The 144,179-nt window shown below is 45.5% G+C and overlaps 1 protein-coding gene across 1 annotated transcript; it reads left to right on the forward strand.

The window, feature by feature from the left end:
• Window positions 1-71,256: 71,256 nt before the first annotated feature.
• Window positions 71,257-114,702, forward strand: LOC119184943 (uncharacterized). The gene is made up of 4 exons (XM_075870326.1): window positions 71,257-71,334; window positions 72,179-72,303; window positions 76,581-76,718; window positions 114,541-114,702. The coding sequence occupies exons 1-4, from the start codon at window positions 71,257-71,259 to the stop codon at window positions 114,644-114,646; spliced, it is 447 nt and encodes a 148-aa protein (XP_075726441.1). The 3' UTR covers window positions 114,647-114,702.
• The last annotated feature ends 29,477 nt before the right edge of the window (window positions 114,703-144,179 follow it).

Here is a 144,179-nt window from a genome sequence, read left to right on the forward strand (position 1 = left end):
CGAAGCGGGAAAAGACAGACGGGTCTTGGCTGGACGACCAGTCCGGGGAACTAGGAGACGTCCTCTAGGCGCTGCGTTGTCCTGGACTCCGTCTGGGTGACTGGCCCAGGGACCAGGCAATCCGCTTCTGTTCCGAAAGGCGTTTCTGACAGCTGGACAACTGATTAACGAGGCCTCGACTCCGGCTGGGTGACTGGCCGATGGACCAGGCGAGATTTCGCTGTTCCGGCTGCCGTCCCGAGTGGTTACGAGTTTCGGTTTGCTGTGGGCCAGTGGTCCTGCTGCCGTTTCGGTTGGCTGGCACGACCCAGGTGTGCTACTCGGACGAATGCGGCAGCTGAGAGCTGTTGCTCCAGGGTGGAGTTTCCGAGCGACCACTACCCTCCTGCTGCTACTGCGGCAGAAGGCCATGAGGTGGCGTGGGCCAACTCACGTTGAAGACGCCAACGGGACAGACGGCACGTCATTTCAAGCGATCACCGTCCAAGCCCAAGCAAAAGACAGCGAGAGACTTTTAATTAGTGAGAGATTTCCCTTAGAACTGCATGTGACCGACTATGTTTAGAAATGCTCCATTAATAGTTGTTTTTCCTGTGTAATTATATATTTTTTTGTGTGTGTGTGTGTGCACTCGGGGCTCGATTGTTTCTTGGCTAGTAGTCCTGGGCCCAAAATCTGACACTATGTCACAGTCACCCTGTAGCCCCTAATTTGGGGTATTCCCGTGTGCTCCCAAAGCAAGCCTGCCTATGCCACGTTGTTTAATTTTCTATCTTCCTTGAAATTCCGATTTCATGCACAGGACAGCAATGCCAAACGTCGAACCCGGGACCATGACACATTTCCAAGTCCCCCTGACAACGTCATATCTATTGTAGTTGTAAAGTCAACCCCGCTTTATCAACCCCGCTTGATCTGCCTGGAATCTGCGTAGCGTTGGCTTCTCCGCAGTGCAAATGAACCACCTATGAACACGTGATGGCGCTCGGTGAATAGGGACGCTGAACTCCTGTAGGCGGAGCGAGCGGCGCCCGGAAAACAGTGGCGCTGCTCTGCTACCTAAAGGTAGCATAACAGTCACCCTATTCACACAAAAGGTCAGGCGCAAAAAAGGCCGCAGGTGCGCTGCTTCGCTCAAGTGCCGGCGATGGTGGTGGCTTAACAAGCGCTATGCTGGCTGCAAAACAAGCGGTAACTGCCAGGCCTGCATGCTTCTGTCATGAACCGTCGCAAGGGAAGCATATCTCTTATTAGTAGAACGTTAAGGAGTATCACAATCATGGCGCGCCTAGGTGCACCAGCGCTATTGTCACGTGGTATTTTTTGTAGTTTGCGGGCATCTTTATTAAGCAGATAAACACTACTAATTAACAGCTATCAAGTAAGAAACTTCTAATCGGCCGTTTGGTGAAACTATATACACGTTTTTCCAATATAATTTTGGCTCGCATCGTTGCTTTAAAAGCATGCGAATGAATAAGTCTAATAAGGTAATTAAGCGCTAAATAAAATGATTGTGTCTCACTCCAAACGATTGGCAGGTTAGGTGCAGCGCAAAGATGGCAACATCGCCGACGCGCACGGACACGCACTAGGAGCAGGAACGTCTTCGAAAGGTTCCGGATCGTTGTTCCAGGTCGATGTGAAGCGCGCGTCGTGTACGCCGACTGCGAGCATAAACAGTGACTACTTCAACGTTGCGAGAGATAGAGAGAGTGAGGTGAGAAAGATGACACGTGGTGACAGGCTAGGAAGAGAGTGACGTCAACACGCGCGCACTGCGAGGGAAGCGTGACCTACTTGGCACCACCCCAACACCTGTGGCTAGGGGAGCATGGTGCGGATGGAGGTACAGCGTTACAAAGGCTAGTCAAAGAGCTGCTTCGCATTTAAAACCAGAAACCACTAAAACACAAGGAAAGCAAAGTAAGTACCCATATGGATACGGTAGTTAAAGTAGCGGAGAAATTTTACAGAGATCTGTACAGTAGCCATATAACCACGACCAAATGGAGGGCGCGCAGTACCCGTGATGGCATGCCACAAGCAATGACCAAACTCGGGAAAGCCTTGGAGGAAATGCAGAGGCAAAGCTGCCAGTGATACAGTTGTATACAGTTGTAAGACATTCAGAGGACCAAATCGGCTTGAATAACTCTCTAAAAAATATTTGTGCTTGGTGCCAGAAACGGGGCATGAAACTGAACGCATCTAAAACCAAATGTCTCACATTCACTAATAAGAAGAATCCGCTTAATTTTTCGTACTCTTTAAAAAATATTGAACTCCCTTAAAGTGATCGGATGAAATGCCTTGGTGTCACGTTCAGCAAACTTAAGTTGGGAACCTCATATCGACACCGTCTGCAAAAAAGCGGTAGAGAAGCTATCCTTCTTAGAAGAAGGTTGCGAAATGCCCCGGCCCAAGTAAAATAAATGCATACAAGACTCTTATTCGCCCTGCCTTAGAATATGCCGACATAATATGAAGTCCCCACCAACAACACCGTATAGACAAAATTGAACGCAATCAGAAATTAGCTCCACAGTTCATTTACTCTAATTATTCGTGGCATTCAAGCGTCACTGATCTGATTATTCGAGCGAATCTTCAGCCACTTTCCAAACAAAGAATAATTTCCAGGTTAAAGTTTCTATACTTACTCTATCACGGTCATTTTAGGATACCGTGCAATCTGTACTTACAGAACCCATACAAACACTCACTCAGGACAAACCATAATGAAGTCAACTTTCAACCTGCTAGCCGTGTCAATACACATAAGTATTCTTTATTCCCAATGGCCATTAGTTTTTGGAATAGGCTGCCAGTCAATGCTGTGAATTGTTCTACGCTGGAATCTTTTGTCAACTGTCTAGAAGAGATTGATTTTCTAAGAATGTGTACATGTGAATCATGAAGTATCTTATGTGTATCAATACTTTCTTTTTTTTCTTTTTGTGGAGCGTTATGTCTCATCTTACCTTTATGTATTCAGTCTTGCATGGACCCGATCTGGGCCTGCAGTATGTACAAATAATAATAAATAAATAAAATAGTAAGGTTACATCACATCAGCTGAAAGATGAAGAAAAACTGTGTTAGAAAACTGGCCACACTGTTCGCGAAGTCTCCTGGTGGGGAAGGTACCAAAATTTCGAGAGAATGCTAACATCATCTTAATATATAAAAAAGAGACGGCAAGAACTTGAATTACAGGCCGATCAGCTTGCTCTCTGTGGTATACAAGCTATTCACAACGTTATTGCTAACAGAAATAAAACAACTTTAAAATTTATCCAACCCAAGCATCAAGCGTCCATACTATTAACCAAATGATAGAGAAATGCTCAAAATACACCTAATCAGTATAGATGGCCTTCAAAGATTCTCGCTGAAAGACTTGGCTCTATCTTGCTGTTCAGCCACTTGGTGCCACCGAAAGACTTTCATTCTGTAGACTTCGCTTATGGCTACCAAGCTACGGACTTTCTGCGCAAACTGATCATATAAAATACAATACGTATAGACACAATAGAAAACAATGCTGACACAAGCCCGTAACCAACGCTACAGTTATTCTTAGGAAAATGCAAAACCTGTCACATTTCTTTCAAAGAAAATTCACGTTATCGATGTGTTGTATGCACTGCATTTTTGCTCGACATTTCTTTGTTTTTTTTTTTGTTGCTTGCCCTACCAACACGAATTTCTTGCATCGCACGAATTGAAATTCAAACCCCTTTAGGCAGCGTGGGCATGTGGATCAAGTACAAGGCCATGCCTCATCGACGTCATTTAAGAAAGAGCCTGCGAGATGCCTATGACCCTGGAGCAATCATCTTCAGAAAGACACCTCTCTTTCGCCGGCGACCAAACAACTATTATGGATGCCCTGCAAGCCGGTCAGTCTGCGCCTGGTAAGGCAGGGCATCACTGCGAGCTGTAGCAGACAAAGCAGACTCAGTAGCTTTGTCTAGATCACGGACAGGTCAAGACAAGCGGCTCAGAGTGTCGGCATTTGCATTTAGCTCCCCTTTAGGGTACTGATAAACTGCTAAGAGCAGCGCCCAACTTTGAATTCGTGTCACTGCCAATTGCAGGATGGGTTTGTCTGAACTCAGCAAGCACGTCAAAGGCTTGTGTTCAGTCATCAGAGTGAACGTATTGACAAACAAATAATTCCGGACTTTCACAACACCAGAACTAACCGCTATTGCTCGACTTAAATACTCAACTTCGCGCCAAAATCACCGCCACACCTTCTCGAAACGTGGGAGGCCAAGCTCGCCTTGGAGTACCTAGACCAACAACGACGTCTCATCGCGAGGGCCAAGGAGGAGGAGGCGAAGGCCAGAGGGTTCCTGAAATGAGGAGACCTCCGAACTAAGGTGGACGCGGAACCTACACCACTGCAGCGTTTCGAAAAATAAAAGTTTATTCCTCCCTCTCCTCCTCGTCAACACATGCAGAACGTAATCGGGCCGTCGCATGCCTAATCACCCTATTGGTCACATGCTCTCTAAATAACGTGCTTCCGAGTTATACGGGTTCATTGACGTTCAGCTAACCCAAATAATGGCCCGTTTCTTCAATTGATAGTCGTCCACAATTTCCTGTTCTGTCTATGCGTTTTGTCAGTGTGGTTGTGATTTTGGCGTGAAGTTTGTTTTTTTTTATTTCAGACATATACCGACTAGCCCAACAGCAAGCTCCGCTAGTGCCTTATTTCGTAATTGTGAATAGTTACGTTCTGCCGACGCAAAAGTTCCGAAGCGGAAAGCGAGAGAACGATTCCACCCCCCCCCCCTTTAATGCGGTGAGATAAAACTACACTCATTCTTTACTCTGAAGCCATCACAATCAAGCCGCCGGCATTTCTAAAGATCGTAAGGCACAAGAACGTTTACGTCGCTCACGGCACGTTTGATTTCTTGGAAAGCTGTCCTTTGTGCGTCCCCTCAACACCAGGGTACTGCTTCTAAAAACAGGCGGTGTAACGGAACTAAAGTGGAAAACGAATTCGGTTCTAGATTGATACTTCACCAGTCCCCAAAAAGGCTCTATTATGGCTTACTGAGGTCGGTAGCGGCGCCGCCAGGACGGCTTCTAAGTTGTCCTGCAAAGAATGGAGGCCTCTTGCGTCGATTCTATGCCCAAGAAACACCACTTCTTTTTCCCGGAACCGACACTTTTCCTTGTTCAGCATGAAGCCGTTTGCCCGCAGTCATTCCAACACTTGGCGTAGTAACGTGGTATTGAGGGCTTTTTCAGTTGCAATAATATGACCATCGAAGTAAACCTTCACCCCGGATAGCCCCTAGCACCGCTTCTATGCGCCGCTGAGACAGCGCAGGCGCCGAGACAATGACAAAAGCCAAGCGGTTCTAGCAGGAGACGCCTTTGTGTGTATTGGACCCCGCTTATCTTCTCGGCATCACCATGCAGGGGAAGTTGATTGTATGCCTTCCTTGAGTCGAACTGGTTAAACACCCGCCATCTGCTAGCGCCGCAAAGATGTCTTTTTTTCGCAAGTGGGTACTGCTCTGTTCTTGTCCCTAGCTGGATTGACCGTCAGCTTGAAATCCCCACACAGCCGTATGCCTTCGATCTTCTTTGCTACTGGCACTGCTGGCGTTGCCCATTCAGGCACGTTCACTGGGGACAGCACTCCCACTTCCACCAGTCAGTTGAATTCGAAGAATACTTGCACTCTCGTGGCGTACGGAACTGTCCGAGCCTTCCGAAATCAAGGTTCAGCGCCTACTTTGAGGTATAGTTTCAGCGGTGGCCCCTGACAGCATCCGACGTCCTCAACGCAATCTTCTTCAAGAAATGCGGTAAGCTGGTTGTTGACGTAATGAGAGACGGTATGCCTTTCTCGAAAAGGAACACGCTGGCTTTGCGAAATTCCTCTATCGCGTCTCTCCCAAACACCGGGGGCCCTCGATGGTCCACCACTATCAGCGAACTGCTCAGCGTTACAGGACCAAGCAGTACCTTCATAAACATCTTGCTCCAGACCAGTAGCGGTCCCAGGAAACTCTATAGGTGTATGGTGGTTTTTTGCAAAGCCGGCCACAGCTTGTAGCGTTTCTTGCACGCGCTCTTGGGAATCACACTTATTGCTGATCCCGTATCGACAATTAATCGCAGCTGACGGCTTTTCCATTTTCATGTGCACTCAATTGGCGGCACTAAGTGCTTATTGGCCGAACTTTCGTTCGACTTGAGCATAGAACGCCTTTTCTTCAGTTTCACATTCCATTCCGTAGAAGGTGAACGTCCCTGACGTCGGAGCGTGGGATTGTACGCCAGCCCTATGAAACCCTCTGTTGCCACAATCGTGGCAAATGGAACTACGATGTCGACATGACGCCATTGTATGTTGCCCTTTGAATTTGGCGCATGAGGTACTAGTACTTCGAGAGTTGTCGCTCCTCCTGCACTTCCTTCTCTGCTGCTGTTTTTGTACCATCTCGATGCCACCGCCTGCAGTCAGTGCTCATGGAGCTTGTATGCGATGAGCGTCTTCGTTCGCTTTTTCAGAAGCGGAAAAAGATTCCTCGGCGTCTTCACGAGTCAACTTCTTGCGGCCCAGCAAGCGCCGGCGCGCTTCACCGTCCCGAATCCCGCAGACGATTCATTCCCGCAATACATGGTCCAGTGGCTTTCCGACATTACACTCTACGGATTGTCTTCTCAGCTCAGCAACGTAGTCCCGGACGCTGTCTTACTCTCATTGCCTTCGTGTGAAAAAGGAATACCTTGCGGCAACTTCATCCGCCTCAGGGTTGAAAAGGTTGTCCAGGCATTTTACAGCGTCGTCAAACGTCAAACAGTTGATGGGGATCCCCAGGTAGTGCCTTTGCAAAATCCGAACGACGCTGTCACTCAATGACGAAACCAGTAGGGCCCGGCGTTTCGCACGTTTGTTACCTCGTTGCTCTCAAAGTAAGCTGTCAAGCGTGCATGATAGGTGCTCCAGCTACTCACAGCGCCGTCGAGATCCCATTACTCCGGCGTAAGCATCGAAGTGTGATTAGCAGTTTCACTCTTGTCGCCACTGTATACTATCATACGTAAGCGCGACTAAAAGACACCTAATGAAAACAACAAGAACTACATGATTATTCAAGAGGCTGTTTTTATACCCTGGATAGAGGGCCGCAGCATCCGCTGTGGCGAGTGGGGAAGGCACGTACTTAGGTGTGCTTCTCACGCGTGCACCTGACGACCAACGATATATCAGTTTATTTATATCGGCGCAAAATATTTGCAGAAAGAAAAAAAATATTCGGAAAAAGACGGGTAAAGTCAAAATATGATAAATCCCGAAACTCAACATTATTCACCTTCTTCACTAAATATTCCATTCAAAAATCACAATGCACCATTTGCAACTAGCTGTATTGAAAAAAACTGAACATTTTTTGATGAGCAACTAGTTTATAGTGAGGTATCAGTCATGTATTGAGAGTAGTGCTGTCTCAAAACGTGTGAACTCTTTTAAACGCCAGATCACAAAGGTATGAGTGACAGCGCTCACGATTTTGTCAAGGGGTCAAGCAGTTAGCGAAGGTAGCGGTGGGCGTGTTCATGATGAACCGTTTTAACTGGCAGAGTTTGTGGATAGAAATCGCAAAGTCAACTACAACCAATATACATTGTGGACAAAAAGCGGCGAGCATAGCGTGCGTCAGTCGTCGATTATCTAACCAACGTAACGACTAGGCGCGTGAGCATTTATACATGCATCACACATTTGAACGTTATCACTGGCGGTCGCTTTTGCTCGAGAATAAACTCAGTTGTTCATGTTTGCGCACTCAAGTCTAGCGGGTGATAATAAAGTGTTATAAAATACTCCCACGCATTCTGGCGTTGTTTGCACACGGCAGTATCAGCATGTTCAGTAGGCATGGAAACATAAAACCTCGTTAAAAGAGAGGGTGTGTGGCAACCTTATTGTAGAAAAAAAAATATTTCATCACCTTATTTAGACGGCATATCGTCCTAGTTTACAGCATTCCCAAACGTAAGTACAAATTGGCTCAAACAGGAAGAATGTCAGTCAGAAAAGTGACTAAGTTACATCATTAGTATTTTCTCATCTGGCTAAACACATCTCCAGAGCGCCCTATTTTATGCCATATGTATAGCGTATGCCACATAAAAAGGTGAAAGCTTCAACCTGCAGCCCTCCATTCATAATTAAGTGTTTCTGTTCCTTCTCTGAGTGCGTGAAGGTGCTCGCACAAATGGGAATAAAATTGACTTAGGTGTAACTGCTGCACACATAGTTGTCACAGGTGAGAGGCATACGTTTGTATTTGTTTTGCATCGGCTACCGCATAGGGCGACACTACAATGGCTTTTACCACTAACTGATGTGTTTGGTATAAGCAGGAAAATAAAGAAATAAACGGAAAGCCAACTAGGTTTAACAGTTCCCAGTCCAGCTGACTACTTTGTGCTAAACAAAGGAAGTACGGATGATAGGCTATGAAAAAAGGAGATGTGACAGAACAACAAAAAAAAGAACAACGAGGAAAGGAGAGAAAAATGTGACACTGCTTCAAGTACCTCTGGAGGACCACGAAACGCAATAAGCACCCAAAGCATGCTCTGCTGAAGACGTTCATGGCCAATACGGTCTCCGACTCTTTGTTCCAATAAGGGGTGGTTATCAACTCCACCGAACAGGCGTAAATGACGCTCCTGGGCGCTCTGTAATGTGTACATGGAAAAATTGGAGATCGTTTCCTAGCCGCTACTGTAAATGCACGTCGGCCAGTTGGCCATGCCGGCCGGAATAAATGGGCATTGCGAAGGCCACGTCAAGCCGCAGGTGGCACGGGACTTTTATACAGCTTTATATATCCCCGAAGGAAGATGGGGCGCTAGGTTCGGTATCTTTGGGATGTGTTAATTTGCGTTTTTTCCGCTTCGGGGTGAGGATATCTCCGGGGTGTACTACGGCTTAGCTGAACTATATTTGAGCTCACGGCGTTTAACCCACGTCTAACCGCTCAACGGCAGCGCTGCTGAGAGGCGTGGAATGCATGGATAAAATTGTCAGCGTAAGCAATACGAGGGCTGCAAGCCACTTGCTCGAGCAGCAAAACATAGTTCCAGATTTACGTACTCGAGCTTGGAGAGCATTGTATTCGTCGGTATTTTGCAATGTTTTCAAGATTCATTCTCAAAGTCTCGGAGACAAGGCTTAGCGAGCATGCCTAAATAAACACAAGTGATCTCTTCAATAAACACAGAACATACCCAATGCTTCGTCTCAGGCGTGAAGTGACACAAAGCGGTAGCCGATTTCACCACTTGAAACTGTGACGACAGTGGGTGAGTAGCAGGTGCGTGTGTGGAACGGAGCGGTTGGCCAAGTCTGCGCGGGTGTTGCCAAGTAAGCTTCTAAACCCAGCTACTGGTTTTTACGGCCACGGCCACTTCGCTACCCCACTGCATTGGCTGGCAATGCAAGGATCGTGATACAGACAGGAAGTGAACAAAGTTTTCTGCATTTTGTACACACAGTGCCAACTTCGCGCAAATAGCACAAAAATACGAAATAGCCCATTCCTAAGACTACTACGTCTCAAACAAGTGCACAAATAAAAACACAATAGCAAGAATGATAAAATACAAAGAAGAGAGAAAGACATGAAACTTTAGTTTCATGGAATCTAAATTTAATGTGGAGAAAGACTTCGGCTTGCACCCATGAACAACTCCGCTCATTTGTTTTAACAGAACAAAGTTTCCAGAACTGTACACGTTCAACCCTCGAGTTCTTGGCCCAGTGTTTCTAAGACTGCATAGAATATAACATTAGAAGGGTAGACCGCGCCCTGCAAGGTTGGCGCCTATCACACGCAGGATCCTGTGAATAAAGTCTTTTCTCTCTCTCTACACGTTTAGACGCAATGTTGGTGTTCTTTTCGTGTGTTTCTCAAGAAGAAACTTTCCGCTTAAGATATATACTTCCTGTACACAGGATGATGCAGTGCCCCACACGAGCTGGCTGTAGTAATTGCTGGAATAAATGCGAGGGGGGCGGGGGCTCTTGAACATGGTAGCATACTACTCTCAAAGTAATCGGAGCCTGCTTGCGTCGCCTTCTCCGTCAGTCGCTATCCTCGCTTCGCTTCTAGTAGGGCACCCACATAATGTCTCAAAGAAAGGCACGTATCTGCGCCTGTAAATTGACCTTTTCGATTTGTCCATGAATGCCTACTGCAGGTATACGGTCGTGAAGATTCCGTTACGACACCACTCTTTCGTCAGAGAGATAGCAAAGTATCCCCTGCGCTTCCGTGTGGTCCCACGCTCACCACCTGCATGGCTGTGCATGTTGTAGAGGCTGTTGTTCATAATGTAATTGCACGTGAGTGGTTTGTCACTGGCGCACCATTAAACCTTATTACGCAAATCGCCTGGTTTCACGCCTAGTGTAGTTCTTGAAAGTTTCGCTCATGAACAACACTGATTTGTTGCTCACAGCTAACAAGGCCTTCTACGACAATGACGCTGGTGGTATTTTCGGGAAACGATCGCTTTAAAGATATCCCATTTAAAATAAACATTCCTAAAACAGCAGCTCGTTAAACCTAAGAAGTGGTATACAATGAAAGCAAGTGTGCTGATTTTCCATGTGACTGTTCAATAATCTGCTTCACATGGGCTACCCACGGCATACTTTATGAAGATATTTTCCCGACAAAGTTTAATTGAACTATTTCTTATTTTTAGGAGGAAAGATATTGGAGAAAGGCGTTTAAGAATATATTCACAGTGTAATTACAGCCCTCAAAGGCAGGCGTAGTAAACTTAGGCCAGTCTGCACGAGACATCACAAAACTCTGTCTCTGTCTCAATCATGCTCATCTATGACAACTCCTGCCGTCACTCTAAGCGGCAACGGCACTCTCGCAGTGCTCGGTTCGCCCGAGTCATCTTTTAAGCCGAGTTACGTGAACGATGTCCAAACAGGACCGTGGAGTAGTGGTGTGAGAATAACCTTTACTTGGCCCCCTTTCCCCATTTCGCAGTTGCCCTCTCCTCCTTCTTTCTGCTAATTCCCTCCCTTTTCTGCTATTTCGATGCACAGAGTAAGTGAGAACAAATTGTCTTCCAACCTCCTGTGTTTCCGAAACCCATTTTGCAGTTCCCCCAGCACCCCCTCCAATCCTCTATTCATGCCTGCAGTCTTTCCTTTATAATCTGCATCGCCAGTCTGCAGACTACTGATGTCACTGTTATGGGATTGTAGTTGTTTATGAATGCTTTGTCCCACTTTCCTTCATAGATCATGCTCATCCTGCTAAGTTTCCATTCATCGGGACTTCACCATCGAGTTTTGTTTTTCTCACTGCCTCTCTTAAAGTCTGTTTAGACTTCGCACCTAATGTCTTTATCAGCATAAGTGGAATGCCATCTGGGCCTGTTGATGTACTACTAGGAACCCTCTTCTCAGCCCTTTTTTACTGTCGTTGTGAAAATAGAGCCATTACGCCACTTCATTGATTATTGTCTATTGTGGTGCATAAGGCACTTCTTTGTAGAGATTTTTCTGTCACCCCTGTTCTTATATATTCAACAGATTCGTTCTTTTCTAGCCTAGCACCTTAAGCTGTAGTTAAAAACCTCTGCTTTAGTCTCGCCTCAGTTCTTAGGGAGTTTAAATGGTTCCGAAGTTTCGCAGCTGCCTTTGTGTCTTTTTTATGTATATCTGCCAGCCACTGAGCTCCCTTTCTCCTAATCTTTTCAATGACCAGAAGGGAAGCATTCCTTTTACAGCATAGAAAGATTTCCCATTTTCTTTCAACATAGTCTGTCGGTTCCCCCATTGCTTAGCATGTCTGTGTTCCCTAAAAGCTTCCTGACGTTTCAATATGGCTCTCTTAACTTCCTCATCCAACCAACTCTTAGGTTTGTGTCTTCTTTTACGGGTGACTTGTCACGTGCCTTAGCAAGCTCTAGCCCATACAGTTTAATTAGATTCATGTATGTCCACACTGCTTTATTATCCTCAGGGATTACTTTGTCAATTTGTGTAGTGGCTATTTCAATTTGCCTTTATGAATAAAAATTTCCCTGTAGTTGCTCACCTTGTCTCCTTTACACTTTCTCTGTTCTTCCAAAACTTAGCTTGATACGTTTGTGATAACTACCCAGGCTTCTGGAGTTACCTTCATCTATGTGCATTTCCCTGGGCTTAACGTACATCCTACGTGAAATCAGTGCGTAATCTATCGTCGACAGCAGCCTTTCTACCTCCCACGTCATTTGCGGTCCACACTTCAGGGTATGGTTGCAAATGATCAAATCATGCCTTTCACACATATTCATGATCAATTTGTCTGCTGGTTTGGTATATCCACCCATATCTTCTATGTGCGCATTCATATCTCTTAGTATAGTTATCTCTCACTCTCTTCCTATCTCCTCCATGACTTTTGATATACACTCTACCGTTGCCTAAATTTCCTCTCTGGCCTTTGCTCCCGTCCACAAGTACATCAAACCAAGGATTGTCATTTGCCCTGCCACGTTCCCTTTCAGCCATAAATGTTCCTTGGACTCCTGCTTGACCCTTTGCCAGTCTGTTCTTTTATGAATGAATGCCCCGATACCACCCCCCTTTCTGCTGCCTTCTATTTTATTACATTATACCCTCGCGTAGTCCGGATTGTTAAGAGGTTGTTCCAAGTCCCTAAGATGTGTTTCTACAAAACCGTATACCATCGGGCTCTCCTCCCTAAGCTGTTCTTCCTTCTCTTTTCACTTCACAGGGTAGCCAGCCGGTCTGAGAACTCGCTAACCTCCCTGTCCTTCCTCGTTTATTTCTCCTCCTCTTCCCACTTCAGCCTGTTGCTGCCACCCTGCGCGCTAATATACCCTATGTCTGAATTGGCTCGGTGCTCGTGGCTACTTCTATTTCTGCCCCTGACTCTACCTATCTTAGATACTGGTGCCACTTTGGAATCGTATCTGTCCATACCACCTGTCAAAAAGTCACCCTGGTTGTTTTCCTCGTTATTAGCTATCCTGAACTCGAAGGGCCCGCTTGCCCCCACAAAAAGCTACTGCGCGTCCTGCAAGTCACCAACCCACCTCATTACCTAGCCGCCCACCGAAGTGAAATCTGCCCCGAAAACCACCCCACCTATGCACCTCTTTGTTAATTTCCACCACCTCAAAGCCTTTTTCTCAATTCATCCGCCATATTTCTCGGTTTGCGTTGAGAAACGCTTTTTGTAGGTTGTCGTCACGCACTGGTACCTCCGGTATCGTGCATATCATTACCTGTACCTGAGGAGAAGTGCACGGATGTCATCGACCCCTTTCGCCAGTGTGGTCGCTAGTCCTGCCGTGTCTTCATTTAGGACATTGTTTGGACCACCTGAAATTATTACGAGGATTCATCTATCAGCTGTTGTTTTGAGTTTCGCGCTCACTTGTCTCATGACTGCTTCCTGCTTGCGTCCTGAAAACGTTCCTACTGCAACCCTCATGACACCTCTTACCCTCTCCTTGATTGCTTCTGTGCATTGATTTAAATTCGAGCACCGGCGATTATCACATGATGTGACTTTTCAGCTGCAGCATCCAGCACCTGGGGTTACTTGCACTTGTGACGCTGGCAGCTTTGTCCCCTCCCAGCCTCACCACTAGTTCTCTGAAGCTTGGCCTTGCAAAATTTGAATCGGCCGAACGTGTTTTTTCAAAACTTGCTTGCTGTTTCTTCTCCGCCGTTCTGGTTGCCGATGCTCTACTGTTCTCTCCATCGGCCGCTCTTTTGTTCAACTTGGCTAGTGCTTCCTTGGCGGACTTCAGCCTTTCTCCCATAGCGCTCGTTTTTTCTTGCTCTGCCACCAACGCAGCCTCCAGCTCGGTGATTCTCTGCAGCAGTTCACTCTTGGAAGCCATCGATTTCTCCATTTTTTCTCGACCTCACATTGCCTACACTTCGCGTCAGCCTCCTCTCCATTTGTTTCTGCACTTGGGTCGATTTTCAAACTCACCCTGCATCCTGAGCAGTTTACAGCCTTTTTAACTATGTGTTTATGACACCAATTGTCCTTAAGACTTGTCTCACTCGATAATTACAAAACACAATCCCTGCCCCACAAAAAAGAGAAAGTCTAGCCCTACAAAAAATGTTCGTGTTCAATGTATGTGCACCTCCCCCTTGAGGTGGCAAGAGAAAAAACACAAAGAAACAAACACACACACACACACACGAACAAACTAGTAAATGCCTGATGACTGACCCGCGGAAAAGCCGTACAATGTAATAAGTGCTACAACAATTTTAGGTGCTCCCTTATGAATTTTAAAGGCAAGCTCAAAACATGCAAAACCACTTACCTGCGCAGTCGATCGGGAGCACTTAGAAAACACGTCCATCCACCGTGCCAGTCCGTACTGAACCGTGCTAGTCCGAACTGAAGGATGGATAGATGTGGCTGTACCCTTTAGATCGGGCGGTGGCTAGCGCCACCAATCCGTGATACGTAATGAACCAAAAACTAGATTTATTTTTTCCCTTAAATAGTGAGGTTGAGGATTCGCACTTTGCAGTGAAGGGTATATTTTCACTTGTGCCTTAATTTGAGACACCAATCATACAACCTCCTTCTTGTTAATTCTACCCACTTAAAGTCTGTTTTGCCCCCACTGTCCATAAGCCCCAGTGCTTTGAAAAACTCTGCGCCATCATTCTGAACAATAGGGTGAAGCCTTTTACAGAACATTATCAAGTGTTCGGCAGTTTCTTCTTCCTCTCCACACGCACTGCATACCATGTCTACCCCTTCGTGTTTCGCCCGATATGTCTTTGTTCGCAATACTCCCGTCCTGACCTCAACCAGTAGAGAACTACCTCGAGTATTTTCATAGATCCTTCCCTCGGCAATTTCCTGCTTAAACGCTCGATAGATCTCTGGCGCGGACTTCTTAATTATGATGATTCTCCACATATCGGTCTCAGATTCCTTCACCTTCTTCTTAACCGATATTTCTTTTTGGTTTGGCCCCCTGTTGTTTTCTAAGTATTTACCAGTCAAATTTTTGGTTCGCTTCCTCCATTTTGTATCGACATTCTTCATGTACAAGTAGCTGAAAACCTTCCTAGTCTAACGCTCCTCTACCGATTCTCTCAATCGCTTTTCAAAGTTTATCTTGCTGCTAGCTTCCGTGCCCTCAAATGATGTCCGTCCCATATCACCTTGTACTCCCTGATTTGGGGTATTCTCGTGAGCTCCTAAACCAAGCCTACCTATTCCGCGTTGCTTAATTTTTAATCTTGCTTGAACTTCAGATCTCATGCACAAGACCGCATTGCCGGGTGTCAGCCCAGAAACCATGACGCCTTTCCATATTCCTCTCACAATGTCATACCTATTGTAATTACACAGTGCCCTATTTTTCATCACTGCTGCATTCCTGTTACCTTTCGTCGTCAAGTATATTTAGTGTTTTCTTAGGAACTCGGTCCCATTGCTTATCCTTACGCCCAGATATCTGTATTTATCTGTCACCTCTGGCATAACCTTCTGTATTCTAAGGTCATTACCTTCATTATGAATAATAATCATGACGGCTGATTTTTCATTACTGAACCTGAAATATAACCTATCCCCCTCATTACCACAAATGTCCATCAATCTTTGCGAATATTTCTTGTTGTCGGCCATTAACAATATTTGATATGTGTACATTATTGCTGGTAGTGCCTGATCAATGAGTATTCCTTGTTTGACGAAAGAGATGTTGAAGCCAAGTCCACTTCCCTAATTTCGACTCTATTTCTTGTAGGTACGTCATGAATAACAAGGGTGACAGAAGACACTCCTGGCTAAGCACACGTTTCACCTCTGTGGGCTTGGATACATGTTTTCCCATCTTTGAACTACCTTGTTAGTTTTAAATATTTCCTTCAAAAGATTAGTGACTCCATCTTCCACACCTAGTGTGCCTAGTATTCCCTACAAGTCCTTTGAACCACGCTATCGTACGCCCCCTTGATATCCAAAAATGCTAGCCACAGGGGCCTGAGTTGTTTTCCTGCTATTTTGATGCACTGCGTCAGTGAGAACAGACTGTCCTCCAGCCCCATGTTTCTCCGAAAGCCATTCCGCAGTTCCCCCAGCACCCCCTCAGCCTCCATCCAAGCCTGCAGTCTTTCCTTTATATTCTGCATCGTCAGCCTGTAGACCACTGATCCCACTGTCATAGGACGGTAGTTGTTTATGTCAGCTTTGTCCCCTTTCCTTTATACATCATGCTCATCCTGCTAAGTTTCCATTCATCGGGAACTTCTCCATCGATTATTATTTTGTTCACTGCCTCTCTCAAAGCCTGCTTAGACTTCGGACCTAATGTCTTTATCAGCATGATTTGAATGCCATCTGGGCCTGTTGATGTACTACACGGAACGCTTTTCTCAGCCCTTACCCACTCTCGTTGTGAAAATGGAGCCATTGCGCCACTTTATTCACTCTTGTCTATTGTGGTGCATAAGGCATTGTTGAAATTTTTGTGTCACCCTTGTTCCTATATATTCAATAGCTTCGTCCCCTTCTAGCCTATATGCCTAGCATCTTGAGCGGTAGTTATAAACTTCTGCTCTGGGCTCGTCTTATTTCTAAGGAAGTTTAGATGGTTCCAAATTTTTGCAGCTGCCCTTCTGTCCTTTTATGTACTTCTGCCAGCCACTGAGCACTCTTTCTTCTGATCTTTTCAAAGATCAGGAGGGTTGCTTTCTTTCTAGAGCTTAGAAAGATGTCCCAATTTCTTTCAACATCATCTGTCGGTTCACCACGCTGCTTATCATGTCTGCGTTCCCTAGAGGGTTCCTGACGTTTTGCTATAGCTCTCTTGACTTCCTCATCCCACAAACCTTTGGGCGTGTGTCTTCTTTTCCAGGGTGACTTGTCACGTGTCTTAGCAAGCTGTAGCCCAAACAGTCTAATTAGATATGTGTGTGTCCCCACTGTTTTATTATCATCAGTGATTACTTTCTCAATTTGTTTAGTATCAATTTGTATTTGTTGTTCTGAATGAAAAGTTTCCTGCAGTTGCTCATCTTGTCTCCTTCCCACTTTCACGACTCTTCCAAAACTTAGCTTGATACGTTTGTGATCACTACCCAAACTTCTGCAGCCACCATCACCTATGTGCATTCCCCTGAGCCTATCATACATCCTATGTTATATGAGTCCGTAATCTATCGTGGACTGCAGCCTTCCCACCTCCCATGTTATTTGCCCTTCACACTTCTCAGTACTGTTGCATACTATCAAATCATGTCTTTCACGCATATCAATGATCATTTTGCCTGTTGAGTCAGTACACCTATCTACATCTTCTATGTGCACATTCGTATCTCTCAGTATAATTATCTCGCACTCTCCTCCTAATTCATCAATGTCCTTTGATATACACTCCACCATTGCCTGGTTTTCCCCTCGGGCCTTTGCGCCCGTCCACAAATACACCAAACCAAAGAGTGTCCTCTGTCCAGCTACTTTCCCTCTTAACCATATATGTTCAATGTATCCCTGCTTGACTCTTTGCCAACCCATGCTCTTATGTATGAATGCACCAATTTAACCCCCCCTTTTCGCTGCCTTCTGTTTTATTGCAATATTCTCATACATAGTCCGGATTGCAAGGTGGTTGTTCCATGTCCCGAATATGTGTCTCTTCAACCCCGTATACCATAACCTCCTCCTGTCTCAACTGCTCTTCTATCTCTTCCTACTTTAGCCTATTCCTGCCACCCTGCATAATAACATAGCCTACGTCTGACTTAGCTCGGCCCTTGTGCTTACGTCAATTTCTTCTCCCGCGGACCCCGTTTGGTTTGTATAATTGTGCCCCTTTATAACCGTCTTTGGCTAGACTGTTGGCCTGAGGGCTCTGGATCCCCCTAAAGAAGCTGTGGCTTGACGACCCATTCTATTACCGGCGCTCCTGTCCGTCGCACCACTGTAGTGAATGTCATTTTGTGCAAAGGGGCGAGGGCCTGGCTCGTACACGTCTTGGTTCACTTCCATTACGCTCTATCCGAGTTGCCGGCTCATACCTTTGATGACACAATTGGCCTCCACGACCCTCCTTTCGATCCCCCGGGACTGCCCCCAGACCTCTGAGACTTCGCACATGGTCACATGCACACTCCCAGAGGCTTCTCGGAGCTTATGCATGCCATCCTCTAACTGTCTCTGAAGGTTCTGATCCTTGCGCTTCAACACATCATTGAGCCCAGCATGAATAATGACGAGATTTTTGCCCCCCATGCTGTATTCTACAACCTCGTGAGCTTTGGCCAATGCATCCACCATGCTCTTCCCTGCCTGGGCCTTCACACTGACTCGCTCATCTTCCTTCACAGTCTAGAAGACGCCATCCCTAATCCTGGCCACGTTAGAATCCCCCACCACGAGGCCCTTCTACGCTCCGATCGCTGGCTTCCTGTTTGTGATGGTACCCCTGTTTGTTTCACTTGTTTCTCTCTCTGCCGTCTGTCCTGTGTTTATGTCCTGCTCGAGGACTGCCGCGCCACCGAGCTTTATGTTCTCGGATCTCCGTTCAGTGGCCAGACACAGCGACCCCCTGACCTTCCTTCTCGCCTGTTCCTTCCCACCTGTCGCCTTCTCTGCTACCCACGCCTTCCGTCTCACACCGCTCGGGGCCGGGGCAAGGCACCATTAGCTCCTTCACCCACGGCTAGAGCTCGGTCCATCCTTCCCGTTCTTTTCAAAGGTCGCCCTTCATTTGCTATAATAGGCTGGTGGTAGCCTCCTCCTGCTCACGCGACGCTCCGAGCTCTTTTTGTAGTTCTATTCTTTGCTTCCGTTCCACCCTAAGCTTCCCTGAAGCCCCTTGATGCTAGTCTCTATGCGCTGAACGGCCGCTTTGAGTGCCTCGCACAGCCTACACACGAAGCTCGTCTTCTGCGCGTCGGCCAAACTCGAGAATTCTGTCTCCTCCAAGTAGACCAGTCGCTCGCATTCTTCGCACTGCACCAACTCACTCTCGCCCGTGGTTTTCCTACACTCCTTAGCCATCGCCCGCCCGACCATCGGGCCAAGCGCCCGATAGCCCTAAGCTTAAACTTAATCCCGCTATGTAGCCGCCTCCGCTAACTCTCTTACCTCAACTGTTAGAAGCTGCCGCCCAGCCTGCACACACACGTGCTCAATTTCGCTAGTATACTCTCACTAGGTCCCCTTTGCGTTCGGCTTTGCTGTTTGACAACTAATCAGGTGCCCCGAAATACCTTAAAACAGCCGCCTACCCCGTTCACGCAGTCAACGTCATCGCAAAGTTGCCCGTGTCCCCCACCTATAGTACTCGCAACGCAAGTGATTGATCAGAATAGAAAAAAAGATAATAGTGTTCACAAACATAAAGAAATAAAGAAAAACTTATCTCTTGTAGCGCGCTGCTCCTGCACCAACAGACTTGGGCGCCCTTGCACGACCTGCTCTCCGACTTGTCGGCAAGCAGGTCGTGGGCAAGGAGGATTAAAAAAATTGCTGGAGTGGAAATGATTGCGCAGAAGTGAAGCCGTTCCTCCGACAAGATGGCGGTTGTGGCGGCCATCTTACTAGGGGCATGATAAAGTAATACCGTTCAGCGATCAAAAACGAAGCGTTTCCCCCACACGCCAAACGAGTTTATAGTGGGAACTTTTCCGGGCTGATAGTGCTCCAAGTGCGTCTTAAAGTTACTAGTTTTCTGTAGTGAGCCTCTAATTGGAGGCAAAGTTTTTTGAAGATTCGGTCATACATACTTGTATCTGTGCGTTATTTCGTCGGAACAACTATTCTTTATTATAAAACTAACGTAGCATTTACATAACGTATCAAAGCCACTTGATCTTCAAGTGGGCACTATCAGAAAAGAGCATGTTTCCGCCATCTTGGCAGTGGCGAAAGGTGGCTTCGGTTCTGCTGGCAAGGCGTTGCAGGAGCTTCCACTCCAGCAATTTTTCTTTAATCCTTCTTGGTCGTGGCTGGTGGATGGATGGATATACCTCAACCCTTAGGATCGGGCGGTGGCTAGCTTCACCAAGCCGTATATTTATAAACCAAAAACTAGATTTATTTTTCCCTTAAATAGTGAGGTTGAGGATTCGCACTTTGCAGAGAAGGGTCTATTTTCACTCGTGCCTTGTCTTTAGCATCAATCAGACAACCTCCTTCTAGTTAATTCTACCCGCCTAAAGTCTATCTTGCCCTCACTTTCCCTAAACCCCAGTGCTTTGAAAAACTCTGCGCCATCATCCTGAACTATAGGGTAAAGCCCTTTACAGAACATTATCAAGTGTTCCGCAGTTTCTTCTTCCTCTCCACACGCACTGCATACCGTGTCTACCCCTTTGTATTTGGCCCGATATGTCTTGGTTCGCAATACTCCCGCACTGAGTAGAGATTTACCCAGGGTATTATCACAGATCCTTTCCTTGGCAAGTTCCTGCTCAAACGTTCGATAGATCTCTAGTGCGGACTTCTTAATTATGTCAATTCTCCACATATCAGTCTCAGCTTCCTTCACCTTTTTCTTAACTGATAATTCTTTTTGGTTTGGCCCCCTGCTGTTTTCCAAGTATTTACCAGTCAAATTTCTGGTACGCTTCCTCCATTTTTTATTGACATTCTTCATGTACAAGTAGCTGAATACCTTCCTAGCCCAACGCCCCTCCCCCATTTCTCTCAATCGCATCTCAAATTTTATCTTGCTGCTAGCTTCCTTGCCCTCAAATGATGTCCATCCCATATCACCTAGTACTCCCTGATTCGGTGCATTCCGTGAGCTCCTAAGGCAAGCCTACCTATTCACGGTGCTTAATTTCGAATCTTGCTTGAAGTTCTGATCTCATGCCAAGGACCGCATTGCCGAACGTCAGACCAGGAACCATGACCCCTTTCCATAATCCTCTCACAACATCATACCTATTGTAATTCCACAGTGTCCTTCTTTTCATTACCGCTGCATTCGTGTTACCTTTAGTCGTCACGTATGTTTCCTGTTCCCTTAGGTACTCGGCACCATCGCCCATTCATACGCCCAGATATTTGAATTTATCTGCCATCTCCAGCGTGACTTCCCGTATTCGAAGCCCACCACCCTCAATGTCATTAAAAATTACTGCTGATCTTTCCTTGCTGAATCTGAAATCCTACCTATCTCCCTCATTACCGCAGATGTCCACCGTTCTCTGCAAATCCTCCCCGCCATCGGCCATCAGCACTACATCATCTGTGTTCATTGATGCCGGTAGGGCGTGTTCAATGAGCCCTCCCTCTTTGACAAATGAGAGGCTGAAGCCCAGTACACTTCCATCCAATTTGGACTCCAATCCCCGTAGGCACATCATGAATAATAAGCGTGACTGGGGACACCCCTGCCGAAGCCCCCGTTTTACCCCTGCAAACCTGCACACCCGCCCTTCCCACCCTACAACCACCTTCTTACACCCATAGAAATCCTCTAAAAGATTAGTGACTACATCTTCCACGCTCAGTGTGTCCAACATTCCCCACAACTCCTCCTAAACCACGCCACTGCACGCTCCCCCGATATTCAGAAATGCCAGCCACAGGGGCCTCTACTCCCCATCTGCTATCCCGATGCACTGCGCCAGTGAGAACAGACCGTCCTCGGGCCCCCTGTGTCTCCGAAATCCCTTCCACAGTTCCCCCAGCACCCCCTTATCCTCCATCAATGCCTGCAGTCTTTCCTTTATTTTCTGCATCGCCAGCCTGTAGACCACTGATGTCACTGTTATAGGACGGTAGTTGTTTATGTCAGCTTTGTCCCCCTTTCCTTTAGAGATCATGCTCATCCTGCTGAGTTTCCGTTCATCGGGAACTTCTCCATCGATAATTATTTTGTTCACTGCCTCGTTCAAAGCCTGCTTAGATTTCGGACCTAGTGTCTTTATCTGCATAGTTTGAATGCCATCTGGGCCTGTTGATGTACTACACGGAACCCTTTTCTCAGCCCTTTTCCACTCTCGTTGTGAAAATGGAGCCAATGCGCCACTTGTTTCACCCTTGTCTATTGTGGTGCATAAAGCACTTCTTTGTTGAAATTTTTGTGTCACCCTTGTTCCTATATATAAAATAGCTTCGTCTCCTTCTAGCGTAGCACTTTGAGCTGTTGTTATAAACCTCTGCGCTAGGCTCGTCTCATTTTTGAGGGAGTTTAGATGGTTCCGAAATTTCGCAGATGCCTTTCTATGTTTTTTTTTGTACTTCTGCCAGCCACTATGCTTCCTTTCTTCTAATCTTATCATTGATCAAAAGGAACGCATCCCTTCTACAGCTTAGAAAGATTTCCTATTTTTTTCACCATCATCTGTCGGTTCACCCCGCTTCTTAGCATGTCTGTGTTCCCTAGAGGCTTCCTCACGTTTTGCTATGGCTCTCTTGACTTCCTCAACCCACCAACTTTTGGGTTTGTGTCTTCTTTTACGGGGTGAATTTTTACGTGCCTTAGCAAGCTCTAGCTCAAACAGTCTAATTAGATTCGTGTATGTCCACACCATTTTATTATCCTCAGAGATTACTTTCTCAATTTGTTTAGTGGCTATTTCAATTTGCCTTTCTGAATAAAAATTTTCCTGCAATTGCTCATTTTGTCTCTTTTCCACTTTCACTGCTCTTCCAAAACTTAGCTTGATACGTTTGTGGTCACTACCCAGACTTCTGGAGCCAACTTCACCTATGTGCATTTCCCTGAGCTCATCATACATCTTATGTGATATCAGTGCGTAACCTATCGCCGACTGCAGCCTTCCTACCTCCCATGTTATTTGCCCTTCACACTTCTCGGTACTGTTGCAAATGATCAAACCAAGCCTTCCACACATATTCATGATCATTTTGCCGTTCGGGCTGGTATACCCATCTGTATCTTCTATGTGCGCATTCATGTCTCCTAGTATAATTATCTCGCACTCTCTTCCTAACTCCTGAATGTCAATTGATATACACTCTACCATTGCCTGGTTTTCGTCTCTGGCCTTTGCTCCCGTCCACAAGTACACAAAACCAAGGAGTGTCATTTGACCTGCCACTTTCCCTTTATCCATAAATGTTCCTTGAACTCCTGCTTGGCCCTTTGCCAGTCTGTACTTTTATGAATGAATGCCCCAATACCACTTCCCTTTCTGCTACCTTCTGTTCTATTACAATATTCTCACGCGTACTCCGCATTGTTAAGAGGTTGTTCCATGTCCCGGAGATGTGTTTCTACAAAACCGTATACCATCGGCCCCTCGCTTAGCTGTTTTTCTATCTCTTCCCACTTCAGCCTGTTCCTACCACCCTCCATGTTAATATACCCTATATCTGAATTAGGTCAGCGCTCGTGGCTACGCCTATTTCTGCCCCATAGTCTACCTATCTTAGGTACTGGTGCCACTTTAGAATTGTACCTGTCCATACCACCTGTCAAAGAATTTCCCTGGTTTTTGTCCTCGTTACTAGCTATCCTGCACCCCGAAGGGCCCGCTTGCCTTCCAAAAAAGCTACTGTGCGTCCTGCAAGTCGCCAACTCACCTCATGACCTAGCCGCCCATCGAAGTGAATTCTGTCTCGTTGAAAACCACCCCAATTATGCACCTCTCTGTTTATTTCCACCACCTCAAAGCCTTTCTCTCGACTCATCCGCCATATACTCGATTTGCGTTAACAACCGCTCTTTGCAGGTTGCCATCACGCACCGGTACCTCTGGCATGGAGCATATCGCTACCTGCGCCTGAGGAGGATTGCCGCGCATGTCATCGACGCCTTTCGCCAGTGTAGTTGCTAGTCCTGCTTTATCTTCATTTAGGACATCGTTTGAACAGCCTGAAATTATCAGAAGGTTTCATCTATCAGCTGTAGTTTTTAGTTCTGCGCTCGTTTGCCTCATGACTGCTTCCAGCTTGCGTCCTGGGAACGCCCCTACTGCAACCCTCTTGTCACCTCTTACCCTTTTTTTGATGGCTTCTGTGCATCAATTTAAATTGGAGTCCCCGGCGATTATCACATGCTGTGACTTTTCAGCTGGAGCTTCCTGCACCTGGTGGTTACTTGCTTTGTATCTCCGAGCACCACCACTACATCACTGAAGCAAGGCCTTACGACAAAAGAACCGGCTTAACCTGCTTTTTCCAAACTTGCTTGCTCTTTCTTCTCTGCAGTTATGGTTGCTGGTTTTCTACTGTACTCTCCGTACGCCGCTCCTCTGTTTACCTTGACTAGTGCTTTCTCGGCGGACTTCAGCTTTTCTTCCATAGCCCTCGTTTTCTCTTGCTCTGTCGCCAACGCAGTCTTGAGCTCGGTGATTCTCATCAGCATGTCACTCTGGGTAACCATCGTTTTCCCCATTTTTTCCTCAACCTCACATTGCCTACACTTTGCGTCAGCCTCTTCTCCTTCTGCTGCTACACTTGGGTCCACATTCAAACCAACCTGCCATCCTGAACACTTCATAGTCTTTTTAATCATGTATTTCCGACACCAATTGTCTCTATGACTTGTCTCTCTCGATAATTACATTACTTGAGCCCTGCGCTACGAAAAAGAAAGTCTAAGCTCTATTACAAAAATTTTGCGTGTTCAATGTACGTGCACCTCCCCCAAGGGGTGGCAAAAGAAAAAGAAAAGCAACAAAAAAAGCAAACACACACAAATGCACAAACTAATGAATAGCTGGTGACTGATCCCCGAAAAAGCCGTACAAAAAATAAATGCTGCAGGAATTTTAAATGCTGCCCTCTAATTATGTAGACAAGCTCAAAACATGCAAAACAACTTATCTGCGCGGTCGATCGGGAGCACTGAAAAACCACGTCCATCCACCGTGACAGTCCGAACCGAACTCTTCTTTACTTGTTACCCGAGTTTATTTGCTAACTTTGAAACTTTTCTTGCATTGATTATGCACTGAACACATAGATCGATGTCTGGTGATGTTACTAGTTTTTTCTAGACTGCCATGCAACGACAGGATGACTACCCCCAAATGTCCACTCTGCAAGTACGTTGGCACATCCGAATGTTCACTACAACAGGTCATCTCGAACCTCACACATATAATGCTGTATTTGTGAATGTTTTATTGTGCATATCGTGGAAGGGTGCTTTAGAAGTGCGGGTGAAGAGCGCTGCGCTACGGCGTGCGGCGGAACTTCTTCAATTACATTTTTTCAAAGGGGTGGGCGCCGAATGGGAGGGCCGGAGAAACACCGACGCGCGCGCCCGATCCAGCCGGCCACGGCACTGGAACCGGCGCTTTGGACACTCCTCCATTTTAGGTCACTGTAACGCCGGCAAGAGCACTGCATCAGGCTTCGGAAACTCTCAACTTCAAGCTATCACCTGTAGGGGGCGAAAAAATCAACCACGGCGCGTTTCTGCTTCAAACACCTAGAGTGGATCTACTAACCTCCCTCGCCACTCGCGCTATTGCACTTTATTATAAAGGTGCTCTCGTCTGAGCCAAGTTTTAATTTTGAAATGATCAAATGCTACAATTCTTTGTACCGCTACACATAAAAAACAACTTGTTCCATTACCAAGTAGTTTTTCCTAAACATGTGCTACGTCATAAATTTTTTGTAATAGCTTTTGCTCCAGCTGCCTCGAGGTCAGCAGCTGCCTATTGACATCATTATCCTCATTTCAAAGTTTGCGGCGGCCAACGGTTGCGACGGCAGGTAACGGCTCGCGGTACGTTCGGATGTGTCTCGGACTGTTTCGTTTCGCGGTAAATATTTCGAGCCTCTGCCTACCGACACACTCTTTCTCGTTCTGTTTATTTTGACTCGTTCAAATGCTCTCGCGAAGGGAATTCAAGTGACTTCCGGAGAACAAAGCGACCATTGAAGCTTTCATCAGATGAACACCCGTTGCAAGCCCAGGCCGGTGAGTAGAAACCACTTCAGTTTTTTAAGGACGGTTGTTTGCGGGGCTAGTCAGTTAATTTCAACATACGTAGTTTTTTTACCAATGACTGCGTAGGCGTCACACGATGGCAACGCATTGCAATATTAAATTTTAAAATTGTTTATTGTCTCAATATGTAACCGGAAAAACGTGTGTTACCTGCGGCGTGGCTTCACGTGGAAACGAGTCGCTAACTCGATAGTTAATTCTGAAATTCTATCACCAGGTAACACCAACCAGGCCATTCTGATGAAAGAAGGCAAATAAATCACTGTCACCTCGCATGTGTCTTCGTAGCTAGCCCATATATTAGTGCAAAAAACCTACTAGTTAATAGTTTACCGCAGTCGCGTTTTCGGAACATCACATAACAATGGGTCTGGTTTTGCTATAACGTGACAAAGAAAGCGTCACATAAATGAGAAATTCTTCATTTTCTGCGAAATCCTCCTGGCCCACCTGACACGGAAGCAGCTGGGTACAATGGGTAAGGAACCTGCTACATGAAATGCCTTGTGAAGAAGCAGCCCTGAGTGATGCACGTGTTATAAGGTACCATTACATATATGTATAAAATACTGCTCTTTACTAGTTAACGGAGTTTATTTGCTTACTTTGAAAATTTTCATGCATTGATTATGCATTGAATACATACATTCATATCTGGTGATAGTTTTTTTGAACTGCCATGCAACGACAGGATTACTACCCCCGAATGTCCATTCTGCAAGCACGTTGAAATATCTGAATGCCCAGTACAACAGGTCATCTGAAACCTCACACATGTAATGCTGTATTTGTGAATGTTTTGCTGTGCATATCGTTAAGGGGTGCTTTAGATTGGCCACAAGCATTGGCTGTCTACCGTGGCATGGAGTCTACGATTCAATAATGTTGAAACTGTAACACTATTAGTTAGATTGTGTGGCACTGCTGAAGTAAACAACACACTGTTTGATCCCAGCCACAGTGGCCATATTTTGATGGGGGTGAAACGCTAAGACACTTGCGTGCTTATGGGTTCGATCAATTCGCCTGCCCCACAAGATCCATTTTACAAAGTGCTGCAACTCGCCATTCGTTTCTGTGGCGCAGCCATGGCATCTCCTAAATTGTGCCATTCATTTCAAAAAGTGCAGGAGAGGCACAGCACCAAAACTAGTTCATAATTTTCCAGTACCTTCTGCTCTGACGGCGCTGGTTTATTGCAGCTACACGCATAGCTTAACAAACAGACGTAGATACTGTACCCACCTCTACAAATGCGGCGTGTTTCGCTACGATGTTTGCACCTCATTATAATAAGCGAACAAAAATAAAGATTCCACCTTGTCGGCAGCTTGTCATTTACTTGTGATGCCGCACTGCTGAACTCGTGTTGCACAAGTTCTGAACTTCTCGTGCACAGCTGTGAATCAGTTTTGATTGGTGCGGGTGAATTTTACTGACCCTTAAAAGATGAAAGCTTGAAAATATGAAAAGTTTGTTAACATAAGGTGTCAGAGCAAATGTTTCGACAAGCAGTCTTGTCTCCTGTGAGGCTACAGTGTCATTTCTCTGAACCCCTGGCAGCCAGAATCAATATAAATTTGCTCACTACTGTATGACTCTCGATCACTTCATAGTTGGCACGTGAGTCATCAGAAAATATTATTTGCAAAATGAACACCCCAGCAGTGAGGGGCATTAACAGGCTTTCCGACATCTAGTTGGGCGTTGTGACACTTTACGTACAACACCCAGAACTGTTATGTATTAACTGTGTTTAGCTCATGAAAGTTTAGAAAAAGATGAGCCAAAGCTCATAAGGCTGCTCTCAATTGCTTTAGCTGTGCACTTATGTTCAATGGGCACATAAAATAATAAATTATAAAGGTGGTGAGCACTTGCAGCGCAGCTTCCTCAAAGACGTGAATGCTGTCGCGAAGAGCAAGCTTGTGTTCATTGCATGTGGTACTTTTTTTTCATATAGCAGAGAAACATGCCAGATTTCTTTGAGCACATCTTCTTCTGTTTAAATTAGGTTGTCATAACAATAGTGTCTACCACTACGAAGTCAAATTATGTGCACTGCGGTTCTGAAAAAATCCAGGAAATCGCACTGGTAGTTAAAACATAAATGATCTTGACTTATGCACAGCCACACTGCAAGGTAGTACATGTTTCAAGTCCTAACCTCTAAAAGTACCAGGGAGAAAACAACTTCAGCTTTCAAGCACAAATATGCTGAAAAAGTAAACACAATAAAAAGTGTGTATTAAATGTGACCTTTATTGATCTAGTATTCGGACAGATTCACATTATGTATCACCAATTGATTTCAGGAGTGCTTGCTTGCAAGAGAGTATTCAAGTTCTATCGATATGTTTATGCAAAAAAGCGATTGTGCTCAGAGCTGAACAGATACTGTACTGTAAGAGCACCAACAAAGATGTACAAACAACCAAATTGTACAATGCATGCCTAAAGCTTATTTTTTTTAGAATTGGGTCTTTTCGATCTGTAACCGCACACCTGATAAGTGTTCCTTTAGCATACATGTTCGCTGCATACTCAGCAGACCGGTCATTACTTGCGACGAGAAACTAGCTGTAGTAGCTGTGTTACTTAACTCTAACAATAAATGTTGCAAGCTTGAAATATCTTTAGGCCCATCATCTTACCTATGATATGGGCTCACGGCTGAGAATTAAAACTACTGCCTACTCTGTCAACACTACGCGACATTACACAATTGTGAGGTACTCAATGTAACATTGCAGAGCGAAAAAAATTCTGAAGTGCACGCATTCGCAATTGCTTGATTAACAAATTTAGCAAAACTACATTGCTCTCACTGCGCGAGCTATATATCGGCAATGTGCAAGTTTTCTTCCCGATTCCACATCATGCCTACACTTCACTTCAGTATCAACACTACAAGGCAAGCACCACTTCTGACAGCAAAATCGGACCGTTGTCCTAAAGCCAGGGAAATAAACTCGAGCGCCGTACGACGATGAGAGCGACGTTCATTCAGCGATCTCGATGTTCAGTTATATTGTCGCAACGTGTAAAGAACAGCGCACAATGCTTCGTTTCGACGTGAACAGTAAGACTCTATTTGTACGCGAAAACAAAGCGCAAGAGCAGACGCGCAACGTCTTCTTCCTCGAAAAACCCTAGAGACAGCCGCTCGTAATGCTGGCTTCTTTTTCCTTTTGAGCTTACGGAAAACCGTGACATTAGCCTCCCTCTCAAGAAGGCATCGTCCCGATGCTTCATCTTCATGACGGAAGGGTTTGTAGTCCCTGGCAGCCGACGGATTCATTCGGACAAATAAGGTTTAATCCGAACCACATGCACAACTTCTGGTGCATGTCTTTGACGTCTTGAACAATGTGGACTGTCGGGAATTACCTCATAGATAACGTCACTGAGACGACGGTGGACTTTACACGGCCTAAAGTACCGTCCTAAGAGCTTCTCTGAGAGGCCACGACGGCGAACTGGGGTTCCAAACTTTCTGTCCTGGTTCATAGAAGACAGGTCGGTTACGAAGATTACAGCGCCTTGTATCATAGTCCTGGTGGCGACGAATACGTACGTAGCCAAGTTGTTGGGCTTGTTCGGCAAGCTGAGTTATGTAGTCTGCACATCTGTCAACGCCATCACTTTCATGCGGCAACATAGCGTCGAGCATGGTTGTGACGTCACGGCTATAGAGAAGACGAAATGGTGTCATGCGTGTTGTATCTTGCTTTGCCGTATTGTAAGCAAAAGTTACGTAAGGCAGTATCTCGTCCCAGTTTTTATGTTCCACATCGACGAACATGCAAAGCATATCCGCAAGTGTTTTCTTAAGCCGTTCCGTCAGACCATTTGTTTGTGGATGGTATGCCGTTGTGCGCCGGTGAGATGTTCCACTTAGACTTAAAACTGTGCGTAATAGCTCGACTGTGAACGCTTTTCCTCTGTCAGTTATTACTGCAGATTGAGCGCCATGCCTCAGGACTATATTCTCAATGAAAAACCAGGCCGCTTCACTTGCTGGGCCCCGCTCCAAAGCCTTTGTTTCGGCGTAGCGAGTAAGGTAGTCTGTGGCTACAATTATCCATTTAAGACCAGCAGCCGAAGTTGTAAATGGTCCTAGAAGATCCGTTCCGACTTGAGCGAATGAAGTTTCCGGTACATCAATTGGATAGAGGATCCCTGCTAGTTTGACGGCTGGCACTTTCCTACGTTGGCAATCAAGACAAGTCCGAGCATGCTGTTGAACGGTTGCCGTCAGTTTCGGCCAGTAATACTTCTGTCTCACTCGGCGAGCGTTTGTGTGTGGCCTAAATGACCGGATGTCAGTTCGTCATGGCACGCCCCTAGTACTTCTTTCCTGAGTGGTGTTGGGACGACAAGTAAGTAGGTGTTGCCGCTCGGAGAAAAGTTCACCTTATAAAGGACCGAGTTGCGCAAACAAAACAATGCTGCCCCTCTTGCGAAGAGCTTAGGCATAACAGATGTGCATCCCTCTAAGAAATAAATAAGGGGTTGCAACTCGGGATTGTCGCGTTGCTGATGTGCGATGTAGACGTGTTGACTACACCGATAAACGCCGCATCGTCATCTTCAGCATTTGTGTCTTCTAACGGGGCGCAAGAAATACAATCGGCGTCTGTATGCTGCTTTCCGGATTTATAAACTATAGCCATATCGAATTCTTTAAGCTTGAGGCTCCAGTGTGCCAATCGTCCGGACGGGTCCTTTATGTTCGTCAACCAGCAAAGCGAGAGGTGATCGCTGATGACTTTAAACGGGTGGCCGTACAAATATGGAGGAAACTTCATGACCGCCCACACCACCGCAAGACACTCTTTTTCAGTGGCAGAGTAATTCTCCTCTGTACGGGAAAGAGTCCGACTTGCATAAGCAAATACTCGTTCGGCGCCATCTTGCCACTGAATGAGCACAGCTCCTAACGCGACACTGCTGGCGTCGATGTCAACCGCTGTCTGAGCGTCATCGTCGAAGTGTCCAAGAACTGGCGGACTTTGAAGACGGTTTCGCATCTCGTTTAATGCTTCCTGCTGCTCCTCACCCCACACAAACTTGACGTCTTCTCGGGTGAGTTGTATTAAAGGTGACTCAATACGCAAAACATTCTCAATAAAGCGTCGGTAATAGGCGCACAGGCCAAAAAATTGCCGCACTGCCTTTTTGTCTGATCGCGTAGGAAAACTTGCAACAGCGGCTATTTGGTCTGGGTCAGGCCGTACACCTTCACTGCTGACAAGGTGTCCCAAAAAAAGAAGCTCTTCGAAGCCAAGGAGACATTTTTCTGGCTTAAGTGTTAGTCCGGACGATCGTATCACTTGAAGTACCATGTGTAGTCGTTTCAACTGCTCGTCAAATGTCGCTGAAAATTAATGACCTCGTCCAAGTATATCAGGCACGTTTGCCACTTTGGGCCTGACAGGACTGAGTCTATGAGCCGCTGAAACGTTGCCGAAGCTGAGCATAAGCCGAACGGGAGAACTTAACTCATAAAGACCATTGGACGTCACATATGCTGTTTTTTTCTCGATCTCTTTCATCAACTTCTATTTGCCAATATCAGCTCCGTAAATACATCGACGAGAAATACCATGCATGGCGTAGTCGATTGCGAGAATTGTCTATACGAGGCAGCGGGCAAACGTCCTTTTTCGTAACCTGATTGAGCTTGTCTAATCAACGCAGAAACGTAAGGTGCCATCTTTTTTTTTCACCAATACTACCGGTGATGACCAAGCACTTTTTGGCGGCTGAATAACGTTCTCCTGAAGCATCTTTCGCACCTGACTTTCTATGGCCTCACGTTCACGTGGAGCTACTCGGTATGGGTTCTGCCGTATGGGTCTGGCCGTTTCATCCGTAATTATGCGATATTTCGTCAACGGCGTTTGGCGAACTCTGGACGTCGAAGAAAAACAGTCCTGAAACTCATTATTAAGCTTCTGAAGGCTTTGCTTCTGCGGATCAGTAAACTTGGGCCAATGTCGACAGATAGAAGGGCTGACCCGGTGACATCGGCTTTCTCCACAGTCAAGCAGCCTGCAACCTCAATGAGCTTCTCGACGTACGCGACTGCCATACCTCTTGCAAGATGTCCTCGCTCAGTACTGAAGTTCGTAACCAGAACGTGCGTGTGTCCGCAATTGAGGCCGTCGCTCTTGCAACAGATAGGCCATGGCTGAATAGCAATGCTGGAATTCGTTCAGCGATGTGGTTGAAGTTGCCTGGGTGGTCGCATGCTACAGCTACGAGAGCACTTGAACGGGGTGGAAGGGTCACGCGATCTTCGAAGACGCGCAGATGTTTACGCCACGAGTCGTTACATCTCATATCTGAAACTTGATCTGGGGCCATCAAAAATTTAACTGATTTGTCTGGAATGTCTATGACGGCGCCGTATTCACAAAAGAAGTCCATCCCCAAGATCCGGTCTTTGCAGCACTCGGAAAAAATCACGAACGTATCAACGAAAGCTGAATCACCGATACTCACTCTGGCAGTGCACTTTCCAGTCGGCGTCATCAGTTGGCCCCCCGCGTTTCTCATGTTAGACCCCGTTCATGACGTTTTAACTTTTTAAAGCCAATCGGCAAGTTTTCTGCTCATGAAAAAGAAATTTGCGCCAGTGTGTACTAGCGCTGTCACAGGGCGTCCGTCTATGTAAACAGCTATGTCGGCGCTTACGACTTCCTGTGGGGTCGGTGACGTTGCATCGTTCGTCGTATCGTCGTATCGTGCTGGTGCTGGAGGTATTGCAGCATCTCGACGAGTGGCAACCTTCCCTCCAAAGGTCACAGCTGTTAGTTTCCCCGATGAGGGCTTGGGTACCGGCCCCGGACATCGTCGGTGTAACTACGACAGTTCGGCGAAAAGCTCGGTGAAGGTGACGGAGAGAGGGATTGACGATACAAAGCGGATGGCTGTCCTTGCGGGTGCGCGCTGTCACGTCGGGTGTGAAATTGAAGTCGAGAAAAAGTCAGCGCATAATTCGGGTATCTTTTTTCACGATATGGACAGATGCGGTAAGCATGTCCAGCTTCTCCGCAAGTGAACCACAGTGGACGACGGTCGACGGTGCGCCACAGATCTGTCTTGCGAACGCATGGTCGACTGGTAGGCACCCTCGGCGACCAAGTTGCAGGTGTCGGCGGAGGGTAAAATGGCGGGTAGAAAGGAGTGTCGATAGTTGCGTTATATTGTGGAGTCGTCGTCGTTGGTGGTGGCGTTGGCGGTGGGTTGTAGACTGGTGCCGCCGGCGTGTTGTAAGAATGAGCCAGTGCAGACGAGTTGCGCGGCACTAGCGACGGACGACGGGTGGCTGCCGCATAGTTAATAGATCACTGGGCTGGTAATGATTCAAGCTGCGAAAATGCATGCCTGATTTCTTGCCACACAACTTCTCCAACTGAAGCTATCGCCTGTTCTTGCGGAGTCACAAGGAAGCTGTGGATCTCTTCACGAACAACCTCGCGAATAAGCTCACGCAAAGAACCGTAACTGCCAGCCGTCAGAGAAGAGATGCTGGTTGAGGCGCCGTTTTGTCGGTCGTAATAACGACACCGTTGCTGCAGTGCGCGCTCGATCACTGTAGCCTCTTTGGTGAACTCCGCAATGGTCATTGGTGGATTGAGGAGAAGGCTGGCAAACAGCTGTTTTTTGACGTTTCGCATCAAATGGCGGAGTTTCTTGGCTTCAGGCATATCAATGTCAGCCCATCCAAATAGGCGCGTCATGTCCTCCGCAAACATGGTGACACTTTTATTTGGTTTCTGGACCCAAGACTCGATGAGTTCCTGAACAAAGTCACAGCCGTCCTTGTTTGCGAAGGTGCTGAGACTCTGCTGCCGGAATTCATCCCATGAAGACAGCGTTGCCTCGTAGTTCTCATACCACGTACGAGTGCTGTCTGCTAAAGCAAAGTAGGCGCGTGAAAGCTTTAGCTTGGTGGTCCAGCGGTTTGCCTTAGTGACTCGCTCATAATGGGCTAACCAGTCCTCAACGTCTTCATACGCCTCACCTTGGAATGTCTCCGGAATCTGAGGCTGCTCAAAAGACAGCTGGGAAGCACCTGCAGTGTCTGTTTCTCCAGGCGGAGTGCTTTGCTGGGAAAGTTCCAGGGGAATCGCCTCAGGACTAAGGCCTCGCTGTCGGCGACTTTAGCGGTGGACAGGGGAACGGGTGGCGGTGTCGGACTTGAAGTGCCGGGCCGCGGAGGAATCCCGAGCATCAGTCGTAGAAGTCCAGCACCTCCACCAGTGCCACAACGCGTAAAGAACAGGACACAAGGCTTCGTTTCGACGTGAACAGCAAGGCTGTATTCGCACACGAAAACAAAGCGCAAGAGCAGACGCACAACGTCATCTTCCTCGAAAAACCCCGAGACTGCCGCTCGTGATGCTGGCTTATTTTTCCTTTTGAACTTACGGCTAAGAACCATAACAATATGAATAAGCTTGTTAGCTTTCAAGAGTCTTTACACATGGGTTGACAGGTCACGATATGTATGAGGAACTTGTTTGGTTAAACCCGACTATATACATTGATTGTAGAAGCTTGAACACTCGCAATAAACGTTGTCAACCTTATTGATAGACGTTAGTTTTGCCAGTAGAAGCCAGCTAGATGACCTAGCGATAATTACAGACGCGAAACGCGATTTAGCAACGAAAAAAAAAACCAGAAGAAGCGAGCAGCGCGAACCAACCGTGGACACTTGCACCTGCAGAGGAAAAAAATGCGTCTGTTTATTGATGATGATGGTACTGCCAGCACCATCTGGCCTCGCGGTATTGCAGTTCAGTACGCCACCGCTACGTGTTTGCATGTTATTTTGATACAATATCCCAAAGTTACAGTTTCCGTTCGCTAAACTGGTAGGTGTTCTGTGACTGCATGGCATGCTGTACGCGCTTGGGTCTACTCGAAAACCGTGGCACGACCCGTGTCGGTTAAATCAGTATTCCCTGCGTACCTGGATTGGACTCGCTTGAGCTCCGATGTTAAGGTTTTAGAAGGGGTTCTCAAGCCAGGCCAGGCCAGGCTTGGACTTTGATCACTTTCGAATGGCACAATAAATCAAAACAATAAATTGCTTAGTAATCTGAAGCCTGAGGAAATGTTTATTTAATATTTATTTATTTACACAGTACCTACATCGCCATATAGGGATTACGTAGGGGGGAACAAAAAGCAGTCAGTACAAAGGAAGTCGTAGCAAAATACATAAGGCACATATAAAATAAAAAATAAAAAAAACACCGGCCCATTTATTAGAACATAATAATGCATCACATAACGCTTTTTCATACATACAGAACATACATAATGCAAGAAGAATTTCACAGCATAGAAAAAAATAAATGATTATTTGTTAAATTAACCAAGTCGCCACTTAAGCTGTTCCACTCTCTTATTGTTTTTGGAAAGAATCAATGGAAAAAAGTATTGAATCTGCATTTAAAGGTAGACATCTTTTTGCTATTGTCTTAGCAAGTGGATGTGTAGCGGGTTGAACAAGGTAGCTATAGTGATTGATTCCTGTGTTGGAGTAATATATCTGGCGCAACAGTTTAAGGCGTAGTTTCGGTCTGCGTACGCGTACCAGATCCCATCCCAAAGTGGCCTTCATTTGTGAAACGCTGGCGTAGGGGCTATAATTATTTAAAACAAACCTTGCCGCTTGATTCTGATGTTTTTCTATTTTATTTATAAGATAGTGTTGGTTGGGGTCCCATACTACGGATTCATAATCAAGTATGGACCTGACCTGAAAAAAATATAAAGTTTCCTTCATTTCGCACGTCGCCTGTCTGAAATTCCTTCAAATAAAGTATAACATCCTACTAGCTTTTGTTATGGCCGTGTCAATGTGTTTGTTCAATGTAAACGATTAAGTAAAATGAACATCGAGGTACTTATAATCACAGTGTGTGTTAATAAGTACGCCATATATGTTATATTGATAAAGTTATTTCGATATTTTCCTTGAGAAGCTTACACTGCAACCCTTTTCAATGTTTAAATGCATTTTCCATTTATTACACCAGTCTGCTATGTGACCTAGGTCGGTTTGCAAAACGCAAGTATCAGATTCAGTCGTGATTTCTCTGTATATGACGCAGTCGTCAGCAAATAAATTTATGGGTGATGTAATGTTTTCAACTATGTTGTCTACACGACTATTGTTATCAATAGCTTTGGATACGAAATGCTGAAATTCTATTAGTTTTGTGTTACAGAAATAACCTTTTCGAAAACCGTGCTGGGAGGAAGTAAAGAAAGCGTCTCAATCAAGGAATTTAAATATATTGGTATGTAAAATGAGTTGAAATATTTTGCAACATGCCAACGTTAATGAGATCGGCCTGTAATTTTCTCTGAGTTTTCTATCTCCAGATTTGAAAAAAAAAGGGTAACATTTGCTGTCTTCCTATCTTGGGGAATAAGACCAGTTTCAAGGGAGACTTCATAGATGATACTTAAATATGAAGCAGTAACGTCGTGACACTCTTTGAGAACTACTGGGGACAGTCCATCAGGTTCAATGGCTTTTGTTGCATCTAAGCGGCGTAATAATGAATCGACGCCACTTACATCGATTTGAATGTGTGGCATAATATTGCTCTGGGCGGCATTGTTTAGCAGAAATGCCTGCTCGGCAGTTTCTTGCTGAAAAACTGATTGAAAATATTGATTAAAACATTCTGCCCTCTGGTAGTCTGACGTCACGGCTTTGCCGTCGAGAGTTAAGGCTGGTATAGATATATCTTCTTTTTGGTTCTGCTTTACATACTTCCAGAATGCCTTCGGGTTTTCTTTTAGGTCTTTGCCTAATTTAACAAAGAAATAATCTTTCGCAGATTTAATTGTTACTTTTAATAAATAATTTATTTAATCTAAATGACTGTGGTTTACCAAACTAGAATTAGCAAAAAATATTTTATAAGCGCGTCTACCTTTCCTGACAAGTTTACGTATTTCTGCGCTAAACCAACGTTTATGCGTTTTCTTTTCACGCAAATACATACATGGAACATGACTCTCTACCAATCCAAGCATTTTGTCACGAAATGTTTACCACAGAGCCAACGGAAAGCGTGCTTTTGACATATGCTGGAAAGTAGGAAATTTTCTAGTTCAGTTCTTATAGCAACATAATCTCCTTTGTCTTAGCTGAACACTTTTCTTCGTGGAGCCTGAGATGTCCGCACACGCTGTACGCTAAGCTCCGCGACAACAGCCCTGTGGTCGCTCATACCTGGGCACACGGTCCCTGATACTAAGTATTGCTCATTGCAAAGCACCAAGTCTAAGATTGAGTTTTCTCGTGTAGGTTCCAGCACGTACTGTACTAAGTCATACAATCTGAGCAGTTCTTCAAACTCTAAGTAGATACGGGAACCGTCACTAATACCACATTATGCACTGCATCTGAAATTCGGCAAGTTAAAATCTCCCCAAGAAATACGCTGTTAGGCATAACAGATAGCACATCAGACAGTAAACTGAACGACTCGCTTCTGCCCGGTGGGCGATAGAATATCCCGAACGTGACATTGTTTCCCTTGGGTAATTTCACGAGGCACCAGAAAGATTCCGAGTCGTTTTCAAAAAATATTCAGTGCTTGACAATGCATTCGATAATAAAGGAAACACTCCCTCGTCATGCCAATGTCTATCTTTCCGATAGACAGTAAAACCTGACGGAAAGATTTCCACATTACACCCAGAACCATCCAACCATGATTCAGTACCCAATACAATTTGTGGCTTAATTGTAGCTATGAAGGACACGAAGCTATCGACTTTATTTTTTATGCCGCGACAATTTACTAGCAAAACAGAAAGCCGTTCAGGCAGTGAGCAACCCTCTGTATTTTCGTTAAGGGAAACAGAATTTAGTGCAGGTCATATGCCTCTATCCATTTGCGCATGCGCCCTCACTGGAACCGCCATCTGCGTGCCGCTATCCCAGACAAGAGCTTCTCCTTTGATAATCAGTTTATCATAACTCCGACGTACACGGTTTTCTTTGTATTCTCTTTTATCTTTCACATAGTTCCGCAGCTGTGGCCTTTTTTCCTGCACGGCCTGGCTGAAATGCTCGGAAATACTGTACGAAGTATCCTTTAGCTTAAAAGCATTTTTAAAGACAGTTTTTCTAGCTTATCACTGCGAAAAGCACGCTACAATGGGCCGCTTCTTGGTTTCCTTAAAAGCCCCTATGCGGTGAGCCCACTCAATTGATATGTCGTCGAGTTTCGTCGCATCCTTGCATATTCCTTCAATTAAGTTTTCTTACTTTTCGCAAGTCTCATTCCTTTCCGTTTGAGGCGCACCAAAAAAAAAAAACAATTTTTGTCTACGGGTTCTATTCTCTAATTCGTCCACTTTCGCCAATAATTTGTCTTCAATATTTTCCACACGAGTGATGCGACTTTCCACAAGGTTTGTTTTCTGTATTAAATTCATTATTGTAGATTCCAGTTCACTTTGTTTAGTTGTAATTTCTGTTAACTTTGCAAGCACAGTTTCTTTGCCCATTTGCATTTCTAGAAGAATTCTCTCGATGTTCGTTATTTGCTCACGCTCGGCCGCACTCATGGGTCCTGGATTCAACTCTACGTTTCCAGATAAAAGTATAAAAAATTGAGAAACCATCAAGCATCCATCGCAAAGCAAAAAGAGCACAGCATCAATAAAGCACACGCTCACATGATTAAGACAACATAAAAGTTGTCGCTTTTTATTGGGGCACGACACTCTTAAAAAGATAGGATTGTTGGAGCGATAACATTTAGTTCCACCCAGGTAACTAACCTGGTACATGTATAAGGGTGAGCGTGGGCGGAGAAAAGTGTCGTGCCCCAGTTGTTGCAGGCCAGGTTGACCCTTTTTATGGCCACTACGCAGCGGTAACGGAAACGTTGGACGATGCGCAGAATTGGTCTCGGTGCGCCGGATATCACACGCAGGTTGCAGCAAATCATCCCGTGGTCCATGGAAAGCACGATTCTATGACTGCAGATCAGTTGCGATAGGTCCTGGCCAAGATTCAGTGATGCCGTGTTCCACCACCCCGGCGATGTTCGCCGCAACAGCGAGGAATCCAAGCAGCACCTGATACATGTATAAGGGTGAGCATAGGCTGGGAAAAGTGTCATGCATGTTGTATGAGAAATCGAGGGTCACTTATTTTGCCCATAAGTATAATATTGAGAAAACAAATGTGAAAGTGTTAACATTTTTAGTTTGTGCCGATATGCATGGCCGTGAGACCACTCACGGATTTGAAGTTGTGTATTTGTCGTATTTTATGAAAATTGGCTGAACAAAAGACCCTGAAATTATGTGAAGTCTTCGGCGTCCGTGGAGGTCAATGTACTTCATTATAGAGGCAAAGCTCCTTAAGGTGTGGACTGTGCGTCACCTGTATGTAGCCGCTCTCATTTATTTCTTGCAGTGTTCACTAGATGGCGGTACCGTCTCCTATGTAGCAACCTCTCGTTTAGTTCTTGCAGTGTTCGTTAGATGGCGGTACTTGTAGCTGATGATGAAAACATGCAAGATGCTAGATATAAACTCGACGGTGGTACTTGTAGGTAATGAAGAAAGATACGAGATATTATAAAATAGGAATGATGTCACATATGACGCGTGTCATTGGGGGAAGGCAATCGTTCGATTTAGTGTGGCGACGTACGCTAGGGGGAGCGTTGTATTAAAATCGAGTCGGCAAAATGTACGGAGGATTCATGGTTTACCAGGTTAACCTCGGGAGCTTCACCCACTCATCAATTAGTTCGGGGATATGGCAGCACTTTTTTTCCCGATTGAGAACTACTAACTAGATAGGGTAGGCCCCAGTAGACGTCGTCAGCATCAATGGGTATAGTGAACTAGAATCAACATTCCAGAACCAACATACGTCACGCGTATGAAAGCACTGCAGATAATTAGCGAAAAACCTTAACATTTTTTTATTGTACAGACCTTGAAAATTTCGAGGAACTTCAAACTGTAGTGCAGTCACTTCTGAGAATCTAATCATCAACACCGTCGAAGCCACAATCCTCCTTTCAAATATATTTCCAATTCCCAACAAAAATTTGACGTTTATACAGGAAGTTCGCACGCCTGGCATTACTCAAATTTGAATAAGAAATGCGCACGCGTGTAGTATGTATACAATGTAAGTCAGATTGTTCTGTGGTAGGTGGCAATCCACATGAGATGTGATACCAGAATTATTGTGTGTGAAATGGCGATGCTATAAAAGGGCGACTCATAGGCTTACTCACCATTGGAAAAATAAGTATTCCCTGGCGACAACTAGTCGCCAAGGCCAAGAGGGCAGTCGAAGCCAGAGGGTTCCTCGACTAGGAAACCCTCCCAACTTAGAGTAGAGATACAGAGCCTCGCTTGGAACACTCTTTCAAAATAAACGTTTATTTTTCTCTCTCTCTTCCAACTGTAACCCAATATTACCAACGAAACAACGATAAAAACGCACTTGTTGCCCACACTGGTTTCAAGCAGACGCGCAAGGCTGAGCGTGGTGTTTCAACTGAAGCACAATTATGCGCGTAGTAAGTACTGTAACTTCGCGAAACTTGCCGTAATACCAGCGGTCCCCAAGATGTAGCCCGTTTTGCTCCTCGGGTCTACAAAGTGCCGCGATGCCGAGAGCTACACACAAAGCTGACTGTCAAAAAAACCACGGTTTTGTATGAGGTCGTCTTGCACAACGAACAAAAGTGCTCGTCTGAGGCATCTGAAGCATTTTTGTTGGTGCGATGGCAGCTGAGCGAAATCAAGGCTCATCGTCCAATGTGTGGCTACTACCTTTACACAATTTCAACGTTGCAATGTCCAAGGAAGACACGACGAAAGCGACGAGCCACCGGTATTTTCAAGGAGAGGGTGCCCCGACGTCAACCAAACGAAATAAAGAAGTCGAACAAGGGGTTAACTTGGAGCATGCAAACCCAGGCGATGAAAGCCAGAAGGGTCCTGTTGGTGTGAAAAACTTTCGAGTTTGCGCTCACTTTTTTTACGTGCAAATGCATTTCTTTGTCAGGCTATGTCAGGCGCCCGTTGCGATTCATGCAACACCCTCTCCCATAACAACAGCTGCGGGTGCGCACGGCAATCCACGTTTCTATCAAGCGGAGCCCCCACCTCCTTCACTTGAAAGTGACTTGCTACCGCCACAACGCAGTGCGTTTGAAATGTGTTTGTAGTGTTTGTGCTGCTTTGGCACAGCCTGAAAACAGGGCGCGTTCTAACAGCGTTTGTGCTGCATTTTTAACCGTGCACGCTATAGCTACTAAAGCTGGAAACACATACCGCATTTCTCACGACAGAAAAACACCACGTGCAGTGAACGGTGCTATAGACAGTTAGAGCGCACCGGGCTGCGACAATACATTCCAGCACCGTTCCATGGATGCATGGATGGATATGGCTGTACCCTTTAGATCGGGCGGTGGCTAGCGCCACCAAGCCGTAATACCTAATGAACCAAAACTATATTTATTTATTTTCCTTAAAAAGTGAGTTTGAGGATTCGTACTTTGCAGTGAAGAGTTTAATTTTCACTCGTGCCTTGACTTTAGCCACCAATTAGATAACCTCCTTCTAGTTAAGTCTACCCGCCTAAAGTTTATTTTGCCCTTCCGGTCCCTAAACCGCAGTGCTTTGAAAAACTCTGCGTCATCATCCTGAACCATAGGGTGAAGCCTTTTACAGAACATTATCAAGTGTTCGGCAGTTTCTTCCTCTCCACACGCACTGCATACTGTGTCTACCCCTTCGTATATGGCCCGATATGTCTTCGTTCGCAGTACTCCCGTCCTGGCCTCAAACAGTAAAGAATTACCCCGAGTATTATCATAGATCCTTTCCTTGGCAATTTCCTGCTTAAAAGATTGATAGATGTCTAGTGCGGACTTATTAGTCATGCCCATTCTTGACATGTCAGTCTCCGTTTCCTTCACTTTCTTCTTAACCGATAGTTCTTTTTGGTTTTGCCACCTGCTGTTTTCTAAGTATTTACCAGTCAACTTCCTGGTTCGCTTCCTCCATTTCGTATCGACATTATTCATGTACAAGTAGCTGAGAACCTTCCTAGCCCAACGCTCTTCCCCCATTTCTCTCAATCGCTTCTCAAATTTTATCTTGCTGCTAGCTTCCCTGCTCTCAAATGATGTCAATCCCATATCACCTTGTACTTCCTGATTTGGTGTATTCCCGTGAGCTCCTAAAGCAAGCCTACGTATTCCTCTTTGCTTAATTTCTAATCTTGCTTGAACTTCTGATCTCATGCACAAGACCGCATTGCCGAACGTCAGCCCAGGAACCATGACCCCTTTCCATATTCCTCTCACAACATCATACCTATTGTAATTTCACAGTGCCCTATTTATCATGACTGCTGCATTCCTGTTACCTTTAGTCGTCACGTATATTTCGGGTTCCCTCAGATACTCGGTCCCATTGCTTATCCATACACCCAGATATTTGTATTTATCTGTTATCTCTAGCGTGACCTCCTGTATTCTAAGCTCACTACCTTCGTTGTAATTCAAAATCATGACTGCTGATTTTTCCTTACTGAATCTGAAATCCTACCCATCTCTCTCATTACCACAGATGTCCATCAATCTCTGCAAATCTTCCTTCTTGTTGGCCATTAGCACTATATCATCTGCGTACATTAATGCTGGTAGTGCCCGATCAATAAGCTTTCCTTGTTTGACTGAAGAGAGGTTGAAGCCCAGTCCACTTCCCTCTAATTTTGCCTCTAATCCTTGTAGGTACATCATGAATAATAAGGGTGACAGGGGGCACCCCTGCCTAAGCCCCCGTTTTACCTCTGCAGGCTTGGATACCTGTTTTTCCCACTTTATAACTACCTTGTTACCTTCATAGACACCCTTTAAAAGATTAGTGACTACATGTTCCACGCCTAGTGTGTCCAGTATTCCCCACAGTTCCTCTTGAACCACGCTATCATATGCTCCCTTGATATCCAAAAATGCTAGCCACAGGGGCCTGTGTACCTTTTCAGCTATTTCGATGCACTGCGTCAGTGAGAACAGATTGTATTCCAACCTCCTGTGTTTCCAAAACTCAATCTGCAGTTTCCTGAGCACCCCCTCATCCTCTATCCACGCCTGCAGTCTTTCCTTTATAATCTGCATCGCCAGCCTGTAGACCACTGATGTCACTGTTATAGGACGGTAGTTGTTTATGTCAGCTTTGTCACCCTTTCCTTTATAGATCATGCTCATCCTGCTAAGTTTCCATCTATCGGGAACTTCACCATCGATTATTATTGTGTTCACTGCCTCTCTCAGAGCCTGCTTAGACTTCGGACCTAATGTCTTTATCAGCCTAATTGGAATGCCATCTGGGCCTGTTGATGTACTACTAGGAACCCTTTTCTCAGCCCTTTCCCACTCTTGTTGTGAAAATGGAGCCATTGCACCACTTGATTCGTCCTGGTCTATTGTGGTGCATAAAGTACTTCTTTGTTGAAAATTTTCTGTCACCCTTGTTCTTATATATTCAATAGCTTCGTCCCCTTCTAGCCTAGCACCTTGGGCTGTAGTTATAAAACTCTGCTCTAGGCTCGTCTCATTTCTTAGGGAGTTTAGATGGTTCCAAAATTTTGCAGCTGCCTTTCTACCTTTCTTATGTACTTCTGTCAGCCACTGAGCTCCCTTCCTTCTAATCTTTTCATTGATCAGAAGGGATGCATCCCTTCTACAGCTTAGAAATGTTGCCCATTTTTTTCAACATCCTCTGTTGGTTAACCTCGCTGCTTAGCATGTCTGTGTTCCCTAGAGGCTTCCTGACGTTTTGCTACGGCTCTCTTAACTTCCTCATCCCACCAAATTTTGGGTTTGTGTCTTCTTTTCCGGGGTGACTTGTCACGCGTCTTAGCAAGCTCTAGCTCAAAGAGTCTAACTAGATTCGTGTGTGTACACACTGTCTTGTTATCCTGCGTGATTACTTTCTCAATTTGTTTAGTGGCTATTTCAATTTGCCTTTCTGGACAAAAATTTTCCTGTAGTTGCTCATCTTGTCTCCTTTCCACTTTCACTGCTCTTCCAAAACTTAGCTTGATACGTTTGTGATCGCTACCCAGACTTCTGGAGCCACCTTCATCTATGTGCATTCCCCTGAGCTTATCATACATCCTATGTGACATCAGTGTATAATCTATTGTCGACTGAAGCCTTCCTACCTCCCATGTTTTTTGCCCTCCACACTTCTCGGTACTGTTGCGAATGATCAAATTAAGTCTTTCACACATGTCCATGATCATTTTGCCTGTCGGATTGGTATACCCATCTATATCTTCTATGTGCGCATTCATGTCTCCTAGTATAGTTATCTCGCACTCTCTTCCTAACTCCTGAATGTCCTTTGATATACACTCTACCATTGCCTGGTTTTCCTCTCTGGCCTTTGCTCCCGTCCACAAGTACACGAAACCAAGGAGTGTCATTTGACCTGCCACTTTCCCTTTATCCATTAATGTTCCTTGAACTCCTGCTTGACCCTTTGCCAGTCTGTACTTTTATGAATGAATGCCCCAATACCACCCCTCTTTCTGCTGCCTTCTGTTCTATTACAATATTCCCACGCGTAGTCCGGATTGATCGGAGGTTGTTCCATGTCCCTGAGATTTGTTTCTACAAAACCGTATACCATCGGCCTCTCTTCCATTAGCTGTTCTTGTATCTCTTTCCACTTCAGCCTGTTCCTACCACCCTGCATGTTATTATACCCTATGTCTGGATTGGCTCGGCGCTCGTGGCTACGTCTATTTATGCCCCGGACTCTACCCATCTTAGATATTGGTGCCACTTTGGAATCGTATCTGTCCATACCACCTGTCGAAGAGTCTCCCTGGTTGTTTTCCTCGTTACTATCTATCCTGCACCCCGAAGGGCTCGCTTGCCCCCCAAAAAAGCTACTGCGCGTCCTGCAAGTCGCCAACCCACCTCATGACCTAGCCGCCCATCGAAGTGAATTCTCTCTCGTTGAAAACCTCCCCACCTATGCACCTCTCTGTTTATTTCTACCACTTCAAAGCCATTCTCTCGACTCATCCGCCATATTTCTTGGTTTGCGATGACCACCGCTCTTTGCAGATTGCTATCACGCACCGGTACCTCCGGCATCGTGCATATCACTACCTGTACCTTAGGAGAAGTGGCGCGCATGTCATCGACGCCTTTCGCCAGTGTGGCTGCTAGTCCTGCTGCATCTTCATTTAAGACATCGTTTAAACCGCCTGAAATCATCACGAGGTTTCATCTATCAGCTGTCGTTTTGAGCTTTGCGCTCGCTTGCCTCATGACTGCTTCCAGCTTGCGTCCTGGGAACGCCCCTACTGCAACCCTCTTGTCACCTCTTACCCTCTCTTTGATGGCTTCTGTGCATCGATTTAAATTCGAGTCCCCGGCGATTATCACATGCTGTGACTTTTCAGCTGGAGGGTTCTTTCTGCTCCTGGGGGCTACTTGCACCTGTGACGCCGGCTGCTTTGTTCTCTCCCTGCCCCACCACTACCTCGCTGAAGCTGGACCTTGCGACAGTTGAACCGGCTAAACCTGTTTTTTTTTTCAAACTTGCTTGCTTTTCCTTCTCCACAGTTCTGGTTGCCGGTTCCCTACTGTTCTCTCGGTAGGTCGCTCCTTTGTTCAGCTTTGCTAGCGCTTCTTCGGCGGACTTCAGTCTTTCTCCCATTGCCCTCGTTTTCTCTTGCTCTGTCGCCAACGCAGTCTCGAGCTCGGCGATTCTCATCAGCAGTTCACTCTGGGCAACCATCATTTTCTCCATTTTTTTCCTCGACCTCACATTGCCTACACTTCACGTCAGCCTCTTCTCCATCCGCTTCTACGCTTGGGTCCACTTTCAAACCCGCTTCACATACTGAACAGTTTACAGTCTTTTTAACCATGCCTTTCTGGCACCAAATGTCCCTATACTCAATCATTAATAAACTCGAGCCCTGCACTACGAAAAAAAAGAAAGTCTAAGCTCTACTACAAAAATTTGCGTGTTCAATTTACGCGCACCTCCCCCATGGGGTGGCAAAAGAAAAAAAACAACAAAAAATTCAAACACACACATCCGCACTAACTAATAAATACCTGGTGACTGGTCCCCGAAAAAGCCGTACCATAAAATAAGTGCTACGAAGATTTCAACCGCTGCCTTATAATTATAAAGACAAGCCCAAAACAAGCAAAAACACTTATCTGCACAGTCGATCCGGAGCGCTCCAGCCGGCCGACTGCAGCGCCACTGCGAGCCATGGCGCGAACTAATAACAGTAGCCTCCCGCTAGGTGCTTTTCTCACGACCGCGCGCGGCCTAGGTACCAAATTGCGTGAACATCCCTAGGCACATTAGTCTCTATTGGTGCGCCCGCGCTGGCTAGAGCGTTGCGGGTATGTAAAGGCACCACTGGATGTGTTATGTGTGTGTCAGCGCTTCCTCTTTTTCGGTGTTGTGTGGTGGTTTGTATTAGTGCAGTATTATTCCTTGCGAATACGCTGATGCGTGAGGGCTGACTGTTGTGTCTGGACGTTAGTTCTGAATGCGCAGTGCACTCTGACGCGCTTTAGTGAACGCTGTCACACGGGTAGTTGCTGAATGTGGTCGCGCTGCACTGTATTTTATCCGGATCGTGTAGCGGTTACTGATACCAGTTTTCCTCGAGAAATGCCGATTGCACGCAACAATTTTGTCGCTGCTGCGCTGTACAGAATCGAGTTTCGCGCAGATGACCTGACCGCAATCACAAGTGTCTATGTGACACCGGCGGTATGAATATCGCATTATTTCCACTACTCGCACAGGCATTCCAAGTAGCATAGAGAAAAAAAAAAGCTGTGACTGCGATATCCCCTTCCGGTGATCACATGTGAATGCTTATACCATGTTAAACCGTTCAGTTCTGCACACCTTTGTGGCCTCTACTTCTTTGGCTGCTGATTACTTAACAATGCAAGAAAAAAGCTGTACACTATTTACATCGAAATAACGCAGAAACGGTGCATCATACTTTGACAAGTCTCTAGAAAAAATAAAACTTCTGCAAGGAAGCCCATGTACATGGTCGGTCTTGCAAACAAGCTTATTGCGCACGCTTTTGGCAAATTTTGTTATTAAGGTTCTGCTGACATGAGCCGCAGTGGACCACCGCATTTAACATATATTGTATGAATGGTGTGTCAAGTGGTCACCGCTAAATTGCGATCTGCGTGAAAAGCGAGTGTTTTGCCTTCAGCGCAACTTCGGCATGCTCACTTTTTGCTTAACACCTAAATCTAATTCTCGTCGTACATTGAAGGTGCCATCATCAACCTGACTACGCCCACTGCAGGGCAAAGGCATCTTCCATGATCTGCCAATCAACCCGGCCTTGTGCTTTTTGTTGCCATGTTATGCCAACAAACTTTCTAATCTCATTGACCCACCTAACTTTCTGTCTCCCATTCGTGCGTTTTCCTTTTTTGGGAATCCAGTCAGTTACCCTTAATGACCAGCGGTTACCCTGCCTACGTGTAATGTGCCTGGCCCATCTTCATTTCATCTTCTCGAGTACAACTACGATATCCTTAACCCCTATTTGTTCCCTAATCCACTCTGCTCTCTTCTTGTCTTTTAGGGTTACACTTATCATTTTCCTTTCCTTAACTCACTGGGTCATCCTCAATTTAAGCTTAACCCTCTTAGTAAGCCTCCAGGTTTCCGCTCCTTAGGTAAATACTGGCAAGAGGCAGTTGTTATGTACCTTTCTCTTGAGGGTTTGTGGCAGATTACCATCCGTGATTAAAGAATGCTTGCTGAATGTGATCAACCCCATCTTTATTCGTGTAGTTACTTCACTCTTATGGTTCGAGTTCGCGTTTACTACCGGTCCTAAGTAAACATATTCCTTTACAACTTCCAGCGTCTGTCCACCTATCGCAAAGTGCTGTTTGCTGTCGAGACTGCAGCACAATACTTTAGTTTTTTGGGCATTCATTTTCAGACCTACTTTTCTGTTTTTAATGTTCAGTATTGTAATCATAAGCTCTAATTCATCTCCTAAGTTACTCATCGAGGCAATGTTATCCGTTAATCGCAGGTTACTAAGATACTTTCCATTACCTCTTGTTCCGAACTCTTCCCAAGCTAGGGTCCTGAAAACCTCTTGTAAACATGAGATGAATAGCACTGGAGAAATTGTATCTCTTTGCCTTACACCCTTCTCTATTGAGATTCTGCCGCTTTCTTTATGATGGCTGTGCATCCACTGTAGATTTCTTCCAGTATGTTTATGTAGCGTTATTCGATGCCCTGATTCAGTAGTGCCTGCATTACTACTGATGTCTTGACTGAGCCAAACACCTTCTCGTACTTCATGAAAGCTACATATAGGTGTTGATTGTATGCAAAGGTGTTGTTTTATATGTTTATGGCACGCGATAACGTTAACTATATGGTGAATTCCACAGCGCAGTTAAGTGTGGCGTATTTCGGTCGGTGCATCTTCTTTTCATGATCTGGTAGAAACTTATTTTGGGTAAAAATATCAGTTAAAGCCTTGTTGCTTTCTCCCACTTCATAATGCAAATTTTTTGTTAAAAGATCACATCTCATACATTGTTAAAAGGACCAGGGCAGTGGAGGGCCTTGACACTTTGATCATGCACTACCATATTGCAATTTTCAACTGCAACTCAACGAACACTGCTTGGCCTATTTATTGCATAATAAATGCTATTGTTGCAACATTTGTCTGTTTAAACTTTTGGTTGTGAAAACATGCTAAGACGATCGATAACAGCTGTTCCATTAGTTTTTATAAAGCACCAAAATGGTACTCCATGCCTACTGATTAGAGCACAGCGTAATAGTATTTGTCTAAAATATGTGGTCAATAGGTACAAAACAACAGCTTTGGCACTTTAAGCCAGTTATTTGCAGTTATATGAAAGCTGGGAGCACTTGATCACAGCACTATTGAGAGTCTGTCATCATGTACAGATCTTTTGTATTTGCACAAGTTTCTGTGCTTTTATGCTCATGCCCAATAGAGGAGAAGGAACCTACGTTGCTCTCTATTAAAAGCATAATAAAAAATTGATTTACCTCTTGCAGCCATACATTTCAACTAGGAACTTTGTCTGGTTAGAGTTAGGTGAGGAGGTAAAAGTACTTATGATCTTTAGATTCTATAACACCCCCTGAGGAGGCTTTGGTGGTCAAAAATAATATTCTTTCTTAGCAGAAAAACCAAGGCAAGGCTTCTTTTGATTGTGATTAAAAAAACCTTTACTAGTCTTTGGCAATAGAGTTTTAACACCCTTCGCTAACACCAAAGAAAGTCGACTGTTTTTCTAGGTCTTGAGCTCTTTTGATGGCCTCCGAATAATGTTATACTAAGCTCTATTTTTATTCTTTATATAGCTTCTTTCCTATGCTATTATAACAAACTGCTAATACCTGAACAATAAGTGTCTAGAAATATAAATACTTCTGAAGTCAAGATTGTCACAAACTACTAGGATTTTCTTTAGCGTGTCAGGATGTTGTCATAACATATCGAACTTCACTGTAATGAATAGAGTATTTTTGCTCTGATTGAACAGGTGCTTTTTCGATTGCCATGCATTTGCACAGATTGTCAAACACATCACAAATGATCTATTACAAATGCCTCAACTTAGTAAACAGAAAATTTGTGTAACTCAAATATGGTCTATTTTTATCTCATGAAGAGGGTAACATCATTTAGTAAAAGCAATGCTGCTGATCTCTATAGTCATAGAACTAAATGAATTTAAGTAATCAGTATTAAGGTTCCACTTTGTTGCATGTCCATATAGTAGCACTATATTTATCTTCTTCTCTATGCCTGTGCATTTCATTATAGACATTTGAACAACCTGCAAGTTTTGTATCATTATTGGCTGTCTTTGTCGTATTTCAATCCGACTTAGCATAGTGTTTGATGATGGATGCCAAAAGAGATTAATATATCACATCTCCCATTCACCACGAAGAGGTTTCTTTTTAGGCTATTGTTTAAGGCAGTGACGCTATTCAGCATTCTGCTGTAGAGCATATGAGCAATACTATTTGTTTGTACAGGACGCTTTATCATCGGTCGCCTATACCTGCTTTTTTAACCTACACATGTAGCATTAGTGTGATAAAAATCATCAGTGTATACGGCTGTCTGTATTTAAATGTGAAGTAGTGCAATAAAAGAAAGTCTGTATCTCTATTCTGATTCTAAGGAAAATGTGAATGGTGCTGTGCAGTCAAGGGTGAATCCAGCCAACCATTTTAGGGGAAGGGGGGTTGCTTAAAGTAACACCAAAGAGAGGGGCGTGGTCAGTACGTTTTTTTGTTTTTTAACTTGCTTATAAACTCTATCATAGCATAATTACTATTATAGTGTGTTTAAAGGAATCCTACTCATTTGTCCTCATTGATGAAAACAGGTGGACGGCAAACACTGAAAAGAGGGGGAGGGGGTACTGACATGCATCAGGGGAGGGGGGTGATCGCCTCTAGCGTCCCGCTTCTGGATCCGCCACTGCGTGCAGTTCTGCACGAGATCACAGGATTGATTTGATTGATTTGAAATTCAGGAGTCGCCTTATATTAGTTGCAATGTGTACTTCTGCCCTAGTTTCATGCACTCAGAGAGATTATAAGGTCAAAATATTTAAGCTTTAATTTAATACCCCTTTGGGGGCCTTAAGCGGTATTATGAAATAATAATAATAATAATAAACAGTGCACCTCATAACCAAATGTTGGTTTTGCGACATGAAACCGTCGAACTTAATTTTAATAATTCTTCTTTAAACCAGCATAGATGTAGGGTGCTTGCGAAATTCTGCTCCCAGTTTTTTCCTTGTGAGTGTGTGGTTCATCACAGAATTTATGGCATTATTTAGCAGTATGATTTTTCAAGACCTTCCCTATTGCCATGACCTCTTTTTCACATTTGTTCAAACAAGAAGACAAGTTCACCAAGAAACATTTACTGCATGGGAGGATGTTTGAAACAATTGGTTATGTGTTCAAGTTGGCCCATACACACACCTTTTGCAAATCAACCAACTTTCTTCATCGTAATTGAGTAAACTAACTCTATTTAATTTTGCAGCAGTCGGGCAGCATTACTGTCAAAGAAAGAATGTTCAGGACAAAAGAAAATTTTAATAAAAGTTACTGACAACACAATGTAAAGTTAGGCATGTCTATTAATCATTTAGTGGTTTTTGGACGTTAAACCCCACATGTCATTGAAAATGATAAGGTAACCCTGCATAAAAAAGTTGCTTGTTATTTATTACACGAGGCAAGTGTAAATCTAGAAAAAAATGCTTCTTAAAACGAAAGGAGGGAGCAGAGAAACATTGCCACTAAGAACTTTTACTAAATATCCTATCCAAGATTGCAGCAAAGGGAGCACTAACAAACATATGCGCTAGTAATAACAACAGAATACTCAAATTGAGGTTCTTGGTGTAGAAAAAATAAAAAAACTATAAAAACGACCACATGTTGGATGAGGAAGCCAAGAAATGCTTTATTAGCAGTTTTTAAAATGCTTATTTTGTGGTTCGTTTCAATAATGCTCCTGACTTAGCTCGTAGTGCACTTGGCTGGAGTGCACATTCATTTCCACCACTGCCACTCAACCTCCTTTGAGGTCCTTGGCAGCTAGTACACTTACCTGTAAAAGGCATGGCGAATTTCCCCACCTCCTCCTTTATTTTGCTGCACACTTCAAGCAGCAGCCTATCTTTCCACTCCTAAATAAAGGTGGCGGTGAATACCCTGTGCATGCATGAACTTCAATCCATAATTCCGGCTGCAATTCAAAGCATAAGCTCTCATAAGAAACTGTATTAAGTGTCCACTTCGTTCACACTGTAGATATTTAGGAAAAATTGGTTGAAACACAAAAATATAAAAATAAGTGTGCATTTTCATTGTATGTTATCACTCAGGTAAAATAGTGTGAAGAGTACACTCGCAGATGGAGCAGCTGAATTGGTGGCAAGCGTTCCTTGGCTGTACGGGTAGTCACATTCAATGAGCCTCTTGTGCAGCCCTGGCAATCCTATCAAAAGAGCGCATACTAGTGCCTCCATTCCAACATCAATCGCGAGTGGGTACTGTAAAATACAGAGCAAGCGCCCCCTCCCCTCCCGAATTTATTTTTCAACCTGTTCTCCACTAGGCAATTCTGCAGCAGCGGTTTTTTGAAGCCAAAGTTTTGAGAGTCCTTATATATGCGCAAGATTTTATAACACATTTACAGTATGATGCCTCTAGGCTGCTTTCTGAGTTGTCACACATTGTCACAAATTGTAGAACATCTTTCCCGCCTTGTCATAGCACCTGAAATTACACACAAAGATTCTCCTCAGGTCTGTACAACAGTAAATGCGTGTGTATTCATTACAGCAGTTCATTAGAAACACAGTTGTGCATTTTTCTTAGAGGCACTTCTATATTGAATTAGTGTCCGAGACCAAGCAAGGGCCCTATTGCAGATCATCTTTCAGCGTCGAGGGGGTGGTTTTTCAGAATTTACAGTAGTATTAAGTTGGAGGTAGTGCTTGGGCCATTGTGCATATCCCACTTCAAAGTACTAAGAACCTGGAAGCTTGTATCCCTACGCAAAGAGAAGAAACACAGCATAGCAAATACGTTTGCACTGTTTCAAGTTTTAGTTCTCAATGATGAAACTCACATGTTCATCAAAGAAGTTGTGTAAATGAGGGCAATCTTCAGCCATGTGTAGCCTTCAAGCTTGTGAGGACACACTTCTCACGTTACCAGTCATAGTAAGCATGGCTATACACTGTGGTCCTTTAAGCTCAGCGGCGACTGGTTACAGTACCATCAACCTACAGCTGAAGAAAGCATGCCTGCTTCTGTTTTTTGATCAGCCCCAATCCAACGGCCGTAATTCATTCTTTTGTTTGTCAATACACGCCTTCAAAAGGCGATGTGTGGTGTTTAGTGGTTGTTTTGGTTGTTCTAATTCAGTTAGTAGATAATGCTAAGAGAGTACGGACACAAGAACTGGACGTGTCTTTTCTTTTGTGTCAATGTGTCGGCAACGGCTCAGTTACCTCGACTGCAAATGTTTATAACGAAGCGCATAACGGTTAAATTGTTTAAAGACATTTTCATAGTGTTCTGCTCGGGCGTATGAACGTCGCCTCACAAGGTACCTCAGTGCTGCCGACCTGTGAGACTGCACATATTTTTTTGCTTGTTTGAGAACAGCAGTGCACGTGCCCGTTTGAATGTACACGTAATGTGTCTGTTTCAATGAATTATCCTCCGTGTCAGGCTTCCTATCTTTCATACTCCTAGGATTGAGATGTGATACGCATATAGATGTGATACACCTAACATTACAACTACACTGACTTCCATTTCCCTTTGGGCCAGGTGAATGAGCTGGTCAGCTTTTCTAAAACATTCTTGTTAGCTTTTCTTTTTGGGTGTTGAAGGGACACTGAAGAGCGAAATAATTTTTCACATACTAATGAAGTATGATTTCACAACACCACGCTTACCACGACACGACGCTTGACAAGTGCGAAACCGCGCAAAGAAAATATCTCACCAAACACCATTAATTTTTATGGCATTTACTGGGTTCTGTATAGCTTATAACCAATAAAAATGAAGAACATTGTCACCTGTGGGTGTCATAGACCTAGCATACGAAGTTTCAGAAAATATCACTGAGCCAATTGCAAAATTGTGAAAAATACAATTAAAAACTTTTGACGTCACGCATGGACATTTCGGCACAACTTTCAATAATGAAACTTCAGCCTTAATTTTCTCCGCTAATAATTAGCCTCGGATTGTGAAACATGTGACGTTGGCATTAGAGTTCTCAGAGTGCAGTTTGTCAATCTAAACAAGGTCACTGTTTCTATTCCGTATCCTTGTAATGCTTTTGTAAAATACACACAAGAAGCTTGTGAATCAAGTGAAAAGCTGCTCAGCAAAGTGGTGTTTGGAGCACAGAGTTTGTACAATGCGATTTCACCCATGTCGCATTGCTGCAGTGAAGGGAACTAAACTGCTCGAGACTACAACAGCAGAAGCCTATAAATCCCTCTAGAGTTTCCTTCCACATTTTCAACCACATGGGTTCAATAGTGGTAAAACTTGACATAAATTCCACTTGTTCTTAACAACTCTGTCATAAACAGAGACTAACACAAACTTTTTTCTTGATTCAAATGTTGTTCTTTAATGATAAGTTGGATAAGTTGTCTTGAGGTAACACTGATCTTATTGAAAAGAGAATCATTTCGAAGAATAGATACAACATATCTGCTGCTAGCCTCCTTTCTGATATGCATTCATGACAATGAAATAATTGGAAATTGTAAGAAGTTTCACCCTAGTAGTAAATTTACCATGCACCACCCTTTCAGCAGAATAACTTCCTAGATATGACGGTATCTATTGAAACATTCTTTATGTGAGGTATGAAAAAATACAAATCCTCTGCCCACACCATAAACATATAGCAGGCAATGCCAATCAGAAAAGAGAAATGAACAGGGCAGAGCCAAGTGAAATTTTGAGAAGGAAGGATGTGCAGGAGAAGCGGACTCCACCCCAACGGAGTCCGCATCTGGAGTACGAAGAAAAAAAAAAGATTTTGGTTTGGTTTACAATGTTGTTCTTGCTGCTAACATGTTTGGCCAAATTTATTCTTCAGTGTGAATTCTTGTGACGCGCATTTTTAAGGGGCTGCCTTGGAGTAATAGCCAACTATATTACATGGACTATGCAATCCATCATCTAGTACACGGCAGAGAAGAAATATTCGTCAGACAGGCAATGCGTGTAAAGAGCGTCTCTAGCGACAACGATCACTATGCTTACATATTAAGCAAGCCAAAGGAGACATTTAGCGAAATGACCTGCACAACATTCTGAACAAAATCCAAAATGAAGCTTGAAAATGAGAAAATCTTCACTAGCTGAACATGCCCCATAGAACAGCCTAACCAGCTGCTAGCCTCTGCAATCAAATACCGAAATGCGCTTTTAATTTAAATAATATCTTTCGCAAGTATTACACAACATTAACCAGCAACGAGCCGCTTCGGAAAATGTTCCCCGACATGTTAGTGCATGCAAAAGTAAACCCGCATTTTTTGTACACATATTATCTAGTTGTCATCTAAAATTTAAGACCTGCAAACACCTTCAATATTATGTTAGAATGAAAAGCACTAGAAGGGATTTATGCATAGTATAAAATCTCGTTTTACCTGCACTAGTTCAAACATTATCAACATGAATAAATATACATAGTGTCACAAACAAGACAACATTTTAACGTGATGTAGAAACACAAATTCGACAAGGACACAGAGTACAAGAAAACATGACACTCAATTTTTTTGTCCTCTGTGTCCCGTCAAAATTATGCTACTACACCACATGTTAAAATGATATCTCACCAACTAGCCCGGCTCTTAACACTACTAAAGAAACAGGACAACCTGTTAATGTTTTAATAAATAGACATCAAGCAAGCGTGGCAAATAACTGGAAGCAATGGCGCAGCAATTGATAGTGGCAGGACATATCTTCAACTATCTTGAACAATAAATACAGTTAACAGCTTTTCGAAAACGAAAAAATTGCCGCACCTTATGGACAAGTTTAAAACATTCCAGCCAACAAGCATAAATGTTTAAAGGGGCTACTTGAACCATTTTGACATGGCCCATTCACAAGCCTATAGAAAATGACCCATTCTTCAAGAAATTTTTAATGCTAATTGTCCCCATTGTCAGGTCGTGCTTCCTCGAGGCAAAGATAATTCAGCAAAATGTCTTCTCCTTGTCTACCCATCCATGCAAAACACTAGCTTCCTCTTGCCCCTCATTTGTTTCTGTTTCATGGGCTTTTGATTGATTGCCCCTTTTACCTGGCGCAACCTATTGCAGGGTATCGGCTTTTAACTCAACCAATTCACCCTGCCGACTCCTCGTTTTTATTTCCCCGTTCACACATGTGGCCTTCCCTGCTTTATTTAAGTTGGAGGAGAGGGTATGAAGACTATACAAAATGCACTAAGGTAGGCAAGGGATGGGTTTCGTTCTTGTTGGTACAACATATGTGAAATGTTTTGTGGTCATTTGCTGATTGTTAGCACCAGTGTGTATGGGTTCTCTTCATCTTGATAAATCTGCCCTACACAATTCAGTTAGGTCGGCAGTTTCAGCCTTGAAGATGTCTGCATGTTGAGACGATGACACTACCGACAACTCGTGCTCACAAATGTTTCATCTCTTTAAGCTTGTCTTCCTCTCATCTCCTGTGTTTTTTGGTTTCATAACATGACACTTCTTATTTTGAAAAATAATAAAATTGGTACTGCCTTGTATAATCCGTGTTATTACTAGATCGTTTTCGTCTGTATTTTGGTAGATATTCAATGCACTCATTGTCTTGGTTTTTTTAGCAATCGTTTGACCGAGTTAGTGAACCAACGATTGCTCTTCATCGTTGATTTCCTGCCATATTTTGTTTATTTCCTGCCATCTTTAGCCTACACACTAGCATGTACTATACTAAGACTGAAAGTATGAAAGAAACAAAAAGAGTGATGTTTTTACACTGTAGCACCGGAATTAGGATATTTAGTAATTGTCTCTTTTTATTTTATTACCAGGATGTCAAGTGCCGGAGGCGTGAATGCTGGCTAACCAATAAAGAGTTCATTCTTGGGCTAAAGTGAAAAACAGTTTATCCCCCCCCCCCTGCGCAGGCGCTCATCCGCAATTTTGCCAGTGGTTCATTATTCAAATAGCATAACAATATAAAACGTGGGCCAAATCTGACGTATCACTCTAATTTATTATGTAGCACTGAGCAGCTAACTCGTCCGTCACTCAGTGTCAGCGCAGCCGATTTTACCTGGTTGAAACGCTCCCGCTGTAGACCGGGCACAGCAGAAGAGCGACACGTGATCCTAAAACCAGCAACATGTTTAAATTACACACACACAATAAATGTACATATTGATTACACGTATTGCAACAAGAGAAATACGCAACACGTACGGTGGAAGTACGGGAAACAATGAAAGTCTTCCTTTTATTGTCAAGATCTGTATGAGCCTTTACAATGATCTCATCGGGCTGCTTTACGAACTGAGCAACTTGTGCAGCGAGAACGTTTTCGAAATGTGGTACATTAACACAGAGCGGTGTTACCATCACTGCCCCCGCAGGGGCGCCTGATAAAGCAGGCGTTTGGTGTGTAGCGACACCACGGACCCGAGCTAACGGGGGAGTTTCTACTCCCTCCCACGCCTAGCCGTGCGTGGCTTTGCCGTGTCCGGGGAAAAGGGAATCCTGGGGGTTGAGCTGACGCTGGGTGATTGGACCTTTAAGGCCCCCCGGCAGAGGCAACACACCCCTTTGGCCCCGGCTTCACGTAGACGGCACCCCTGGGCTGACCCACCCAGGGGAAATCGGCAGTCGCCTTTTCCTATCTCTCTCTCTCCCTACATCTTCGTCTTTATCTCTTACTATTTATCTGTCCTGTCTTCTACTCTCTTCCGTTTACTTCCAAACTTCCTGGCGGCTAGGGTTAACCCTGTGCAAATAGCCTACCTAGGTCTAGGCGCATTGGGTTATAGTAGCGTTGTACGGCTGGCGTCTGCAGTTTTCAGCACCTGTAAACTTGTAGCGTCCCCTCGTTGGGCTCCGTGGTGGGTGGCCGCCAACGCTGCTGAACAAAAATAAGAAAGGCATGCATGGAGCATCCCCCCTAACGTCTGATCGTACCGGCTTAAAGCGGGTACGCACCGATGCTATAAATTTTTTCAACCAGCCAAAAGAAACATATCCTCACTTTCATGTTATCCATTCTGAAAAAACTGAAAAGCAAGCCAGGACCGTCTCTCCTTTCCTAGTTTCTAGATGTCTCACCGAAACTCTTGGCACGGGATACAAGGTAACCAAAATGGCTAGTGGAGACCTTCTCCTCGAAATCCGCGACAAAGAACAATTTGAAAAGCTAGACCGTCTCTCAGATTTCGGTGGCATACCAATAACCATAACACCACATAGGTCAATGAACACAACTCGCGGAGTGGTATCTGACATGGACTTAATTGACTTGACTGAGACTGAACTTTTGGAGGGGTGGAAGAGCCAAAATGTCACTAATGTACAGAGAATCATCATCAGAAGAGACAATAAGGAAACACCGACAAAACACTTGATACTCACGTTTGCATCCAGTAAACTACCGGATTCCATTCAAACAGGGTACACGAAAACATCTATCAGGCCGTATATACCAAATCCTCGTCGTTGCTTCCAATGCCAGAAGTATGGCCATGGCTCTAAGACCTGTCGTGGTCGCCAGACTTGTGCACAATGTGGAGTCCTAGGCCACGTGTCCGAGAACTGCAAAGAACCGGCACACTGTGTGAACTGCGAAGGAAACCATGCCGCATATTCACGCTCCTGCACATACTGGAAAAAAGAAAAAGAAATAATTACATTGAAGGTGAAGGAGAACATTACGTTTAAGGAAGCACGGCGAAGAGTCGCTCCATTCTATGGACCTACATACGCTGATGCGGCGCGTCAGGGGGCACCGCCGCACCAGCCCTCGCCACCCCTTCGGCCCGCGCAGAGCGAGCCGTCGGCTGTGGCACCTGCCCCCAAGGCGGCTGTAGCCCAGGCTACATCGCCTACTCTCAAACAGAGACCGGAGACTCCAGAGTCTTCGGGTCTCAAGGCCTCCCCTCACCAGGCGAGGCCCAAAATCCAAACTAACAGCCCGCACGTGCGGGCATCCAGTGCCTCCGAGGAGGCAATGGATACGTCGGCACCCTTGGTGCCGAAAGAGCGGCGTGGCTCCTTGGAGCGCGCCAAGAAAACAAAAAAGCAAATAACAGGGCCTGGTGATGGCCCTGTTAAGTGAACTCAAACTCCCCGTCTAAACAGCCACTTGTTTTTCGTACACACAGCATTATTTTACATTCACCATGAACACTCAAATTATACAATGGAACGTCAGGGGCCTTCTCAGAAACCTTGACGACATCCAAGAACTCCTACACGAACACTCACCAAAAGTGCTGTGTGTACAAGAAACACACCTTAATTCAAAACACACAAATTTTCTTCGCAAATACGTTGTTTTTCGAAAGGACCGTGATGATGCCGTGACATCATCCGGAGGTGTTGCCATCATAGTGAATCAAGAAATTGCATGCACCCACTTACAACTCCAAACATCCCTTGAGGCAGTGGCTGTTCGAGCGGTTCTTTTTGATAAACTGATCACAATCTGCACGATTTACATTCCTCCTAGTTATCAGCTACAGAAACGTGATTTACACTCTTTAATTGATGAACTTCCGGAACCTTATGTTCTCCTTGGAGACTTTAATGCGCATAGCAGGCTATGGGGAGACTCTCGGTATGACGCGCGAGGTCGACTGATCGAACAGTTCCTTCTCTCGTCGAGCGCGTGTCTCCTAAACCGAAAAGAACCAACCTATTATAATCTCGCCAATAACACCTACTCCTCCATAGACCTGAGCATAGTATCTCCATCTCTTGTGCCTCTACTCCAGTGGAAAGTCGTCAGTAATCCGTACGGAAGTGACCACTTCCCCGTAGTTTTGAGCACGACAGTAACTGAGTGTCCATCACGTGTTCCCAAGTGGCTCATAAACAGAGCCGACTGGGAACAGTTTTATACTATTGCTAGTCTAGGTTGGAATGACATCCGTACTTTGAACATTGATGTTGCGGTGAACTACTTCACAGCGTTTTTGATCGATGCTGCAACAAAATGCATCCCACAAACAAATGGACACCCTGGAAAACGACGTGTGCCATGGTGGAACTCTGAATGCCGAAACGCGCGCAAACAGCAAAACAGAGCTTGGAGGCTGCTTCGGAACTCGCCGACAGCCGAAAATCTTGAAACCTTCAAGAAAATAAAGTCTCAAGGCAGGAGAACGCGTCGGCAGGCCAGAAGAGAAAGCTGGCAGAAGTTTTTATCAGGGGTTAATTCATACACACAGGAGGCTAAAGTCTGGGACATGAACCATAGGATAGCAGGAAAACAAGTACACACACTTCCACTCGTAAACACTCAGGGTGATACCTTGGAAGATCAGGCAAACTTCCTCGGTGCACACTTCGAACAGGTATCCAGCTCGTCCCACTATACTGACACTTTCCAAAAATACAGAACAAGAATAGAAAAGCAGAAACTTGAACACAAATCCACTAGATACGAGGGATATAACCAAGCTTTCAGTCTTGCTGAGCTCCGAACATCTCTGAACTCCTGCAGTACTTCTGCCCCAGGTTCTGACCGTGTGATGTATGAAATGTTAAAGAACCTACCAAACGAAACCCGAAAAACCTTACTTTGTTTGTACAATGCTATTTGGTCTTCTGGCACTATTCCTACCTCCTGGAAAGAGGCTATTGTTATTCCCATTTTGAAAGAGGGCAGGGACCCTTCTTTAGCCTCGAGTTATAGGCCTATTGCACTTACAAGCTGCTTGTGCAAAGTCTTCGAAAAAATGATAAACTGCCGACTTGTACACTTTCTTGAAACAAACAATTTGCTCGACCCATTTCAGTGCGGGTTTCGAGAGAGTAGATCCACGACAGACCACCTTGTTCGTATCGAGGCACAGATCAGAGACGCCTTCGTCCATAAACAATATTTTCTCTCCGTGTTCCTCGATATCGAAAAGGCTTATGATACAACATGGCGTTTTGGAATTCTAAGAGACCTATCCAACCTTGGCGTGCGCGGAAGAATGTTTCACATAATCAAAAGTTACCTGTCAAACCGGACATTCCGTGTCCGAGTGGGCACGGTTTATTCTCAAACATTTGTCCAGGAAACAGGCGTTCCACAAGGTGGTGTACTTAGCTGCACACTTTTTCTCATAAAAATGAATTCCTTGCGCTTGACCATCCCTCGCAATATGTTTTATTGTACATATGTGGATGACGTCCAGCTTGGCTTTAGGTCTTGCAATCTGGCAATGTGTGAGCGGCAGGTTCAGTTAGGTTTAAACAAGCTCTCAAAATGGGCAGAGGAAAACGGATTCCGACTGAACCCACAAAAAAGCACGTGTGTCCTGTTCTCCAGAAAGAGAGGCATGCACTCAGAACCCGACATTGAACTGAACGGTCAGTGTCTGTCTGTTAATACGGAGCATAAATTCCTAGGATTAATCTTGGACAACAAGTTGACCTTCGTACCGCACATCAAGTATCTAAAAACAAAATGTTTAAAAGCCATGAATGTTTTAAAAGTGTTGTCACGTACTAGGTGGGGTAGTGACAGGCATGTCTCATGAACCTATATAGAAGCCTCATTCGCACCCGCTTAGATTATGGGGCCGTTGTTTATCAGTCTGCGACTCAAAGTGCTTTGAAGATGCTGGACCCCGTGCACCATTTGGGCATCCGCCTTTCTACGGGTGCTCTTCGCACCAGCCCCGTAGAAAGCCTTTATGTTGAGTCAAATGAGTGGTCGCTTCATCTGCAGAGAACTTACATGTCCTTTGTTTATTACCTTAAGGTGAAAGCAGACAAGAAGCACCCCTCATACTCTACTATTAATGATTTGTCGAGCTCAATTTTGTTTCAAAACAGGCCTTCGATGAGGCAGCCCTTCTCTATTCGCCTGAAGAGTCTAGCTGAGGAAACTGGAATCTCACTAGAACACAGTTTAATGGCTCCTGTAGCTTATCCGCCACCGTGGCAATGGCAGACTATAGACTGCGATGTGTCTTTCCTAGAAGTTACAAAACATGCACCTGTTGCCCATATCCGTACATACTTTTTGGAACTTCAACACAAATACACATGTCCTGAGTTCTTCACAGATGCCTCCAAGACTAACTCCTCTGTGTCCTACGCTGCTGTAGGCCCATCCTTTTTGGATGCTGGTCCACTACATCCACGCACAAGTATCTTCACAGCGGAAGCGTACGCGATACTTGTGGCAGCTAAACACATCAAACAATTACAAATACAAAAAGCAGTAATTTATACAGACTCCCTAAGTGTGGTAACGGCTCTGCGCAGTCTTAAAAAACAAAAAAACCCAGTCCTTGTCTCACTTTACTCTACTTTATGCACACTTTACACACTCAAACAACATGTTGTAGTGTGCTGGGTGCCAGGGCACCGTGAGATTCAAGGCAACGTGAGGGCGGATCAGCTCGCTGCATCCGTGCACAAAAGCACTGCCCCTACACCCATATCAATCCCGGCCCTCGATCTTAAACCATCCCTCAAACGAAACCTCAGAGTATACTGGCAGAGCAAGTGGGATACACACACACAAAACAAACTACACGTTATTAAGCCACACCTTGGTCATTGGCCGCCCGTATCGAAATCGCGTTATACAGAGGTGATACTAACGAGACTCAGGATAGGACACACATACACGACACACACACACCTTTTGTCTGGTGGCGATCCACCATTGTGTGACAGATGTGGGAAACCATTGACAGTCCTTCACATTTTAATTGAGTGCAAACAATTGGACACTGTAAGAGAACAACACTTTCCATTACCCTACCGACAACATATACCTTTACACCCTGCAATGTTCGTCGGTAGGGAACCGCTTTTTAGTCACAAATCATTGTTAGCGTTTTTTAAAGAAATTCATAGTTTCCATATCATATACCCAGGCATCCCGTAGCATGACCTCTCCAGAGAGGTTTTTGCTGCGGTGGCTACACAAGAAAGCACATGCCTCACGGCCCTTGGACGCAAGGGTTTGAACGAGTGAGGCACTTGTGCTAATGCCATACATATCCACCATCGTCTTTTATTATCACCAACTTTTGTCATCTGTTCACACCACACACACCTTCCACGGCATGGTCATGATTTTATTATTTGTATGTTTTTACCCGCCTTACTGCGAGGAATTTTATGGCCCTTATACAGCCACTTATCACAATCATTGTCCATATTTTTAGTAAGATGAACTGGCGCTCTTTGGCCGTGAATCGGCCCTTGCGCCATAAAACATCAAACATCATCATCATGTTACCATCACTGCCACAAAACTAAGAGTGCGAAAGCGCGTTCACCCGGAGATTAGTTAGAGGTTGACAGCTTACCCGTCCTTGACATGAGGTGCACTATGAAGCTGCGAACATTTGCGTTCATCGCTGTCGTCACTCAAGAATAAATTTATCGCGAGGAAGGGTGCTTGCCACATATAAACACGTAGCTTGACCTTTGCGCTGGTCCAACGACCAAACCGGAAGCCGCCATGACACTTTTCCTCACAGGAAAAAGGCCGAGTGCCAACGTAAGCCTAAGTTGTTGCGAGCGAAATTCAACGCAGCTACCACCTCGAATACAGCAGTGATGACCGGTGATTCGTGCTTAATGCGTTTTCGTAATAATAATAATAATAATAATAATAATAATAATAATAATAATAATAATAATAATAATAATAATAATAATAATAATAATAATAATATAATAACAATAATAATAATAATGATAATGATATTACTTGTAGAGAAATTGCAAGGCCCCTCTGAAAATAGAGTAGTGCCACTGTCACGCGCATTTTCACCCTGCCTTAGAACACTCGTATGCGAGGCCTTAAAACAAGAAAAAAATTATGACACAGATGAAATGAACAAAACCATAATTACATTGACTCCTAAGATCCAACTGCAATTCAGTTAAAGCACAAAGGCAAGAAGTAAGCAAACTCTCCAAAATCACAAGAAAGAACAAAAAATGACACAACCATCTACAAAAGCTACCCACTGAAGATCTAAAGTTGAATTAACTGAGCTAAACGGGCTGATTAACAAAAAAGAGAATTGTCGACATGGGAATTTATAGCAGCAAAGAAATGGATGAAGAATTCAAAGAAAGGCAGAGCATGACAACAGGCAACTAGTTCAAATGCACACTTCAACAGATAGAGCAACAAAATCAGCAGTCTCAATATCTATAGTAATGCGGGAGAAGACTTTTACTACAGCTCACGAATAAGCCACCTAACAGAGAAAAAAGCCAAAGTTCAACGAAACACCTAATTTTCATGCGTAAATATAAACAAAGTTAGAAAGAACAATAAAATCAGAAGCCCAACCAGAAACGAATCGCTTTGGATACCCTACCCTGAGAGAATGGAATGGAGCCCTACAAAACATGACGAACGAAAAATCCTGCAGCGAAATTGTTGACCCGATCAAAGATGGAGATTTCGTGTTTAACAAGCTTGTGGCATTTTCTGCAGAATGCCTCAAGTACTGGCGAATCAGATGTGCCATCGAACCGTGAAAATGCCAATACCAAACAAATGACGTCGAGACAAACCCCGGGCCCGACCTAAAACAAATTTCTCAACAACTAACGCAAATTGCTGGTGATAATAAAGAAATTAAAGAAGAACGACTAACCGCCATTGAGTCCAAATTAGAAAAACTGGCTGCCTTAGGTGAAAAAATACTGGACTGCACCACAAAAGTTTCGCCTTAGAAAAAGTAGTATCAGGCCTAGAATTAAAGCTAGATGATTTAGAAAACCGGTCAAGAAAAAGTAACTTGATAGTGTATGGCATCCCTGAGGATGAAAATAAGATGAAGAATCACTAGAGGAAGTAATAAACAATACAGTTGCGAAAGGTGTTCTGAAAATTGAACCTGTTTCAATCGAAAGGATACACCGGCTCGGTAAACCAAGCGCGAACAAAACTAGACCAACAATTTTCAAACTCCTTGATGATCGAGACAAAACAAAGATTTTGAAAAACTGTCATAAACTAAAGGATACCGACATATCAATTAGTGAAGACTTTTCCCTGCGTGTGCGTAATATAAGGAAAAAATTGTGGAACTCGGCGAAACCAAATAAGGAATTCGGGCAAAAGGTAAATCTTGTCTACGACAAAATTAGTATAGACCGTATTCTTAATCGCTCGGGTGACACCGTAAACGATAAAGCGATGATTGGCGAGGCAAAAAATCCCTCAACTGGAAAAAAAAAACCTGCCAAGCGACGGGCCGGCGTCTCGCACTCGAAACCGCCCCAGTTGAGGTTTTTAAATGTGAATTGCCGAAGCGTCTTAAACAAATTAGAATCCCTTGAATGCCTACTTCTCGACCTTGAGCCAGACTTTGTTGCTTTAACCGAAACCTGGTTAAATAATGACATTTTAGATAGTGAAGTAACGCCCCCAAACTACAATATAATACGGAAGGACAGACCGACACGAGGCGGTGGAGTAGCATTAATGATAAAACGCGAAATACAATACACTGTGCTGCCAGAGGTTGAAGGCGTAGACGCTGTCTTTTTGAAACTAAAATTTAGCCTTCACACAACAATTGTGGGCTGCTGCTATCGCAGTCCTACTTCTGGCGAAGATAGCATGCAATCGCTCTACAACTACATTGAACAAAACATACAAAGCGCAAGATTCATCTTGTTGGGTGATTTTAACCTTCCTGATATCGACTGGCAATCCATGAAATTTCATTCCGCATGCTCAGATGTCGTTATCGACACAATGCTGCGATTTAATCTTCACCAAGTAGTCAACCAACCAACACGTGTCCAGGGAGAAACTTCAAATATTCATGACCTTATATTCTTGAGTAACCACTTCCCAGCCGATGAAACGAAGATTGATGTTATGGATGGCATATCTGATCACAAGCTCACTTTGTGCACTGTCCCCTTTCGTGATAAAATAGAACCAACGAACATAAAAATTACTTACCTGGATTTTAAATATGCTGACCACACTAGCATACTAAATTATCTAATTATAAAATTTCCGTCCTTCGAAAAATTGTCGAATGATAGTTCCACGACCATCGAAATAATATGGTCCCAGTTAAAAGAAATTATGCACCACTGTATTAATACCTTTGTACCTATTAGAGTGAAAAAAATTAAGTACCCCAACCCGTGGATAACACTTGAGGTAATACATGCGAAACGCAAAGTAAAGCGAATACGAAAGGAAATGAAACAAAAACCCGGAGCAGTAACAGTAAATAATTTGACTGCTGCTGTGAGTGACCTAAAAACAAAAATCAAAACAGTGAAGAGCAACTATTTCACTAAAACGTTGCCAAACTTTCTAAAAAATTCCCCCAGCAATTTTTGGAGCTACCTAAAGCCTGCAAAAAAAACAAAAGCAACACACCCCCGGAAAAAGATAACGCGATCACTGCAGACAAAATGAACAGCTATTTCAAGTCTGTATTCACTGTCGATGATGGAAACATTCCAGACATCGACTCTAGTGCGGAAGGTACCCTGGAATCGATTATAATCAATGAGGCCGGTGTCATAAATCTCTTGTTAAACTTGGACGCAAAAAAAGGAGCAGGGCCCGACAACATTCCTAACATCTTTCTTGTAAGATATGCAGAGTTGCTAGCTAAATATCTGTGCGTCATGTTTAACAAATCACTATCAACGTGCTCTTTACCTGTGGAGTGGAAAAAGGCCAAAGTTGTTCCTGTGCATAAAGGAGGAAGCGGAAATGATATATCTAACTTTAGACCTATATCCCTGACATGTACAATCTGTAAAATCTTGGAGCACATAATTCTTAAACAAATAACTGCTTTCCTAGAAGAAAAACGTATATTATCTCCCTATCAGCATGGCTTTCGGCGAGGTCTTTCAACCATAACCCAATTAGTGGAATTAACACATGAGGTATCCCAGAGTATTGACAACCAAAAACAAACTGATCTAATCTTCCTCGACTTTGCCAAAGCATTCGACAAGGTATCACACAAAAAACTACTTCAAAAACTTGAGGCCACCTTAGGAAATTCTACTGTTCTTAACTGGATCAAAAATTATCTTACTGATCGTACACAGTATGTGGAATTTAACGATGAAACCTCTGCTACCACCTTCGTCACATCTGGAGTTCCGCAGGGCTGTGTGCTGGCGCCAATTTTGTTTCTTCTCTTTATTAATGATTTGCCTTCAAATAGTAAAAAAAAATCAAATTATTCGTGGATGACTGCGTGCTATATCGAGAAATAAACTCAACGGAGGACCATGTAGTTTAAATAGTGCTTTACAAGATGTTTCCTGCTGGTGCCGTAAATGCCAGATGTCACTTAATGCAAACAAGTGTACAATTTTATCAGTAAGTCGAAAAAAAACTAGGTCAAATTTTCTTTACACTATCAATGACATTCCCATAACTAGAGTAAATCAGCATAAATATCTTGGAATTATTATAACTGAAGATCTAAGATGGGACGCACACATAAGTTACGTTACTTCAGCTGCACTACGCCGCTTGTTTGCACTCAGATACCGGCTTCGCCAGGCCCCGCCTTCTCTAAAACTGCTTGCATAAACTTCCCTTGTGCGATCATTACTTGAATACGGTAATATTATTTGGTCACCATTCACAAAACAGCAAATCACGAAATTGGAAGGAATACAAAGGAAAGCTATGAGGTTCATTTACAACAAGTACAGACATACAGATTCTCCGACTAAACTAATTAAAAAAGCTGGATTACTTACTCTAATGAATAGAACAAGGTTAGCATGTGCAGAATTCATACGTAAATTAATCCATGGTCATTTAAACATTGATGTATCCGCCTATCTTACGTTTGATCAAACTAGAACAACACGCCAAAAACACCCAATGAGACTTAACGAATACTCCTTCAACACAAACTGCTTTAAGTACTCATTCTTTCCGATAGCCACTAAGGAATGGAATAAACTGGATCCGAGTATCTCCAGCACTACCGAATTAGCAAAATTTCGAACCCTTGTCGAAAATGAACTTTGTATTATGCAAACGGAATCACCTGGTTGATTTTAGTATGAGTGTTCGTGTGAACATTGTACGAGCAAAGTATCATGTCATCATATTTTTTCTTTAAGCAATTTTTAGTACTGAATCCAGGTGAAGAGAAATCGCTCTGTTGATTCTTGAACATGTTTCTGTTTTTCAGTGTGTATAAATTTGCCCTTCCTTGAAATACTTCGCCATATTGTAGGGTAGTTTCTTATTGCTTTAATTTCTTGTTGTGTTTCTTGATGCATATGCCAATATGTCAACCAATGTGTCAACCAAGTAGCTGCATTTATTTTCTTCTGACAACTTTTTTTTTACACTGATGTTTTATGCCTTCTTTGATCTGAAATTTGGTAATTGATCCGATTCTGTTAGTTTCATTCTGTACTTTATTGCGATGTATGTCTTTATTGTGTACTTATTCGAATTTTTATGTTCACGCCCTTTCTGCTAAAATCCCTGATGGGATTGGCAGTATGTCGAAATAAATAAATAAATAAATAAATAAATAAATAAATAAATGCAGAAAAAAGAGATAAAAGATTTGAAGAAATATACACAGATCAACAGAAGTCCCACCATGGATCATAGTCATGCACTGTCAAAATTAAAATCTGCGATACGGAACACATCCATTTACTTAGCTTGCACAGACTAATAAAAGGCATTCTACTCAGTAGAGATAACAGCAGTCTTAGAGTAGCCAGTGCATAATGCATGCATGAATACCCTAGCCAACATCTACAGAGAGTCCACAGCCGAGAGACAGACAGACAGACAGACAGACAGACCGACAGACAGACAGACAGACAGACAGACAATGAACTTTATTAAGGTCTTAAGGGGCGACTAGAAAATTCCCTTTATGGGGGAGGAGCTGTCGCAGAGAAGAAAAAATTGTATTTGTGAAGTGGATCTGGCAAGGAGACAAAATATCAGCCATATTTACAGCATGTTTAGCAGAAGTATTTGTGCCACCGTGTAGACAAGAAACACAAATAAAGATTTACAAAGAATATCTCGGTACAAGCTTACACTTTGCAAATGACATTTAGCTTTTCGGCAGCGGTGCCGTTGAAATACAATGAACTGAGGGTCTAAACCAAGAAAGTCTTCACGTAGGCTTACAGATAAATAAGTAAAAGACAAGGATCTAATATTAGGAGGCCAAATAAGAGAGTGAGAGTTCACAATGGCACACTAGAATCCTTACAATATATATGTATTAAAGTAAACATTCGACAGAAGTTTGTCTGGTTGGGTATGGAACTGGGAGATGATTTAGACTCCAACCAAAAGTTTTGAAGAAACCCGAAATTTCGGAACCGACTTGATTCATTCCTCAGGGGTGACTGTGGAGGCTACTAGCAGCGTCGTCTTCTAAGCACTCGCGGGGCGGCTCATGACCGCCTCCCCCCCCTCTCTCTCGTTTTGCCGTGGAGCGCCGTCCGTGTGCATACACTTGGGAAAAGGTTCCGAGGGAGCGGTTGATATTATGGGCTGTCCTTGTATGTGCCACGACTCGAGTAACATCCTCCAGTTCGGCTCGCTTTCAAGGATGGCCATCGCTTCAAAATTTATTTCGTGATCCAAAGTCTCAGCATGTTCGGTGACTGCGCTGCGCTCTGTAGAATTTCCACACATCGTTGGCAGGTTGCTTCAGTCGTTGCGGTAGGTTTTTCGCCTCGCTGATATACGACGAGGGGCACTCGGCACACGGAATTTTTTAAACGACACCAAGGCACCTGTCCGTTGTTGGCCGGTCCTTCGGGCGGGGGAGAAGGCGGCCCAGCGTACACGAAGGCACGTGTGCGATGTGAACCCCTTCCTTCCGGAAGATATGCGCTAACATCTCGCTGGTTCCCCGAACGTATGGAACCGGTACGTGTTTCGGGGGGCTGCCAATTGAGGTTGATTGGTGTTTTCGTATCTTCTCTTGCCCTGCGCGGCTGGTGGTGGCTCGAATGAAGTTTTTTTTCTGACCTCAGAAAAAACGGATACCCAAAAAACTTCATTGAGCACGTGCCTTCATGTACGCTGGGCCACCTCTATTCCCGCCCAAAAGACCAGCCAACAATGGACAGGCGCCCCAGTATCGTTTACAAAATTTCGTGTGTCTCGGCGAGACGAAAAACCTACCGGAACGACTGAAGCAACATGCCAACGATGTGCGGAAGTTCTACAAAGAGCGCAGTGCAGTCGCTGAACATGCTGAGACATTGGATCACAAAATAAATTTTAAAGCGACGGCCTTATTTGAAAGCGAGCCGAACTGGAGGAGAAGGTTGTTACTCGAGTCGTGGCACATACAGAGGACACATAATATAAACCACTCCCTCGGAAACCTTCCCCCAGTGTATGCACACGGACTGTGCTCCACGCAAAACGAGAGAGAGAGAGAGAGAGGTGGGTCATGAGCCACCCCGCGAGTGCTTTGAAGACGACGCTGCTACGTAGCATCCGCAGTCACCCCTGAGGAAGGAACCAAGTCGGTTCCGAAACGTCCGGTTTCTTCAAAACTTTTGGTTGGAGTCCAAATCATCTTCTAAATATATATGTATTTGTGTCAGATATTTACAGGACACACTACTCTTAAAAATAAAATTAACCAAACAATCTGGATGGGCGAAAGCTTTAAAGGCAGACATTCCCAAATCATAAAATGCAATTTACAACTGTCCCTAAAGCAGAAAGTAGTCAACTATTGTATGCTGTGAGTACTAACATATGGTGCAGAAACTTGAATGATAGTACAAAAAGAACAAAAGAAAAGAAGTTCAGAACACACCAAGACTATGCAAAATAGAAACAGAAAATTGTAAGCATAACATAGAGATATTAAAAAAGCAGAGCTCGATAAACAACAAACAGGGCTAGATGACATTCTAGCTGACATTGTGAAAAAAAAAGGTGAACCTGGGCAGGTCAAGCAATGTGAGGAAGAGACAAGTGACCAAATAGGAAGATTGTGTGGCTACGAAAATAGGGAAAAATAGCTGAGAAAGGCAGAAGGCTAGAAGGGATGTGCACGCATAAGATTGATTGGGCTTGAACAGGGTTCGGAAAATTTTAGATAACTGGGGGATGCCTTTGTATAGCATAGGACATAAAAAAGACTGATATACAAGAAGAGGATGTGTTATCGAGATGTTGCGCATTGCACGTTGGTTTCAATACCAACAGGTTATTCAACTTACATCGCAGTGCTACTGCTTACGTATTGAAGTTGTACAACCAACTTCTTTTTGACAGGTTTCTAGCAACATTGAAACATATCTGGAACATTTAGCAGAAGCATGTACAGCCATGTCCCCGGCTGTGTATAGTGCATCTGCAGCTAGGCTTAATCCGTGGTACCTTGCGGAAGTTGTGGGCTCCGACATGGTGTGCCCAAGAGCACGCATGACCTAATAGACACGCTGGGCTGCTTTGCACAGCATAGCTTTGCATAGGTAGATATGTGGGGTTTAATGTCCCAAAACCACCATATGATTATGAGAGACGCCGTAGTAGAGGGCTCCGGAAATTTCGGCCACCTGGGGTTCTTTAACGTGCACCCAAATCGGAGCACACGGACTTACAACATTTCCACCTCCATCGGAAATGCAGCCGCCGCAGCCGGGATTCGATGCCGTGACCTGCGGGTCAGCAGCCGAGTACCTTAGCCACTGGACCACTACGGTGGGGCTTCGCACAAGACTGACCATGTTGAAAGGTGTGCCTGTTTAAGCGTAGATGCATGGTTTCTTAGGGCGCTTTCAGCACGTGTATTCTGAGAGATGACGCGTTTCGACTGATAACACATGCCTGACCAGGCACTTGTTATTTTGCCTGGTCAAGTATGATACGGTTGGCATTGCAAAACTTCTTTAGCCCCAACCACTCCAGTTCCAAACTAACAGTTCCGGTGCCGACATGCGAACCGCACACTTACGGCTGCTCTTATTGCAGGCTGTGGTAGCGGTGTTTGGCGCCGGTTTTGAGTCATGGCCACATGGACACAACAGCAATAGCAAAGAAATGTGTTCAGCTGCCAGCATCGATGGGGCCTTCAACGAGTTCCTGTGGTGGACGACGCATCAACAGTTGCTCGGCGCGGCTGCGCAGTGTAGAGAGGCTCTTTGCAGCAGCGCTGGGATAAGCATGAAAACCTGTCCCGCTGCTGTCATCGACACGTGCCTGCGGCTGCATCTCGATGCGTCACGGGTGCCACATGTGACTGACGGAGGCGTCGACCGCCACCAGGGGTGCTCGTCATACGACGAAAAGCTACTTAGGCTGCTGCTGCAACTGGGCCCTTCGTGTTCCGGTGCCGACATGCGAACCGCACACTTACGGCTGCTCTTTTTGCAGGTTGGTGAATTTTATCGTTATAAGATTGGTGCTACTGTTCGAAAGTCGGTACCGGAGCCCCCCGGGACCTTTGTGCGAATGTTGGTTTGGGCTGTGCTTAGCATTGATGAGTTTATTGCTCTGGCTGCGGTGAAGGCAAGGTTGCTTTTGTCAGGTGATCGGGAGGAAAACCCAGGGCCAATAAGCAAGGAACTGGAGCAAGAGCTTGCAAGGGCTCTTCGTGGTTTACCGCAGTATCCGAGGCACAAGACAAGCTTATGAAACAACTCGAGAAATTAGAGACCGGGCAGCAAGAACTGAAGGATAAACTTCAAACCCTCGAATGCGAAATTGATAGGTTGGCAGGAGACTTGCCTACTGCATCATCAAGCTAGGAAAAGGCAGAGCTATCCACTCAACACAGCCAGCTTGTTGACAGCATGAGAAACGCTTTATTGAATCAGGACAAAATAGAAAACCGGTCGCGTAGAAACAATCCTTTGCTTTTTGGTCTGCCTGATGGGGGTAAGGAAACGTGGATGAATCCGAAAAGAAAGTGATCGATTTGTGCGCAGAAAAGCTGCGTGTAACAGTGTCCCCCTCCGCAATCGAGCGTGTCCACCGAATTGGCAAGGTCGGGGGCGAGAAACCTCGGCCAGTTATTGTGAAATTTGCGTTTTTCAAAGACAAACAAATAGTTATATCTGCTGCCTCAAAACTAAAGGGAACGAATTTTTCTATTGGTGAGGATTATTCCAAAATCGCTCGCCCGCAAAGGCAAAAGTTACTGCAATGCGGGAAGCGAACTGACGCAAAGGTTATGATCAAATACAACAGGGGCAGAATGGAGGCCAAAATCGGAAGTAAATCTTTCGTGTACGACTGTGCAAGTGACTCAGTGAAAGAATGCGCTCAATAGCGGTAGGGAGCGCTATAGCGCCACGCAAAAAGCGACTTCCCGAGACCTTATCAGTGATTGTTGTCAATTGCCGAAGTTTAAAGAATAAGGTTTACGAGTTTGATACCCTGATTAGAATTTCACAACCCGATGTTGTTTTTGGAACTGAATCTTGGCTAGATGAACATATTTCAGATAACGAAGTTCTTCCAACAGGTTACACAGCCTACCGCAAAGACCGTAATACGCACGGTGGGGGTGTGTTCATTCTGATTCGAGATGGCATACCAACCATACCAATACAGGGCGCAGATAACAACTCCGAATCGGTTTGGTGTAGAATAACGTTTTTGCAAGAAAACGGTTTAGTTTTAGGGTCCTCTTATCGGCCTCCTGGTAACTCTAGTGTGTTACCTTTATTTAGTTTGTCTAAAACCGTTTCGGCTCTTTCCTCCGAACCAATTATGCTGGCGGGTGATTTTAACATGCCCAATGTCGAATGGTGCAATTTTCGTTCAGTTGAAAATAGTCGGTCAACACTTCATTCTGCCTTTTTCGAGTTTACCAGAGTTTATGACCTTTTTCAGTTTGTTCAGTTTCAAACACGACTGGGTTCGGCAAGTGATAGCGTCCTGGACCTTCTTTTTATGAATCGTGACAATTTAATGAAGTCGGTTGTTCTAATTCCAGGCATAAGTGACCACGATGTCGTTGCGGCTACCATAGAGTGGAAAAAGATAGAAATCAGTAGACCTCGTTCACGAAAAGTTTTCGCATATGATAGAGCCAGGTTTGATGCCATCAATTTTGAACTGGATGCATACCTTCTGATGTTTATCCAATGCTGTCAGTCTAGTGACATTGAAATATTGTGGGGGTTGTTTAAAGAAAAACTGTTGTCTCTGGTAAACATTTATGTCCCATCGAAAATTGTAACTGCCAATCGTCGTGATAAACCATGTTTTAATAAAGATATACGTGCGTCAATTAAGCGTAAGGCTCGGGTGTACAGAAATTATTGTCGCACGCGCAGTGCTGATTTATTTAGTAAGTTTAAAGCAATAGGCTCGTGCCTGAAGACACAGATAAAGCTGGCGAAGCGTGAATATTTATCGTCCCTTAATAGCAAAATCAAAACAAATCCAAAGGAAGTCTGGCGTTACGTTAAAAGTAACAAAAAAGACATCAGTGGAATTCCCTTTATCATGCACAATTACGAACTACTTAGAGATGATATGAGTAGAGCAGAATGCTTCAATGCGTATTTTTAATCCATTTTTTTTCCGCCAAGCCCGATATCTCCCGTTACGACACTCAGATCGTTACCCGCTATGAATGATATCATAATAACTGAATCAGGTATAAGAAAACATTTCAATAGGCTGAATCCCCAGTCTGCGCATGGTCCCGACGGTATTTCAAACCACATACTTAAACAATGTGCTGATAATATAGCTCCATTTCTCGCTGCTTTGTATGAAGTATCGATAAGGTATGAAAAATTGCCACGAGAGTGGAAGTTAGCCAATATCACGCCTTTGCACAAATCCGGTGTCCGTGATAATGTATTTAACTATAGACCGGTATCGCTAACCCCCGTTTGTTGCAAGACACTGGAACACATAATCTATTCTTGCCTTATAAAACACCTTCAAGATAATAATTTTTTCACTCCGTCTCACATGGCTTTCGCGCAGGCCTTTCGTGTGTTACACAGCTAACCAAATTCGTACATGACATCGCTTCATGATTCGACCAGGGCATTCAATTGGAGGCGGTTTTTTTGGACTTCAAAAAAGCTTTTGATGTCGTCCCCCATAGTCTTTTGCTTCATAAGTTGTCTTTTTTTGATATTCCTAAAACCCTCATAGACTGGATTAAGGATTATCTCAGCGGCCGCAAGCAATGTGTTGTGATAAATGGTGTGTCTTCATCAACAGCTGATGTACTGTCCGGGGTGCCACAGGGGTCGGTCCTGGGGCCGCTTCTGTTTTTGATTTTTATCAATGATTTTCCACTGGGTTTGAAATCAACAGTGAGGCTTTATGCTGATGATTGTGTTTTGTATTGCCCAGTCAAGTGTTTTGATGACACCACAGTACTTCAGTCCGACCTCGATAAGATTGTGTCTTGGTGTGCTCAGTGACAAATGAGTTTCAACCTAACAAAATGTTTTCATGTGCAATTTATTAACAAAAAAAGGTTGTATTCAGGTCTTATTACTTAAATTCCTGCGCAGTACAAAAGGTAGATCAAGTTAAGTATCTCGGCGTAACATTCATGGCAACACTAGATTGGACCAGTCACGTAGATCTAATCACAGCCAAGGCTTCGCGCTTAATTCATTTTTTTCAACGAAATTTCAGCGACGCGCCGCAAACACTCAAGGAAACCCTGTATATTACAAATGTGCGCCCAATTTTAGAGTATGCTTGTGTTTCTTGGGACCCTTTCACGAATGTACTAAAAGAAAAGTTGGAGAGGGTGCAAAAAGGGCTGCTAGGTTTGTTACAGGAAACTACGATTTTAGAATAAGGTCTTCGGGAATTCTTCAGGCCTTGGGATGGGAACCCCTTTGTGGACGACGGAAAGTTCAAGGACCTAAATTTCTTTATAATACATATCACGGTAAGACTGGACTAAATAAAGAGCGGTATTTAAAGACGCCTAGTTATATGTCCAAACGGAAAGATCACTTATATAAAATTAGAGAATATACCTGTCGATTGAATGTCTTTAAATACTCTTTCTTTCCAAATTCTATTAGTGAGTGGAATGCGCTAAAAATACCAATATTGTCTGATTCTAATTTCCTAACAGCCATTGAAACAGCAGTTTGAGCTGCTGAAATAACCCATATATTTAACGTTTGCTTTGTACTTCTCTTGGTTGTTGATTTTTATAAGTATAATTTCTGCTTTCGTTGTATAATCCTGTGTTTTGTACTTTTGTTCTAACGCTGTACTACAAGTGTTGATTTCTCCTGTATACTGTAAGGCACGATTTATTTGCCTTTAATTTTGCTGTTTTGTATTCTATTTTCTACTGTAACCTCCCTACAACAATGCCCAATGCGCGAAGTAGGTACTTGTAATAAATAAATAAATAAATAAATAAATAAATAAATAAATAAATAAATAAATAAATAAAAAGCACATTCCATGAAGGAGGTAAAAAAAATAAGCGCGCCGGCCACCACAATTGGGATTTTAAAATTTTACATATTTGTTAACACACCCAAATGAAGACATGACTTCCCCGAAAGGCCATGTTCTACAAGAAGTGAGTGCTCTTTTTGGGGATGTCCCACCTTCATTTGGTCATGTTACGAAAGTATGCGAAATCATAATTTGTTGCAGCAGGTGTGCTTTCTTTACCTGCTTCGTGCACTTTGCTTCAGTTCGGACCCAGAGTGGCTGGCACTGAAGAAGTTACGCCATGCCAAGCGTTCAGCGGCTCACATCACTGAGGCAAGCTGGAACTTGATGATGAGGCATGCCTGCAGTTTCATACTGAAGAAACCTGCTCGCATGACCTGGTAAGGACTCACTGGGCTGGGAAATGTTTACATTGCAGAAAGTGTACGCTATGTACTCAACAAAGACCCAACATTTAGCCAAGAACGTCTGTTGCTGGCTCACTAATTACAGGCATTGCCCCGACGAGCTGCGGCAAAAGTCGATGTCGCAGTTATGGACTATTGCTTACAAAAAATGTCTAAGCTCTAGCAAGAACAGGGGAAAAACCGTCTTCGTCAGGAGGATACGTTGGTGGGTGCTGTCATTGTTTAAGTGCAACAATTTGTGCCCATTTCAAGTGGATAAAAGTTGTGGCTTCGTAGTAATGGATATAGATTTGTGTAACTTAAAGCAAGACAAGCAGTCTACATGAACTTCGTCAAGTTAAAAGTCATCAAAACAAGAGTTTTGAAAAGCAAGGCAGTGGCTCTGAGTAAGGATTTGGAACTCGTACAACACACAACTATCAGAGTCCAGTGCATACTGCAGCTAGCAAAAAGAACACCCTTACTGTGTTTTTTACGGCCAAAACGCATAAGCTGGGTATTTCATTCAAGACAATAGTGAGTGATTGAGGGATCTGGCAGAAACTGATTAGTCAGTCTTTAATGAAGCGGCTAGACTTGTCATGAGAGACCCATTTTAAACTGGACATTTACCATGCATCATCCACTTTCTTCAAAGAATCCTTCGATAGGTACTTGTTCTTGGTAGATGTTGAGGACCCATTTTATTCGGTCCTGCACTGTTAATTGTTTTTCTACAAAGAAGTTGCACAGACGAGTGTAGTGTGGTTGTCTTCAGGAATGCTGTGGTCGTGGCATTATAATCATTCATGGCCCTTCTCAAGTTTATGTTAAAGGTAGCTCGTATGTTCCTCCTGTGTTGTGCAATTTCTTATGCTTGACCGTAACCGTTTTTATTACGTTTCATCAACATTTTAATTACTGGGAGATTTTGGAAGTTCCTACGTATTATAATAATTTTTGTAATAATTCAAAGCAACTAACCACTGTCACATATTAGCCAATTGTTAACAGTGTTCTAGCAGGCTTTCGCAGACTGAAAAAGGATTGCTGTTTACACGTGAGTTGAAGGTTTGTCGCTTTTTGCAGTTTTTGGCTTGGCGCAATACCTTACAGCGTCGTCCCGACTGTTGGCTTTTCTGTCTAGGTGTGCTGAAAAGTTGTTTCCATACAAGTTGATGCATCCCAAAACTGAAAAGGGACATAGCTGAACAATGCCCAGAGTATGTATGTACAGGGTCGTGCTCACACGTTATGCACAAGACTTATCAAAACCAGTAGAACAGGTTGTCTGTGGTTGGTTTCCTTCGCATGCTCCTTAACGCTGTAGCTGAGTTGCTCCACCAGACTACAAAGAGGGAACGCCACGGTACTGGGGTGGAGCAAGAGCGCAGAACAGCGATACCTGAGGTGTTACCGTGTATGCACCGAGCTGCACACGACCTAAATATGAATGCAAACGGGTATTGCATGCCATTTCTTTTTTCTGTGCCACGAAAATCATCTCAGCTTTCTCATGTATACTATCTGATGGAGGCAACAAAGGTGGGTACGGTAAGAGGCACGCCAATCGTACACAAAACGTGTCAACGAGGTCGTTTATGAATTTCCACTATCCCACGGCAAAAGATGAATGCTGGCTGGGCAAGAATATGCGTGAATGAGCATGCACAGTAACATGAGCTTTTGTTAAAAGATGATGGGGCGAATGCGCTGACGCTTTGCAATTTTGATAAGTGGGAGCCGTACCTGGATAAGGTTTGGATTATTGGCAGAAGCAGGGACATCGAGAATGCATGGATGCATTCAGTATAAAATCACGAGGTTCATTAGGTACCAGTGATACTTTGTCTTTTGTCTTTCTGGTAGGTAGAGAACAAGTTCACAGATTGTGATTAGTTAGTATACTCTCAACGTGAGCTTAGTTTACTCCACACATATATGCCTATTATTTTCGATGCAGGATATGATGAATAAACTGTCAAAACTTTGAGCTCTCCTAGACACAATTTCTCCTTATTTTGTCAATAAAAACAGCCATATCTTTGTGGCTTCTACAAGAACGTGGACCAATTAGAATAGCAGAAAGTGCTTCTACCCCCACCTTTGTGTCCTAAAAATCCATAGAGACAAATTTGACATAAAAAAGGGACACAGTGTCTGGGTGATGCAGACCACGGAAACATGAGGCTATGAAAAATTACCGATATGCAATGACAAGGAGAATGAAGGCAGTGATTGTGCAAGCATTCAAAGCTAGAAAAAGGCTAGGAGTGGCCAGTGCCTTCTTTCGCATAAGCCATGAAATAACAAAAGCAACCACCGTCACCTCTGCCACCATCCGGAACGTAAGATCACTATCAAATGCTGCTTTCATTGTTCTTCTGCACAGGCTTACGGCATGCAGCTCCATAAAAGTAAAGTGAGGGCAAATAAGTGCTTCAATTTGGTAGTGTCCTAGCGCATACTCCAATCTGTTGCAGCAAAGTTATAAAACATCACTGTTTTTTGACCTAATCGTTTCAAAAAAAAACTTTAATTGTGTCTAAAGACAACGTAACATTCTAGAGATCTTTGCTGGTGAATGGAAATTCTTTGTTAGATTAGAAACTTCGTAAGATGGTTTTGCTAGATAGAGTTTAATTATTTTATAATAATAAAATTACACATTGGGGAGCCATAAAAAATTTGTAAATGGGGGTTGGGTGCTGGAGCCGACGTTTTGACAAGTGTACTTGTCTTTTACAAAGCTGAACAAACTTTTGAGACATTTCGTTCAATACAAGAACCACATTACTTTATAATTGTGCCTATCCCATAAAATGAACTTATTTATAATATAGAGGAGCCGAGAAATGTAACTTGATGCTATTTAATATTGTGCACACGCACCAACGAGGACGAAAAGCTTGTATCGTGCACTGACTACTAAGCGGGGACAAATGTGCCAATCTCATAGTTAGTAAAACATCCCATCCTTTTGATTAACAAATGACACGCAAGAAAACTAGTAATAAGACCCAAAATGACATTGTACTTCCTAAAGAATGAAAAGCCCTTCAAATTTCCATGTGATACTTGATTTAGCAAGACCGAACACATACATGTGCTTGAACGTATTGTATGACAGGGCAGAACTACACGGACACTAGAGAAGGGACAAATCGCTCTTGTGCCCGCATATTCGTGCATTGTGTCAAAATATAATAGCGTACTGTCACAAACTGGTCCAACTTTCAGTCCTTCTGTGTGCATGTGTTTATTTGCGGACGTTTCATTATTACAGACATAGCTACCCATTATGATGCACCTTTTCTGCATAATTTTGATAGAATAGCTTTGTATATGTAGTAAACTGTTTTTCTTGCATGCTCGTCTACTGACGCAACTAGCAGCCAAGAAGTTGGAGACGCCAAGAGCGCACAGAAAGGGTTTGAGCATTCGCACAAACCAGTATGACCACACGGGCACTTTTGATTGCAATCAGCCAGGGCGTATGCGCCGAACTCGATCCAGCACAGCAGCAACAGACCTGTCGATCTCGATCAAAAGTATTTGAGTGACACCTGTATAAGTCGCCGCTAACTGCCTAAACTAATCAGATCAAATACGGTGCAGGCGTCATCTAACTGCGATATAAAAGGGTACAACATAGCAAATGAGAACCCGTGTGACAACAGTGTAGTCAGTATAGTGTGTCAGACCCTAAATCTCTTTCGGACGTATGTCTGCACAAACATGATCACGCCTACGCGGGTGTAATTCAACGCTACGGCTCGTATGAATCAGCTAACACTAACGTATCATCAAATGTAAAAGGAGCTAAATCTGTCAAACAAACCACCGCACATCACACACAAGAAAGGCAGCACTTGAGCGTATCATATCGACGCGGGATGTCGGTCATTCAACGCTACCGCTTGCACGAAACACTCACGGCGCTCGATCACCCTCCTTTGAAGGATCGCTCTGCCGAGAATCACTGCCACATCACCAGATTCGCAAGGAATAATACCGCAATCAATACACACGGCCAGTATGTGTTCTGTGACCACAGCACAACACCAAAATCAATCTTGACCGAACTAGAGGAAGCGCTGACAGTCGACGTCGGCGCACCACTAGGGACTAAAGCGCCTGGGGATGTTTGCGTGATTTGGGTGCCTATCGGCAGCGCGTGGTTGCCAGAAATACACCTAGGGCGCGGCCACTCGTATTAGTTTGCGCCATGAGTCACCGTGGCACTGCAGTCCCTGGCTGCAACGGTGCTAGAATGTAATGTCGCCACCGGGCTTACCGTGATAGAGGGATCAAAGTGCGCATGCGCATGCAGATTCATACGTTACCGGTGCCGCTTACCGTACGCTTTTTATTTTTCAGATTTAACGTTACCGTTTAAGAGTGGTGTACGTATATTGTACATAAACATGGTGGCATTTTCGGACGCCTGCTTCGAAGCGTTTTTGACGCAGTTCTTAACAGATTCGTTCGCAGCGAACGACTGTTTAATATTACCTCGCTCGCCTTCAGTTAGCTTCGTTTACCGAGTATTACAGATAAGCTAGTTAACTAGAAGAACGAAGTAAATAAATCGGCAACATCAATGTTTTCACGTTTAGTGTGAGGTTCATATTTGTTTACTTTTATTATTGCTAAATTAAACATGTAACAATGCTTAGCGTGGTGACACAGGCTAGGATTTTTGTTTCATTTTCCTTTTCACTCTTCTTTACCTTATGAACCCTCCGATAGGTGACGGCACCACACCAGCTGTAGCACGTAAACCACGCAAAGGCTACGCCATTAAACCATATTAGGACGCTGTCCGCAACGAACGCTTGCTGCATGGTAAGGCTATTCTCTTAGCCTCCGCTTTCACTCTAATGGTAAACTTCAACTGTGTATTGGCCGCACATTGTAGGAAAAAAAGGAAACATTATTCATCTTACGCTGAGTTCTCACGTGTTAAACGCCGTTATAGACGCTACGCAATGCGTTCAAATTTCTTCACAATTCCCTTCGGGGATGGGGGCATTCTTTTTTTTTCGCAATGAATGCGCAAAGTTCATGTAAGTGCATGGGATTCTATTGGGGTTGGGAGAGTCTGCAACCACTTTCTCCGCACTGTTCAAGTGGCAAGCCTAGCAGAGGCACCTCCATATCAACCCACGAGTCAGACACCTAACTAAAAAACGACATTAAAATTCATTTTACTACAGGCGCCCCAAGGACGCCACTGCAGATATACCTCCTCATTGAAATAGGAGGAAAAGCGCGTTCACGCAACTTTTTTTATAATGAACTAGGATATGGAGATATTATAGTTCACGATACCTTAATTCCGTCCCCATGACACCTTGTATACTGTCAAGTGCGTCCTGCGAGAAAGACGAAAGCGACAAAGCATACGCGTATCTGCACGTTTTTATACAGAACACAACAACAAGAAAGACAAGGAACTCTCTGGTGCATGGTAAATAAAAACACCGATCCCCTGCTGCTTTCTCAGCGTCCTCAAATACGACCTCTGTTTTAACGTCGCGGCACTGGTGGAGGTGCTGGGGCCTGCAATCTGATGCAGGAAAGCGTTGTTCGGGAGCGTATACCCAGTTCGCAGCCTCGACACCTTGTTATGATTCCGGTAGACCGATTCAGCCACCGCTTCTAGGCCTGAGTCCAGAACTTTTGACTGCACCTCCTCTTACCAACATGGCAGCCCCTTCAATGTCGGCGAATCTTCCTCCAGCCTAGCAGACGACTCTTCCTTACCAGGTAACTTTTGAGCCTCCTCGTGTTCCCGAAGTCTTTCGTGGAGAACCGTATGAAAACGTCGATGACTGGCTCGACCAGTTAGAGTGGACCACTACGGTGAATCGCTGGAGCGCGCAAGAGAAACTTGGCTGCACCTACTTCTTAATAGAAAACAGCACTCACACATAGTACGAGAACAGGGAGCCTACTTTTCAAATATAGGACGATTTGCGCCAAAAGCTTCTCGAGACATTTCTGAGTGCGGACCGACGAGATCTCGCACAACAGATGATTGAAGTCCGCGTGCAAAAGCCGAACGAAAGCGTCACCATGTTCGCTGAGGATATGGCCCGTCTATTTCACCACGCTGACCCTGACATGGCCGAGGCGAGGAAAGTTCGTTACCTGATGTGGGAAGTTAAGGAACCACTTTTCGCTGGCCTTGTACGAAATCCGCCTACAACAGTAGATGAATTTTTCAAAGAGGCGACTGTCATCGAGCGGGCGCTCCGGCAACGATGCCGCCACTTTGACCACCTGCCTGAGCAAATGCCTGTTGGTGCCGCCGCTCAAAACGCTGCTGTTGCCGAAAGCTCTCTACGGCAAATGATTAAACAAATCGCACGGGAAGAGCTCAGGGCCTTCGGCCTTCCATCTACCAAGCCTCGAGTTGCTTCTATTGCGCGAATCGTGCGCCACGAACTACGGCAAGCCTTTCCATCCCCAGCGCCGCTTCCTGAACCACGTTCATTGACCTATGCTTATGCCATCCACCGTCATTCATCTGCCCCAGAAGAAGCACCCTTGCAGCCACGGTTTGCTACTTTGCCTTGGTGGAAGCGGTAACCTGTGCGGTGACCACCAGTAAGCCGGACCGACTTGTAGCGCACTGCCGACCGTTGACCCCTTTGTTTCCACTGCGGCAAACCAGGCCACATCTCGCGCTACTGTTGTCATTGAGAAGCCCGCTTTGGAAACTTTTCTCGTCTCGCTTCATTTTCTGTTGAAGACCCTTGTGACCAGGGTGCTGATCACCTGCCGACCAACCAAGCGTCTTCACCAAGTCGTCGCTGGCGGCCTTCCTCACCTGCACGAGGTCACTCTTGCCCGAATCACCAAAGCTACGCTGACGCCGTCAGAAACCGCTCCCCAAGCGCGTGCTAGGGAAACTAACTGCCATGACCTTTGGGGGCAAGGTTGCCAATCGCCGAGACGCCAAAAAGGCCCCCTTGATTCTAAACAAGAATCACGTGGCGATGGTGATGACGAAGACGACGACAGCCACGAGTACTAATGCCAATGAATTTGAACGTGCCGACCTTAGCGTTATTATAGACTGACTTTACGCAACAGTACTGGTTGACACTGGTGCTGACTTCTCTAATATGTGACAAGAGCTTGCCGACTTCCGCAAGAAGGTAAAGACGCCGCGGAGTGGGCCGAGCATAAGAAGTGCTGGTGATAAGAAGAGCTAATGATGCCAACCAGTAAATGCACCGCTCGGCTCGTAATCGGTGATTAGAGCTTCACTGCCACTTTTGTCATTTTACCGGACTGTTGTAAATAGCTGACTTGGGGTATGAACTTTCTGCGAGAGTATGGTGCTGTCAACAACATTCCAGAACGTATCGTCACCTTTTCCGCCCATCCTTACGTCTACGCCACCACTGAAGAACAATTGCAACGTTTACGTGTAGCCGATAATGTGATGCTCCTGCCGACAATTTGCTGCCTTGTGTCGGTGCTATGTGAACGGCCGTGCCATAATTAGGTGGTAGCGGGGCGAATAGACACGCTATTGCTTACGCAAAGTGTTTCGATAGTGAGAGGCATTCTGGCACGAACTGATGGGCAGGCAGATGTCCTCCTCACCAACTTCAGCAACGAGCGCCGTCACATCCAGAAGGGCATCGCAATTGCCTACTACGACGACGTGGACCAAGCCAGAGATTGCTTCGCTTTGCAGCCGGACGACGCGACCGTCCCAGCCTCGACACCTTTGTCTGTCAAAATTTGCCCTGCCCAGTCACTTTCAGATAAACAGTGCCTTCTAGAGCTGATACACCAGTTCAAAAATTGTTTTTTGTGCACGTCGAATGTCAAGCGAACACCACTGTACCAGCACCAAATCGTCGTTGAAAAAATTACGAAAGCAAGTTCAGAAGATGCTCCAAGATGACGGAATACAGCCTTCCAAATGTCCCTGTGCATCACCTGTGTATTGGTTAAAAAGAAAGACGGCAGCTTGCGTTTCGGTAGAGATTAGCACAAGTTAAACCAAGTCAAGAAGAAAGACGTCTACTCACTGCCACGCATAGATGACTCTCTTGATCGGCTGCGGCATGCACGCTATTTCTCATCGATGGACCTGCAAAGTTGCTATTGGCGAATAGAGGTCGACGAGAGAGACCGTGAGAAAACTGCCTTCCTTACGCCCAACGGCCTTTATAAATTTAAAGTGCTTCCATTCAGATTATGCTCCGCGACAGCCACTTTTCAGCGTTTTATGGACACTGTGCTATCAGGACTGAAGTGGCAGACATGTTTGGTCGGTCTATACGACGTTATTGTCTTCTCAGCTACATTCGAGGAACACCTAAGTCGATTATTCGCAGTTCTACAAGATATACGTTCGGCTGGCCTGACTTTAAAACCAGAGATGTGCCATTTTGCCTTCAGCGAACTTTGCCTCTTAGGTCACGTGGTCAGCCGCGAAGGTGTTTGACCTGACCCGGGCCAAATAGACGCTGTCGCAAAGTTTCCCGCACAACTTAAAAAAAAAAGAGCCGTGAGACGCTTCTTAGGCTTCTGCGCTTATTACCGACTATTCATCGGTAACTTTTCGTGTATTGCGATGCCTTTGACGCAGCTCACGCGAGAGGATGTCACCTTTTTTGGGGGCGAAAAGAAACAACGCCTCTAAACACCTCCGGTTCTTGCGCACTTTGACCAGGAAGCGCCAACAGCACTTCACACCGACGCAAGCAATGTAGGCCTGGGCGCCATACTGATCATACTTGAATTCATTTCATTTATTGAAGCCTTAAGGCCCCGGAGGCATTACTTAAGGCGGGGGCAAACAATATATAAGGAACTATTAATCACACAAAACGCCGAAAAATGAAGAAGATACGGAGAGAGGGAGAAAAACATCTCTAAGAAATGAAACAAGCAAGCAAAAAAAGTTTAGGTCAGATGCATTGTTGTTTTTTCGTGAAAGTCATGTGGTCAGTGGACGAAACAATACTGTCGGGGAGAGTATTCCACGGGGTTATTGGATGAGGGAAAAAAATTTTTCATTGATGATGTGTGGCACTGAATGTGCGCGGTTGGTTTGCTGTGATTGAGGCGCGGCGAGATTCGGGGAGAGGGGGGGGTTGAAGTCGAGGGATCTCGGCAAGTGGGTGATAATAGAAAGAGGGAAGCAAGCAGAGGCGCGAGATGATTCGACGTGGTTGGAGACACGGAAGGTCAAGTGGGCGTTTGAGTTCAGTGATGCTAGATTTACGCGAGTAGTTAGACGTTATGAAGCGAGCAGCGCGATTCTGGATGGATTCTAATTCGTATGCGAGATATGCTTGTGAGGGGTGCCAGATAGATGAAGCATATTTAAATTAGGCTGAACGTATGTCTGATATGCAAATTTTTTAATAGCGGGCGATGCAGATCTGAGATTTCGGTGCAAAAATCTAAATGTGCGTGAAGCATGTGCGCATATTGTTTCAGTGTGAGTGACCCATGATAATGACGATGTCAAGTGAACGCCTAGATGCTTATAGCAATCTGTTCGAGTTGTTTCATTTGAATTGATAAGGCATGCGTGATTTGCGATGCTGCATTCACGAGAAAAGGACATGGATTGGCACCTATTAAGTTTAAGAGGCATGAGCCATTTTCCACACCATGCAGCGATAGTGTCAATGTCTTCCTGAAAATCAGTGGAATTGCCAGGCTTGCGAATGACATTGTAGATGACGCAGTCATTGGGAAAAAGTCGAAGTCTGGTTTTTCTGTTAGATGGCAGGTCATTGACGTAGATTAAAAAGAAGAGGGGGGATAAGCCTGATCTCTGGGGGATCAGTCTTATCTAAACACTAAAAATTCGCGAGTCATAAGAGGTGGCAGTTATGTATTGTACGCGTCCTTTTAGAAAATCTTCTATCGAAGTAATAGGTTTCTGGGGGATTCCAAGAGTAGATATTTTATAATTTTGCAAGCAGGTGATTGTGTGGGACACGGTGGGAGGCCTTCGAGAAGTCGAGGAAGATGGCGTCAATGTGTAGATGATCGTCCATATGTTGCAAGATATCATCGGTGAATTCTGTGAGCTGAGTTTCGCACGACAATTGTTTTCCGAAACCATGCTGGTGCACTTAAAAGAAGTTAATTTATTCAAGGTATTTCATTGAATTGGTTGCTATTATGTGTTCTAGCAGTTTGGATGGTATGCTGGTTAGCGAAATTGGGTGCTTTTTATCGGTCTCCAGACTAATGGATGTGATTAATTTGTGCCTTCTTCCAATCGCGGGGAACTTCGCCAGAGCTTAGTTATTGTTGTAACAGTAAGGTTAGTTCTGCGCTTGACAGGTAAAATGTGTTTTGAAGGAGTATGCTACTGATTTGATTGCAACTGGCCGAGAAGGATAATTTGAGAGAGTTCATTAAGTTAGATATCCTATCAGCGTTAATCTAGACATCAAGCGTTCTGGTCGGTGAGTGGAGTGGTAACTGGGTAAAATTAAAGCTTTGAGCAGGTAAAAATACTGACGTAAAGAAGTCGTTAAGGACTGTAGCACATTTTTCAGTTTCGATTAATTCGTTTTTTAGGTTTCACAGCTGCAGTTGCGTTTGACGATTTAGCGGGGAGATAATTTGGAAGAATTTACGAGGGTTAGACTGTTGTAGTGATAAGAGGTCAGTTGAGAACAATTTGTCTTTGGAGGCTTTCAATTCCGTAATGTATTCATTAGCAGCCAATTTGTACTGATCCCTAACCATGGTATTGTAAAGAAGTTTTGCTTTCCGATAAAGGCGTTTTTTCTTGTTAAGTAGGCGTTTGAGGCGTTGCGTAATCCACTGGTTATTTTTGTGTTTATTTACAAGGATATTGGGGATATGTCTGTTTTTTTAACTGTAGCATCGTGTTTTTATATAATTCCCAATTGGTGTTAATCGAGCGGGCAGTGTATGATCGTCGATAGTCATCGCTGAAGAGTACAAGTTCGCGGTTAAATGTGTCGAAGTTAGCTTTCTTGTGATCAGTGATTACTTTTTGCTTAGTAGCGTTCTTTTTTATAGGCAGAGAAATGCTTATATGAAGGAGGCTATGGTCGCTGAGGGCAGGGAGCAAAGTCACATTTTCTATGTTTTCAGGGGCTAGATGTTAATAAGAGATCTAGGGTGTTGTCGCTGGTTTAGGGCATGTAACTGTTTGGTGCAGAATAAAGTCCAGAGTAAATTCAAGAAATTGCTTGGGTTCGCTACATGGTGATTTGTTGGCAACTGAAAGTAACGACCGAATAATGCTGGGATGATTAAAGTCTCCGAAAAAAAATATTGGTCCCTCGGGTATATATTTTTTTTACTTGTTCTGGAGAAAAACGTTACTTCTCGCAAAAGGAGGGGCTACTGTCTGGTGGATGGTTACATATTCCATACACTATTTTGCCAATTGTACTGTGCATGCATACCCATGTTAGTTCGATGTTGTCGTCGTGAGTGATTAGTGAGGTTGATAAGCTGTCCCTAGCGGCAATCAGTACTCCTCCACCTCGCCTGTCATGTCGGTCACGTCTATATACTATTAGATTGGGGTTGGACGGAAAAACTTCGCAGTCACTGACGTCCTTGTTTGGCCACATTTCGGTTAACAAGACGATATCGGCTGCGGTAACGTCTATGAAACTTCCGAGTTTGTCACGTTTCGGGATCATGCTACGGATGTTGGTGAAGAGCATGCTAAAGTCAAGGAATGAGTCAGGTAAGTTTTTGGAGGAAGAGAGAAAAGCATTTCTTTTTCGTCACTTTGGTGGTACAAATAGGGTATCTTCAGGGGCTGCTAGTGTAGTTCCGTTTGGTGTTGAGGGGTGTTCAATAGCGCTATCGTGTGCAGTGTCGTAAGAGTAGCATCGCCTACATGCGTGTGGTTTGTCAAGGCTGACCTTAAATGTGCATTTTTGTGGCTTGAGGAATTTTAACAATTCAGAGCGTTCAAGGCACGTACTTGGGGCAAAATCTTCTCTGATTGCGAAACATATATCTTTCAGCTTCCGCCCGCATGCCAATTTGTTTTCTTTTGTCTTGAAGTGAGCCAGTTTTACTATTAAAGGGCGTTTTTTTTTGTTGCAGAAAATTTTCCAAGGCGGTGGGTGCATACGCTCTATCTCGCGGGGTCTTAGGGTTAGGTCGAGAGTATTTTTGCACAAGTCTAGAATTTTGTTTTCTCAATCGCTCCGAAATTCTTTATTGGAATATTCAATGCCAAAGAAAAGAAGGTTGTCTCGGCACATATGGTTGATAGTGCCAATGTTCGCGGCTTTTAGGGTAGTGATGGCATGCTCTAGTCGGTCAAAAGTGTTAACAGCGGTCATGGTACTTTGGTTTAGTCGGCATGAATATATTGTGTTGGAGCGGCTAAGCTATAACTTTTTCTTGGGCAGTCTGTGTTGATTTATTGTGTTCAAGATCTACGTGAATTGCAGCTTGCACACTTTCTATTCGTTTGATAGCGTCAAGGACAGGTAAACGTTCAGCACTAGGGGAGGGTCCGGGGTGAACCTCAACACCGGAAGATTGTAGTAACAAAATTTCACACAGCAAATAGAGGACAAACGCATCGCGACACAACGGCACCACCCCGTGACATTTGAAGTCGTAGGGACACGACATCGCCAGTATACATATGTCATCACTTCTGAATTATTTTGAGCAGGTGAGATACCAAACGTGAAATTGTAGAAGCGCTGTGACTATCGTAGGTTTGGTGGTGTTGTGCCCCCAGCAGTCCGCAATTACTTGCTGCTTATGTAGCGCTCGATCTGGTCCCGTGGTTGCAGACGTCAGAAAAGTTAAGGTTACCAGGCGGTGTGCCAGGCTCGGCTAAAAGCGGGTGGTGGCTGGTGACATTTAACTTGGAGATGGGATGTTCGGCGGGCGGAGAACTTTCTTCGTGCAGGTAGGCGGTTTCGGAGGGAATTTGGGTGGTGAAGTATGGGCAAACGGCTCCAGACACCAGATGCTGACGTACCAGGTGCTGGCACCTGGTACGTGATGTACCAGGTACCAGGCACCAGGTGCTGAATTGTAGAAGCGCTGTGAGCATCGTACGTTTGGCGGTGTTGTGCCCAATGGTAAGATAACTCCGAGAAAGTGATAGCCTAAGCTAGCAGAGCACTCTCTCGCACGGAAGAGAACTACCCGACTATCGAGAAAGAGTGCCTCGCCGTGGTCTGGGCGGTTCTAAAATTTCGACCGTATCGGTACGGCTGCTCATTCAAGGTTGTCAGCGATCACCACTCGCTTTGCTGGCTCACTAACTTGAAAGACCCATCCGGCCGTTTAGCACGCTGGAGCCTTCGGCCTCAAGAATTTGATATGACCATAATTTATAAATCAGGGAAGAAGCACACCGACGCAGACTGTCTCTCACGGTCACCCGTCGAGCCTGCCGCTATTAATGACGATTATATAGACGCCGCATTCTTGGGAGTCATCAACGCGGCCACTATTTCACAAGAGCAGCGCAGTGACCCTAACCTGCTTCCGCTTATCGACTTCTTAGAAGGACGACGTGAAGACGTGCCACAAGTTTTTGCGAGAGGACTGCCATTTTTTTGTTTAAGGAACGACGTCCTATACAAGAAGAACTTGTATCCAACCGGCAGCCGATACTTGCTCGTCGTCCATGTATCAATGAGAAAAGAAATTCTGGAAGCCTGCCATGATGAAGACACGTCCGGTCATCTCGGCTACACTCGAACATTATCCCAGTTACTACTGGTCGAACCCTAACTGCTGCTGTGAAACATCACGTCCAAACCTGTGCCGACTGTCAAATGCGCAAAGCACCCCCCCCCCAGGCAGGCCAGCAGGCTTATTACATTCCGTCCGAGTACCAGCAAAACCCTTTGCCCAAATCGGACTGGATTTCTTGGGCCCATTCCAAACTTCTACCACATGGATTGATTGATTTGTGGGGTTTAACGTCCCAAAACCACTACATGATTATGAGAGACGCCGTAGTGGAGGGCTCCGGAAATTTCGACCACCTGGGGTTCTTTAACGTGCACCCAAATCTGAGTACACGGGCCTTCAACATTTCCGCCTCCATCGGAAATGCAGCCGCCACAGCCGGGATTTGATCCCGCGACCTGCGGGTCAGCAGCCGAGTACCTTAGCCACTAGACCACCATGGCGGGGCTCTACCACAGGGAACAGATGGATCATTGTCGCCACTGATTGCTTGTCTCGCTACGCAGAAACTAAAGCCATGCCGAGGGCCACAGCAGCAGAAGCGGCTCATTTCTTCATAGAAAACGCCGTCCTTCGGCACAGTGCTCCAACAGTTCTCATCAAGAATAGAGGAACTGCGTCCATGGCAGAACTTTTGTAGTCGCTTTTCAGGCTCAGTGGTACCGCTCCCCGGAGAACGACCACGTACCATCCGCAAACAAATGGACTAACAGAGTGACTTAATAAGACCCTCGCAAACATGCTCTGCATGTATGTCGACACAGAACAGAAGAACTGGGATGAATTTTTGCCTTATGTGAACTTCGCCTATAATACCGCCCAACAGCAAACTACCGGAATGACGCCGTTTAGTTTATTACACGGGCGCGAAGTCACTACAACGTTGGACGCTATGCTGCCGCACGAGTGTGACGACACTCATGCTGATGCCGAAGAATTCGGTCAGCGCGCCGAAGAAGCCCGACAGCTAGCATGTATGCGCATTTGTCACCAGCAACACAAAGATGTGAAACGGTATGACCTACGGCATAAATTGGTAAACTACACACCAGGCGACAAGTTATGGGTCTGGTTCCCGATACATCGACGCGGACGTTCAGAGAATCTATTACGACAGAACTTCGGCCCATATCAAGTCACCCGACGATTGAAGGACATCAACGACGCAGTTATTCTCGACGGCAATCGCAGTTCCAATAGTCAAAACCACTCACCCGAGATCGTGTATGTCATCCGGATGAAACCCTACTTGCCCAGCTAATTCTCATTTGTCGTTTGGGTGCCGGTGCATATGTGCGTTTTTATAAGTAGAGCGCCTTGGCTGTGCATCAGCACGATGCCATTTCTGGAGGGAGGCAAATGTTATGTGCGTCCCACGAAAAAGACGAAGGCGACAGTGCGTACGCGCATCTGCACGCCTTTATGCAGAACGCAACAACGAGAAAGATGAGGAACTCTCTGGCGCGCGGTAAATAAAAAGACCGACCCGCTGCTGCTTTCTGAGCGTCTTCAAATACGACCTCTGTCTTCACGTCGCGACAACATGTATGGGGAAGGGCTCATCGCTTTACTAACTTGCGTATTGTTGCTTAGTTCTACAAGAGACTGATTTCACTATTTAACTATTGCTGTGACAACAGTGGGCGAGTGGTGACAGGGCGCGAGTTCGGGTCGAAGCGGGTGGTCGCGTTTGCATGGGGGCTACCATTTTGGCTTCCAACCACGGCTACCGGCGCTTACGGCTACGGCCACTTCGCGTTGCTCAATGCGTTCACTGCAGCTGGAAGATGGCTAGTCACGCTCACGTTTAAGAAATGGCAGCGCCCATGCACCGCTGCGGAAAATCGGATCAGTTTTTTGACGGCTGACGCCCAGTTCGCCGTTATCAAAAACACACACAACATACCAGACGTACACAGGATGCGCACAGACTAGGAAATTTATTACTGAACACCATGGTGAACTTCCAAATACACAAATCTCATCGCGTGCTTTCTTTTACGTACATTCATGACAGATTAGCAACACACCCCTTGGGGCTATGTTTCTTTGAAGCATGATTATGGTATGGTAAAAAATATACGATCACAGAATTAATGGAATCACAAGGCCGATAAAAGAAAAATTGGCAGATCTCACGTACAGCGGGAATCGACGATATGCGAAGCATGAATGTGAAATGTCGACATGTCGCTTTAAAATCAGTACAACGTTACGAGGTGTAGGTAAATTATGTCGTATATGACTTCCATGTCATGATTATCATGTTTGTATGTGTTGTTTACTTTCGTCATCTACTCACGTCACGTGGTAAAAAGTGTAGTATATGTGGACCTAGCAAAACGGCCGTGAACATGCTATGAGTGTGGCATGTTGTCATGTTTTTAATGACATGCGTGTCAGGATTATCTTGTTTGCACCAGACATATATATCGTCATCCATTGGCACCACGTAATATGAAATTTAGCCTATGTGAAGCTAACAAAACGGCCGTGAGGGTATCATCAGTTCGGCATGTAGTCATGTTGTTGCATGAAACGCATGTCGTGATTATCGTGTTTGGATGTGTCAGTTACCTATGTCGTCTGTTCGCGTCGCGTAACGCCGGATTCTGTACATGTGAAGCTAGCGAAACGGCAACGTGCGCATCATGAGCGTAGCATGTAGTCATGTTGTTACATGACACATTTCTCTTCTTTATCATGTCTGCACCAGTATCACACCTTTGTCATAAATTCACGTCCTATAATACCAAATTTAGCCGCCCAGCTGCGGTGATCTAGTGGGTAAGGTACTCGGCTGCTGACCCGCAGGTCCTGGAATAATCCCGGCAGCGGCAGCTGCATTTATGGTGGAGGCAAAAATGTTGTACGCCCATGTGCTCATATTTGGGTGCACGCAAAATAACCTCAGGTGGTCGATATTTCCGGAGCCGTCCACTACGGCGCCTCTCATAGTAATATGGTGGTTTTGGGACGTTAAAGCTCAGACAACAATAGACAAATGGAGCGTTCAAAAGTGTCGCATCGGCGAAAACCTACTCTATATACACAGAAAGACAACTTTTTATTCCAATTTATTTTTGTGAAAAAGGTGCTCAATTCCATTCACAAATCTTACTCCTCCGATTGTCATGCCCTTTGTATTCCCATACCACTGTGGCGTCGCGATAATGTGGAATAATTCCGGAGGAAATCCACTTTTATAGTGGCAACCCCGCAACTCTGGTACTTACCTTTACATCAGGATGCAAGTAGCGGCATGGATAGTTTACACCATTGTAGATATTCTTACTTGAACAGCGTCACAAGTTACAATTTCAATGTTACAACGAACAATGTTACAATTTTCTTACTTGAACAATGTTCTTACTTGAACAAGGTTACCTGAACAAAGTTTAGTTTGCCGCGCACAACAGGTTTGCGCGTGCCATGCTCGAGAGGCTGCAAGACTGCGCGTGCGCTGAACCTATGTGAGATACATGGGCTTGCGCAATTTGTGAGTGCTCGCGATATATCTCGGCGCTCACGTTGCGGACACTGCAGCCGCTCACTTGCCGATGGCTCTCTCGCGAGATCTCGACCTCCCGAGAGCAAAGCGGGTAAGATGGCTACGGCCGACTACAACCCGGTGGTCATAGCTGCGAACGAGGTCTGTGTGAATTTTTGCTTCGCCCTTGATTTGAAACTTAAGTACAACTTTAATAAAATTGATGAACCCCGCCGCGGTGGTCTAGTGGCTAAGGTACTCGACTGCTCACCGATGGTCGCGGGATCAAATCTCGGCGGCGGCGGCTGCGTTTCCGATAGAGGTGGAAAAGTTGTAGGCCCTTGTGCTAAGATTTGGGTGCACAATAAGGAATCCCAGGCGGTCTAAATTTCCTACGTCTTCCACTACGGTGTCTCTCATAATCATATGGTGGTTACACGTCGTTAAACCCCACATATCAATCAACCAAATCGATGAACAGGTGCAGTGGATTGTGACTGCTGCTAAGCGCAACCTTATTATAGTAGGTGTCGTGATAGGGCATCATCTCTTTCTCGCTCAGACTGTTTTGGCAGGGAAGCACTCCTAAAAAGTAATAACAATAACTTGATCGCTGTATTACTCTAAAAACACACAAGCACACTTGAAATTTTTTTTACTGAATGAAAACAAAAACATTATTAAAATGACGCCAAGCGGACACACTTTATTTGATGGAGTGCATTTTGCCACCATGCTGGTGTTGGTCACTGATACGAACCTTAATGAATTTGTCTAATACAAAAAGAAAACTTAAAATAAAAAGTGCTCCGCTGCAGCAAAAAATGGTGGCTTCGTTCATCCCATGAGCATCGGGCCCATTAAGGGTCCGAGTGGAATGATGGGGCGAATAGAGGGAAGGTTGGGACGCATGAAAGGAAGGAATCCGGGACCAAAGGGACCACCGATGCAGCGACACCGGAAGCCCATGCAGAAACCCGTGCTGCCGGGATACAGCATGAAGCAGTTTTTTCGACACATGAATGGGTTCCCCATCACGCACGCAAGGCCACGACCTGCGAGTGCGCAGCGCAGAAAACAGATGCTTGAGTAGATTAGGCGTAGGCCTATTTAACCGTATCCAGGCCATCTTCACCCCTTCTTTTTTTACGATGAAAATAACTCGACTAGAATTAGCGAGTCTTATCAAACATAAAATTTCAATGTGATGCAGCTTTTATCGTGCAGTACTGACGATTTTTTTCTGCCACTTCTGACGCGAACGTCCTCGGAACGCAGTCGCCTTCCTGCGGCTATGGCAAGGTTAACTGCCATGGTGTACCTCAAGTGACAGGGACAATGGTTAACGATAACTATAAAGTTTGTTCCCGTAATAAACTTATTTTGCTACTGCAATCCTTCGTGATGTTCTAATGAGTGTACGTGTGCTACTCGCCCGTGCCTATTCATCTGAAATGCATATATTAAGTTAACGAGTCACTAGATATTGAATTACTGCAATGCTCCCCCTATACGTGAGTGCTAAGGACATGCTGAGTCTACTGCAGCATCTCCAATAGATTGCTTTTGTTTGTGGAAAAACCTGTTTTTTTTAAACAGTCAAGACCTGAGGTATTCTTGGAGGCTTACTCTCCGTAAAAAAGCATGCACATGTTCGTCGAATCGTGACTGGCTGACATAGCGATCCATTCACTGGAGTTGAAACGTCTTATGGAAGCATTTCTAAGGAATCGTTTATCAAAATGATGTGCATGTTTACATTGTCAAACCCCGATATTTGACCAGCGCTAATATTTGTTTACATCGCGCTAGCCGACGGAGGTACAATGTCAATGCTTCATGACGTAGCTCCCTGACACCGCCCAGAAAGTCAAAGCTTATTATTTTCAATGATATTACAGCTCTGTCGAGCCGAGTACAATACAGTGAAGAACCTCCAGTTCATGGTTTAAGATAGAAATGTTTGCATTTTACGCCAAGCCTTTGTGCGCACTTCAACCATTTAATGCACACTTTTTATTCTATTCTCTTACTCCAGAAGGTCAAATTGTGGATTCAATGTAATCAGTAAACTTGAAAGTGGTTTGTGTAAAAAAAAACATTCGCATATGGCTGCATTCTTTGAAACGGGCCATTAATATGATCAGCCTGACTACGCCCACTGCAAGGCAAAGGCCTTTCCCATGGTCTGCCAATAAACCTGGTCTTGTGCTTTCTGCTGCCACGTTATGCCTGCGAACTTTAATATCTCATTAGCCCGCCTAACTCTCTTTCTCCCCTTCGTGCATTTGCCTTCTCTGGGAATCCAGTCAGTTACCTTTAATGACCAGCGGTTATCCTGCCCACGTGCTACGTGCGCGGTCCATGCCCATTCCTTCTTCTTCATTTCAATTATGATATCCTTAACGCCGGTTTGTTGCCTGGCCCACTCTGCTCTTTTCTAGTCTCTTAGGTTACACCTAACAGTTCCATTTCCATTGCTCGCTGCGTCATCTTCAATGTAATGTGAACCCTCTTCTTAAGCCTCCAGGTTTCTGCTCCGTTGATAAGTACCGGTAAGATGCAGCTGTTATATGCTTTAAACAATACGCTATTATGCGCGTCAAATACTTTTGAGCTTGCTATGTACAAACTATACGTGGTCTTGAGGGAATTCCCCAACGCCTTGTTCTAGTGGCTAAAGTACTCGGCTGCTGACCTGCAGGTTGCGGGCTCGAATCCTGGCTCCTTCCCCACCTTCATGTTTTTCTGTTCTTCAAGTCCTTCCCCCACTTAATAAAAAGTGGGGAGGGTTGTATCGCTCTACATTTCAGGTGATAGAGAACCATCACTAAATTTTCAGCCTATTTTCAAAAGAAGCATTCATCGCAAGCTCATAGAACATCTGCCATTTTGTCACCTATTAAATTTTCTTGAGTGTAATATCTTTTTTATCCTTCACAGAGTAAGCTCAGGAAAGGACTATCATGTGAAACTCAATGAGTCATCTTCGTTCAGGCATGATCTACATTTCAACCTCGACATTAGTATACAGACTTACGTAATTTTCTTCTCGACTTGAGCTACCTTGTCAGATGTTTTAGCTATCAGCGGCTACTGCTGAAGCTTTCACACCTCAACCTTCTTCTAACGGTCTTAGCTGGATCAAGCAATTTATACCTAATAAATTTGTGGAAATAAACTTTAACCCATCTAACACGCTTCTAAGAACTTGAGGCATTTTTCAAGGCTCTGTGTTAGGTTCTCTTCTTTTGTTAATATGTATTGATAACCTACCTCTTTGTGTCTCTAGTAATATCCGCACATTGGCGGACAATTGTGTTGTTTATTGCACTATATCAAATACAAATAATCAAACCTAGCTTGAAACTGACCTTGATACTATTCAAAACTGGTGTGAGGACTTACTAATGTTAGTAAACCCTTCAAAGTCCAAGGTTATGTAAATATCCCCTTGAAGCACTTCCTTTATCTCATGGTATATACTACATGATGAACCTATCACATCACTGAAATCATTCAAATACTCAGGCGTCACTATATCCAGTGACCTTTATTGGCATTTACCTATTAAAAACGTCAAAGCATCTGATAACAAAAAGCTAGGTCTCTTTAAAGGTCACCTTATGAAGGCTTTTTCTCTACGTAAAACTTTTAACATACACATTGTTGATCAAACCTAAACTCTAATACACTGCTTCCATCTGGTGTTCACACGAAACTTGCCTTACCAATGCCCTGTGAAATTTTCGAAATCACGTTACTAGGCTCATTCACTTCGCAATTTCATATGGCTTCAATGTACCATCATTAAACACTGCCTCCCATTTGTCATCTATTTCGTCCAAATGTCGGATTTCTGGTCATCGTTATTTCACTGACTTTTTTGCAGTCACCTTGGCCTCACAACATATATCTCACAACCAGCCCGAGTATCACAACGCACGGTTCATTTTTAAATGTTCTCAACCACAAGATGCGCACTGCACCTTTTCGCCTTTTTTCTTCCCTCGGGTAGCTGTAGATTTGCACGGCTTTCCCATGACATCGTTGCTACCACCTGCTCATCTGAGTTCATCGAAAAAGTGTCTGCATTTTTCTCGCCATAATGTTCTTATATTTTTGTGAACCACACTCGTACGCAATATTCCTATTCGGGACCTTTAAGAAATAAATAATAAATGAATGGTCTAACACTTTGCCGTAAGAATTCCAACTTTCACGAAACTTTCCATCTTCCACAAAGTGCATTATCAATTCCCTCACCTCAGAAACACTTTATTTCTTCCACCCAACCTCAATTCGCACCGTATGTTTAATAATATGTGTACAACCCTTTCATGGCACTACGCAAACCTTCAACAAATCCTTCCTACCAAGTGCTATTGAGCTATAGCGCGCCTAATGAACAGCAATCCAATTCATTCAGGAACATACTTTCGTGTTTTCAAAACTTTGAATCTGCCACCCTACTCTAATCATTCATGTTCATTATCTTTCTAACGGCATTTTCGGCATGTCCTCCTTCCTTTTTCACTTTCATTATATTTCTCTTTCCAAGTTTTAACACGTCGAATATTTAATACCTACAATTTTTCTTTGTCGGCTCATGGTAATATTATAATGGCCGTGCTGTTAATTATGCTTTATTCCTCTCCCCTTATGCAATAACCTGAAAATGGTGTTAAGGGTAAATAAAGAAATGATACTTATTAAAGAAATGATAAATAAATTTGTGATAATAATTCTTGGAATGTAACAGCCTGAAACCAGGAAACGATTACGAGGGATGCCGCAGTGGGTGGGGAGTGCAAAGAATTCGACCGTGTGGGTTGTTGTGCAGGATGGCCCGAGCTTCTCGAGCACACGTGTTCGTTGCAAGCTCGTCCTACGGCGGTTATGTCACATATACACTGCCGAGTGCGTATTAGGCATCAGGCTATGTCCAGGTGGCGCTGCGAAAAACGCTGCCACCAGCACCCTCATCGCCACGCTGGCGATAACTTGGTAGTGCAAAGAGAATGGGCAGTGCAAAGAGCCCGCAAGCGAACGTGCATAGGCGTTTCTTTTTCAGTGGTGTCGATACATGGTTTCCTGCAAATCAAGGACCTCACAAGCTTCTTCGATGAATCCAACCTTGATTCAGAAAAGCAGGAAGCTCCTCAAAGTGAACTGCGGGTAAAATGCAAAAGGTGTTTCAGTCATTTTGGCAGGCTTTATGTCGCAATTTAAATTTAAGCGAGCATCGCATGATACCCGACTTTGAGGCAAACAATTCGGCGTTCCTTCTGTAGTGCTTACATGCGTTATTTTGGGCATAAAAATGATGCCGAAGTGATCAAGTGAACACTTCAACTTAGAATCAGTGGTACGAAGCTAGCCTTCGCACTTGCATTCTTCATTCATCTCTTGCTTCCTGTGGGTTGGACTGATTTTTTTTATTACGCATTCTAGAATGCTCTATTGACGACTGTTTTCTGTTTTTACATATTGCAAATGACAATTCCTGTGTGTCAATTTTCTTGGTATGCAATGAAATGCAAAATTGATATTTCCGAGATAGTTCCAGCAATCGCGGAGGCCGACGGCAAGAACCACCTGATTGTGATCACGACCAAAATTTTGCTATTTACCTGCCTAATGTACGCGTTTGTCTTCGCTAGTTAAAACCGGTACTTAGAACCTTCAAAGCCTAGGTGCGTGATGCTGTGAGGCGGTGGCAACTACATCACATTATTGGCGATGGCGGCGTGAGTGATATTTACCACGCGCGTCCCCAGTCTCTACTGTTGTATGGCGCGCCCGCGGTCAGAAGCTCTGTTGAGCACCATAATCATTGTTACCATCGTTCTCCGTCCAAGCTACTAAAAACAATAACAGGAGACCTACATTACCACACTTACATTAACACGTTCGAAACGGTCTGTATTCAGTGCTCTCGCCATTCTGCTTTACGGCGGCGACGGAAGTCAGTAAAGTTGTAGTCCTTTACGTACGTGGCAATTCACCACGCAACAGTGACATCGACTGAGGTGTTTCTTCGTAGAGCGCAGACCTGTTTCGCCTGCTATTGCTTTTGCCATAATTCTGGCAATTGAACCAGTATAAGCACGTCATAGTGGTTCGCTGACGCGTACGACTAGCGGATATTAAATCGCAGCTCCTTTTCTGAGTGTTTATTGCGCAAACGAGCGCACCTAGTATCTAAATCAATCGTTGTTTTGCCCGCCCTAGTGGCACCTGGTTGCTCAGCCAACCAGACGGAGGAATTGGGCTTTGCACTACCCAAAACTGCGCCGACAGGCGGTGCTACGGGTCTGTGAAACCCCAGAGTGATGTCTATAGCAGCGTTGACACAAATGCTACATGCGAATTGGGGCAGTTGCGGTGGTTATCAAAGAAACACTGTGTGCGTACATGTCAGCACCACGTTTCAATGAGCATTTAAAGAGTGCAGCGACGTCAGCGTGATTGTCGCGCTATCTTTTTGCCAAACGAACATCACGCCTCCCATAGGCGTGTTCGTGGGCGTGATGGCATCATGACTGGCATCACGGTAGCAAAGCAGCTGTCAGTGCATACGTCGTAAGCGTGGTGAAAATGAGTGCGAGAGATCGTAGCGAAGTGTTGACACAATTTTCACTTCTTCGTGCGTGTGTGCATACTCTGCCCGATAAAGCTCATAGATGTATCTTAGCGCTCGCTGGTGTGGTGACGTGAGCACTGCTCCTTAGCAGGAGAACACAGGGTGGGCGGACCTGATCTTCGCCACAGGTGTCTAGGTGTCTGTCAATCAAAATGATTAAGGCATGAACTGGGATACAAACTCGTTGATTCTGAGAAGGGCCTAATTCAACTCGTTACTGCCATAGTACTGGTGCAACTCTGAAGCGAATTATGCAGTGGACGCTAAATAGAAGCTCCTTTGCATATAAAATATTTTTCTAGCTTGCACAACGTCTGGAAGTCTGGAGTCATAGAGGAGCTTGTGTTCAGCTAGCCTCTTGCAGCTTTTGAAGTCGTTCGTCTACCCAATCGGATCTTTGCGCATCGAAGTGAAGATGGCATCGGTACCGTCTTAACTTTGATTCTTTATTTAGATCAGGCTTAACAGCCTAACATTGAACAGTTTCGTCTTGATCGGTATTGTTTCATTTAAAGTGACAATACTTACCTTGAGTACAGTTAGCAAAATCTTGATTAGTTTGAAGCTATTTAACATATTTCCAATTAAAACGTGGCTCATTCTCATAATGCTGTTTAAAATCTAAATAGCAAGGTTTCACTAAGCGTGCTCATGTTCAATCGCGATAATTAGCATGGTTTACTTAGTGTGTTAACAAGCATGCTAAAGTTAGCACAATCCTAACTTTTCATGGCTGCATTGACATGGTGTTATCAAAATGCGGCGTAATTACTTCTGTCTTAGCCTGACTTGGCAAAATTATCTTGATCACTGCATGCCTTAACTTGCAGAGTATATTGCCTAACCTAATGGTTAGTTAAATGACCGCATGTGCTCGGGGAGCTAGCAGCAGGTACCGCACCAGCCAAGCAGTGTGTCAAAACATACAGGCCGACCATGAATATTATTCGCAATGCACATGCCATAGAGGTGGCGTGCCGTAAGATCCAAGATGGCTGCGGGAGGGGGATGAAGCTGCGAACTCGCATAGGAAACGATGGGACGCATGGATGTATGCCCCATGCCGCTTTCACCGGATGAACTCATGATCATCAAATGAATGTATATTGGACCGAAGTACTTTCCCAAAAGATAGGAACTGATTTTCTGCCGCAGTGCGAAGGGTCATGGTGTCAGCTGATCGATCGTGCATAAACAATGCCTTGCGCAATCCTGCGCGTGCTAAAGGAAACTGCGCGAACTAGAATGGTCATATGAAATCTACGGCACTCCGCGGTAATTGGCACCGAGCCTGCCTGACGGATTTGCCGCAGTAGTGGGCTGCTATAGTGTGTAGCGCTGTCGCGGCTGTGCAGAACCAAATGTTTAACATAGCTATGGTTTGCAAACATATTATGCCGTCGTCATTGCTTGTGCTGTAAGCATCGTGCAGCTGCTTCTTCATTGAAACACAAGCATTTAACTTCCCATTAAGTAGCGCTTGTGTCAAAGTCATGATCGGCCTCTAACCGTCGCTGCACTCGGATGTTGCAGGTTCAATCAGCGCGATCGAAACAAGAATATCGAAGCAAATACATGCGTACGCTTTTCATAACGTCAAAATTGTGAAAATTACTCGAACAACGTCATTCGGACAGCACTGGTGAGGTGCAAAAGAAGTTCGCGCGGACTGTAGTCATAACTGCGTATTTCAATGTTCTAACCATCTCGCTTCACTGGTCGAGGTCGAGCGTGTTGGCGGCACGCAACGCTTCATAAACTTCACTGTAACAATACCACACGCAATGGAAAATAAAAGATATATGCTTTTATTCTGACCTCGCTTAGGGATGTTATACAATAAATACAACCAAATTGACTTACGAGCGTGAACAAAACATTGAAGCACGAGGGGACATGAAGTCCAACTCCCTCCTTGTGAGTTAACAGCTGATCGCTCATCCTCGGCGCGTTATCAACTTTCCACGTCTATTAAAATTCTCGTCGTCACAATGGTTTTTTTCAATGAGCCTCCAGAAAGCAATCTGAGGAATTATCTCCACTGAATGACTTCGACAGCACCTACATCGCGTCACTCACTATCTGTGCGCGGAGAAAATTTTGTTCTAAAACCAGTTCACAAGCGAATTGCTTGCAGTGTCCTGGCATCTATCAACAAACGCACAAAGACAAACGGTGCAGCATGGGCCTTGTTTTCGACAGTAAATTGCGAGCCTGCGCGACTTCCTGCATTCAATGAATGTTATAAGATTTGTGCTCTACAAGAGCACTGAGGAATGCTAGACACATGTAAAACAAGGTGAGTTTCAGCTGCTAAGATCACATGAGAACGTTCAATTAACTATGTGTCTAGTGGCTAAGGTACTCGGCTGCTGACCCGCAGGGCGCGGGTTCGAATCCCGGCTGCGGCGGCTGCATTACCGATGGAGGCGGAAATGTTGTAGGCCCGTGTGCTCAGATTTGGGTGCACGTTAAAGAACCCCAGGTGGTCTAAATTTCCGGAGCCCTCCACTACGGCGTCTCTCATAATCATATAGTGGTTTTGGGACGTTAAACCCCACATATCAATCAATTAACTATGTGGCTACAGAGAAGCTCGAGAAACAGATATATGTATTCGGCGGGCCACAATTTAAAACTCGAGTTGCTACTTTTTTCACTTCACAGAAACTTCACGTCTCGCAGGAACAAATAAGAAATATCATCTCACAGACAATTTATTCACTTATCCACAAACAAGCAAGCAGATTCCTGTTTGTTTGTTGCTATCGCATTAACACTCAGGCTAAGAGAGCCTAAAAAGGAAGTGTCTGCCTTATGACGATTCTCAAGAGGACGCTCTGGAATTCCGCTTAGCGGCGCGACATTTTAAGGGCATTGTGAATACTCTCGGCTTTCCCTGTGATCATGATTTTGTAAGACGCTTGGCTGGAACTAATCTCAGAGGCCACCACGCTAAAGGAAACTTGATGCAGGCATTAAAAACTTCAAAATAAAATTAAACAGCCTTTAGCTTTAAAAAGTTCACAAGGAAAAGTTTCTAGCACCTTTATCGCATGGGTGCACTTATGCACTCAGCGTAGCGACAATATAATGAAGGATGCCTCTGGTTTGATAACACCACCCAACTCTGTTGACCGTACTTGACGCGATGCGGCATTCTATTGTAACCAATGTGACGCAGCGCACAGAGGGGTAGAGTTGACCTTTTTGTATTGTTGGCTTGTTCAAAAGGGAGTGTCGGCAGGACTCAGAAAGATCCCCAGTTTCACCAAGCTCAGGCCATCCTTCTTAGCATTCATGGAGCTGTTTAACGTGCACCTTCACCTTGAAGGCAAGCCTCAAATATTTTCGGCTCTATCGAATATGCAGCCCCGACGGCCGAGATAAGATCCCACAATTAGCGGATCTGCAGTCGGTCGCTATTACCGATTGACCATCTGAAGCAAGTTGATGTTATTAGAGTAGGTTCCTTGTCTCTTTTTGTTTATTTCCTCATGCAGCTTATGTGAAGACACCCCCATACTTGAAATTGATAGGCATGCCTCCCGAGGGACGACTGTGTAAGCTGACGTCAAGCTAGAAGCGTAGAATCACCCGCAAAATCACTGAAAAGGATGAGAATGTGAAGAAGAAAACGCATCGTTGGAAAACAACATCGCCACCGCTTGGGTACTGGGTGCTTGGCTTGGCTCGCTCGGCTCGTGCTGATCATCGCTGGCATCTGCTCGACCGTTGCTCTTACCCGATCGTGTTTCATCGTAGGACCACCGTCGCAACAGTCGCCAATAAACCCTTTTTCAATTGGTGGAGGGTGCTGACATTCCCCGTCGCCTGAACCTGGGTGCTGCCATTCACCGTCGCCTACCTGGAGATGCGCAACCGAACGCTACCTACCATCATGGCTACCAACAACGCGCAACCTGGCTCTTCCACTCCATCCCCCAGCAACCCCGGCGTTCTTCGTTTGCGAGAGCCCAAAGTCTTTAGCGGAGCTGATGAGACTGACGTGGAAGACTGGTTCGCTAACTACGAACTGGTGAGCGCGAACAACAAGTGGAATGACGCAGACAAATTGACTAACGTCATCTTTTACTTCACTGACGTGGCCGAAACGTGGTATAACAACCACAAAAACGACATTACGACGTGGTTCATCTTCAAAACGTTGTTTGCTGACGTTTTTGGCCGACCCGCTGTCCGCAAGTCCAGAGCCGAACAATGCTTGCGGACTCGCGCACAAAAGCCAACAGAATCTTTCGCAAGCTACATTGAAGACATCATTGGACTTTGCAACCGTGTGAACACCACCATTCCCGAGTCGGAGAAGATTCAACACATCCTCAAAGGGATAAATGACGGTGCATATCAGCTGCTCCTCGCCCGCAATCCTCCCACCGTTGCGGAACTTGTCACTTTGTGTCAAAGCTTCGACGAGTTGAGCAAGCAGCGCGCCCTGACTCGGCCATTTTCCTCACACGCCGACTCGCTCTCCAGTCTCACTTCCGTTCCCGACCACTCACCAACCCTGCAAGAGATTAAAGACTTCATGCGTGAAGAAGTAGCTCGGCAACTGTCGTTGATTCCCTTCACGCAGCAGCCGCCATCTTCTCGTCTGCCCTCACCACTCCGCGACGTTATTGCCGAAGAGGTAGCTCAGGCTGTTCCCGTCGCTGCCCACCAGCAGCCTGCGGCCGTGACTGTTCCCCATGCGCCGGCTATGCAGCCCGTGGCCGCGCCTCTTACTTATGCCCAGGTGGTACGCAGCAGACCCCGCCAGCAGCTTTTGCCACCCATGCCTGCAGTTGCTCCCCACTCTACCCCTTTTTCGACACCTTGGGCTGCTTCGCGAGTCAGCAATTCCTGGCGCACTGCTGACAATCGACCGATCTGCTACGCCTGCGGTACTGCAGGACATGTGGCACGATATTGTCCTCGTCGTTTCCAATTGCAACACAACGCTACTTGGCCGTTACCGTATGACCCGCCGCCTACGCACCTACCTGCTCCCTATCCTTCACCGCAGTATGGCTACACTAATCTTCCCGGGTCTCAGTCACCCCAGCCCCCAGCTCCGACTCACTCTTCCCGCTCGCCGTCTCCTCGCAGGCGATCTCTGGCCCCAATGCGTCCCCGACCCGCTTCCTCCAACCGGGAAAACTGAACGCCGCAGTTCCAGAGGCAAGAACTGCGCCGTCATCAAAATGCCCAAGTCCTCGCACTTCACCTGCTAACGTCGTCGCCATATCTGTCGATGGTGTTTCTACCTTTGCCCTCATCGACACAGGTGCTGCCGTTTCTGTTATAGTCGCCCAGCTCTGCCGCTGCCTACGCAAAGTGACCACGCCGCTCTCTGGACTATCGCTTCGTACGGCTAGCGCACAGCCAGTCAGACCTCTTGGCACCTGTACTGCCCGCATTTTCATCCAAGGCTCTATGTACGTTGTCGAGTTCATCGTCCTTTCGGTGTGCTCGCATGACTTTTTCCTCGGGTGGGACTTCCTGTCACATCATCATGCCATCATCGATTGCGCACGCGCTGAAGTTCAATTTTCGCACCTGTCTGACGAACCTTTGCACGAAACTCTTGAGCGGTCTCCAAAACTCGTCGTACGTGAAGACACTGAAATTCCGCCAGCCTCTCTTGCCGTTGTCCCTGTTTGCTGCGATGACCATAACGACGCTACAGTAATGTTTACACCTTCCGACATTTTCATGAGCCGCAGAGCCGTTTCCTTGCCTTTCGCTACACTCGACGTCACTGCGGGCCGAAGCAATATTTTCGTCCACAACCCCCTCTCTGCACCGCTTACGCTACTTGCCGGCGAATGTCTTGGTCGAGTGGAGTACCTCGATTCCTCTTTATTCCTTAAGATGCCAGACGAATCGTGCAGTAGCGCCTCGACCGAACTTCATGCCCTTTCCCCACTGGAATGCTCATCGAGTGACACCTTCTCGAGTTCCATCGCCGACACCTTAAGTGCCCATGAATGCGCCGAGCTTCTTAATCTTCTCCAGCACTTCGCGAATTCATTCGACGTTTCTCAGCCGCAATTGGGTCGGACTTCCGCAGTGCACCACTACATTGACACCGGTTCGCACCAGCCATTGCGTCAAAGACCGTACCGTGTCTCTGCTGCAGAACGTCACGTCATCAACGACCAGGTCGAAGAGATGCTACGCCGTCGCGGTATTCAATCATCGCACAGTCCTTGGGCATCTCCTGTCGTTCTAGTTCGAAAGAAGGATGGATCGATTCGATTTTGCGTCGACTACCGGCGATTAAACAAGGTGACGCGGAAAGACGTCTATCCATTACCGCGCATAGACGACGCCCTTGACCGCCTCCAAGGAGCCGAATTCTTCTCCTCCTTAGACTTACGATCTGGATACTGGCAGGTTCCTATGGCAGAAGTTGATCGCCAGAAAACTGCGTTCATTACACCAGATGGCTTGTACGAATTTAACGTAATGCTATTTGGGCTTTGTAATGCTCCTGCCACGTTTGAACGACTCATGGATAACACACTGCGTGGACTGAAGTGGTCTGTGTGTCTATGCTACCTCGACGACATTGTCGTTTTCTTTCCCGATTTTTCTACACATCTGCTTCGGCTACAACTGGTGCTGACGTATTTAACCAACGCTGGGCTCCAACTGAACCTTAAAAAGTGCCGCTTCGCCACGCGAGAGCTGTCCATCTTAGGGCACATCGTGTCCAAGGATGGTGTTCAACCCGACCCTGCAAAACTGCGAGCAGTCGCTGAGTTCCCGAAACCTACTACACTGAAAGAATTACGCAGTTTTGTCGGACTATGCTCGTACTTCCGTCGCTTCGTGCGAAATTTTGCGTCGATCATGTCACCACTGACCAACCTCCTACGCGGTGATGCAGACCTTTCATCCTGGTCTTCTGACTGCGACGTCGCGTTTGCCACGCTCCGTAGTCTGCTAACATCTCCTCCAATTCTTCGGCATTTCGACCCAACAGCTGCAACGGAAGTTCACACAGACGCTAGTGGGGTTGGTCTAGGCGCCGTCCTCGCCCAACGCAAGCCGGGCTACTCCGAATACGTCGTCGCTTATGCGAGTCGCACACTTACTAAAGCTGAGGCCCATTACAGCGTCACTTAAAAAGAGTGCTTGGCGCTAGTGTGGGCGCTTCGCAAGTTCCGCCCTTATTTGTACGGTCGCCCATTCGACCTGGTAACGGACCACCATGCACTTTGTTGGCTCGCCACATTAAAAGATCCTTCTGGCCGCCTAGCTCGGTGGGCACTGCAAATCCAGGAGTACGACATTCGTGTCATCTATCGCAGCGGACGCAAGCATTCTGACGCCGACGCCCTGTCGCGTTCGCCTTTACCTCCCGACTCGGCCTGCGAAACCACTGGCACCAACTCCGTCGCATCTCTCGACCTCGACTCCTTTAGCAGTGAACAACACAAGGACCCGTGGATCGCTTCCCTTTTTAACTGTCTCTCTGGATCGTCAACCACTGCGGTACCACTATCTCTCCGACGTCAAGCTGCTCATTTCGCCATTCGTGATCGGCTGCTACACCGACGCAACTACGCCCCCGATGGTCGTAAGTGGCTCTTGGTTGTCCCGCGCAGCTTGCGATCACAAATCTGCGCCTCTTTTCACGACGATCCCCAATGTGGTCATACCGGAGTTTTCAAAACCTACGAACGCATTCGCCATCGCTTCTACTGGCGCGGAATGTATAATTTCGTTCGAAAATTCGTTATGGGCTGCCCTGACTGTCAACGCCGCAAATCACCGCCTTTCCACTCGTCCGGTGCGCTTCAACCGCTTCCGTGCCCTGCCAAACCTTTCGATCGGATCGGAATTGATCTCTATGGCCCTCTACCGACAACATCAGATGAAAATCGATGGATCATAGTCGCTGTGGACTTTTTAACACGCTACGCTGAGACCGCCGCCCTTCCGAGTGCCACTGCGCGGGACGTAGCATCCTTCATCCTTCATCGCTTCATACTACGACATGGTGCACCTAGAGAGCTACTAAGCGACCAAGGTCGAGCCTTCCTATCAGAAGTCGTCACGTCTCTGCTTTCTGAATGCCATGTTGTTCATCGCAAGACCACTGCATACCACCCGCAAACTAACGGGCTCACGGAAAGATTTAACCGCACCCTTGGCGATATGCTCGCCATGTATGTGACATCCGATCTTACTAACTAGGATCGCATTCTTCCATTCATCACACCGCGGCACAGTCTACCACTGGATTTTCACCTGTCTTTCTTCTTTATGGACGCGAACCATCCCACACCATCGACACTCTCCTTCCATACCGTCCTGACGCATCCGAATGCCCATCTGTGTCCGATGCTGCCCGCAATGCGGAAGAGTGCCGTGAACTCGCACGCACCTTTACGTCACAAGAACAACAGCGCCAGAAAGAAAACAACGCCGACTCTTCACAAAGCCCCAGCTATTCCCCAGGATCACTTGTATGGCTGGCTGTTCCTTACCAAACCCTCGGCATTTCCTCAAAACTCGTTCCAAAGTACGAGGGCCCATACCGCGTTTTGGAGCAAACCTCGCCGGTGAATTTTCTCATCGAGCCACTTTCCCCATCTGACGACATGCGCCGGCGTGGACGTGACATCGTCCACATCGCCCGCCTTAAGCCATATCATAGCCCTCTGCCTCCAGACTCTTAGGTCGCCAGGATGGCTCTTTTTCGGCGGGGGCAAATTGTGAAGAAGAAAACGCATCGTTGGAAAACAACATCGCCACCGCTTGGGTACTGGGTGCTTGGCTTGGCTCGCTCGGCTCGTGCTGATCTTCGCTGGCATCTGCTCGACCGTTGCTCTTGCCCGATCGTGTTTCATCGTAGGACCACCGTCGCAACAGTCGCCAATAAACCCTTTTTCAAGAATAATAATTTCATAACGATTACTTGTCTGCCACGTCACTGAGTTTGGCGTGGTGATCATGTGTCAGGAAGGCACATGGCTGACAAAATTTCGCGCATCTTCAAAAGCGAAAGTAAGAGAAGTTTGACCATATTATTCAACGATTATTATTCATAATGTTTCAGTTTGCATAACTGTACTTTGTTTTCAATTTTTTCCAATGGTGTGCCTCGTGAAAAAAACGATTTTGAGAGTATTGTGTTGCCTAAATAATTCGGCCATACCTTTAGTTGTAGTTCTGCAATGTGTGCCCGTAAAATAAACAGATTAATTTTGCTAATTATAAAGCACTTTGTCGTTCTCTGGATACATGTAAGGTGCATATTTACTGCATCCTGCGATTCCGTTGGTGAAACTCGCAAGATGTACCCATATACACCGGTGATTCCGAAGTTTTCTTGCTTGCATGGAATTCATGCATTCATTAAGCACATACATGTCCTGTGTTGTGCCAACGCCTCGGCATTCATATCGAGTCTCGCATAGTGTTTGAAAAGTCAACTGGAACTGCAGTTTCTAAAGTTGTCGGTCAACGCCATGAAGTAATACACAGTTACTCCAGCAATTGAACTTTGCTCACTTTTTCACGCGTGTCCTCGAGTATTTTATCAAGAAAATTTCAATAGGTGGACTAGAGCTGGGCACGGGTATTCGAAGTAATGTATGGAAACCTCCAAAAATTGTAAACGGGGCAAAAGCTCATCGTTAACTGGGGAGTGCAAGCCACCGACATCAGCTAAAAACTGGTGGCACTTCCGTGCGCGCTGCCAAATCACCCGTATTGCATCTGTTCGGACAGTGGAGTGCAACAGCTTCAGGTAACTAGTTATTGAGCACATTAAAAAGACGTACACACCACAAACGTGCTTGTGCATACTGTTCTATCTACACGTAATTTATAAGGACACATGTTACAAGATCACAGCAATGGGCTCTGTTAATTGCCTAAAGCAATCTGGGTGAGTTATATATCACGTAGGTGAGTTATAATTCACAAAAAGAACATATGCTAGGTGAGCGCTACCGCGATAAACATACTCGGACGCGGGTCTGAATGCTCTATCACATGGGAGTCCACAATGCAGCCGTACAACATTAACTAGCGGGATAACTCTAACAGTGTGTATGCAACACATTTCCCAGCATTGCTGCTTGCTTTAATAGACTTCGGAGTTACGAAAACTAAGACAACTAATGTACAAGCAATGATGGACTTTATGAACCTGGCGTGTATATATTCCAAATTTTAAATGCAAAGCATTTCTTAGCGAACTTCGGCGAGTTTGACCGTATCTATCTATCTATCTATCTATCTATCTATCTATCTATCTATCTATCTGTGTATCTATCTATCTGTGTATCTATCTATCTATCTATCTATCTATCTATCTATCTATCTATCTATCTATCTATCTATCTGTGTATCTATCTATCTATCTATCTATCTATCTATCTATCTGTCTGTCTGTCTGTCTGTCTGTCTGTCTGTCTATCTCTATAACTACCCGCCTATGACTAAGCTCTCCTGGCTGTTTCGTACATATTGAGATATGTACGAAAATTAGTATGGCATATCATGACTGTATGACGGGCATAAGTGACTTGTCTTCATAACATGAAAATCATGACACTTGTGTCATGAATGTCATGACTTACATGTCATGGTTTTGATGCTCTTACCATGGCTTCTTCATAAGACATATTTCAAAACTGGTATGGTACGACATGACTGCATGGCGAGCATAAGTGCCAGGCCCTCACCTAAAAATCATGACACGCATGTCATGAAAGTCATGACTACATGTCGCGCTGATGGTGCGCTCGTCGTCGTTTCGCTATTTTAAAATATACCAAAGTTGGCAATACGTGTGTGAATGGATAATGAAGGTGTATGACTGGTGCAAACAATATAATCACAACATGCGTGTCATGTAGAAAGATGACTACATGCCAGCTAATAGTGCGCTTACCGCCGTTTTGCTATTTCATGCGTGTCATATAAGAACATAACTACGCACTAGGCTAATGATACGCTCACGGTCACTTCGCTAGCTTCACATATACCAAATTTGGTGTTACTAGACATGAATGAAGGGCGAAGGTATGTGACTGGTGCAAACGTGATGATGATGACATGCGTGTCATGTAAGAGCACGAGCTCATACCAGAGTCACGATGCAGTCGCAGCCATTTCGGTAGCTACACATGTACCAAAGTCGGTATTACGTGACTTAAATAGGCCACAAAGGTAAATAGCGCGTCCAAACATGATAACCATGACGCGCGTGTCACGTAAATTATGACTACATGCTACGCTCATAGCGCACTCGTGTTTGTTTCGCTTGCGTCAGATATACGAGGTTTTGTATTACGCTACGTGAATGGACGACGAACACAAATACCAGGCGCAAACAGGATAATCATGACATGGAAGTCATGTACCGCATAATTTACGTCTGCCTCGTTGCATTGTGCCGATTTCATTGTGACATGTGAACCTTCCTCATTCGTTATTCGCATCTCATCGATTCCCACTGTATATAGATCTGGCCATTTTTTTCTGTTTATCCTGCAGATTAAAAAAACGCACCTCCTGAATCATACGGAAACACGCTGTACATCTCTGATCACTGCAGAAAACAAGCGCCTGCAAAGGGTTAGTCGACTGCTGTCACGCACTTCCAGCCCTATTCACGACAGTGGGCAAACCTAGTGTTGCCTTACGCACGTGCAAGGTTGGAGCTTAAGCAAAAGTTATTGCTGTCACAGCGTAAGCTTCAGGGAAAGTTGCTTTGGGGAGTATAAAATGCGAGGCTGGGCTCAAAACACCTCATCCAGCAAAAACCACGGAGAATTCGTGCGCTCCTTATCAGTGCTGATTTTACTTTGCTGTCATAACGAATGTGGTTGATACACTGAATGAGAAAGTATGCCAGTTGCATTGTTCTAAACAGTGTAAGCTCGCTAATGCGCTTGTCTCTGTCTAAAAAGTGTAAGAGCTAGAGTGCTAGCTTGATTTCGCATGTGAGTTTACCTGAATATATTGGGACGTTCCACCCCAAATATCATCATAAACATGTGTGCATTGTCATTTTAGATTATGTTATATTGAAAGCAGGATGGGGTGGGTTGTGTGTAATTGAATTAAAGCGTTTTCTTTACCTGTGAGTGGAATGGGGGGCCGTGAACTTGTACGTGCTAGTGAGCAAGTGCTGCAGAAGGGCTTGTATGTCCATCCGTAGTCGACTATGAGTGCATGCCTTGTGTGACCATGACATTTCCGAATGCAGGTCAACTGTAATCGTTATTCTATTTGTTGTCATAATGCAGCGTATCAAAATAAATTGATACTTCTGTGGCACCAAGGTGCTCGAAATGCTCTACTGATGAGAGAGTTTTCTGCATCGAAAATAACAACCTTCGTCGTAGTGACCTCAGGAACCTTCAGAGTTGTCTGCAGTTGTGCTTAAGGAGTGTCAATTGAAATGAAAACAATTGTGTGAAGCGGTTTAAAATACAAAACATAGGTGTAAAATACAACCATTAACTTAGCAGACGTAAAAAGATTGCTAAACCACGCCTGAAAATACAAAAATTGTCATGTACTTGTGTATTCAAAATGAGTACCATATAATTGCCAATAGATAACTACACCAACAGAAAAACTGCAGGTACCAACATGAAACTGAGTGTATCTGTGCTGTAGCTGACTTGTGTTCCCATCTGTTGTAGTTATGCATCGACAATTACCTGCTCGTTAGCCCACAATGGTTACATCAAGTAAGTAGCCCGACAATTCAGGCATTTCCTTCATTTTTGACCAACCCAACGCAATAGGGTTCACGTGACATTAGAGGCACACAGGATCTCTAGTACACCACTGTCCCAGCAAATTAACTTTCAACGGGAAGTTCTTAAGTTGGGGCTTGCAGAGACTTCATTGACGTATTTGTCAAGGAAATGCGTCATCAAATACATATGACAAAGTAAAATGAGAACAAAAAGTTTCCTCGATATGTATGACCTAAGAGTCTAACACAAGACCTCTCGGTACGCGATGACAGGTGCCGGGCCCCTCTACATCACTGAAGCTCCTTCATGAGCCTTCTCAAACGCGCCTTATTTCTTTCACAGCTCCTCCCTTTCACAGTGACTTTGGTTGGGGGGGGGGGCAGGGTAGTGCGTGGCCTCACTGTTTATAGTCTGTGAAATAGAGCACTGTATTATGACACTAACTAGCACTGAGAATGACCACTTTGGTAGTTTGAGATCTCGATTCATCAAGAACCGAAACACCGTCCCAAGTTCGCGGCTAAAGCGGCGAACTGCTCCTCTCACGTTCTTAAAGCGCTGTGTGGCACAGGCGTAGGTTACCCGATTAGTGAGAGTGCACACCTTGAGATTTCTGTCCTCAAACGACGAGGCTTTCAATTAGTGTATGTCGAATACTAGTGTTCAGTGCTTATTAGTGATATCTTTGTGTGTCTTTCAACGTGCGCAGTGTCCTTGTATATGTTAACTACTGCACCTAGCGAAGGGGCTAAATCATGAACTTCAACGTTAGTCGCCAGTATGTAAACGTGCTATTAGGCGTAAACGTGAGTGCATGTTTGTCAAACGGTGCTATAGCTGCCCCACACCAAAAACATTGTGCAAGCTGTCATATATTGGCGTAAAATAAGCAATCAGCTAAGCCTCTGTAAAGAAACGGGTCACTTTCGTGTTACACCACTTCATTTGATGAAGGGGTGAACCACGTTTTTTTCTTTGTCTGCTGTCATGCTTTGCCTTGCAGTCAACCACCCGTTTTTTTTTCTTCTTTTCTTCAAAGCTTGACTGCCACGCGTGATACAAATAAATACAAGTAAAGTGCGAAAATCACTCTGGGTCATGCCATGATCGCTACACGTTTCTACAATTTCGGCTCCAGATAAAGTTGCTTTTCATCATTAATTGAGTTAGTGCTGCAACACACGCCTAATCATTATTGCTGCTTTCGCGGCATTTAAGTTTTGCAGGGGTCACAAAAGGTGCAGAGTTTCAGAGCCTTGCAAGCTCATCGTGTGGTGGCCACGAGTGGTGCTCTTCGAGGCAGGAAGACTTCCCTGAAGACTAGTTGGTTCCCACTGAACTGTAGACGTGCAGAAAAGAATAAACGGAAGACAGAACGGAGCACAGACTACAAACTTGTATGCAAGCCAGCCCTCACTGGTGTATATTTGTTCTTTCTGGTCGCGCAGCATGTCAGTAGTCACTAGGCATTGGTTGAATGGAATCTTACGTGGTTGATCATGCGACGAGTGTGCTATATTAGACTATCATAAAAGAGAACTTCAAGGGAGGAAAGAAATAAATTATATAGTTTCAGTAATCTATGCAGTAAAGGACAAATATATTTGCTTTTATAAAGCATATACAGTTCACTTTACTTTAAAATCTTTCCCATTGTTGCACAAATTATCTGTCACTTTGTTTGTTCTGAACTATGCCAATCTCTCTATAATAAAATACACGCACTCAATGTAGCGCTCCGCGTACTTTTTACTGAATTTGCTTCCAGCTGATTTAAAGAAGCAGCGCAAACTATAAAGTAGTACTTATGTCTTTTCATTTTAATATAGCCATGAACACTCATGTAGCTTTTAAGCTGTACTGAAAGTTGACCAAAACATCTTCCGAGAAGCTTTTTTTCATCGGGCAGTGTGACATTCTTACTGTAAAACGTCCCATCATACTGTTCTGCATATCGGTGTTTCAGTGAAATGCTCATAGACGAGTAACCGGCATTAACCTGCGAGAGCAGTTGGCCCATAAAAAGCAGTTATTCTGGAACAATCGTGCAGCGACTGCTTGATAATTTAACTACTGTTTCTTGCTTTCAGTGTGATTTCGCCTATTTATAAGACACTTCTTGTAAGAGGTAACCATATATGTCAGATAGTCGCTTGTAAACTTGAATCATTGAACTATAACCAAAAGAAGAGAAGCTTGGGAGGCGCCGAAGATTTGCATTTGGGAGTTAATGCATCGGCCGGGCATGTCGCGTGTAGGCAAGATAACCACTGGTCATTAAGGGTTACTGACTAGATTTCAGAAAAAGACGAGTGCATCAGAGGTAGCCAGAAAGTTCTGTGTGCCCATGAGGTTTGCACGTATAACGTGGTAAGTATGACGTGTCTGCACAGGAACGAGTTGATTGGCGGAATGAGGAAGAGGCTTTGCCCTGCAGTGGGCGTAGTCAGACTGATGTTGCTAATATTGGTGTTGTTGTGGTAAAAAGAACAGGGAGCTCGCTCAGAGAAGATGACGTGAGTTATCACCACTTGGGCAACAGCTACAGTTGCAAATACACCGACCCTGACTCATGTTCCTGCTTTCGCCGCGCAACATTTTGGTGGAGGTGCTGGGTACTATTCTGAACTTCACCAGCAGACGTCATCTACCTTCCGCCACCATAGTACAACAACCACCAATGTCTCAGCGAGTGCTCACGGCTATGCAATCATTAACATCCATGCCAGTGGTCTCCTTGGCCTAACCCCCGGACCCTGGGTCATATTGCGACACGGATAAGACTGACGTTGAGGAGTGGCTAAAACTGTACGGTAGAGTGAGTGACACCTGCAAGTGTGACCCGGCGCTCATGTTAGGGAACCTGCGGTCCTATAAGAACTGTCCGGCAATGGTACGAGACGAATGAAGCTGACCGCGCGAGCTGGGATGCCTATAAACAGATAATGCGATATCTGTTTGGTAGACCGGTCAGTCGTCAGCTGGTCGCAACGAAAGAACTTGCGGGTTACGCTCGTACAACAACAGAGTCCTGTGTCACCTGCATGCAAGATGCGCTGTTTTTCAGCAGTAAATCTGATGACAGCAAGGCCGTGGTTACGAGACTGGCCACATATTAAAAACTATTGCCGATGATGCCTTCAACCTCCTTATGTGCAACGATTGCACTACGGTAGATGGAATCATCAAGAAGAAAAGGCCGTCGAGTTGGTCACGTGTACGCAGATTTCCGAATACCACCGCAACTTCGTCATGTGAAGACCCACTACGGCTCGTACAGCCCAAGGCACCTGAATGCATCGTAGACCTTATTCGTCCTGGACTTGAGGCCACGCCTCCGGCTCCACCTGTTCGTTCTTACTTCAGGGACAACATGCCCACAATGTTGTTCCTTCAAGCTGTCGTTCGAAAAAAATCGCAAATTTGGGCATACCATCACTATGCTCGGTCCAGAAAACGACATTGACTAGGTTATCTTGGCAAGTGGCAGCCAGACACAAAACTTTACACCAATCCGCTGCTATACAGCCGGGTGGCGCACCGTAAATTAACAACCAATCTGCTTCAATTGTTCTCGTATTGGACACATTGCCCGTCACTGCCACAGCTGCTTTGTGCCACCACCTCGGTGGTCGTCTTGTAGTCACAACCACCAGCTACCGGACAGTGGTACCTCATTCTCCTACACACCGACCCAGAGCATCAACGTCGACAATGTACCGCCAAGGTCCAGGCGCTCCCAGTCTCCATAAAATCGTCGGACATGTTCACCTCTCATGCACCACTCTTCGTTCCCATCCACAGCTGGCCTTTTAACTTCGGTAAACAAGGCGGTGCAGCTCGCGGAGGTGACACTGCAACTATGACCCGGCCTTCAATATCTTTCCGGCCATGCTTACATGCGGAAACCTACTGAATTGGAAATTTAAACAAACGTGTTCATGTCAGATCCCTTGTCGACACGGGAGCACAGCTTTGGGTTATGAGCGCTGCTCTCGAATGAAGTCTCAGCAAGGTTCTCGGACTCACAACCGATGGTGGCACCGCAATTGTTATTCGAAAATGTACAGCCCGAGTTACCATCGGTAGCCACTACGCTACAGTGTATCGTATTTTACTTGAACACTGCCCACTAGACCTCATTCTAGGAATAGACGCTTTTTCAGCACGAAGCCCATGTTGACTGCTCTGAATTCGCACAGCTTGACCTCTCTTTCCCTGCCCATGCTGAAACTTGTGCACCGCCCTGTTTATGTTCCGCTGAGTTCGCTCAGCTGTCCCCACAAGTTGCGGCAGCTGTTGTCATGACGCCCTCTCCTCCCATCTCAGATGGCGACTACGTCGTGTCGCTACTCACTGACGTGGTTCTGACCCGAACTATTGCCCTGCCAAGTACCATAGTCTGAATAGAAGAGAAGCGGTCTTGCGTATCAGTCATAAATTTAAGTTTTCTGCGCACGTGCGTCCCCATGGCATCGCTATGGCGCATCCCTCCTCTTTGCAAAAACACCAAATCTTTTATTTTGCCACTGAACCTCTCTCCAATACCAGCACACCTTTGAAGCCCATTGCTTCGTCCTCGTCGACTGCTGGCGACATTTTTGCTATGATCGCACTGATCGTGCTACGGATCACCCGCTGCCATCTTACCGCGACATTTTTCACTTTATTAACCAGCCCCTCGGACAGACATCTGTTGGGGGGTAAGTGGTTTTGTAATTGGGATATGAAGAGAAAATTGTGCCCCGCAACTGTCTCTCAGGGGAGGACACCTCAGAAGTAGAGCACGGGTAAAGGCAAAGCAGGGTTGAACGGAAAGAGAGAAGTTAAAAGGAGAGACGTATAAAACACGATTGGTTTGCGTCACAGTGCGGGCACCTGAACCATCGCGAAAAACCGCAACACTAACGAAGAGCCACGGAGAAGGCCGGGGAAAGAAAAAAAAGAAGATAAAAATATTTCGCCGGAGAAGATAATGAGCCGAGGAGGCGCCTACAAAAATAGGAGTGCCTCGCCTGAGTGGATAGTGCAGGCAAGGGAAATGAAAAAAAAAAGAAAAGGAGTTCTTTTGAACTCACAGGTAGAAGTCCTGAAGGCCTCCATGTGGTCGATATGCTACCGGCTATATCCTCGGCACACCAGCATCGGGCGCAGCAAGGGCTGCAGCACAAATTCCACGCACCCGTGAGTCAGTGGCAGCACATCAAGCACAGCACGGACCACGGCCGCTGCCATCCCCGCGTCCTTCGCGTCGGCAGACGAATATGACGAAGTGGGTGTTGAAAATTGTGTAGAAGGCGAGGAAAGGTGATATCATAATTATGATGAGAGCAGTTCATTCGGAATAAAGAAGAGGTCAACCGGTGGGCTTCGCCATGGGCACGGCAGCTCGTCTTTTTTTCTACATTTTGATGCCGTGAAATCCTGGGAGAAGGACCTTCGAAAGTGAGACGGAGTGGACTTTACGAATTTCGACCGCAGTCGTAGCCTCGAGGACTTTTGTGAAGCCGCCATCGCTGAAGCTGATGTGCGAGGCCTAACCACCGCTGTGACCGGAGCACGACTCCTGTTGCAACTAAGACTACTGGAGCACCCTTCGACTGACAGAGTGCAGGTATCGTCTGAAGGTTCGCGAGATGGGAGCCTTCACGTCTAGTTCGGCTCCAACCTGACTCGCCCTTCCCGATGATGGCCCGATATTATCAAGTCAAGGTAGTCTATAGATCAAGAACATGCATCTTGACAGTGCAGCCCTGTGAGTGCACGCATCGTCTGTAGGCTCACGAAACGGGAGCCCTCACGTCTTCTACGGCTCAGTCCTGACTCGCCCTTCAAGACGATGGCTCGATCTGCACAAGATCATGAAGAACGACAGCCCGACAAGTGACAGATATTCATTGTACAAACCTTCTGCGATGAATGCCATGTTGACTCCGACTTCGCCTCGTGACATGGCCGGCCAGTTATCTCTCCCGTTTCAGAAACTGGGCCGGATAATGAAGGCCCTCAACGAAAGGCGAAGTCAAACACGCAAGGCCGTCACACAGGTCATCGCAGATATCGAACACTTAAGCCATATGGACCACCCATCAACATGTGAGTGTCGCAACATTCACTGAGTTTCGACTGAACAGTATGAGCTTCTCAGAGGAGTTTATGAGGAGATTGAAAACACAGTTGACATCAATCATTTGGAAGCAGATATGAAGTTAGCATAGCTTTATGAACACCAGATCATTCTAGCCAAGGTCAGAGTAGAATATAAGATAGCAGACGTATTAAATGCTCGACAAGCTCCTTTGGAGGCCACGAGGCAAAGGATTTGGACAGAAGTACAAGCTAACGTGCACTCTTCATCTGTCGCGCCATCATCAAGCCTTTGTTTCTTTAGCAGCAATCTTGTTCTACGGAAGCTAGACGACTCAGACTCACGACGAATTTCTGAACGAGCTGGAAGCCGGAAAGTCACTGATTTCACCACCGTGACGAGCACCCAAGTACGTACAGAACAACCGCTACTTGCAAAGAACTGGCCTACGCCTTTAGAACTTCCATCCGCGTACACTATCAATGAAGCAAACGACACGACAGTTACAGCAACTCAAGTGCACATGCTGGAAGATACTTGTACGAAGGTAAAGCAGAAGGCATCTGGAAATCCAAAAGATGACACACTGGAGCTTGAGGATGATTGCATGCCTAAAACGCCAGATTCTGTTGTATTGCAGTCCCCACGTCTGTGCAATCAAATACCTGATGAAAAAAAATCAAGGTCATTTCGCCAAGGGAAGAGAAATTTAATGTCAACGAGAAAACGGAAGCCTACTGCCAGTACTTATCAAAACTACGGCACATCGTGTAAGCAACAGAAGTCAAGAATAAAGAGCCTGTGGTTGGCACGGCATATAATTACGAAGATGCGAATTGTTAAGACAACGTCAACTCCCCGAATAAAACTACCCAGACCAACGCAGAGTGAGATGGCTGATGATCCCAAGGTAAGGGCATTCAAGAGAAAAAAAATCAAATTCCAAGGAACAGCTGCACCAGAAACTAGTGGAAGAGTCTGCATAATGGACTTTACTGTCTAAAGAAACTGATCGTAGAAAACTGTGTACCAAAGGTGACGCGTCCACTGGCAAGAACGTAAAAAAAAGCGCCGTAAACATCACTGGGAGGCTAAGCGCATAAAGAAATCCGGAGGATTCTATACAGAGACTAACGTGGAACTCGTAGTAATGAACATTGTGTACTCAAGATCTATGTGCGATTTTAGTGTTCTCCGTCATCATTGGCCACTGTGGGGGCGCGGAGGATGTTGAAAATTATGTAGAAGACGAGGAGTGGTGACATCGTTATTAAGATGAGAGCAGCCCATTGGATCAAAGAAGAGGTCCACGGGTGGGCTTCGCCATGGGCACGGTGGCTCGGGAGGAGGTGGTGAAGCCATGGGTGGACTTGACGGGGCTGGAGGATCACTCGTGAAGGAGAGGGGGAAGGTATCCGAAGGGATGCGGCGGCCGCCGACGAGAGCGTCGCGAAAGGATCGACACTTTACGACCGAGGCTTCGCTGCTTCGCTTGTGGATGTTGACAGTGGTCCTGGCCTTCTTCAATGCTTGACAATGCGTCACGGGGCTTTTGAAAGAGGCAATTAGGACGGCGGCCTCACGCTGGATCTACCAAGACAAGCAGCGAGGCTTGTTGGCTCGTAGGGTGCCGCTGCAGTTGATGCAGCGAGGGTGCTCTGCAGGGCACGGTGTGTCGAGGTGGCTGCCGCTACATGGAAGGCAGCTCTCGTCTCACGAGCAGGTGTTGGTGGAGTGGCCGAAACGGTCGCAACAGGCGCACAAAGAGGGCCGGGGGAGGCATGGACCAGCAGGTGTGCGCAGCTTGAAAGGGAAAACCTCCGGTGGGACCATGGTTGCTTCAAAAGTGGTAGTGACCCACTTGCCGCGGCGTGCACAAGAGACGACCGGTACGGCCGATTCAATGTTTGCCGCAACGTTAGCGGAATTCAGTACCTCGTCGACCCCGTAGATGACGCCCGCACAGATGTTGCCTTCGAGGAGCTTATAATTGACATTTATAGAGCAGACCTTTTGCACTCCGAGGATTTGTCAAGGGTCTGCCTCAGGGGTGATATTTACATGCATGTATATTGATATTCTAGGGGGCAACGCACGAGTGTGCTTGACGAGGAAGACAAAGGGTTGTATCAGCTCGATCGCTGGTCAAATAGTCACGTTATTAACGCTGGTTTCAAATAAATCTAATCCACAGCCTCGTCGATATAGTGGGTCTTCTTTTCTGTAACATAATTGGTGGAATTAAAGAATTACAGGCCGATTAGCTTGCTCTCTGTAGTATACAAGCTATTTACAAAGGTAATTGCTAACAGAGTAAGGAAAACATTAGAATTCAATCAACCAAAGGAACAACCAGGATTTTGAACAGGCTACTCAACAATCGACCACATTCATACTATCAATCAAGTAATAGAGAAATGCTCAGAATATAACCAACCACTATACATAGCCTTCATAGATTACGAGAAGGCATTTGATTCAGTAGAAATATCAGCTGTCTTGCAGACACTGCGGAATCAGGGCGTCGATGAAGTATATATAAACATCCTGGAAGAAATCTGCAGGGGATCAACTGCTACCATAGTGCTTCATAAAGAAAGCAACAGAATACCAATCAAGAAGGGTGTAAGGCAGGGGGACACAATCTCCCCAATGCTTTTACCGCGTGCTTAAAGGAGGTTTTCAGAAGCCTAGAATGGGAACAGTTAGGAATGAGTGTTAATGGAGAGTACCTTAGTAGCCTGCGCTTCGCCGATGACATTGCATTGCTGAGTAACTCAGGGGACGAATTGCAACTCATGATTATGAAGTTAGACAAGGAGAGCAGATAGGTGGGTCTTAAAGTGAATCTGCAGAAAACGACAGTAATGTCCAACCACCTCGGAAAAGAGCAGCGCTACGAGATAGGTAATAGTGCACTTCAAGTTGTAAAGACTATGTCTACTTAGGGCAGGTAATAACCGCGGAACCAAACCACGAGATTGAAGTAACTAGAAGAATAAGAATGGGGTGGAGCACATTTGGCAAGCACTCTCAAATTGTGACAGGTAGATGGCCACTATCCCTCAGGAGAAGGTATATAACAGCTGTATCTTGCTGGTACTTAGCTACGGAGCAGAAAGCTGGAGACTTACAAAGAGGGTTCAGCTTAAATTGAGGATGACACAGCGAGCAATGGAAAAAAAATGGTAGGTGTAACCTTAAGAGACAAGAAGAGAGCAGAGTAGATTAGGGAACAAACGGGGGTTAAGGATACCATAGCTGAAATCAAGTAGAAATGCACATGGGCCGGGCATGTAGCGCGTAGACAGGATAACCGCTGGTCATTAAGGGTAACTAACTGGATTCCCAGAGAAGGCAAGCGGGTTAGGGGGAGACAGAAGGTTAGGTGGGCATATGAGATTAAGAAGTTTGCGGGTATAAATTGGCAGCAGCAAGCACAGGACCGGGTTAACTGGTGGAACATGGGAGAGGCCTTTGTCCTGCAGCGGACGTAGTCAGACTGATGATGATGATGACGATGATGATGATGAATTGGTGGACGTGTAACGTTCCCCTTCCTCACCACGAAGCTTCGTAGTGGCCGCACCGCTGTGTCCCGCCATGGTTACCAATGACAACAACCCATCAGCGTCTTCATCTGTAGCTCCAGCCACTACATACCTGACGATGCCCTACCCCAGTGTTCCTGGTACATTTTCCGCACAACCTGGTCTTGACGTTGACTACTGGCTGCGTATGTGCGAGCGTGTTTGCCAGACACACCGATGGGATCCTACCATGATGCTCGCCAACGTAATATTTTACTTGGACGGCACCCCACCGGTTTGGTTCGACACCCATGAGACCGAGCTCATATTTCGGGACGCGTCCGGTCGCCAAATGGAAGCGCGTTTGTCAACATCTGTTTGCATCGGTTTGTGAACTGCTCATTCGCACTGCAAACAAATATTCATTCAGGTGACCTCCACTTGCGAAGAAACTAGGAATATTGCAGTTATTCCATGCATACGTTCTGCATGGTCTGAAAGCTAGTTGAGAAGCGATACGAGGAGACGGTCGTCTTTTCCGCACCCTAAGCTTAGTAATATTTCCTCTATAGAGCGCAAAATTGTAGCAGAGGTCTGCAGTGAGCAAAGAAAAGTATAGTATGATAAACATGTCAATTGTTCTGTCAATTTTTTGTGCAAGGCTTGCTAACCAAATTCCTCTTGTGTTCACATATATTCATCGGTCAAACTGGTTCATGTATCAATACGTGTCTCAGAGAGAATCAAAATTCATTGTATGAAGTCATCTTGCATTTCGCTATTTCATTCATGCAAATGGAATTTCATCTTTGAAGGCCGGTAAACTTACACAGTCACCCTAACCAGACCCCGCGAGAAATTTCGGAGACATTATAAATAGGACCACACCTAATTTAAGCCAATTAACCTTCGCTATCGCTACAAAAAAAAACTTGACTTTAATATTCAACTGTAAACATGCTCCTCTGTTGTTAGTCTTTTTTTTCTCATTGTGACATGCGCAATGCACCCCCATTAAGTCTTATCTATGTATGTTAGCACGTGCAATAAGCTTTCAGTCGTGAGTGAGCGCTTCCAGTGTGTATATTTCTTACCTATTCCTACCGTTTTCTTTTTGCACTGTAGGCTTTATTACAACATGCAGTTGCAGCGTCAAGGGTAGTTCGTAGATGCATATGCTGTGAACGGCGTGCAGTCGTCAGTCAATGTATTGTATCGCAAGAAATTGCGCTTATTTCTAAAGTACTCTCTAGATATAACAGAACCATACAATATACTCGCAAACAGCGTAAGAGGACATTGATTCCTAATGCATTCGTAAATTTATGAAGAATGCTTGCACCTTTTAGGCAATCAACTTGTACTGTTTTTTATTGATAGCGAAGGTGGACTGACGCTAAAAAATATGATTACGTGACGCTTCTGAGCCACTCAGCTGGTTGAACAGGGGGACAAGTGCAAATTCTAGACAGGTCATCGCACCCAAACACTGAAGTTCATGAGTGATTCACACAGTAATACATCACACGTTGCCTAGCTCCCTTGATCTGGGAAGCATTGCACGGTGCAAACTGAAAGTTGAAACGTGAGGCCCACACGCTAGTTGTGGCGGCTTCTGCTGCGTAGCAACTTTTCTCATAAGCGCTTGCGCGCCCGTTGGTGGTACTGCATGGTGTGCTTGAAAAAGGTCTATTGCTTGCCCTTAAGCCAATTTGGGCTTCTAATCACACGCGGTTGTCATTGTGGTGACGTTATGTGGTTTTAAAGAAGTGATCACGCTCCAGACTTCAAATTTTTAAGCCTGCTTCCGCATCTTTCGCGTGCAACCTAATACAGACAAAGCCGCCGCGGCAGCCTCTTTTTATCGATATGTTTCGTTCACGATCACACCTAAACCGATGGATGAACATACAGTAGTCAGGTTATGTCGACCTCACTGCAACTCGGTACGAAACCACGTAACGCTGCATCCAGGGTGTTGCGACGATGTCATCCTAGTTCGGGACGGGGCCATTCAGCAAAGTTTCAACCGTTACCCGGGATTCAACCGTTCCAACCGCTGTGACTGCACACCTTTTGGTACAATTTGCGAAGAATCCACGGCATCTGACTGGGGTACGCTGGTGAACGCGTACTGATGCTAACTATAACTTGTTATTACTGAAGAACTAGCGCTTAGTATCGCGGTACCGCGTTCCCCTCTCCACAACCGACTCTGAGGGAGCCATTTGCCGCGTAGGCACGTGCATGAGCGTGCCGACAGAAACGTGTTGTGGAAAATGGTCGTTGCAGGATTGTAGAACAAAGGCGTTTGAACGCATTCTCGTGTTCTGCCTTCAATCATACGTACTTTTCTGTGTCTCACCGGACGCAATTTCGGTGGGCGATATGACTTAGGCAATAATGTCCATCAATTCGAGTCTGTGCTGAATTTTAATTGTACAAAGTACACAACTACATATGTATTAAGCAAATCATATTATAAACCTACATTTCCTTGCCAATATATGAATCGTTACAACACGAAAATAAAAAGTGTCTTTACAGGGTTAATTGGAAGCTTGATGTACATTGAACAGAGCTTCTAGAATGTCTATTATTATTTGGAAACTGTAGCACCGTTCAGCGCAGATGCCACCATATTTTCACTTCCTAATACATCACCGTCCCGGCGATTTACGAGCACATTTAATGATCAAACGAACTCTTGTGGTAACTAGTAGAAAAGGTGATAACATTATCAAGAACGCAGTGCGACAGCCAGACGGTCATAGCTGATTCGAAGCAGAACTTGGGCTAAGGTCAGTTGCTGCAGTTATGTGAAGCCACCGCTGGGCAAAAGGCTATCGCAACGCGCGTCGTGTGTCTCTTGCGTGCCGTGAAGCCCGGGCGCAAATGTTTGTTCTCGGGGTGGGGAATGCTTTTACAGCAAGATGAGGCAGGTGTGGGTGGATGGTGGATGAATGCTGTGAGTGGGCCTACGCTTCGGCTAAGGTTGCCATTACGTGGTGTGTTGAGGCGTCACTTAAGTTTCACTTCGCCTATCGAAAACGCACCAAACGGTTCATGATGCACTAGGTAAATTAACCGATCCAAAATACCGATGACAACCCGCCGAACAACCGTGGGAACAACTTCACTGTGAAAGGAAAGTGGTAGGCATAAAAGCCGTGCCTGTAAAGCTTTATGAGTGTGCGACCACGGTGCGATGAATAGTGTGTCCGGCCTCTGTCATTGCGCACCGAGACGTCGCGGACTGGACTCCCGTCGACGGAACTTTTGTTATATAGAGCCCATTTTTTTCGACATCATTTTCGTGACAGAAATACGTCACTAAAGGCTTGGTGGGCCCAGGCATCAAATACTTTTCTGTTAAAAGCTGCTGATAAAGACCCAGGAGTAATCGCGTGGGGACATACATACACGCACGTAAAACTGTAAGTGGTGTGAAATATGTCATCTACTTTTAGATGACAAAAATGTCGGAAGTCATAACATGATTTAATACTCGTGCTGTTCTCTTGGTGCTAATTTATGTTTCTATTTGCTTGCCTCACTAAAGCCGCCACGTCTTATGCCTCCTTCACAAGTGCTATTGGGAACGAGGACATACCGTGGCGCCATCTACCGGAATCCTTCTGTGACGTATAAAACGACATAACGTGGTACCGACTGTGCGAAGTGTTCGACAACTCCTGTGAGTCAGGCTGTTATGCCGTGACTGTTCTTGCTTCACAAGCGTCACTTGTGTTTGTATTGGCAGCGAAACAATCTCGAGTGCTTGTCAACAAAGATTTCTAGCGAGTCAACGTACGGTCATCGCTGCGTCTTGCACTTCTGACGAAGCGCGTGCGCGTGCCACCTTGGACGCACAACGCGAAGAGACACTATCGTATAAGGTGAGTTGTTAAGAAAATCACCTAGTAATCTGTAAATAGAAGCATTCTCACATTGCGCAAACATTTATGTTATTGAGGCTAGCGCGATTGCGCGCACCTGTTTCGTGCTTTTGCGCGGAAAGTGCGTGGCTAAGAAGTAATGCTTTGTTTGGTCAGTGTGGACATCCGCGCCAGACACACGGCTGCTCTTCACACTAGCTTTCTGAGCGGTATCAAGTAGTCGTTGGGCAACGATGCTTTGGCATTGGTCAAGTTTTTTTTTGTCGCAATGACATTACTTTTTACAACAACCGTGGTTTGTATGGCCTGCTACTTCCAAGATAATTATTAGTGAACGATTATTTATAAGACATATGTTTGAACAAGTAGTATTTCTCCCGCATTCATTTTGCCTCCCTAATCCTCACTTTCACTAGACGAGCTTCTTTGCACGGGTTGTATTGAGTGACGTGATATAACGCTCGAACGTTACAGTAATACCTGCTCACATCGTTTGCTCGACTATTAATTACAGTAACCGTGTCTTGTGTCTTGTTTTTAGTCACTCCTCTACTCTCTGGCATCAACTAAAATGTTTACCTGCACATTAACACATCACGGCTGCTAACAGAAGAGACACCGAATATGCAACGCAAAATAACAGCATCAGGACAAAATCAATCTCGCCGCTTGAGCTGCAGATAGCTGGCAAAGGCCTGTCGACCTGGCATGAATAAACGTATCAAATCCTCATGTGTACATTCCCGGAAAGTCCAACATCGTACTCACCAGATGTGAACCCAAATGCACCACACAAAATATTTTCGTGACAGTGCTTGCCGTAGACGCGAGAAGCAATGCCAAGTTGCTTCCCCATTCTCAGCTTTAACGAACATGCATCCCCTTGCTTCTTGATTTTAGTGTATGCGAGAAAACTCCCACCAGGGCAAGAAGTAAACACCGCACCATGCGTCGTTCCTTTGTCCATAAAAGGGCCAAACAGAACGGTTGCTGCGAGTCCACACTTTAGGCATTGTTCTTTCCAGCCTGATGCAAATAAAGTCAATAAATTCCTATGCATACTGATCCGCGAAGTACATCGTCATACATACCAAACATTTTAACTCTAATTCCAGACGCAAACTCTTTGCGGATGCACGGACGCTAAAGAAAGGGGGTTACTGAATGAGCTGCACCCCTGAGGAGGAAGGCTGAGTTGTTTCGCCTATTTCAGCTTTATCAGCAAGTGTATCGCTGCTGCGACATCATGGAAGTGCTTATTTACATAAAGGCTCACTGGAACGCGAACTGACTCGGGGTTAAAAGCAAGCGATGTGCACTGACGACGGCAAAGGCGAGTGACCTGATGTCGTTTACTACGGCACAGTGGCAGCAGCGCTGGACTCTCCAGTAGTAGCCCTCGCTCCAAATAGGGATAGCAGGTGATGTGACGGGTAAAGTGACACAAAATGTCACCATCCATTTTTCTGCCATGGAGGTGTATTCAAGCCATGTCGAGTGTTCCCCAGATATCTTCGTTACTTCTGCTTACATTCAGACTGCTAAGATCTACCTAAAGTATAATAAGTTTATTGCAATAACTAACTGAAGATAGTTGTGGACAGGAATATATATATATATATATATATATATATATATATATATATATATATATATATATATATATATATATATATATATATATATATATATATATATATATATAATGCAACGAGCAAGGTTGCGTAAAAACACAGGTTATTATTCCAGAAACGTTCGCCGCAACAAGCTGGTACAGGCAGGAACCCGGCAAGCACGAGCCACACACGGACGTCAACGTCTTCTTTCACGCTGGCACAGAGCTGGCGCCACTATGCAAAATGTTTGATGTATGCAAAATGTTTTGCAAAATGTTTGATGTATTGTGCAGTTGAGTTGCCAAATTCATGATGAGTGGCTCCTGTTGTTCATACTGGCCAACGAGCAGCTCCTCAAGCTGTGTTCGTGATAACAGTCGCCATTGGTGGGCCGGGTGAAGGAAGACCTATTGTCCTACGCCTACTGACTAGCCCTATGGAAGACCTACCTGTGTTTGACTATAGAACCAGCCATTGTGCCTACAGCACGCCATAGAGATCGAGCAGCAATGACTTATTGTGGGCTGGCAGTAGGACCTGAGTGTCGTCCGAAGAATGCACCTGCCATTGGGCCAACAAGAGGACTTATTCGTGGACCGAAAGTGCGACCTACCAGGAGACCAACAGTAGGGCCTACACGTAGACCAATTGGGGCTTTTATCATTAGTGCACCAATAGACCTTACCAGAGGCTCCACTGGTGGGCGTATAAATCCTCTTCCAGGAGCCATAAATGCACCCCAATATGGTCGCATAATTGGACGCAATTTTGACATAATTAGCGTTGCTATCAATGGGCGGACGATAGGGCCTGTTGCAGGTCCTGCAATACGGTGCAAACGAGGACCGACAAGAGCCCCCTTGGTGGTCCAACTACAGAAGTAACTGGAAATGCTTTTGGAGGATGTAGCCGTGAGCCTGCTGGTGGGCCAGCAACCGGAGCTACTAATGTTGGAACAAATGGGCTTAACCATGGGGCAATAATAGGACCGACAGGTGGTCTTATAAAAGGACGTAAACGTGGGCCCATGGTAGTGCGAAATATTAGGCCTCCAGAAGGAGTTACAGGTGGCCAAACCAGCGGGCGCAATCGAGGACCAGTATTACGGCCTATTCTAGGTAAAATAGCACCCACAAGTAGCCCTATATCAAATTGAGAATGCGGGTAAAGCACAGGGCCTATTGATGGGCCAGAAAGAGGAGCTACAGGTGGCCTGAGCAGTGGGCCACTAATAGGACGTATCGTCACGCCAAGAGGACCAACGGGTAGACCAAAGGGAGTGCCTATTGGTGAATCAACAGGAGTAGTCACTGGTGGCAGAAGTGGGTGTACTCATTGGTCAATAGTAGGCGTTACTGGCACACCAACAGGACCTCGAACTGGTCCAATAGGAAAGTGAAAACGTGAGCGAACAAGAGGAGCTACAGGTGACCCGATCAGTGAATTTAACCGTCGGCCAATATTAGGGCGTATTGGCACGCCAAGAGGACTCACATGTATTCCTACAGGAGGGCGGAAATGTGGGCCAACAATACGGCCGATCGGTTGCACAGCAAGGGGAGCCACAGATGGCACGACGAGTGAGTTTACCCGTGGGCCAATAGGAGAAGGCATTGGCGCGGGAGCAGGGCCTACAGGCAATCGTATTGGAGAGTGGAAACGTAGACTAAGAACAGGGCCTATTGGTGGGCCAGCAAGGGGAGCCACAGGTGGCATGACGAATGGGTTTACTCGTGGGCCAATAACAGAAGGCATTGGCACATCAGCAGGACCTACAGGTAATCTTGTTGGAGAGCGCGAACGTGGGCCAAGAATACGGTCTATCGGTGGGACTGCAAGGGTAGCCCCTGGCGGCACGACGAAGGGGCGTACCCATGGACCAATAACAGGACGTATTGGCGCGTAAGCAGGGCCTACATGTAATCCTATGAGAGAGCGGAAACGTGGGCCAAGAATAGGCCCTATCGGCGCGCCAGCAAGGTGAACCACAGGTGGCGCGATGAGTGGGCGTAACCGTGGGCTGATAACAGGGTGCATTGGCGCGTGAGCAGGGCCTACAGATAGTCCTATTAGAGAACGGAAACGTGGGCCAAGATTAGGGCCTATCGGTGGGCCAGCAAGGGGAGCCACATGTGGCACGATGAGGGGGGATAATTGTTGGCCTATATTAAAGCGCGTCGGTCCATGAATAGGGCCTACAGGTAGTCCTACTGAAGAGAGGTAATGTGGGCCAACAACAGGTCCTATCCGTGGGACAGCAAGAGGAGCCGTAGGTGGCAGGACAAGTGGGCGTAAGTGTAGACGATTAATAGGCATTGGCGCGCGAACAGGGCCTGCCCGTAGTACCATTCGAGGGTGGAAACGTGAGCCAACAAAAGGTCCTACCATTGGGGCAGCAAGAGAAGCCACAGGTGGCACAACAAGTGGGCGTAACCGTGGGTGCATTGGCGCGTGAACAGAGCCTACACATAAAGCTATTCGAGGATGGAATCATGGGCTGAGAATAGGGCCTATTGGTAGGCCAGCAATAGGAGGCACTGGTTGCCCGTTGAGTGGGCGTAATCGTGGGCCAATAATAGGGCGCATTGGTACGCGAATCGGGGCTACAGGTAGTCCTATTGAAGGGCGGAAACGGGGACCAACGATAGGTCCTCTCAGTGGCCCAGCAAAACGATCCACTGGGGGCAAGACAAGTGGGCGCAGCTGTGGACCAATAATACGGCTCCTTGACGCGCGAAGAAAGCCTACAGGTAATCCTATTGGAAGGTGAAAATGTGGGCCAACAATAGAGCCTATCGGTGAGCCAACAAGAGGAGCCACAGGGGGTCCGCCTTATGAACGTAACCGCGGGATAGTAATAGGGTGTATCGTTGCGCCAACAGGATCTATAGGTAGTCCTACACGAGGGCGGAAATTCCGGCCTGCAACAAGGCCCGTTGGTGGGCTAGCAAGAGGAGCCACAGGTCGCCCGACTAATGGACTTAACCGTGGGCCAATAATTGGACGTATCGGCACACCAACAGGACTCGCAGGTAGCCCTACCGGAGGGCGATAACGAGGCCCCACAATAGGGCCTATTGGTATGCCGGCAAGAGCAGTTACAGGTGGCACGACCAGTGGCCGTAACCGGTGTATTGGCGGGCCAACATGACCAACAAGTAGCCCTCGATGAGAGCGCTATCTTGGGCCAACAAGAGGGCCGAATGGCAGGCTAACAACAGGAGCTACAGGTGGAGCGACCAGTGGGTGCAAAAATGGACCTATAACAGGGCGTATCGGTGAGTGAACAGGACTTAACATTAGTTCCAGACGAGGGTGCAAATTTGAAGCATATGTTGAACTTACAGGTATGCGTGCCACAGGAGCAATAGGTAGTCTTACGATTGAGTGAAAGCGTGTACCAAAGCTAGGGACAACAGTAGATACAGGTTGTCCAAGAAGAGGGCTTAACTGTGGGCGTATTTGTGGGATAGCACCAATCGGGTGGCGAAAAGCGGGCACCATACGCAGTCTTGCGTTAAGCTTCAACTGTAGGCCAACTATAAGCTTTAAGAGTGGTGTTAGTGCAGGGCCAGGCATGGAGCTGACCATGGGTTCCATTTGTGGGCCCACAAGAGGCCCCGCCGATATCCGCAAAAGAGGGTTGAAGAAATCCCTGGTTATTGGACCAATGGGTGACGGTGGTGTGGCTCCAATAACTGGCCCAACAACAAGTTGCATTTGCGGGATGATAACCGCGACCGGTGGGCCAACATCATGCCCCACAGCTTGTCGTGACAGATAAAATAACTGTGGTCTAACCATAGCACTTAGTGGTGGTATAATCTGTGACCGGATAATGGCTCCTACTGGTGGCACTATTGCCGGTGCAGGCGGGCGGCTTACTAGCGTGCCCAAAGGTGGGCGCATGGCAGGTGCAACAAGTGGTCCCATTACAGGCTGTGAACTTGGGCCTAAAAGAGCCACGGTTGGTGGGCTGACTACCAGTCCTCTTCGCGAGCTGACAATAGCTCCAACGGGCGGTCTTACAGTAGGCCCTAATTGGGGAAGTACTGGAGGCGCTGCCAGTGACATGACAGCTGGTCCGACAAGAAGACCGAGTACGGGCCCCATAGGTGGGACAACTGCTCCTGCTGGATAGCCGACCGGTGGTACTACGGGTTTGACTTGACGGACTAATCTGCACCGCATGATACCCGCAGAACCTGGTACGGGAATACGCGTCTCGCATATGCAGCTGTCTCCTTTGCAGTATCATTTGGTCCCCGGTCTTGTTCGAGAGCAACGCAACTGGCACAGCATCAGGTTCCCTTTGAGGCAGCCGAAGTCGCGTCCTGCACATGGTGTTGCCGCCACATGGGGCGCTGTGAGCGTGGTTTTTCTGCACGGCGTTTTACGAAGAATAGGCACCGATGACTGCAGGAGCTACAATGTACGCAGCAATATCACCAGAGTTGCAAAATAATTCAAGTAGTACCCTGCGTCCTAATTGCGCGTTGAAATCAGCCAAAAAAGCACTCATATTTAGGAAAACAATTCAGAAATTTAGATGGCTCTTTACGATGTGCACCGTTGTATCCAGGTATTGATGCCAGGTATTGATGCCATTGATGCCAGGTATTGTTATTTGGTGGACAGTATCTTCAATGCCCTTCTATAACGCGTCATTCAAGGTGTATCGACACGAAGTTTATACAATTTTGGATTGTTGCTCTAAATAAAAGCACTCGCACCGAAAACCCTTCTAGAAATGGTAGGAGCAGAAAATGCCTCGAATGTCCTAATACCTCCACATTAGGAAAGCACTTTCAGTTTCGTTATACCTAGGCAGCGGATTTTTGTGTAGTCATTGGTGACGTCACGGAAAAGTAGTAACTACACGAGCTGATCTGTAATCTGCTCGAAACGCACGCAAAGAATTACGGTCCTGTGACCTCGACAATGATATCTGGGTTTTAGGCTGCATACGGGACGCATAATGTACAAAAATTGATCGAACTGTGTTGACTCGTCAGGAAAATGCCCCTTGCGGCGTGGCTGGCTTGCAGATGCTGAGTGATAAAAAAAGTAAAATCGAAGTAAGATAACTTATACCTGGTCTTAGTCCGGCTGGTCAAGAGCGTTAACGCTGCTCACAATGAAACAAAAACGTTTCCTTTCCAATGTTCAGCAACATGATGTCTGTGTTCATTTATAACTTTTGCGAAACCTACACCACATTGACAGGCAAACTTTGTTGCATTTTTTGGCATCCGGTTTTGTTCACAATTGTCGAAAATGGGTTGCTCTTCACGCACGTTGGAGTTCCCATGCAGAGTACCGTAATGCTTTTATGGTCACCAAACTCCAGCCTCAGTTTCATATGGAATCAGCGCCCGCTGCTGGAGGCGTGACTGTGCAGAAAGGGCATGTGAGCGATGCTGCCGCTGCGGATTTAAGACAGCCTCGCTATTCCAACATCCTGACCATTCTCTTCAATTGCACGTTACTATTTTGAACATGCAACAGGTTTCTGAGTGCCTAAGCGCGTCGTAATTCTTTAGATGTGCACCTGGACCAAAATAATAGTCACTCAAGACATGCACCTTGAGGTAGTTTCTGTCTAAAACGTACTGAAATTCGGGGTAGCAACGGCAGGTCATACAGCTCAACTGTGACCATGTCTGGAATTTGGGGCAGGCAGAGGCAGCCGCCAAATATCAGGTGGGCCAGATTGCCTAATGTCATCGCCTTCCACATTAGAAACAAACTTTATCATTGTTTTTCAAGACACGTCTTGCCCTTCTCCTCTTCGATGTTTGACGAGCCGTAACAATCACGACTATGAAGTACGGTGTATTGGATGACCTCAGATTTACTTTTGATCACCGGAGGCCACTAACCAAGTGTGAACGCACCAGCTTTATTAAAAACGAAGCTGTATAAGCCGACTATAAAATTTATGTGCACAATGCGCACAAAAACTATTCCCATAATAAACGGGCACACACTGTCTTCAATTCCTTAGCAGTGAAAATGTTAACCTGTCGTTAAGTTGTGCCTCTTTGCGCCAAACTCATCAGGCATGTATGTGCCACAAGAATTGGGAAAGCCTCACTACCGAGTACAGGAGATGGGACTGTCAAACAAAACTGAGCTCTGTGAAGTGGAGGACATTGAAAAGGAGAGAGAGATGGAGAAATAAAATCGAACAAGGGATAGGGCAAGAAAAAGAGAGACGAAATTGTTATATAAAAATAGTTTTAAATGAAGAAGCTTTCATTAAGCCGCAAAAGTCTAGAAACAGCGAAGCTGAACTATTTTGAAATCTACGTCATCAGCCAATAACCTAGAAGTAACCTTACAACTAAAGCACAAAAACAGTTTATATGCATGAAAAGTAGCACAACTAAGAAACTAGCTGCTATCTATAGGTAGCTGCTTGTCTCTTAGCTGTGCTAATCCTGATGCTAGGTGAGCTACGTGATGCGCTATAGAAGCAATCTAGCATCACTTCGCTGAAAGACCAGCACCTACCTGGAAACAGCCTAGCATAGGTAAAGCCTGGAAACAATCTATGAGTAACCTAAAAACAATTTGGCATCACCTGGCTAAACTTTCAAACTGCCGACAAGCAACCAGATTAGGCTTAAGGATCCTCGAGATTTGCTGCTTCAAGCCATGGGAGGCTTAATGCAAGCTTAGGCATTTTTTTTCGCCACAAGTGGAATGCGGCCGCGTGGCCTGCCGAGCAGCGTTAGTTTCAATACTTCAATCAGTTTCACTTTTTAATATCTGCCTCAAATAAATGCCACTCACATGCATAATACTCTATTTTATCCACTTGTAAAAAGTGGCAAAGTGCTATACTGTTGCACCTACTTTGATGCGCAAAAAAGCGCCGTTTATTGGTTAAGCAAGTGGCAGATTGTCGCCCAGTGTAGCAGTCGATGCTTCCTGGATGTGAGCATGAAAAGACAAGAATGAAGGGAATAAAGAACACCCGCACTGGCGATCAACAAGCCTGTATCGCTACTCTCGGCAGCTGTTTCATTTTCTGTTAGATGATGTTGTCATTTCTCAAAAAGGCTGACACAGTAGAGTAACGTCGTCTAATGATAAAGAACGTAGAAGCCTCCCGAGCCAAATTTTCGTGCACTCATTCCTGAACAAGATTTAGATGAAATATATTTGAGAGGAAACTCGTTCATATATATCTTCGTTGCTGCTGTTAGCATAGCACCAAGGCGACTCATGTCTCAGGACATGCACAATTGAAACTGCCCTGCGATTAGGCAAGTAATTGAGCAAGCGGTTTGACACCACGCGGTGCTCTAGCTTGTCGACTTTTATCCCCCCTTCAAAAAATAAAAAAACGCGTCGAGCTCTCACTATAGCGTGCGTCATAATCCTGGAATAAATTTGGCCGTTGAGCCCTACATTTTACAATCACGCGAGTCCAGATATTTGTTTTTTATAACCCAAGGATATATTTTATTAGGCTGCAGATGGTTAAAATGTTATATGCTTAAGATTTACCAAATCGAAATATTTACACAACATTTTCATATTTCAGTCAAAAGAAGAATAAAGCATGTTGAAGCAAGAGCAACACACAACAAGCACAAAATTTCTTTCATTTTGAAAAATAAGGGAGGGGAAGACAGATAGGAAAATCCTTATGTAACGAGTACTTTTGTTGAAAGCACGTCACTGACAAAAGAAACAGAAATAGGAACAAGGCTTCACCGTGAAATCAACACGTTTCAGGGTCACAACTTCGAAATATGAATAGCAGGCGATGGCGATGTCCGATTCATTAAAGTGCTTCGTGCATACACGTGGGCACTTTGATTCAGAGTTGTAAGGACCACTTCGCAGCAGCGGTGGGCTTCACTTCCAATCTCGCACTGTTTCTTGGTGCTCGGTGAACGAAATGAGGTCTGAGGTTGTTCTCTTATAAAAGGAACCACTCACCGGGCCGCAATATGTCTGCGGCATCTTAGTTGTGCTCCCGTACTTCGGCTGGCAATGAAGTGCCAGTATACGCTGTAACGTACTAGCACTTCATTGAGAAAAACAGAAAGCACCACAACCATTCGTTCGTGTCGCACCTTACAAGTGTTCCTGCATGCAAAAGGTGGCTAAGTGGTGGCGCGCTGGGGCAGCTTTGGGCAGCATGACGCTCCCCATGGAGTGACGGCGGAGTTGGGTGACCAGAAAAGTATTGAACTCTGGAGTTCCACAACTTCAGGTTGTGTTCGCGCGACATATGTATGAAGGGACTATGACGTTAAAAAACGGATGGGCGCATCGTGTGTGTCGTGAACCCTTCTAATGTGGTCGCACTAATACATGTTGGGCCAAAATAGTAGTATCTATAATTACAACATACTGGCACAAGTGAATACATGATGAGCAGCTGTCATCTGAGCAAATGATACTTTGCTAAATGCCGGTAATATTGCATTATAATGTAGCTCCTACCAGGGCTTGTCTATTTAGTGGTCTGCCACCAAGAAAACCACACTATTCCGCGCATTGCGCGGTGTGCGACTGTGGTCCTCTGTTCAACGAAGTGAAGGTACTGGGCCACAGTGGACAAACAGCGTACCGAGCTTTTGGAATGTTTTGCATGAAAAGAAAGGCACAGATTGTGCTAGCCAAACGTCGGTATGTCAGGAAGTGTTCTGCTGCTCTTGACATCGGCTTTACAGTGCTTCCGCATTTTCGAGGGCCGCACACCACGAGTAGGCACCATCATCGCTGATATGTGATTGGTTGATGGTCAGCATGCCGATTTTCTCGCTCGAAGCATGGTTGAGTACGGTAGCGCATGAACGTGGCTACGTGTTTTTGTTTCATATTTTGCAGGCTTTCTCTAAACACCAGAAAAAGTGACCGCGCAGCGTGCACTATGTCAAAAAACATTGTTCAGTAGTTTAGGAATGCCCTCTACCACGTCATAATTACTAACTAACTCATGATTACCTTAACTTATTTAGCATGGTTGAGTAATACACTAGCGAGTGACTAATGAGAGCAAACTATAGGTTTCTCGTATCATTCAGGTTTAGTTAACCATTCTTCTTGTATTTATTTGAAGTTACGTGAATTGATTGTGATTCAATGAAGAATGTTTGTGGGTTCTCTAGAACACAGATCTTTAAGCTGTGGGACAGTTCACTTGAGAACTGAGTTCGCTGGGCCACTTCGCCGGCTTGGTGGACAGCCCAGAGTTGCCCTGCCAAGGGCGATCTGCGGATTGCCACCTTCCATATGGCAGAGGTGTAGCTTGTCTGACCCAATGCCAGAACATGTGGCTTAGTAGAGCTAATGACAATATCAGTGGTTTCCTAAAACCACCATATCACTATTAGTGACGCCCTAATGAAAGGCTCCGGAAATTTTGACCATCGTCCACTGACATCGCACAGTACACGGGCCAATTTGCCTCCATCCAAATGCGACTGCCTCGACCGGCATGAAACCCCTGACCTTTGAATTTGCAACCGAGCACCGTAGCCACACCGAGGCGGACGCCTAGTGAAGCTGTTTTCCCTCATTTTGGACGGATATTACCCTGGTCTAGTCAAGGGTTATACCTGATTATAAACATTTTCAAGCTAGCATGCGTCTTCGTTTCAAGTAGTTTTAAAGAGACAGTAAAAAGGAAGAATGACTAAGCTTGGATTGACAAACTGCACACTGAAAACCGTAATGGCGTTTCAATATCATAAATTTATTGTTAGCGGGAAAAATCAAGGTTGAAGATTCATTCCTGAATTTCGCGCGAGATTTCTACGTGGAACGCGAAGAAAAATCTGAATGTCTTTTTCGTATTTGTACGAAGTTGGTTCGATGAAAGTTTCTCAAACTTTGTATGTTGAGTCCATGACGTCCACATATGAAAATATACTTCATTTTTAACGATTAAAAATTACTTAGGGCCCAGTTGACGCCTTCAAAACCTATTACGGCATGGTATTTGAAGCGAGAATTTCAAGGTGGCGCCTCCATCCGCATTTTCACTTTTCGCGTTTTATCGCTTACCAAGCGCCGCCTTTGGTGAGAATGCTGTTTTCGGGATTGTGAAACCGTAGCTTAATAATGCGCGAAAATCGTTTTCTCTTTAGCGGCCCTTGATTGTAGGCACTGAGAGCCTAGCGCGACTTTCGTGACATGCACGGAGATCCTCTTGCCTAGATAGAAAGGATTAGTAGGCTCATTATATTGTCACGAGGTTGTGATACACGCAGCACTTGAGAGGAAGCACGCAGGAGTCAGGGCGGTGTCAGGCGAACTGTTTATTGGGCGAACTCGTGCCCAGCAAAACGGGGCCAAACACAACTCATAGCAACAGCGGCGTGAACAGTCGTCGGCCGACGGAAAAAAAAAGAGACCGCAGTGGCGCACTGCGCCGGCTTTTTATACACGCGTCGTAACGCGTTCCAAAGTGGCATACAAGATAAACGCGGCCTGCGTTGCGCTTAACAGAAAGTGATAGCGTCTTCCTTCGCAAACGAAAAGAACCGCACGTGTCAGTTTTTTATACACGCGTCGTAACGCGTTCCAAAGTGGCATACAAGATAAACGCGGCCTGCGTTGCGCTTAACAGAAAGTGATAGCGTCTTCCTTCGCAAACGAAAAGAACCGCACGTGTCAGTTTTTTATACACGCGTCGTAACGCGTTCCAGAGTGGCATACAAGATAAACGCGGCCTGCGTTGCGCTTAACAGAAAGTGATAGCGTCTTCCTTCGTAAACCAAAAGAACCGCACGTGTCACTACCCCCCTCTGAAAAAGCATCGTCCCGATGCTAAAGACAGAACATAAGAGAGAGTACATGCAATAAATTACATTAACAATGCGTCACAGCTAATCAGCGCGCGTAATAAGGTTTAAGTCGCACCACGTGTACGACTTCGGGTCGTGCACGGCGTCGTTGGGATGACGTTAAGCCATCGGGCACGACCTCATAGTCCAGTTCACCACGACGTCGGACTACCTTGTAGGGTCCAAAGTAGCGTCGCAGGAGCTTCTCAGACAATCCCCGTCGTCGTATCGGCGTCCAGACCCAGACAAGGTCACCTGGTTGGTATTCGGTGTGGTGTCGTCGAAGGTTGTAGTGGCGCCTGTCGACCGTCTGTTGGCTCTTGATACGCAGGCGGGCTAGCTGTCGAGCTTCTTCAGCGCGATGCAGGTAGCTGGCGACGTCGAGGTCTTCTTCGTCGGTGCCGACCGGTAGCATGGCGTCAAGCGTCGTTGTTGGGCTCCGTCCGTAGACGAGCTTGTATGGAGCAAACTGCGTCGTTTCCTGCACGGCCGTGTTGTACGCGAAGGTTACATACGGGAGTATGGCGTCCCACGTCTTGTGCTCGACGTCCACGTACATGGCCAGCATGTCGGCGATGGTCTTATTTAGACGCTCGGTGAGGCCATTCGTCTGTGGGTGGTACGCGGTGGTTCGGCGGTGGCTTGTCTGACTGTACCTCAAGATCGCTTGCGTTAGGTCAGCCGTAAAGGCCGTACCTCTGTCGGTGATGAGGACCTCGGGGGCTCCGTGGCGGAGGACGATGTTCTCAATGAAGAACATGGCGACCTCGGCGGCAGTGCCCTTGGGCAAGGCCCTTGTTTCGGCATAGCGGGTGAGGTAGTCAGTCGCTACGACAATCCATTTGTTGCCAGAAGTTGACGTCGGGAACGGCCCCAGTAAGTCCATGCCGATTTGTTGGAATGGCCGTTGAGGTGGTTCGACGGGTTGCAGAAGTCCGGCTGGCCTAGTTGTCGGCGTCTTGCGTCGCTGACAGTCTCTGCATGATTTTACGTAGTGGGCGACGTCGGCAGCGAGGCGAGGCCAATAGTACTTCTCTTGTATTCGTGACAGTGTGCGGGAAACACCAAGATGTCCGGCTGTCGGGTCGTCGTGTAATGCTTCCAGAACCTCTGGACGTAACGCTGAAGGTACCACGAGGAGGTGGTCGGCGCGGAGCGGCGAGAAGTTTTTCTTCAGGAGGACGTTGTTTCGCAGGAAAAACGAAGCCAGTCCTCGGCGGAATACTTTCGGCACGTCGGCGGTCTTGCCTTGCAGGTAGTCCATGAGGATCTTGAGCTCCGGGTCAGCTCGTTGGCATTCCGCGTAGTCGTCGGTACTTATGGGTCCCAGGAAAGAGTCGTCGTCCTGGTCATCCTGGGGCGGCGGATCGACAGGGGCGCGAGACAAGCAGTCGGCGTCGGAGTGCTTTCGTCCGCTCTTGTAGACGACGGTGATGTCAAATTCTTGTAGTCTGAGACTCCACCGTGCGAGGCGCCCTGATGGATCCTTCAAGTTAGCTAGCCAACACAAGGCGTGGTGGTCACTCACGACTTTGAAAGGCCTGCCGTACAGGTAGGGGCGGAACTTTGATGTAGCCCAGATGATGGCAAGGCATTCCTTTTCTGTCGTGGAATAATTGGCTTCTGCCTTCGAAAGTGACCGGCTAGCGTAACTGATGACCCTTTCAAGTCCGTCGGTCCTCTGCACGATCACGGCGCCGAGCCCTGTGCTGCTTGCGTCCGTGTGAATTTCGGTGTCAGCTTCTTCGTCGAAGTGCGCCAGTATTGGCGGCGTTTGCAGGCGTCGCTTTAATTCTTGAAATGCCTCGACTTGCGGAGTTTCCCATTTGAAGTCGACGTCGGCCTTCGTGAGGTACGTCAGTGGCTCGGCGATCCGCGAAAAGTTCTTCACGAAGCGCCTGTAATAAGCGCAGAGGCCAAGAAATCGGCGTACTGCTTTCTTGTCGGTGGGTGCAGGAAAGTCGGCGATCGCAGCTGTTTTCTGTGGATCAGGGAGCACTCCCGACTTGCTGATAACGTGGCCAAGGAACAATAGTTCCTCGTAGGCGAAGCGGCACTTTTCTGGCTTCAGGGTAAGTCCCGAGGCTTTGATTACCCGAAGAACAGCTTCAAGGCGCCGGAGGTGCTCGTCGAAGTTGGAAGAAAATACGACTACGTCGTCCAAGTAGACGAGGCAAGTCTGCCATTTCAAGCCTGCGAGTACTGTGTCCATAACCCGTTGGAACGTCGCAGGCGCCGAGCAAAGACCAGGACCCAACGTCTCCGCAGTTTCGTCGCCAGCCACCGCCGCCACCCCCGACGCCTTCCCGCTCGCCAGTAATCCAGCGCTCGCCGAGGAAAACTGACGTTTGGCGTACCCCGCACCTCCACCAGAAGTGACACGTGCGGTTCTTTTGGTTTACGAAGGAAGACGCTATCACTTTCTGTTAAGCGCAACGCAGGCCGCGTTTATCTTGTATGCCACTCTGGAACGCGTTACGACGCGTGTATAAAAAACTGACACGTGCGGTTCTTTTCGTTTGCGAAGGAAGACGCTATCACTTTCTGTTAAGCGCAACGCAGGCCGCGTTTATCTTGTATGCCACTTTGGAACGCGTTACGACGCGTGTATAAAAAACTGACACGTGCGGTTCTTTTCGTTTGCGAAGGAAGACGCTATCACTTTCTGTTAAGCGCAACGCAGGCCGCGTTTATCTTGTATGCCACTTTGGAACGCGTTACGACGCGTGTATAAAAAGCCGGCGCAGTGCGCCACTGGGGTCTCTTTTTTTTTCCGTCGGCCGACGACTGTTCACGCCGCTGTTGCTATGAGTTGTGTTTGGCCCCGTTTTGCTGGGCACGAGTTCGCCCAATAAACAGTTCGCCTGACACCGCCCTGACTCCTGCGTGCTTCCTCTCAAGTGCTGCGTGTATCACAACCTCGTGACATCTGGTGGAGGTGCTTCTCGGTCCATGTACCGTACGCCCCCGTCCAGCCGTGAGCCAAGCCCAAGCCGGCAAGAGGACGACGCCGACCTGGTCGTTCGAGTGAGCCGAAGACAATAAGGACTACCGCCCGAAAACCTGCCGCTCCCCGACAAGGACAAGAAAACAAAGGCTGCTACGAAGCCGGCATCCACGATGACGGAAGCAAGGTCTTCGGCAACCGTGGTCGTCAACCAGCCCAAAAGAACCGCACGTGTCAATATCTTGTCGTAATTTCTATGTTATACCCTTCGGCGCTCCAACAATGACCAGGATTTGGGGAACGTGCACGTAGTGACATCTCTCGTGGGCCACGATGGTGGCCGGCCATGACTGAGTGATAAGTAGGCGAGTTGCGAGTAAGCACTTGTTTGTGCTTCTCGCTTTGTTTGTTCACGTGCCGTGCACGCTGATTCAGAATGAAAGCCTACCAACTTGCTGACGTTTCTATTCTTAAGTATGTTTAATGCTCGCCAAGAGCTGGTAGTGCGTCTAGTCACTTAAAATGTCAATAGCATTGTCTAGAAAGCCGCACCCGAGACTGAATCCTGCAGCGAAAAAAAATGTCTGGGACATAATTTTTGTTTGTTCTAGCTAACGCTAACAGAACGTTAGGCGAATGGTTCTAACGCAGCCTTTAAAAAACGTCATTGTCATTCTCTTAAGTCTTTGGTTGACATCGTCCCTCCGGGAAATGAAGGCAACGCAGCAAAAACACGGAAAGTCTTCGAACACGTTAGTACACATACTAACATTCACAGATAAAATTATTCTAAGGATTACACATCCTGGCGCTTCTTCGATTCACGACGAAGTGAACGCGCATCTCGAGCATCTCGAGCCCCTCTTGTGCTTTTCAGTTTCGTTTGTTTATTGCAATCGATCTTACGCAAACCACACTGTATTTCCAAGGCGAGTATCTTAAATCTCCCTGTTTTATTGAATATGTATAAGCGGCAATCCCAAGACTCTACTCACTGACGGCTACCGAGCAGTACGGAAAGGGTGCACGGCGGAACGCACCCAGCCAAGGCCTAGAGAATTGCGTGGTATGCCAAAAGGCGTCGGCAGTGCTAGATAAGCCACGACTAGCACGAAATTAGACGTGGCTTGCGGGGCATGGCATCTAGCTAGGCGCACATACACTTTCGCCTTCAAGCCGCCATATAGCAAAGTTTATGAGGAACCGCTGTTTAATCGTGATAGAAATAAGATTTTGGATTATATCATTGAGGTTTCCGCAACTACTTTTATGCGCACACACACACTAACACAGCAAAATATGCATACAGAACACTAGCATAGCCAAACGGAGAAAGTGATAATGAAGGAAAGAACTCAATTTGTTTCCATGAATGATGAGCACGAAGAGAAACAGGCCTGTGTCTAAAGCGCGTATGTCAATAGTAGACTTGCATAAAATGTGTTCAGATTGACGTATTACACTACCTAACGGCAACATGTGCTTCAGCATTGCTTTGTTATTATTAATATTGGCTAGCGGAACAGCCTGACATTCTCTAATAGTAATTTTACACGTGTTCGAGCATTAGAACTATTGAAATACTTTTAGGGAGTAGTGCTGCTATAGCTTATAGGGGTGGGACCACACTATGCCAGTCGCGTGTACACGTAAGCTGTTCTACGAATATTCACACAGCTCGTGGTCTGCCTCCTATATGTAGAGACTTATACGCATGTGCCGCGTGAAGCTGCATAAAATGTGCTATGAAAGTACAAGAATTATGTAGTTTACTTCAACAGATATGATTAGCGCAAAAATTGAACACGCGTAAGCCGAAATATGAAGCCCAACGTAAACAACAAGTTTAACTAAATTGTCCCTTGAGCATAGAGGCGAGCCAGAAACACTCCTCTGTTCACGTGGAAGAACCTGCAAGTGATTCGCAGCTCGAAACTGCATCTACTCGCACTAAGTGCCATTT

This window comes from Rhipicephalus microplus, chromosome 8 (assembly GCF_043290135.1).
Source record: "Rhipicephalus microplus isolate Deutch F79 chromosome 8, USDA_Rmic, whole genome shotgun sequence".
Lineage (NCBI taxonomy): Eukaryota > Metazoa > Arthropoda > Arachnida > Ixodida > Ixodidae > Rhipicephalus > Rhipicephalus microplus.

Bases quoted from the DNA above. Each gene is read 5' to 3' on its own strand.
- LOC119184943 (XM_075870326.1), top strand. From the start codon at position 71,257: ATGTCCCCGGCTGTGTATAGTGCATCTGCAGCTAGGCTTAATCCGTGG. The intron at 71,335-72,178 runs GTGTGCCCAAGA...TGACTGACGGAG, and splicing joins AAGTTGTGGGCTCCGACATG to GCGTCGACCGCCACCAGGGG. The intron at 76,719-114,540 runs GTAAGGACTCAC...GCGGCATTTAAG, and splicing joins AAACCTGCTCGCATGACCTG to TTTTGCAGGGGTCACAAAAG.